The 139,692-nt window shown below is 41.9% G+C and overlaps 1 protein-coding gene across 1 annotated transcript; it reads left to right on the top strand.

Annotated features, from left to right (window-relative positions):
* The first annotated feature begins 31,850 nt into the window (after nt 1-31,850).
* Nucleotides 31,851-110,191, top strand: mydgf (myeloid-derived growth factor). The gene is made up of 6 exons (XM_078555712.1): nt 31,851-32,037; nt 53,449-53,499; nt 56,055-56,116; nt 57,159-57,240; nt 104,664-104,736; nt 109,130-110,191. Exons 1-6 carry the CDS (start codon nt 31,900-31,902, stop codon nt 109,207-109,209), a joined length of 486 nt encoding a protein of 161 aa, XP_078411838.1. The 5' UTR covers nt 31,851-31,899; the 3' UTR covers nt 109,210-110,191.
* The last annotated feature ends 29,501 nt before the right edge of the window (nt 110,192-139,692 follow it).

Raw genomic sequence — 139,692 nt, 5'->3', positions numbered from 1 at the left:
GTCTGTGCCATTGTTCTCCTTGAAACTTGGTGGCACTTGGAATCAGGAGCTCACTGTAAAAGAAATAGCAAGTGCATCACTGCATCTCAAAGTAATTGAACTTGATACCCCCACTGTGTTTTCCCCATGCAGTGAGCTCTTAGTTTTAAATGTGATACCCATGGCAGCTGTTGAATGGAGGCTAAGTCCTTCCTGCAGGCAGGAACTGTGGAACTGAGCTATATGCATGATCGGTTTAAGAAGATAAGAATTTTTAAGAATGTGTTTTTTTGTACACTATGCTGAAATATTTCTGTCAGGGCTTTGAATATCCTCAACTTAACACCCAATTACAATTTCTTTATACCAAGCATTCAATATTGTATTTGAAGTCCTACATTTAACTCTATGAATCAAGCACTACACAATCCTTCTTCCACTCATGGGAAGAACAGGAAGATCTAAATAATGTTCTTGGACAGGTTGTGGTGAAACTTCCGCCACTGAAGGACACTGGTAATAAGAGCCATTTGATGTTGCAGTGTTCTGAAATGATTCCCAGATCCCTTCTTTCTGTGCTGCCTGTTTATCAATTTAGAAGTATTTTCTCCCTTACTCCTACAATTTTGAAGCTTTTAAAACCCAAGGTTTTTGTCACTTTATTGATTTATCTCATCTTTGCTTGCATGCCTTGCATTACAGACTTTCACCTTTTACCTGGGCTTTTCAATTTAAACAAATTTATACATTAGCTGATTTTCTCTTGGACAATCCACACTCAATAAGTTCTATATGAATATCCTTTATGTATAATGTGTTTCAGAAACATGATCAAAATTCTTTGAGCCTTTAGTCCAAAGACATTGAGATTTAAATAACTCAGCCACTTCATATTTGTACTATTGCTTCCATGACTAGGATGTTGAGCTTGGAGCAGGGAACATGGTTTTAACAAGATGGAGTCTCAAGTGAAATTAAAAGAAACTTTGAGCAGTGAATCTGGTACAGGCTTATAGCAGAATTCTGATTTTTTTCAGAAGAAGCAGGATCAATATTAGGGAATGAGATTGATGGTTAGAGGATAATTTTAGGCTGAGATAATGGGCACACAATGAATCTTTCTTTGCTGAAATAACTCATTACACCTCCAAGGTTTGTGGGAGCACTCTGAGATGCATTTAACGATCTGAAAAGTTGCCTTTGACTGTGGTATAAAGGGTGCTAGTGCATGCTCTATCTAGCATGACAGGCAATAGGGATCCATCCTGTGATAGGAAATTATAAAATGCAGTCTGTTTCAATGTAGAATTACTATTGGCAAGATGTTAAAGCGAATAGAATATATTGAAAGGGCCAGGGAAGGGTGAGAGGCTTTGCATTTTAACAACATTAAACATGATTAGCTATCAAAATAAATGTCCTCTCATTTTTTTAGCCAGAGTTTGCTTATGTTCTGCTGAAACAGTTCGGTCCCCAGACATGGATTTATTTTTGTAAGGAGTCTTTTGTTGAATTTTATTTTTAATTTTGCTGTGTGAGTTCAACAATAAACTGAGACTTCAAATGTTTGGAGGCCACAGTTATGTTTGCACTAAGAGCAGAGGTCTGCACTGAGCTCCCACTGTTCAAGAACACAAGTAAGCATGAGTCAGATGGGAAGAAACAGTAAAAAGAATTTGAAAGGTTCAGAATTTCACATTTTGAAAGCCCAGTCACATTAATTGGAAAAATATTACATATGGGTGCCAAAAAAGAAATTGCAGAGAAAGTATTGACTAGGAAATATATTTTTGACTAAATTTTGGGAAAGAGGTCTGAATATTTCAAACTTCCTTGATGCCTTGAGAGCTAGCTCCAAAGGTTTATCGAAACCCTGTATGGTGTGGTCCGCTCTTGCCAAATTATTCAAGAGCTCCTATTAAAGTTGCTTTGTACTTTTAATGGAGCTTTTTAAGGTCAACTATTCAGTGAACTTTCAACTTTATATTATAGGATGATTTGCAACATATTCATAGTTGGTTTGCTTTATTTCTCCATCCCACAGTTATTATGAATAAGGCATATCCTCTGACTTGCTCTGACAATACTGTGGGAGATATGCTGGTATTCTAAAATTAATCCAGTTAGATATGTTACTCCCAGCAGCAATATCCAATACTGGGTCTCCTTCACACCAAGTTGGTTCCAAGACCTTGTACAAGCAGTTTAGTTAGCTGGGGCTCAAGAAGCTCCAAATCAGTACTTGGGTCAGTTTGAAGATCTGGCTCCCATTAAACGAATGGAACTAAGCTAGGACTCCTTGCTACTTGGAGAGAAAGAGACCTGACATATCCTTGTACCTCAGAGGAATGTGGTTGCTTAGTAGAAGAGTACATTAGACACTGAGATTGGTAGATTTGGGCACTATGGGAATCAAGGAATATGGGGATAGAGTGGGAATGGCTGAGCAGGCTTGATGTGTCGTATGACCTCCTCTTGCTCTTATTTCTTATGTTCTTATAGCAGTGCTGGCAATCAAACACCTTTTCATTTTATGATAAAAGCCCATATTGTGCCAGTGTGATATTTTTCATTTCTCACACAAGCAATACTGTGGTATCTGAGTGAGATTGCAAACTAAATGTCAAATTTGTGCAGCCTTTAGGATTTGGGTTGAGACTGCTCCAATTCATTTCACATAGGCCCTTTACAGACAACAGACAGGAGACTTTCATCCCATTAGTCTGGGCTGGTTTTGGATCTAGACCCCAGAGGAAAAAGGCCAGTTTCCCATCTGATGAACACCATATTCCCCAAAAAATTGTGTTATGAATATTGAAAAATATTTTAGACAAAAACAACTTATACCTTACTCTTTAAATTTCTGCACTGCTATTCAACCTGGCATGACCAGTTTATTGCAGGCAGCTAAAGCAGAGACTTGAGGTTTCTTGAAGCTGTTTGTACTTTAAAAAAAAATACCTTGGAGGATCTAATGTTTCTCCCCCTAGGTTTTTGAACTTGATATGGTGTGATTTTTAAGCCGCTTTTTCTTATTTTTATGTATTAGTATGAAAAAATTGTTTGTACAAATATGATTAATTCTGTAGAATAAAAATATTCAGAGAAAGCACTGTGCAGTTTCTTCCTGTCCTTAACATCTATTTGGCATTCTACACCATCAATACATACATGCTAACTGAGAAAGTCAGCAAAAGTTGGCCAACAGTTTTAAAATAGCAGATAACTCAAGAACATACAAAATAGGAGCAGAAGTAGGCCATTCGGCCCCTCAAGCCTGTTCCACCATTCAATAAGATCATCGCTGATCAGTTTGTGTTTTGAATTCCACATTCTCAACTACCTCTAATAACTTTTGATTCCCTTGCCTCGCAAGAATCTAACTACCTCTGCCTTAAAAATATTCAATGACCCCGCCTCCACCACCTTCTGAGGCAGGGACATGTGACAACGTTGACATATAAAAACAACTACAGCAATTAGCTATACCCTGCTATTCCTTTACTTGCATTGGAGGAAAAACATTTGTGTATGAAAGCCTTAATTGAAAAATCCAAATAAACTTTGGTGCCTTTCTATAGGAAGTCCAGAGGCATGACTTCCCTAATAAAAAAACTGATACATTTTGTTTAACATTAAACACTTCTATGCTTTATACATTCATTGTGATTTTTTTAAGCTTAAAAATATTCTGCTAGGAATTTCCTCGGAGATGTTCTCATAATTGTCATAATTCCATTGGCAGAGCAGCTCCGAGGAAATTCCTAGCCTGGATTTCCAAGAGATTAACCAGATAATCACATCCCTGAAAATGACCTAATCAATCACTCTCATTCATCCACACCACTCACCAACCATTCTAGTTCAGAAGCACCCTACCCACCACAGGCCCACATTAGAGGCACTGTTCCCATTAAACCTTTTCACAGATGAACTTTCTCTACCAACCAAACCCTCAGTTCCTATTGGCATTCTTCTACCTCCCTCTCCTCAACCTAATGTGGCTGTTCTCTCCTCTCTTCCTCCCCAACCTCCAAATTAATTCTGCCATATTACTCTCCTCCAACCCAGTTCAAGCTGGTGCTTGTCTTTACCTCTTCCCCATTTGAGCTACCCTCTGCTAAATCCATTCCAGCTGACACTTTTTCGTTCCCAGTTCAAACTGGCATACTTTTCCTTCTTCTAAACCCCTCCATTCCAGCTTTCAATCTTTCCCCTTTGCCCCAGTTTATGATGGCACTTGTTTTCCCTCTCCACTTCAGCATTGTCTGAGACCACACAATCCAAGTCTAAAGTCTACAGATCCATGTTGGCTTGCACATGATGAATACTCTCAGCTGTACTAGTCAGCAAAATATCAAGCATTCCTGTTTGTGTTAGTGGGATGTGGAAAAAAAGAAAAAGAAAAGGCGAAATAATTGAATGTGCAAAGCTGTTATTTTCTCATATGTGACCCATGTTTTATGTCAAATATGGCTCCTTGTGTCTGCCTCTGAATTGATCCTATTTTTCTTTGAAATTATCCATGAAAGGTTGGAGGCATGGTCATATAGGAAGTCCAGGCAATGTTTTAACAGGTTTATAGTATGCCAAGTACATGATTCAGGCAGTGAAACCAGATCAGCAATTTACCTACACTAGCATTTGATCCAGGAATTTTCACCTGACAATAGTAGCAATGCTAAAGCTGAGGAGTTTAATGTGCTCCCCAGAAATGCCAAGATTCACTTACAGTTCATCTGCCCTTCAGCAGAGCTGATGCTCCGTCTGGCTCTACACCTCCATTTCATTAAATCATAAGATACTTGGGTATGGCTATTTGGCCCATCTTAATTAACCCCCACCTCCGCCCCAACCACTATTGTTTGTTAAATAATTTGGGGTTTTCTCTCTATTCTGCTCAGAAGTCCATTCCAAATGTTGATCACTCCCTGCATAAAGCAGAACCCCATGAGATTTCTTAGAATCAGATGATATCTGGGATCAAGGCAAACCTGAAGGCTAACTATGATAGTAAATTTACGTTCTCTAGCCATGTCAAGACTAAGGGATGATCTAAGCAAAGTGATTAAAATAATGAAGGGAATTGGCCAAATAGGACTGAAATGAACCTTCCTTCTTGAAGGGAAATCCAGAAAAAGTGAGAGAATCTTAGAATTTGAGCTAAGCCAGTCGAAAGCATATCCAGGAAACATTGTTTCACACAAATCGTTAGAGAATGTGAAACATAATGCCCAGAAGGCCACAGGTTCAGAATCAACTGACATATTTAAAAAGGAGGGAGCTATTTAGGAAGCAAAGATATTCAGAAGAAAAGACATGAATTAGGGTTGAGGAGATAGAGCTGTCATCGTTAACAAAATAACAAAGGCTCAAAGGGATATATTTATGTTTGTTTACAGTTTCAGATAGCCCAATATCGAGGCTTTTCTGTTTCTTGAGAGAATTAAATTCTCCTGTGTGTACTGGTTTAGAGCAAATTGCATTGTGTGTTATCTTAATGTCATTATTGTAGGCTGAGCATACAGGAATTTCAAACCTTTTGTGTTCAGGGAAACCGAACAAGCCAAGAGATGTGGGGAAGTGACTGAGCCCAATGCCATTCTCTCTGTTCATTTCTAGTCATTTGTTATTTGCTTAACCTGGTCTAGTGTCTATTTATTAAAAAAGTAATTTATTTGGGACAGCATGTCAGAATCAATCAGGAATCACACCCGTCTGGGACAAAGCTGTTTGTGGGAACAATGAAGGAATCATAATTGTCAGTTTTGTATGACTGCATACTCACAATGTAAGTAGTGGCTATTTATTTCATTTGGCTAGGAACAGCTTCCGGCTCTGGAACAGATGGGTTTATTCTGTAGCATCATCATCATCAAGTGAAATCATACAGCCTAACGTTGAAAAAAACTCAACACTTTTGCAGTGATCAGAGAGTTAGCCAGGTATTTTACTAAATCAATTCCTCATAAAATGGAACAGAGAAAAGATTAGAGTTATATTAAGCGAGAAACAGCTTGTTTCTGACGGCTTGTCCCTCTCTCACCTCTACCTCCAGTCTTTCTTGTTCTTTCTGTCACAACCTTTTTTGTCTTTCTCTCTATTTTAGAAATATCACTGTAATCTTCCTTATCCCTCTCCACTTTACAAAAGACCATTCTCTCCAAGACACCTTGGTTCATTCTTTCATTCCCCTCGTACCTTTGCATGCAAGGACAGGAGATGCAAAACTTGCCCTTTTATCTCCTACCACATCACTATCAGGGGCCAACTGTCCATGCTGGGTGATACAGAACTTTACATGTCCTTCCTACAACCAATTATGATGTATTCACTGCTCACAGTGTAGTTTCCTTTACAATAGGGAAACCAAATGAATGCTAGGTGCCTGCTTTGCCGAACACCTCAAACATTACGACCTTAATTAATTTGTTGTATTTTCGTTCCTTTTCTTTTCAACCTCACTTTACCAAATTATAAAGAGCTTAAGTTGATGATAGTGAAATTGTTCCTCTTATCGATGCCCTGGCTCCAGAACACACATGACTAATTTGTTAATGACTAAAACAAAAGCAAAATTCTCTGGATGCTGAAAATCTGAAATAAAAATAGAAAATGCTGAAAATACTCATCAGGTCTGGGAGCATCTGTGGAGAGAGAAACAGGGTTAGCCTTTCAGGTCAATGACACTGCTTCAGGACTGAAGAATGATAGAAATGTAATAGGTTTTGTGAAAGCGAAAGGGGGAGGGAGAGGAAGAACAAAAGGGAAGGTCTGTGATGGGGTAGAGGGCTGAAGAGATTAAATAACAAAAGATTTCATGATACAAAAGGTAATGGTTTTAATAAAGTAACAAAAGATTTGTCCAGCGTGGGTGCAAATGGCAGAATAATGAACAGCTGTGTTGGAAAACAAAAACATAAACAAAATTAAGTCCGTCACATGCAAAAAATACAGAAACAAAATGGAGAGAAGGAGAGCTGCCATTTCTGCCAGCTCTGGAGAGATGCCATTAGAAAACACACCTTCCACTCCCCTCTCAAGTCAGTATTCCAAAGGGACCATTCCCTCCGCAACATCCTTGTGCACACTTCAATGACTCCCAACACCTCGTCACGTCCCATGGCAAATGCAGGAGATGTAATATCTACCCTTTTCCCTCCTCTCTCCTCGCTGTCCAATGCCCCAAACACTCCTCTCAGGTGAAGTAGCGGTTTACATGTACTTTTTTCAATTGAGTATACCGTTTTCGCTGCTGAAACGTAGATTGGGTGACCACTTTGCGGAACACCTCTATTCAGCCACAAGCATGACCCCAAGCTTCCTGCTATTTTAATTCTCTGCCTTGCTCTCATGCTGACATCTCTGTCCTTGGCCTGCTGCAGTGTCCCAATGAAGCTCAACGCAAACTCGAGGAACAGAACCTCATCTTTGATTAGGCACCTTAGAGCCTTCTGGACTCAACAATTGAGTTTTACAACTTCACCCCATTGGGTTTCTATTGCATGTGCCAGCTTTACTCTCGTTTTTCAAATTTTTGCTTTCAGGCGTTGTTCAGGCGTAGCTGTTCATTATTCTTCCATTTCACCAACTCTGGACAAACCTTTTGTTCCTTTACTACAATCATTACCAATCCCTTTGTCTTTTGTACCATGAAATATTTTGTAATTTAATATCTTCAGCCCTCTACCCAATCACAGACCCTCCCTTTTGTTCTTTCTCCCCTTCCCCCTTTCATTTGCACATGACTTATTACGTTTCTGTCTTCCTTCAGTTCTGAAGAAGGGCCATTGACCTGAAACGTTATCTCTGTTTTTCTCTCCATGAATACTGCCAGACCTGCTGAGTATTTCTAGCGTTTTTCATTTTTATTTGTTTTTTCATTATTTGTTTTCATGAGGTGGATGATGTCATGTGGGACTGGAGTCATTTCTAGACCAGACTGGGTAAGGGTGAAAGGTTACCTTCCCTCAAGGACATTATGGAACCAGCTGAGTTTTTACAGCAATTTGATAGTTTTCATGGCCATTTTTATTCTGACGTCAACTCACAAATGAGGTATATTGACTTAAATTGCACAACTTACTATGGTGGGATGTAAACTCATGACAGCCGGGTTGTTATTCCAGTACTGTAAACACTACACCCAGCCACAACATTAACCGGGATTCTCAGCCAGAACTTCCAATTTTAACCTTGTTTAAAGAAGTCATTTTTCCTTGCCAATTTTTTGCTCAATTCATTCTCTCTGTTCCCCTTCTCTTCTAAAGATACCGGCTCTTGCTGAGATATGGGCTCCACAGGAGCTTGCTACCCTTCAGTACTTCATCCGAGTTAGCTAATCTTAATGTGCAAGCAGTGCATTTTGGCAGCCTATTTGACTGCAGGACTGTCATCATTTAGCTTGATCCTGTCCCCATTCAATGTGTGTACATGCACTTTCCAGTAGAAGTCACTAGATCATGACTAGGACTGGAGACCCTGTGTATATTTTTCCCTTCTCTCTATCCTTATAGTGCTGAGACTAATTTTGTCATCTTGGCTGGGATCAGCTAACTCAGCACAAGGTGCAGAATGAACCAGGGGCCTTCTTGCTTTGCTTGACTCTGACAGGACTTTCATGCAGGCAGCAGAAGTCAACAAAGTTTGCCTCCACCAATTTTGAGAAGAGATTAGTCCTTCTGAGGATGCACCATCACAGGACTCATGCATTCAACATATCAGCTCAGATACTTACAATTATGCAGATGAGTTAGTCATAGAGTTAGCTTTTTACCTAATGACTTAGACATCACAAGGGAGAATGAGCAGACAGAGGTGGCAGAGTCAGCAGTGGAGAATCCATGCCAGCTGGTGCAGTTGGCTCCAAGTTCTGCTCTGCTGGACACATGTTGTACCTGGGGGCCGTCAATGAAAATAATAATGATTAAGCAGTAGCAGACAATGTGCAATGCACTGACAGGCTTCCTAAGCATACCAACTGTTAGGGGGAATACAGTAAGAATTTATTGAAAGGAAATTACTTAAAAACCCAGCCAGTCAGTGCCATCAAGTACATTAACAGTTAAAGGTTACCAGATGAACTTTGCATACCCTTAGGGCCTGCAATCACCAGAAAGGTCCTGGGAGCCAGACTGGAGACAGAGGGAAAAACAAGATAGATTAAGTGTGCTCTTCAATGGATAAGGAAAGGACAGATGGTCCCAGCTTAGATAGGGGGAGAAGGCTCTGCCTGGGTGAAGGGGGTATATGTGCCTAGAATGTAAACCTATATGCTGACAAGATTGGAATCCGAACAATGTTCTTGTATGTGATCAGTGTTGTGTAAATAAGCTGTATACTTGTAATTTGGCAGAGTGCTACCTCAAGCTGCTTTGGGTTGGTTCTCTCCTTGCAATTGCTCGAATAAACGATCATGACCTGTACCTGAGCCTCCTGTGGTTCATTTGTCAAAGATACCACAACACAACTATGAGTACAAAGAGAATGGAGGAATCTGCCTCAAACATGAGTGGGTTGATGTCACAAGGCATTGTAATTATATGTTCTTGAATGGATAGAGTGGCCAGCTCCATGGAACATCATCTCGCTGTTAACTATATTCTAATTGCATGTTTAATTATATGCAGGTGGTGGGTATTAGCTGGGGATTCACTTGTGCTTCTGGAAAAACTCAGGAATTTTTGGTGGGGAGGTGGTGGGGTTCTTTCCACTGTATAGACGGAGATCGACTAGAAGTTTTCTTCTTTTCGCCTCCCTTGTATTGGTGAAAGAAAAGTTATAAATAGGAACAAAAACAGAAGTACCTGGAAAAACTCAGCAGGTCTGGCAGCATCGGCGGAGAAGAACAAAGTTGACGTTTCGAGTCCTCATGACCCTTCAACAGAACTAGGAATTAATTAATTAATTGTTAATTAATTTAAGTATTATTAATTAATTTAATAATTATTATTAATTAATTAAATTAATTAAAACATTCTTTTGATATCCACCTTGTCAAGGCCGTTCAGAATATTGTATACTTCAATCAAATCACCCCTCACTCTTCTAAACTCCAGTGGATACTAGCACTGTCTGTCCAACCTTTCTGGTTTTATTAATTCATTTGATCTTTTGTTAATTTGTTGATTTGTCCCCCTTTTCTATTGGTTTAATTAAATTATAAATAGGAACACCCTTTTAACATAAGAACATAAGAAATAGGAACAGAAGTAGATCATTCAGCCCCTCGAGCCTGCTCCGCTATTCAATAAGATCATGACTGATCTTCTTGTGTTTCAATTTCTACATTGCCAATTAACTCCAATAACCTTTGATTCCCTTGCCTAACAAGAATCTATCTACCTCTGCCTTAAAAATATTCAATGACCCCGCTTCCACCAGGTTCTGAGACAGAGAGCTCCAAAGTCGCACAACCCTCTGAGAGAAAAAAATTCTCATCTCTGTCTTAAAAGGGGACCCCTAATTTTAAAACTGGACTCATTCACAAGAGGAAACGTCCTTTTGATATCTACCTTGTCAAGGCCGTTCAGAATATTGTATACTTCAATCAAATCACCCCTCACTCTTCTAAACTCCAGTGGATACTAGCACTGTCTGTCCAACCTTTCTGGTTTTATTAATTCATTTGATCTTTTGTTAATTTGTTGATTTGTCCCCCTTTTCTATTGATTTAATTAAAAAGAGCATATAAATAGGAACAGGCCAAAGCTGTTGTAATTGAATGTAGAAGTGCATGTTTGTAATGTGTATCTCTGTAAATAAATGCTTATAAAAGTATGTAAAGATTAGGTTCCAGTTCTATCCTTCACTGTCTGCCTTTTGGAATAGAACACTGTCAGCTGAATCTATGTACACCTTAATCATGGCTGTGCAGACTCTGCATGCTTTTGTCTGATGGATACTTTAGTCTTGGCCTTACAGTGCTGCACTGATCTGCATCAAAGTGCTATCACTACAGTGGTAGCAGTGAAATGTGGCCACGGGAGGAATGATGCTGAATGCATACATGAAATGGGGACTAAGCTTAAAGCATTTCCACTTGTCACCCTTTGCCCCCCACTCAGACAATAGCCCATATATTACCTTATCTCTAATGGTTGAGCCTGCCCCTTCACAGATGCAGGTGAAGTAATCATTGGTAAGTCTCTCATGGGCTCCAAAATCAGAGGATGTCAGCCAAGAACATCTTATCAGTTAGAGCAGGGACCTGAGCAGGCTGCCTCTACCTCTGCTTAAGTCACACGGGATCACTTAGGGGTAATAGTATAAGTAGGAACAGGGCTTTGTAGTTACACAAGGATTAAAATTCATTACCCCAGGAGCTGTACTCCAATGTGCATCAACACCTTGTGAACTGTACCTTACTGAGAATCAACACCTTCAGGTTGGGAGGAGAAAACAAAAGATAAATAGAAAGATTAAAAAAAAGATAGAATTTACAAGACATCCATATTCACTAAATAAAAATTCCTTGGTACATTAGCAGAGCTGATAAAAAGGAAAAGCAGATAATATCTTGGATTATTTTAAGCACAAAAATAGAAGCAGGATTTTCTGAGCAAGTTGTCCAAAGGTCAGCTGTCAAATAAAGTGGGCTTTCAACTTCAGAGTTTTGGAACCATCCATTCCACGCCTCTCAGAGACACTCTCCACCATCACTGTATTCCAGTTATTTAGGGACAATCCAGGAGAACCCTTAGGCAATTTCCACACAGTAAAGTTTAAATTCATGTTCTCACTAATTTGCATATATCTCAAAATGCTGAAACGAATAGATCTTAGGGTTCTGTACTAGGATTTATTCACCTATGCAGCAATGATGTAAAGGATAGCCCTTTCTAAACCTTCAAGATAAAGAGTTCAAACAGGACAAACCAGGGAATAAGAAATGTAAAAGCAAATAGGAAAAAACTTGCTGTCAGATGTTCTGGGGTCCAGGCCATGACCTTAGCCTGGGCCTCGGGTGGACCTGACAATCTCAGTGTTCCAGAGGGTATGCTCATACCAAGCCTCCAGTCCTATCAGCTGTATGGTGATGGGCTTTTTTAGGGTCATCTGGATTGTTTGGGAATAAGGCTGCAGCCTCGCATAACCAGATCCAGACCTAGTTTTTTGCTGTTCTGGTGGACTCCCTACCAAGTTACCGTGGGTGTATGTCAAAATAGGGGATATTTGTATCAAGTCCATTCTTTGTCATTTTATTAAACACCTTCTGAAAATCCATATACACCATGTTCCTACATTCTGTGATTTTCTTGAAAAATTCAATAATTAGTGAAAGCTCAATCATTGAGCATGTTCAAGACAAAAATTAATAGATTTCTGGAGACTAATGACATCAAAGGGTATGGAAATAGTGCAGGAAAGTGGCAGAGGTGGATGGTCAGCCATGATCTAATTGAGTAGTGGAGCAAGTTCGACAGGCCAAATGATCTACTCCTGTTCCCATGTTCCTATGGAACAAACTACACTTTGCAAATGTATAATGTGTATATAGTACTTTGTAATCTGTGGAATTTATAGTCATACATAAAAGGATGCACTTATTAGTGTTGACTTATTCATTCAGGTAGTCATTAACGTAAGGGCAAAGTGCATTGTTACGCTGTAGGATGGCTAATAGATTGAGGAAATGTCCCTTTATTGGAAAGTGGGGGAGAAAGAGGTAAGATGGTGGTGCCAAAGGCAGACTGTGTTACACAGAAGAGCAGATTTGAGTGATGGAGTGTGTTTTGTTGTCCCTTGCAGCAATCACTGAGGATTCCTTGGAGTGTTGGTCATCATGAAACTCTGCCATTTAGTTTTGGATCCAACAGATTAGCACCAATATCAGCAGCCCATCTTGTAAAGGGCATAGCTAGCTGTAATTATTCGTGACACACATACTGCAGATTCCAATGTATCCAGACAGCAAAAATTATGCCCTTAATATCCTGTAAATGGGGGTGTCTTTAGGCAGAATGGCAGAAAAGCATGAACAAAATCATTTCCCAGTTGCAGAAAGTGCTATTCAAACTCTCCCGACTCAGAAACTCCTGACTTCCACCTGCATCAGTTGGTCCCAACAGTTGCTGTGTCTCATAACTCTCAGGCCAAGTTACCTAGAGCATGTGTAAAAACTAGGAAACTTGGAGCTGTAGTGCCACTAGCCCTCATTTTGGTATATACAAACGATATCAGTTTAGATGTGATCGATGGATCGGAGGAAGGGAACTCCAGGGAAGTGATTTAATTGCAGAAATGGAGTGGCAACGACTTCCGATTTTCTTGTCTGAAGAAATTTCCTGTACTGTTTATGTATCACTAATGCATTGAAATTCACCCCCAGGGGTTTACTGCAGTGGTTCTGACAAAATAGACAGACAAGCAAGGTTGTGACAGCGATGGAGAGCTTAATTGAGGGCTCTGTCAAATAGAAGCTTTATTGTATGTTCTGGTCATAACTTTTGTCAGAGCTGTTATTTATCAATTTTTTGCTTTTCTTGGATATATAGACAGAAGAATCAGTAACATAGCACTGAAAGTTCAGCCACACTTCCTCTAAGCACTTGGAACAGTTCATTTTGTGGGGTTATAACCAAGCATTTTCCAATTACTGTATAACATATACAAGTTCTTTTATTATCCTCTGAAATATAATCTTTTGTTAATCTCAAAAAAAATGCACATTATTTTCCACTGGATTCTACATTCCACAGCTTTGTGATCTTGTACACCATTGTGATTTTGCAACTCTGATGCCTTTATTATATTGTGGAGCCACTCTGCAATCTGGGATGGGCAGTGAGGGGCACTGTCTGTGGCAACAGTGTGGTTAAATCTGCTTCCTGTACATTGCAGGATACACTCTAGCGCAGCACTAGCAACTGGAAACAACAGTGCATCCCTCTGCCTATTTGACCATGGGAAATGCAAACTTGCAGATGTTTTGTCAGGACAGGATTGAGCTAGTCACTAATTATTTCCATAGTTGAGTAGCCTCAGTGACTAGATTTACACATGAAGGCTAGGCTGTCCTTTCTCCATGGAGCCATGCATCAGCAAGGAAAGGTAAGAGTATGCTGGAAAAATAGGCATTCTCTTTGTAGGTCATCTTCACTTAATCTGCATTCTCTGCACATTCCCCAATCTTTCTCCCTTAAAGGTGTATTTCAGATAAAAACTAAGGGTCAGATTTTGCTGGACCAGGGAATCTCATGGTGTGCCTTGTTGCACATGCTCATGGATGTTCAGCCTTTAAAATATTTTGCCCAAAAAGCTGTTGGATGTGCAAGTTGGAAATGGTGCAGTGAGAGCAAAGAGCAACTGGAACAGTGTATCTGTCTCCTTAATAATGAGATTTAAAGATTGAGAAATAAACAGGAGGATTGAGACGGAGGGTAATTGGAATGATTGTCAAATCGGGAGAGAAATAAAGAAAGGGAAAGAAGGGTTAAGTTAAGAAAAGAAGAAAGGGAAAGTAAAAAGGGATAAAAATTTGACATTTTTAAAATCACCTAAATAATTCAAAATCTGAAGGAATAGTTATAATTGTTTACTCTCTGGGCAAGACAGATTGATTGATAATCATTAACAATTTTCATGATATTAAAAGGGTACCTATGCTGTTAATTACTAGTCTTAACTTTGGTGAGTTTAAAGGACAATTAATGTACAATACAACAACCTCATGAAACACATAGGGAGGTTAAGGGTGAGATGCTGTTTTTGTGAAGCTAACGGCGGAGAGGTGCAAATTGGCCAGTAACTTGTAATGATTCAAAATTCACGAGGCATCTCTTCCTTGCTATAAGTTGCTGGCCGATTTTCACTTTGAGAGTGATATTTAAATAACACACACCATTCTTTTTCTGCAAAATCTGGTGCTGAGTTGTATTCAATTTATATGGTGTCCCGGTTTTGATATATTCTGATATACTCTTTCTCTTCCAATAATATCATAACACATGGCAAACTGGAGAAACTGTACACCTGTGAAGCAAATTGGCTTTTGAGCAATATGAGGACAGACAGGTGGGCTTGAACAGTATGATGGGCAGGTAGGTAAGTAGGCCTGACAGAAATGGTGAGAAGGCAGATAAATGGGCTTATCTGTCAGATAGTGACATGTTTGTCGGACGTTATGGGTTTTACCAGCTCTTAAGAATTATTATACACTAACAGGATTTACAAAATTATACTTTCTCTATTAGCATATTTGTCATTCATTGGAAATCCAGCAACCTGTCCAGTGATTGTGAAAAATCATTATAGCATGACTAAGCATTCATGATGGAAACAATGTGCCTTTGTAGTTTATTAAAAGCTTATGGCTAATCTTTCTATTTTTTCACTCTCTCTCACTCTCACACACACACACACACCCATAAACATCACATAAGCCTATCTTCTTCACCACACAGAGTCATAGCAATCCCTCTGTACCCCACATGCTAAGGGTCAGCAATCCAGACTAAAATAACTTGCTGTGTTTGTTTAACATCTCTTTGAACAAACTTTCACTGTGAATAAGGGGCTGTTATTTGCTTCAGCTGTGTAGACAAATTTGAATCTTTCAATGGCTAGACAAGGTCTTTAAGGAAGGACAATTTATCACCTTTTGGAAACCTAACAAAGTTGATCCATGTGTTCTGCAAAATTCCAGCAACAGAATGGACTCATTCATTACAATTTCCACATAGACAAGCACAAGGTTTTATAGAGATCGAGGAATCAACTTAAGCAAACTGCTTCAATGGCGAAGTTGGTAAGTGCACTGATAGAAAGCCTTCCAGACTGGGAAAGTCCTACATCCAGTTCCTGGTCTTTGCTGACTTAGCTATCAAGTTTTAGCTAGGTTGGCAATTGGGCCACTATAATTGACCCCCATGCATCTGCTCAAAGGAAAGGAGAAATGTAGCCAGCTTTCCCACTTTTGTTCACTGCCCAATGTCTCCAGCTAGATCATAAATATGTGGATGTTTAGGAGTGGGAAAGGGTTGGTGGAAAGATTGATCTTGGGTGTGAGTCCCCTCTCTAGCCCCTATGATCTAATATCCTGCAAATGTCTAGATTCAGAAATGAAGAATGTACAAGTTGCTGAAGGGATACCAGAGCCAAATAACAATGAGTGTCTTCAGGAGAGTGTAGTATAAAGGATTAACAGATAGGATATGCTAATGTATGACATAGATGATGATATACCACTGATGTCAGTCTTGTGTTAGATTCTCGAGAAGAGGTTGGAACACCATGCCTGGAAGCAACATACCTACTCTGTAATAAGTATTTTTTTTCTTCCATGGGATGTGGGTGTTGCTCGTAAGGCCAGCATTTGTTGCCCATCCCTAATTGCCCTTGAACTAAGTGGCTTGTGAGGACATTTCAGAGGACAGTTAAGAATCAACCACGTTGCTATGGGTCTGCAGTCACAAATAGGCTAGACCAGGTATGGACATTAGTAACTGATAAACTTACTCTTTCCTTCCCTAAAGGGCATGAGTGAACCAAATGAGTTTTTACAATTGTGATAGTTGTTATGATCACCATTACAGATGCCAGCTTTATATTCCAGATTGTTAATTAAATTTAAATTCCACTAGCTGTGGTGGGATTTGATTCCATGTCACCAGAGCATTAGTTTGGGGCTCTGGATCATTAGTCCAGTGCTATTAGCACTACACCACCAACTCCTCCAGATAACTGCAGTCTGTCTACTAACCAAGCACCATGCCTAGAATAGAAAGACCATCTCAGAACAGATAGCAGTTGCGTTAACAAAAAACGTGGAATGAGAAAAGTCCTGCCGTATTGTGGACTCCTATCTCACCTATAATATCTGTATATGGCTAAAATACACATGACTAAAATGAATCATTTTAACTCAAAGTAAAAATGGTTAAACATTTAACATTGCTCCTCAGTTTTCCACATTTTCTAATCCCCTTTTTTAATGACTTCAAATTTAATTTTTTTCTTGCCCATATAACCTTCCATTTCTGTACATTATTACTTAAAACACAGCTTTTAAGCACTTTATTTGTCTCTTTCTTAGCATCTTAAAAAGTGGATTATAATTGCCAACTTTCTTAATCAAGCAGAAACCAGAATTTATTTAAATAATAATATCAGAAAATACTGGAAACACTAAGCAGGTTATGGTGGTATCTGTTAACATTTTAGGTCTCTGACCTTCCATCAGAACCAGGAAAAGTTAGAGATGTAATAGGTTTTGAGCAAAGGGGTGGTTGGGTCGAGGACAAAAGGAAGGTCTGTAATAGGGTCAAAGTCAGGAGTGGTTAAATGACATACGAGTTAGTCTTCCAGGGCCAAAGGGAATGGTGATGGGGGAACAAAAGAAACAAAGGAGCAAAAGATGTGCCTGGAGCAGGTATGCTGCTGACTGAAAGGGAAACAAGAACAAAACAAACAAAGGAAACAAATGGAGCACAGATTATCGTATGAAATTGTTGAACTCAGTGTTGAGTCTGCAAGGCTGTGAAGTGCTTAATCAAATGATGAGCTACTCCTCAATCTTATGTTGATCTCATTGGAACATTGGAAGCAGGCCAAGGACAGTAATGTCAGCTTGAGAGCAAGCTGTGGTAGAATAATTGATCCTATTTATTTTATATTCATTAAAGGGATGTCAGTGTCACTGATAAAGCCAGTATTTGTTGCCCATCCCTAATTACCATTGAGAAAATGGTGGTAAGCCATTTTACTGAACTGCTGAAGTCCAAGTGCTGTAGGTACACCCACATTGATGTTAGAGACGGATTTACAGGACTTTGATCCTGAGTGAAGAATTGATGATATTCCTTCGACAGCACCTCCAAAACCTGCGATCTCTATCGCCTCAAAGGACAAGGGCATGGGAACACCACCAGCTGTAAGTTCACCTCCAAGTCACAAACCATCCTGACTTGGAACTATATCACCATTCCTTCACTGTTGCTGAGTCAAAATCCTGGAACTCCCTCCCTAACAGCACTGTGGGTGTACCGACACCACAGGGGCTGCGGTGGATCAAGAAAGCAGCTCACTACCACCTTCTCAAGGGCAATTAGGGATGGGCAATAAATGCTGTCCTAGCCAGTGGCATCCAAATCCCGTGAAAGAATATAGTTCCAAGTCAGAACAGTGTGACTTGGAGGGGAACTTGCAGGTGGCAGTGCTTCCATGCACCTTGTGCTCTTGTTCTTCAAGGGCCTATCTAGATGGTAAAGATCGGAGGTTTGGAAGGTGTTGCCAAAAAAAACTTGGTGAGTTACGGCATAGTATCTTGTAAATGGTACATGCTGCCGCCACTGTGCACCACAGGTGGAGAAAGTGAATGCTTAAGATGGTAGGATAAGGTGCCGGTCAAACGGGCTGCTTTGTCATGGATAGTGTTGAGCTTCTTGAATATTGTTAGAGTTGCACTCATCCAGGCAACTGGTGAGTATTCTACCATACTCCTGACTTGTGCCTTGTTGATATTGGATAGGCTTTGGGTAGTCAGGAGGTGAGTTACTCATCACAGGATTCCCAGTTTCTCACCTGCTCTTCTACCCACAGTATTTATATGGCTGGTCCAGTTCAGTTTAAGGTCAATGTTTACCCCACGATGTTGATGGTGGGGGATTCAGTGATGATAATGCCAATGAATGTCAAGGGTAGATGGTTAGAATCTCTCATTGAAGATAGACATTGCTTGGCACTTATATAACGCGAATCTTGCCTGCAACTTATCAGCCCAAGCCTGAAAATTGTCCGGGTCTTTGTACTTGCAGGCACGCACTGCTTTAGTATCTGAGATAAAAACAAAAAACTACTGCGGATGCTGGAAATCCAAAATAAAAACAGAATTACCTGGAAAAACTCAGCAGGTCTGGCAGCATCGGCGGAGAAGAAAAGAGTTGATGTTTCGAGTCCTCATGACCCTTCAACAGAACTGAGCAATATCAGGAGAGGGGTGAAATATAAGCTGGTTTAAGGTGGGGGGGGGGGGGGGGAGGGGGGCGGTGGGGGGAGAGAAGTTGTGGGGGGTGGTGATTGTAGGGACAAGCAAGCAGTGATAGGAGCAGATAATCAAAAAATGTTACAGACAAAGGAACAAAGAGGTGTTGAAGGTGGTGATATTATCTAAGAGAATGTGCTAATTAAGAATGGATGGCAGGACACTCAAGGTACAGCTCTAGTGGGGGTGGGGTGGAAAGACTGACAGGGCATTACAGGTATAGATTTAAAAATAATGGAAATAGCTGGGAAAAGAAAAATCTATATAAATTATTGGAAAAAACAAAAGGGAGGGGGAAGAAACGGAAAGGGGGTGGGGATGGAGGAGGGAGTTCAAGATCTTAAGTTGTTGAATTCAATATTCAGTCCGGAAGGCTGTAAAGTGCCTAGTCGGAAGATGAGGTGCTGTTCCTCCAGTTTGCGTTGGGCTTCACTGGAACAATGCAGCAAGCCAAGGACAGACATGTGGGCAAGAGAGCAGGGTGGAGTGTTAAAATGGCAGCGACAGGGAGGTTTGGGTCTTTCTTGTGGACAGACCGCAGGTGTTCTGCAAAGCGGTCACCCAGTTTACGTTTGGTCTCTCCAATGTAGAGGAGACCGCATTGGGAGCAACGAATGCAGTAGACTAAGTTAGGCGAAATGCAAGTGAAATGCTGCTTCACTTGAAAGGAGTGTTTGGGCCCTTGGACGGTGAGGAGAGAGGAAGTGAAGGGGCAGGTGTTGCATCTTCTGCGTGGGCATGGGGAGGTGCCATAGGTGGGGGTTGAGGAGTAGGGGGTGATGGAGGAGTGGACCAGGGTGTTCCGGAGGGAACGATCCCTACGGCATGCCGCCAGGGGGGGTGAAGGGAAGATGTGTTTGGTTGTGGCATCATGCTGGAGTTGGCGGAAATGACGGAGGATGATCCTTTGAATGCGGAGGCTGGTGGGGTGATAAGTGAGGACAAGGGTGACCCTATCATATTTCTGGGAGGGAGGAGAAGGCGTGAGGGCGGATGCGCGGGAGATGGGCCAGACACGGGCGCCCACCCCCTCCCCACCTTAAACCAGCTTATATTTCACCCTTCTCCTGATATTGCTCAGTTCTGTTGAAGGGTCATGAGGACTCGAAACATCAACTCTTTTCTTCTCCACCGATCATGCCAGACCTGCTGAGTTTTTCCAGGTAATTCTGTTTTTGTTTAGTATCTGAGATGTCAATTGTATTGTTAGTGCAATCATCAGCAAATATTCCCAGTTCTGACCTTATGATGGGGGGTGGGGTGGGGGGGAAGATGATTGACGAAGCAGCTGAAGATGGTGGGACCTAGGACACAACCTTGAGGAACTCCTGCAGTGATGTCCTTGGATGAGATGACTGGCCTCCAAAAACTATACCATCTTCCTTTGTGCTAGTGGAGAGATTTTCCCTTGATTCCCAATGATTTCAATTTGCATTGACTCCTAGTTGCCACACTTAGTCAAATGTTGCATTAATGTCAAGGACAGTCACTCTCATCTCACTTAGAATACTGTTGATTGACATGGTTGCCTCCTGGTCAATTTCTGAGACATTTTTAAATGTCACAAAGTGGATCATGGCTGCAATGAATGAATAAATCAACCATGGTGTGCTCGCAATTACATAATATTTCATATGAGCAGCTTCAGCGTAACTGTATAACACCAATCAGGAATAATATATATATTTTATATACACACATATGGCCTAAAATTTATTTTTCAAAAAATACATTTTAAATAAAGTTATATGTTTAATTTTTATAAATGACACAAATCCTCCAACTCAGCACTATCTGACAGCCCCTGTTTAAACTATATGGACTAATGATTTGAGCTTGAGACAGAGTTTCCTTTCAGGTAATGTTACAGGACATCACTCTGAATATGCAACATTACACATTACTCCTCGTACTTCAGGTACCATGCCCTAAGTGGGCACTGGTGACCATGGACTTCCATCGGATTAGTCCACGCAATGCTTGGCAAAGTACTGCAGTGGTTTGCCATTGCCTTCTGCAGTATGGCTGACCAGGAAACTCTCCCGCTCTTACTGCCTGTCGTCAAGAATACTGGAAGGATTTACATGTTGATAATCAATCTGTTTGGCCACATTATGAACACATCTTCCATAGTCATCAGTCCTGAAGTGAGACTTAAGCCAGGAACTTCTCCTGGCCTACTCCTGCTCCTAATTCGTATGTTCGTATGCTCTGGCCCAGAGTTAGGGACCCTACCACTGCGCCACATGACCTCCTTATTACACGTTACTAAGAAATATAATAAACAGCATGTTAAGTAAAACACATCCAAATAAACCGAATAAATAACTTGAAAATGAATTCCCATTGTAGGGAAATCAAACAGATGGAAATTGTTACCCTGATGGAATAAGGATCTATTCTCTGTGTTGGATGTAAAGCTATTTGGCAGCATTTAATGGCAGCAACAAGGGTCAAGCCTACCGGCTGGAGAGTCGGCGAGAGCCCTGAGTCATCGCTTTTGTGAAGGCCCGCTGAATTAAGTGCAGTAGCTGCTGCTACTTGTGCACCCACCAGGATCACCAAGGGACCAAGGCCACAGGTGAGTGATGGCTTGATGGGGGTCGCGGGGCAGGGATCATAAGGGAAGGGGTTCGGCATCAAAAGCAGGGGGAGTGACTCTCTGAGGGGTCCCCTTTCCTGATGCTGGATCCCCTTGATCAGGCACTGAATGCTTTTGAGCGACAGGCTCCTCCCTGGAAGCCTGCAAAGAGCTCCATCAGGGTTAAATGCCACTCCCCTGCCACCAAACTTGTCTCAGGAGAGGTAATTAAATGCTGCCCATTCTCTATGAATTGAGTTTGACCATTCTCGACCTAGTAGCTAATGGACAATTGCACACAGCAGAAATAATGTCCATAATTTGACATTAAGTGTTAATTTACAGAAGTTATAGCTTGGTCACACTGCTTTTGTGTGGGTTGCTTTCCTGAGGTTGGGAATTGTCAAGTCATTGCAATGGGAGCTTTATTCTACATCCACCTTGTTCTGTAACTATAATAAAAACAAAAAGCTAAAAGCTACTGCGGATGCTGGAAATCCAAAACAAAATAAAAACAGAATTACCTGGAAAAACTCAGCAAGTCTGGCAGCATCGGCGGAGAAGAAATCAGTCAACGTTTCGAGCCCTCATGGCTCTTCGGCAGAACTGAAGCATAGTTTCAACAAGGGAGAAATATAAATTGGTTTAAGGTGGGTGGGGGGGAAGAGATACATAGACACAGTGAAGCCCAACGCAAACTGGAGGAACAGCACCTCATCTTCCGACTAGGCACTTTACAGCCTTCTGGGCTGAATATTGAATTCAACAACTTTAGATCTTAAACTCCCCCTCCCCCCATCCCCACCCCGTTTCTTTTCCCCCCCCACCCGCCTTTTTTTTAATAATTTATATAGATTCTTCTTTCCCCACCTATTTCCATTATTTTTAAATCTAAAACTAAAACCTTTAGTCTTTCCACCCCACCCCCACTAGAGCTGTACTTTGAATATCCTGTTTTCCATTCTTAATTAGCACTTTTCTCAGACAAAGACCACCACCTTCAACACCTCTTTGACCCTTTTGTCTCTGACATCTTTAGATTATCTGCTCACACCACACCCTCAATGTGTCTCTTCCCCCCCACCCACCTTAAACCAATTTATATTTCTCCCTTGTTGAAACTATGCTTCAGTTCTGCCGAAGAGCCATGAGGGCTCGAAACGTTGACTGATTTCTTCTCCGCCGATGCTGCCAGACTTGCTGAGTTTTTCCAGGTAATTCTGTTTTTATTTTGTTTTGTTCTGTAACTAACTTGGGAGTGCTTGAAGAGGCAGCGTACAGGGGCTTTACATTGCATTTAATCCTTGCAGTACCCTAACCTTGGGAGTGTTTGATGTGAACTTTTTAATGATTAAACTTTAAAATGTAATAATTTGTGTGAAGGGAATTATATGAATGTTACATTTCCTCCTGATGACTTGTTGCCTGCAATGGTGGCGGAACCAGAGACAATCAATGATTTCAAAAGGAAATTGGATGAGCACTTGAGGGAGATGGAGCTAGGGAATGGATCTAACTGGATTTCTCTACAGAGAGCTTTGTTTTAATTCATTCACAGGATGCGTGCTACGCTGGCAGGGCCAGCATTTATTGCCCATCCCTAGTTGCCCTTGAGAAGGAAGGAAGGAAGGGAGTTCCAGGATTTTGACCCAGCAACAGTGAAGGAACGGCGATATATTTCCAAGTCAGGATGGTGTGTGACTTGGAGGGGAACTTCCAGGTGGTGGTGTTCCCATGTATCTGCTGCCCTTGTCCTTCTAGATGGTAGTGGTCATGGGTTTGGAAGGTGCTGTCGAAGGAGCCTTGGTGAATTCCCGCAGTGCAACTTGTAGATGGTACACACTGCTGCTACTGTGTGTCGGTGGTGGACGGCTGGCATGGAGGCCAAATAGCCTCCTTCTATGTTGCAGCAGTGACCATACTTCACTGGCTGTAAAGTGATTTGAAATGTCCGGTGATCATGAGAAGCACTGTATAAATGCATGTCTTTCCTTTTTTCCCTTCTGTGTCATAATGACTCCTGAGAGAGAAAAATGCCAGCAATGCAATTTTTACTGTCAGTAATTCGGAATTATGTCAAGGAAGAAAACATTATAGTGAAAATGGCAATGTTTGAAAATTTAATGCAAAATGTCACTTTATAAGAACAATGTTATTGCTCTGTGTAACTTGCTGTTATGTGGTTTATTACTGGCCCCTTGTGGTTCATAATTACATTACACATGAAGTTAATTTGGCATGAGGGCAATTTGATGGTTCAGTGGTGAGGAAAAGGGAAAAAGAATATAAACTTAAAGTGCTCAAATATTTACCAATGATATATGTGTATGTACTATTTTTCCAAAGCTGTATTGTGTATTCTCTATTGACGGGGAAATGTTTTATCTTTGTATTGATGCAAGTTTTATAATGTTATTTGGGATGCACAGTTGCTAGAATTAGACAAGAAGTGAGATCAATCTCCAGGAGGTAGCCTCACATTGCTCAGGCTTCACAACTGCTGATATCAGGGCACAAAGTGAACTTTGAAAAATTCCCCAAAAACACATTTCCTTTTTAGTGCTAGTAGATAACATATAATTTTTCATTTTTAAATTTATCCTCAGTAAGCGGAGATCTGCACACACAGACCAAGAAACAAAGGAGAACTTTTTTGTTCTTGGACAGAGAATGACTCAAGCCCAGGAGTGTAATCTGGATCTGCTGCCCACAACATTGCATATTATGGATATTTGTCTGGGCAAGGATGGAAGAAAGGAAAGAAGAGGGAAGTGGAGAGGCTCAGGAAGGGAATTCCAGAGCTTAGGGCCTAGGCAGCTGAAGGTATGGCCGCCAGTAGTGCAGTGATGAAACTTGGGGATAGACACAAGACAGAATTAGAGGAATGCAGAAAACTCGGAGAGTTAGAGGGCTAGAGGAGGTTACAGTGATAGGGAGGGCATAGGATTAAATGACGAAGACGATGATGGTGCAAGACAAAAAGAGGTGGTAAAAATAAAAGATGGATCCAGAAGAGGTGTAAATGGTTACAACAGGACCATTACCATCTGCTTTCCTGTCCTTATTTAAGAAAGGATATAATTGCATTAGAAGCAGTTCAGATAAGGTTCACTCAACTGATTCCTGGGATGAAAGGTTGGGCAGGTTGGGTCTGTGTCTATTGAGGTTTAGAAGAATAAGAGGCGATTTCATTGAAACATATAAGACCATGAGGGGACTTGACAGGGTGGATATTGAGAGGATGAGAGACTAGAACTAGGAGACACAACTTAAAATAAGGTGTCTCCCATTTAAGACAGAGATAAGGAGAAATTTTTCTCTTTTAGAGGGTCATTAGCTTGTGGAATTCTTTTCCCCAGAGAGCATTGGAGACAGGATTATTGAATATTTTTAAAGCTGAGTTGGTTAGATTCTTGATTGACAAGGGAGTTAAAGGGTATGGAGGTAGATAGAAAAGGAAAGTTGAGGCCACAATCAGATCAGCGATGATTGTATCAAATTCCGAATGGCCTACTCCTGCTCCTAATTCAAATGTTCGTTTGGAACAAAAAGAAAGAAGGAAAGAGAGAAAGAGAGAGAGAGATACAGACAGAAAGATGAAGAACTGACTCACATTTATCTAGCTGCATATTACTTATCTCAAAGCACCCCAAAGGGCTTCACACATAATGAATCACTCTTTGAAATCTGGTTGCTGTTATGTGAAACATGGCAGTCATTTAGTGCAGATCTATGTCTCACAAACACCAGTGAGCTTAACGATTAGATTAGTACTTTTGATGGTTTTGGTTGAGGTAAGAATATCTAATGGATAGAGAAGTGGACTTCTACTGCCTGTCTGTCATCTGCCTGTCTTTGTGTGGTATGACAATGCACTTACTACTTTTAGATAGCACCTGAATTGCAAATGGGGATGCAGATATCGTTATACTGAGAACAAACTGAGAGATGAAATCTAAGATTTTTAATAATCTCAAGGATTGTGTCTTAGGGCACTGAGATACAACCGGCATTGATTCAAGAGAAAAAGAGTTTTCCAAAATATGGACTGTTGGCCAAATCTGGATGGATGGGGACCTTATTATTGGGTACACAGTGCTGCAGCATCCATATGCCAGGCAAAGCTGAATGCTTGCAAAGAGCTGATAAGACAACAAACTTTAAAGAGATTGAGATAAAGAGGAAAAATAGGTGTAAGTTCTGGAATAAAACAAAGTACAGGTGTTTGCAATACAGAGCATGTCTGTCAGCATCAAAAAAGTGCAAAAGCAAACAAATGTTTCAGGTGTGAGATCCTTTATCAGAACTGAAAACAAAAATAAAATTAAACCTTTTTGAAAGAGAAAGAAAAGGAAGTGAGGAGGCAGCGGGTACTGTAATCACACTCCACTGTAGCATCCACTTATACATTTGTTAAATGACTTATTGGCTTTTGGTTCCCATTATTCTATCTTGAGGGTCCATTCCAATCTGTGTGTGAAGAAGAACATCCTGATATTGGTCATAAATTTACCTTTTATTAGTCTGTACTGGTATCTTCCTGTCTTACCCTTGCAACATAATTTATGGTGGTAATTCAGACTCACCTTTTCTGTGTTGTTTACTGTTGTTCAGAATTCTGTAAAATCATCACTGTCTGGCCCCATACCTGAAGAACAGCATTATGGCTGGTGTCCTGAAGGACGGTCAGTGCATGTGGAAATCATATTCCAGTGAGTGACCCAGGTAACCATACCCAAGACACTATCAGCTCTGTACTCCATTTAGAGATATGACCATGGAACTATACTGCAGTAAGAGTCAACACCTATGGAATGCAGAGAGCCAGTGCCCAGAAACTATGCAGCAAGAGTCAGCACCTTCAGGAGTCATAGAGTCATAGACTTTTACAACACGGAAAGAGGCCCTTTGGCTCATCGTGTCCATACCGGTCATAAAGCCCCTATCTACTCTAATCCCAGTGGAGGGGAGATTCTTCTTAAAAACAAGAGAACTGTTCAGCTTTTGAGAATGAAGCTGCTGTTAATTAAATAGCTGACCGTATTTTCTGGAGAGACCATCTATTTTTCCTCAGCCCAGCGTGCTAACTCAATTGCCACAGGAGGGATCCAGATGTCACTGGAAACATGACGATGTAAGAAAAGTCATCTGTTCAATGTTACAAAGTCAATGTTTACTCAGCCTCAGTCAATCCTGGAAACCAGCTTTCGGTCTAATTTAGATAGGCTTGTAAAAATCATTGCTGCTGTGATTTTGCAACATAATTTAAGCTTATAGGCTGTTAAATAAAGATCTTCACTGACATTACAAACAACCCGTGAGTTTACTTTATAGCCTGGTGCCCAGATGCCGTCAACATCTTCAGGCAATGTCTCAGAAAATTTGCTATCATTTGGTCGTATTTCTGTTAACTTGGTTCAAATCCAGTTCAGAGATATTGGGATAAAATCTCCTCCGACTGCTGGCTGCAATGGCACGTGGAAGGGCAGCCTCACACCAACTCCTCGTGGCCTTGGAGTCACACCACAAAATTACTTCTAATCAGCAACAAATTGGCAATCTCACTCAGAGAAGACCACAAGATGACTGGTGTGAGAAATAGAGAATGTCACACTGGTGCAGCAGGAGGTATTCTTCCAAGGTTGGGACCTGAAATACTTTGGGCAGAGTAGAGGAAGCTTTACTTTGTATCTAACCATTGATACACTTGACTTGGGAATGATTGATTATGGCATTGGGCATTTGATACTGGTTAAATGTTTCCTTGCCCAGCACTAACATTCCTCACTTTGCTGAGTATATTACCCAAGGTCTGAAATTCCCCCATCAAGACTTTCTTTCTCTTCACCTTCTTAAAAGCTCTTTAACCAAGTTGTTGGTCACCCATTCTATTATCTCCTTCTCTGGCTCTGCAACAATTTTTGTTTGGTTACATTCCTGTGAAGTGCCTCGAGATATTTTCCTTTGTTAAAGGTGCTATATAAATGCAAGTTGTTACATTAAGGAATATGGAGCAAAAACAAGTAAATGGAATTGATGTACAGATCTCCCATGATCTAAGAGAATAGCAGATCAAGCTCGAGAGGGTGAATGGCCTACTCTTGTTCCTGTACCCTCTGGATGTCCCAATGCACTTCACCTCCAATGAATTAGTTTTGAAGTGCAGTCCTTGTTATGTCCATGAACCAAGTAATGACCAGTTAATCTAATTTTGCTGTACAAGCTGAGGAAGGACTGTTGACCAGGACACCAAAAGGATTCCTACTCATCCATGACCATCCAGCCGAAGAGATGTCTTGGGCCTTGTTTTCATGTCTGACAATGCAGCACTCCCTCAGTACTGCATTGTGAACCTAGATTGTGGGTTTTCCATTCCAGAGGCACCAGGGCTGGATTTGCAGGACTTGACCCAAGAGGTATGAAAAAGTTGCCAATGGCACAGGGAGAAGTGCTACCACTCAGCCACTAGAGGATGAATAATGAATGTGTCCATATGGCATTTATTTGCCTAAAGAGTAGTAGGAATGTGCAACTCACTGCCACAAGCATAGTTTAGATGAATAGCAAAGATGCATTTAAGGGGAAGTTAGGTAAACATATATGGGAGAAAGGAATAGAAGATTATGCTGATGGGGCTAGATTAAGAGGGGATTTATGTGTAGAATAAATGCCAGCATAAATCAGATGGACCAAATGGAAAATTCTAGTGAATGGGTAGGATTTTAAGCGGGCGGGATTTTACAGTCCTGCTGAAGTCAATGGACTTTTGAACAGCTTGCTGCATTTTTACAGCCCCACCCCCGCTGCAAAGGGGCCGAAAAATTTTGCTCGATGTTTCGAATCCAATATGACTCTTCTCCAAAGTTTTTTTCCAGCAATTTCTGCCTTTACATTTTTAAATGGGATCCAACCTTCTTTAAAATCTTTTTACCCAAGTTGCTGGTCACCCATCCTAAGGACCTGTAACTTCCGCGCTCCAGCGTCGGATTTGGGGGTACCCAAAAGATGCGCTGGGGAATCCCTCTGGCAGGTTCCCAGATAAGGGTTTGCACGGCAATTGCTCCAGAAGTGCACACTTCCTCTGGACAATTGTGCTATGCTGGGAACCATCCGAAAATGCGATTTAAATCGCAAACGTTGGATGGTTCCACCGGGGTTACACCAATAGTTACCCAGAAAAAGTTAGGAGAATTAAAACCTTTTCTAACTTCTGAGTAACTATTGTAAAGACCCAGTCAGATCCCACGGGACTTCCCCAAACGCCCAACGAGGGACTTCTCCCACACCATAGACCCCTGTCCGCCTGCACGAGGAACTCCCCCACACAACCAAACAACCCCCTTGGGACTCCCCGACCCCCTGAACTCGGACACCCCACACCTCCCACCCCCCCAACGACTTCAGAGACCCCCTGACCTCCGACAGCACCCCCACCGACAACCCCCTGACCTTCGACAACGCTTCCACGACCTGACACCCTCCACCCCGACCTCTGACACCCCCCATCCCGACCTCCGACACCCCCCACCCCGACCTCCGACACCCCCCACCCCGACCTCCGACACCCCCCACCCCGACCTCCGACACCCCCCACCCCGACCTCCGACACCCCCCACCCCGACCTCCGACACCCCCCACCCCGACCTCCGACACCCCCCACCCCGACCTCCGACACCCCCCACCCCGACACCCCCCACCCCGACCTCCGACACCACCCACGCGGACATCTGACACCCTCCGCCCCGATCTCCGACATCCCCTACCCTGACCTCCAGCAACCACCCTGACCTCCGGCAACCCCCAACATCGTGGATCCCCCAGACCACCCCCGACCTCGAACCCTCCACCGACAACTCCCCGGACCATCGCCCCTGTTATCAACCCTCAGACCACCCACCACCCTCAAAACCTGGACCACGCTCCCCAATCCTCAGCCCAACACCCCACTCAACCCCTGGACAACCCCCTCCCCGAGCCAGTAACACCACCAGGATATTGACATTATTTAGTGATAGGTCCAGGACATTCCCCATGTAGTCTCACCTCATGAATCAGAAGGTTGTGGGTTCAAGTCCCACTCTAGCGAATGTTTCGAGTCCAATATGACTGTTCTCCAAAGTTTTTTCCAGCGCTTTCTGTCCTTACATTTTTAAATGGGATCCAGCCTTCTTTAAAATCTCTTTAACCAAGTTGTTGGTCACCCATCCTAATGGCCTGTAACTTCTGCGCTCCCCAGCATCGCATTTGGGGGGTACCCAAAAGCTGGGCTGGGGAATCCCTCTGGCAAGTTCCCAGATAAGGGTTTGCATGGCAATTGCTCCAGAAGTGCACACTTCCTCTGGACAATTGCGCTATGCTGAGAACTAGTGACCTCCCAAACCCCCCCGACCTCCCCCTGACCCCCCCAACCACCCTCCGACACCCCCCCGACCAAACTCCCCCCACCGACCTCGAACCACCCCCCCGACCTCTGACTACCCCACCCCTCAACCCCTGGGCTACACGACCTCCTCCCCCAGTCAACCACAGGATCACACCCCCCCCGCCCGTCAACCACCGGACCACACCCCTAACCACCACCTCGCCCCCCCAAATCCCAGACTACCTCCCTCAACCCCTGAACCACTTCCTCCCTTTCAAACCCCGGACCACCATCTCCACCCCTCAACACCGGACCAGCCCCCTACACCCTCCTCAACTCCCGGACCACACCCCCTCTCAACCCCTGAACCACCCGCCCCAATCCCCAAACCACCTCCTTGCCCCCCAAATCCCAGACCACCCCCTCCACTCCCAAACCACTCCCTCCCCTTCAACCCCCCTACCCCCAACCGGATCACTCCCCTGCCCCCTCCTTAACCCCCCGACCGCACCCCCTCTCAACCCCTGGTCCACCCAACCCTCTTCCACCTCTGGACTACCACCCTGCTAACCCCTGGACCACCCCCTCACCTCAACGCCCAGACCAACCACCCCCCATGCTTTACGGCAGCTAGTGCCATAAAAAGGGGGCGTGGCCTCCTTGAATACGCTGGAGCTGGTCATTGCCTGGCACTTGTGTGGCACGAATGTTATTTGCCAATATCCAGGCTTGGGCTGACAAGTGGCAAGTAACATTTGCGCCACACAAGCGTCAGGCAATGACCATCTCCAACAAGAGAGAATCTAACCATCACCCTTGACGTTCAATGGCATTACCATCACTGAATCTCCACTATCAATATCCTGGTGGTTACCATTGACTAGAAATTAAACTGGACTAGTCATATAAATACTGTGGCTACAAGAGCAGGTCAGAGGCTCAGAATCCTGCAACGAGTAACTCACCTCCTGATTCCGCAAAGCTTGTCCACCATCTGCAAGGCAAAAGTCAGGAGTGTGGTGGAATACTCTCCATTTGCTTGGATGAGTGCAGTTCCAACAACACTCAAGAAGCTTGACACCATCCAGGACAAAGCAGTCTACTTGATTGGCACCACATCCACAAACATTCACTCCCTCCACCACCAACGCACAGTGGCAGCAGTGTGTACCATCTACAAGAAGCACTGCATGAATTCACCAAGGCTCCTTCGCCAGCACCTTCCAAACCCACAACCACTATCATCAAGAAGGACAAGGGCAGTAGATACAAGGGAACACCACCACCTGGAGGTTCTCCTCCAAGTCCTGACTTGGAAATATACCACCGTTCCTTCACTGTCACTGAGTCAAAATCCTGGAACTCCCTCCCTAACTGCACACACCACATGGACTGCAGCGGTTCAAGAAGGCAGCAGCTCAACACCACCTTCTCAAGGGCAACTAGGGATGGGCAATAAATACTAGCCCAGCCAGCGAAGCCCACATCCCATGAAGGCGAGGATTCTTTCGATGCAGGCCCCAAGCAGCTCTGGCAAACAGAAGTCTCAATGTTATTTTCAAAACCAGGCAAGTAGGTATTTATTTCTGTTAATTTTTGCAGGCCAGCACTTTCCAAAGCTAATTGGAAGTTAGGGCCCAAAATCTCATTCTCTGGCTCTGCATCAATTATTATTGTTTGATTACATTCCTCTGAAGTGCCTTGAGATATTTTACCTACATTGAAGGTGCTATATAAATGTAAGTTGCTACATTAAGGAACATCGAGCAAAGACATGTAAATGGAGGTTGGAGGAATGTCACACCTCGAATACCGGAGCGTGCAACCTCCATTTTCTGCTGACGTGCAGTCTCGCCGGGTGGCTCCAGACTCAACAGCGGTTTGAGGTGCCCACGGCGTTTCGAGAACGCGTGTTAACTGCCGGCTGGGCCACCCGTAGGTAGCAGGGCGGCTGCGCAGTGAGGCGCTCAGCTGCTGACGGGAGCAGTTGGTTCGATGGCGTGGGTCGGGCGCGCGCTGCTGGCCGTTATTCTGATTTGCGCGGCCGACTCGAGCGGCGCGGCGGAGCGCTCGCGCACCGGGGAGTTCGATGTCAGGCCCGGGGGCCTGGTGCACTCGCACAGCGAGACACTGGTAAGGGAGCGTCGGGCACTGGGGAGGGAGACTGACGGTGGGCGGGGTGCTCGGACTGAGACACCGGGGAGCGGACTGGCAGGTCCCCTGGACAAGGCGAGGAGCCGCCACGTCAGCCTTGTTACAGGGGCCTGGCAATGACCGCGGAAGCCGAGCTTCATTTCCGCGAGCCCGGTTACGGCCGAGTCCGGTGACTGGACCCGCACTGAAGTCAGGTACTGGCGGTGTCTCGCGTTTCAGCGCAGACAGGAACAGATTGACGTGCATTTGTATAGCGCAGAGCCACTGGACCTCCCCAAGTCCTTTGTGGGCCACTGAAGTACTTTTGAAGTGTAGTCCTTGATGTAATGTGGGAAACATGGCAGCTCACAGCAAGACTCCTCGGTAATGTTGTGGGAACTGGGGTTGGAATCCCACCGCGGCAGATAGTGCAATTTGAATTCAGTAAAAATCTGGAATTAATGAAACCATTGCCAATTGTTGTAAAAACCCATCTGGGTCACTCATGTCATTTACTCGATGTGACTCCAGACCCAAAGCAATGTGGTTGATTCTTAAAAGCGTCCTGTGAACAAGGACAGTTAGAGATGGGCAATAAATGCTGGTCTAGCCAGCAACGCCCACATCCCATGAATAATAAAAAACAGATAATCCTTCTTTTGATGTTTGAGTGATAAATGTTATCCAAAACATAAGTGATTACCTGCCTGCCCTCCTTCAAATTAATGCCAGGAGATCTTTTACATCCAACCGAGGTGGTGCCTCAGTTTAATGTCCTATCCACAAGACAGCAGCTGTGACAGGGAAGTGCACCTTCTGTACTCTACTGGAATGTCAGTCTTGATATTTGTGTTTTGGACTGGGACTTGAACCCACAATCTTCTGACTTGGCAGTGAGAATGCTACCAGTGGAGCTACAGCTGGCACCTAAGATAGCCCACTAAAAAGCAAATGGGGAAATGGAAGACCCCCACTGCAACTGGTGGAAACACCTGACTGATCTGCGGAGGGTAGGTGGGCAGTGGAGGAATCGGCAGCCAGTGAGCCTAATCCCAGGTGGAGCATTGAGGTGTGGTGGAGTATTTAACATCTATGTTGCTGAACTTGTAGAGTTACCTTTCAGTTGCAGGGAAAACTTCTATCTTCCTTTCACCAATCACATTAGTATTCACTGTATGTGACAGTCTCAGCAAAATTTAATTGGAAATCCCTTTAACAGAGCACTGAAGAACTTTACGTTATCAGATGAATATGTGCAGGAAGTTTTGGTGAGCCAGGGTGTAATTCATCTTAGCAGTAAACAATTGGAGTAGGCTGTTTGGGCCCTAGAACCTGTTTCATCATTCAGTAAGATCATGGCTGATCTGCAACTTAATTCCATGTAACCTGCCTTTGCTCTGTATCTCTTAATACCTTTAGTTAAGAAAAATCCATCCCTCAGATTTAAAATTTACAATTGATCTCAAATCACTTCCCTTTGTGGAAGATTATTCCAAACTTTTACCACCCTTTGTGTGTAGAAGTGTTTACTAATTCCACCAACCTTTAGGAAGAGTGTAAATGCATTAGGGAGAATGCAGAAAAGATTCATGAGAATGGTTCCAGGGATGGAAAACTTTAGTTACATGGATAGGTTGGAGAAGCTGGGGCTATTCTCCTTGGAGGTAAGAAAATTGAGATTTGATGGAGGTAATCAGGATCATAAGGGGTCTGGACAGAGTAGATAGGGAGAAACTGCTCCAGGTGGTGGAAGGATCGAGAACCGGAGGACACCAAAATAAGATCTTTGGAAAAACGTTCTTAGCTGTGTGGTTAGGATTTGGAATGCACTGTCTGAGAGTGTTGGAGGCAGATTCAATCCAGACCTTCATAAACCATTTATTTAGCTTTTTTAACTAGATAGCCTTTTAAATCAAATTTTAAAAACTCAACTTGTGAAGAAAATGCAAAGTTCTCAACAAGTAAATCAGTAGCTGAGAGAGGTTGAGGTTCAGGTGAATTCCTTCAGAAAAGAGAGGAAGAGAATAAAACGAGACTGATTGGATTTGTTTTAAAATGATTTATATCTGTCCAACTCAAGAACTAATCTGTTAGTAACGTACAAAACTTTCTCGGCTGTCTTTCAGGATTTCTTTCACTCATCGGACATTCGATTTGATTTTATTCTTAAAGCATGTTGAAGGTTTCACATGTCTTGCTTGTACGTAAATTATTGAGATGATATCACTTCATAATCTTTTCTGGATATTTTGCTGAATTTTAAGGAGAGCAGATTGCTTATGATTCTTCCTTCCCATTTTCAGAAGTAACTTGCATGGACTGTCTTAGTATGCATCTGTGCAACTTCTGTGCTTGTGCAATGCAGCAAGAAAACAGTCTAAACAATAAAACTTTGCATCAAAACTGAATACTGGACTCCCTGCTAGGCCATTTAAAAACCGCTCCGTAGCTACAATGATTATTGGTTCATGAGTTTGATATGTGATCTCCGTTTAAAAGCTTAATTAACTAAGTTTTTTTTCTAAATGACTTACAAAAAGCATAACTTTTCATCTTACTTGATTGACAACATTAAGGAAGATTACTGTAGGCTTGCATCTTGCTGAAATATATAAGAATTTAGCTCTGATGTAGGAAGAGCACTTAAAGGACAGAAGGACTAAGATATTATCAACATTGTGTTTCTTTCCTTCCATAAAATGTTAAAACCTATCTACAGTATCACTAAATTGAACTTGCAGCACTTTTACATGGCATTTGGTTTTCATATTCTTCTTTGTAAGATTGAGATTGAGAATATCATTTACTTTTAACTTGTAGAATATTAAATAGAAAATCTTATAGTAAGAAGTAAATTATTTAATGCTGTTCTGTTTATTTTTCCAAGTTCTTTTTTGTTTTGTTCATTCTCTAGCTGAAGGATAGTAAGTCTAATTCCCAGACTTGTGCTGTTACTGTCAATTTGGCCAGGAGGTGGTGTGCACAAACCATCTCTCACTTGTTCACATGAACTCTGTCTCTGCCTTCATTTGACACTGCATATTCATCCAGTGCTTTACCTTGCAATCCTTCTGTTGGAACGGTTTGCTGGGTACACTACTGAGCTGTGTAATTCTAAAGCATCTGGTTTTCTGAGTGAAGATTGACTTTTCATGCCCTGCATTCATTTTTATAGTCACAGTACCAATTGCATTTGGTGTTAAATGAAAAAAAAAGTTCAGTCTTAATCATGTTTACTTATAAAAAGATGGGATAATAGAATATAAAAAAACACATATAGGTATTTAGCACTGCAATGTAAAAATCTCTCCAGAATTAGCATACTCGAGCGTTCCTGTAATTTTCAGTGTCTCATAGAAATTTAGAGCATAGAAAGAGGCCATTTCACCCATAATGTTTGTGTTCTCTTGTCTCTTGAAGGTTGTGCCTTTTCCAGGGCTATGGTTCTATGGTTGACTGTTGCTCTGAAATTTTCTCCATGGTGGTACTTAATGTGTGAACCAAGTCAATTGGCATCAGGAGATTATTCATAATTGGTGCATGACAGCCAGTCACAACTTCCTTCTCACATATGGCAGTGACTGCATTAGAGATATTGAATAGGAACCCATTTTAGAATGTAATGTTCCTCTGTCATTTTAGTAGATTGGCTGATTTGGTACAGACCTGGAAACAAATTTGTGATTTTTAAAGTTCTGTAGGGCTGCATCCGAATTTTACTGAGCCAGTTGTAAATGTAATTGTCAGATTGCAAATGTAATCATTGATGAATAACTTTATAGTGGGCTCTCGTATAGCCCTCTGGAATAAATTGCCAGCACATAGTTAGTCTGGTGGATCAGAAGGTTATGTCTTAACTATTCCCTGAGATAAAGCATTCACAATAAATAGGAGCAGGAGAAGACTATACTACATCAAGCCTGCTGCTCCGTGAGTATGATCATGACTGATCTCCGGCTTCAACTTCACTTTCCTGTCTGCTTCCCATATCCCTCGATTTCTTGAGATCAAAAATCTACCTTGGACTTACCTGTATTCAATGATGGAGCATCCACAACCCCCTGGGGTAGGGAACTCCAAAGATTCACAACCCTTTGAGTGAAGTAATTTCTTCTCAGCTCAGTCCTAAATGATTAGCTGCTTATTCTGAGACAGTGCCCCCATGTTTTAGGTTCCCCAGCCAGGGGAATACCTTAGTCTTTACCCTATCAAGGGGTGTGTGAGGAGACAGGCGACTGCACCTGAGTGAGACAGAAACTGAGTAATGAATTAGGTTCACAGGTAAGTTCTGGTAAATTCAGGTTTTAACTATAGATTAAGAATCAAGATCTGACATAGTACTAACCTTCGAGTAAGTTAGGTTAGCTTGTTGAGTAGAGAACTGCCTGGAGTGGCAGTTATCTGTCAATCACCTGAAAGCAGTTGGTTCAAGTGGTGTTAATTACTGTAGCAGGAAGCTAAACTAGCTAGTGACATATCAGAGGGTCTATAAAAGCGACAAGGCTTTTCAAACTGCACTATCAGTAAGAGGTGAGTGTGGAGACAGGCGACTATGCCGGAGTGAGACGGAGACTGAGTAAGTGATGAATTAGTTTCATATGGGAACTCGGTGCATGGGGGAAAGGGGTGTGGCATACGTAGGAATTATTCTAAGTTAATTAAGCGAGTAATTAAATCAAGTTAACTAAGTAACACAAGTAACAATGCCAGGACAGATGTTATGGTCCAGCTGTGGAATGTGGGAGCTTTTGGACGCCAAGGCGATCGAGGACAAACGCATCTGCAGGAAGTGTAAGCAGCTGGAGGGATTTTGGATCAAGATTATTGATATGGAAGCCAAACTGCAAACACTGCACAACATGAGGGGGAGAAATACCTGGACACTTTGTTCCAGAAGATGGTCATACCTCTTGGAATAGAGTTTTCTGTTTTGGTCAGCGTTGAGGGACAGGAGGATGCGTCTGAGTGAAGCAGGCAGTGGGGTGAACAGACAGTTATGGAGGAGCCTCCGACTTTACAATTGTCAAACAGGTTGGAGGTGCTTACAAGCTGTGTAGACAAAAACGAGGTCTGCAGGGTGGATGAGGAGGCTGGCCATGACACCATGGTATAGGAAGCCATTCCAGCGGTGGGAGCAAAAAGGAATGTAGAGGTAGTAGGGGTTAGGATAATGACGGGGGTTGACACTGTTCTCTGCAACAAAGAGTGAGAGTCCAGAAAGCAGTGTTGCCTGCCTAGTGCCAGGATTTGGGACATCTGCTCAGGGCTGGAGAGGAACTTGAAGTGGGAGGGGGAGGATCCAGTTGTCGTGGGCCATGTAGGTACCAATGACTTTGACAGGACAAGGAAGGAGGTTCTGCATAGTCAGTATGAGAAGCTAGGAAGCTAATTAAGAAGCCCCAAAGGTAATCATCTCTGGATTATTACCTGAGCCACGTGCAAATTGGCAAAGGGCAAATAAGATTAGAGAGAGGAATGCATGGCTCAAAGACTGGTGTGGGAGAAGTGGGTTCTGCTACTGGGAAAATGGGAGCTGTACTGTTGGGACGATCTACAGCTGAACTGTGCTGGGATGACTTCTTACGAGCTGCATAACCAGGGAAGTAGAAAGGGCTTTAAACTAAATGGGTTGAAGGATCAGGCTTGGGTAGATGTGGCAAATCAAGGGGCAGATTCAAGGCAGGAGACCATAATAGTAATATGGGAAGAGAGGGCCATAGAGTAGCAGGAAGGGACAGAGAGATAATCCCTAAGAATACACTAGTAGTCATGACTAGATGTTATAGAGATAACCAAAAGACAAAACTAAAAGTTCTGTATCTGAATGCGCATAGCATTCATAACAAAGTAAATGAATTGATAGCACACATTGAAATAAATAAATATGACCCGATAGCCATTACAGAGACATGGCTGCAGGATGACGAGGATTGGGTTGAATATTGAAAGGTACATGACTTTCAGGAAGAATAGGAAGCTAGGCAAAGGTGGAGGGGTAGCACTGTTGATCAAGGATGGCAGTGGTGCAATAGTTAGATGATTTTGGTTCAGGAGATCAGGGTGTAGAATCAGTTTGGGTGGAGATGAGGAATAGTAGGGGAAAGAAGTCACTAGTGGGAGTGGTCTACAGGCCCCCTAACTGTAACCACAGTTTAGGACAAAGTATACAAGATTGGCTGCATGTGATAAAGGGACGGCAATAATCATGGGTGATTTTAATCTACATATAAACTGGAAAAATCAGATTGGCAGTAGTAGCCTGGATGAGGAGTTGATGGAATTCTTTTGAGAGAGTTTCTGAGAGCAGCACGTTCTGGAACCAACATGAGAGCAGGTTATATTAGACTTGGTATTGTGTAATGTGACAGGATTAATTAATGACTTCAGAGTGAATGCACCCCTAGGTAGCAGTGACCACAATATGATTGAATTTTACATTTATTTTGAGGGAGAAACAAGTGTGCCCAAGACTAGTATTTTAAACTTAAATAAGGGTAAATATGTGGCATGAAAGCTTAGCTAGCTAAAGTGAGCTGGGATACTAGGCTAGTGGATAGATCAATATAGATGCGGTGGCAGACATTTAAGGGGATATTTCAGAATACTCAGAATAAGTATATTCCGACTATAAAGAAAAACTCTAAATGGAGGACCCACCGCCTGTGGTTAACTAAAGTTTAAGGAGAGCATCCAATCTTAAAGAAAAAGCATATAGCTGCGCAAAGATGAGTGGCAGGTCAGATGTTTGATCGGAATACAAAGAACGGCAGAGAATGACTGAAAGGTTAATCAGGAGAAAGAAATTAGAGTATGAGAGGAAGCTAGCTAGAAATGTAAAAACGAATAGCAACAGATTCTACAGGTATTTAAAAAAGGAAAAGAGTAAGTAAAGTGAGTGTTGGTCCTCTAGAGAGTGACAATGGGGAGTTAAAGTGGACAGTAAGGAAATGGTGGATTAAATGAACAAATATTTTTTTTCTGTCTTCACTACAGAGGATACAAAAACCATTGCAGTAATAGCTATAAAACAGGAGGTGGAAGGGGAACTTAGTGAAATTACAATCACTAGGGAAGTGATACTGAGCAAACTGATGGAGCTGCAGGCTGACAAGTCTTCAGGCCCTGATGGACTTCACCCTAGGGTCTTAAAAGAGATGGCTAATGAGGTAGTACTTCGTGTTAATTTTCCAAAATTCTCTAGATTCTGGAAAGGTTCCATCAGATTGGAAAGGAGCAAATATGACCCCTTATTCAAGAAGGGAGGGAGGCAGAAAACAAACTATAGGCTACTTAGCTTGACGTCTGCCATGGGGAAAGTGTTAAAATTGATCATTGAGGTAATAGTTGGGCACTTAGAGAAGCTCCAGGTAATCAGGAAGAGCCAGCCTGGTTTTGTGAAAGGGAAATTGTGCTTAACCAATTTATTGGAGTTCTTTGAAGGAGTAACATGCAGTGTGGATAAAAGGGAGCCTGTAGACGTGCTGTATTTGGATTTCCAGAATGCATTTAATAAGGTGCCATATCAAAAGGTTTTTGCAGAAGATAAAAGCTCATGGTGTAGGGGATAAAGTATTAGCATGGATAGAAGATTGGCTGGCTGGCAGCAAAAGGAGTATGCATAAATTGGACTTTTTCTGATTGGCAGGATGTGTGAGTGCAGTCCTGCAGGAGCCTGTGCTGGGACCTTAACTTACAATTTATATCAATGACTTAGATGAGGGGAGTGAAGGCATGATAGCTAAATTTGCGGATCACACAAAGATAGATGGGAAAGTATGTCGTGAAGAGTACATTAGGAGGTTGCAGACGGATAGAGATAGGTTGAGTGAGTGGGCAAAAATTTGGCAGATGGAGTATAATGTGGGAAAATGCGGAGTTGTTCACTTTGGCAGGAAGAATAAAAAAGCAGAGTATTATTTAAGCAGAGAACCGCTGCAGAATTCCGAGCTGCAGAGGGATCTAGGTGTTTTAGTGCATGAGTCACAAGAAGTTAGTGTGCAGGTACAGCAAGTAATTAAGAAGGCTAATGGAATTCTATCCTTTATTACGAGAGGAATTTAACATAAAAGTAAGGATATTATGCTTAATTATACAGGGCATTGGTGCCTTCCGACTGTATACCACTGAGCCACCACCTCTGCTGGGTCTGTCCTGCTGGCGGGACAGGACATACCCAGGGATGGAGATGGTGGTGTCTGGGACATGATCTGTAAGATATGATTCCTTGAGTATGACTATGTCAGGCTGTTGCTTGACTAGTCTTTGAAACAGTTCTCCCAATTTTGCCACAAGCCCCCAGATGTTCGTAAGGAGGACTTGGCAGGGTCAACAGTGCTGCGTTTGCTGTTGTCGTTTCCAGTGCCTGGGTTGATGCTGGGGCGTCTGTCTGGATTCATTCCTCTTTATTGTCTTTTTAGAGGTTTAATACAACTGAGTGTCTTGCTCCATTTCAGAGTCAACCACATTATTGCGGATCAGGAATTACATGTAGGTCAGATCAGGTGAGGACGGCAGATTTCCTTCCCTAAAGGATATTAGTGAACCAGATGGGTTTTTGCGACAATTGACAATGGTTTCATGGTCATCATTAGACTTTTAATTCCAGATATTTTATTGAATTCAAATTCCACCATCTGCTGTGGTGGGATTTGAACACAGGTCCTCAGAGCATTACCCTGGGTCTCTGGATTACCAGTCCAGTGACAGTACCACTTTGCCATGCTGAGAATGTTTCCCTGTGTGAGAGTCCAAAATTAGGGGGCACTGTTTTAAAATTAGGGGTTTCCCTTTTAGGACCACTGAGAATTTTTTTCTCTCAGGATTGCCTGACTTTGGAACACTGCCTCAGAAAGCAATGGAGATGGGTCATTGAATATTTTTCAGGCGGAAGTAGATAGATGCTTGTTAGGCAAGGGAATCAAAGGTTATCGGGGGTAGATGGGAATGTGGAATTCAAATTACAAACAGATCAACCATGCTAATGAATGGTGGAGCAAGCTTGAGGGGCCAAATGGCCTCCTTCTGCTCCTATTTCATATGTTCAATGAGATTGCCTCTCATTCTCAAATTCAGAGAATATAGACCCACTTTACTCAGCCTATTATCATTGGTCCCTGGGATGAGTTGGTTGGCCTATTTACTGAACCTTTGCTGTATCGATTCCAATGCAAGTATATCCTTCCTTAAAAATGGAGACCAAAATTGCACACAATATTCCAGATATACAGTTGTAGCAAGGCTTCTTTTTTCCTCCTCTCCATTCCCTTTGCAATAAAGGCCAACATGCCATTTGCCTTCCTAATTGCCTGCTGTACCTACATGGTAACGTTCTGCATTCCTTGTGCAAGCACACCCAAGTCTCTGAACATCAACATTTACACGTTTCACACCTTGCAAAAAATATTTCACTTTTCTATTCTTTCAACCAAAGTGAATGACCTCACACTTACCCACATTATGCTCCATCTGCCATCTTGTTCCCACTTACTTAACCTGTCTATGGCTCTTTGCAGCAGCAGTCTTTCTGTCCTGACAGCTTACATTTCCAAGTAGCTTTGCATCGTCAGCAAACTTGGATACATTACTCTCTGTCTCTTCATCTAAGTCATTAATATAGATTGTAAATAGCTGAGGCTCCAGCACTGATCCTTGCAGTACCCTACTAGTCACAGCCTGTCAACTTGAAAGTGCCCGTTTATGTCTACTCTTTGCTTCCTTTCCACTGACCAATTCTCTATCCGCGCTACTATATTACCCTGAACTCCATGAGCCGTTTTCTTGCCAATGGACTTTTTGTGTAGTATCTTATCAAATGCATTTTGGAAATTTATATCCTAATGCAGCAAGACCTGCACAATATTCAGGCTTGGGCTGACAAGTGGCAAGTAATGTTGGCGCTACACAAGTGCCAGGCAATGACCATCTCCAACAAGAGAGAATAAAACTGTCCCCCGCTATCAAGATCCTGTAGGATACCATTGACCAGAAACTGAACTGGACTAGCCATATAAATACTGTGGCTACAAGAGAAGGTCAGAGGCTCAGAATCTTGCGGCGAGTAACTCATCTCCTGACCCCCAAAACCTGTCCACCATCTACAAGGCACAAGTCGAATGTTTTTGAATACTCTCCACTTGCCTGGATGAATGTAGCTCCAACAACACTGAAGAAGCTTGACCCAAAGCAGCTCGTTTGATTGGCACCCCATCCACAAACATTCACTCGCTTCACCACCAATGCAAAGCGGCAGCAGTGTGTACCATCTACAAGATACACTGCAGAAACTCACCAAGGCTCCTTAGGCAGCACCTTCCAGACCCATGGCCACTACCATCCAGAAGGACAGGGGCAGCAGATACATGAGAACACCACCACCTGGAAGTTCCCCTCCATGCCACTCACCACCCTGACTTAATATATTACTGTTCCTGCACTGTCACTGGCTCAAAATCCTGGAACTCTCTTCCTAACAGTACTGTGGGTATACTTACACCACATGGACTACAACAGTCAAGAAGGCTGCTCACCACAACCTTTTCGAGGGCAATTAGAGATGGGCAATAAATGCTGGCCTAGCCAGCATTTCACGGTTCATATCCCGTGAAAGAATGTAGTTCCAAGACAGGACAAGTGTGTGACTTGGAAGGGAACTTGCAGGTGGTGGTGTTTCCATCCACCTTTTGCTCTGCTTCTTCAAGGGCCTGTCTAGGTGGTAAAGATCACAGGTTTGGAAGGTGTTGCCAAAGAAAACTTGGTGAGTCGCTGCAGTGCATCTTGTAGGGGGAAATAAATGTTGGCTTAGTCAGCGATGCCCACATCCCATGAATGAATTTTTAAAAATCTTACTGGTTCCCCTTTACCCTACTAGTTACAACCTCAAAAAACTCTTAGTAAATTTGTCAAATAGGACTTTTTGTAAAACCACGTTGACATGTACTGATCATACCATGCTTTAAGCGCATTGTTAGAATTCCTTTAATGATAGATTCCAGCATTTTGCCAATGACTGCTGTCAGACTAACCGGCCTGTAGTTCCCTGTTCTCACACTCCCTCCTTTCTTGAAAAGGAGTGTTACATTTGCTAACTTCCAATCTAGTGAGTCCATTTCCTGAATTTCAGGAATATAAATGCAAGCTGTTGTCATTGTTGTTGAAGCTGTATCTGATTCTTTCCCTTTATTACTCTACGTAGACGTCACTTTGGATGTTATAAAAAAATAGGTGGTTGTGTCTGTGCTGAGAAGGCTCAAGAAATACCATACAAAATCAAGGTTGGGGTAAGACCAGTATCTAACTGGTTTTACCCTTTGTTGCTGCTCGCTTTATGTAAAAAGAAAAAAAATGTGGGACATGGCATAAATCAGCTCTGGCCTCATTCTCCAAGCTCCGGTTACCAGTCCCATCATGTTAATGATGCAATCGTATAGTCCTGTATTTATAAACCTGTTCATGCATTTTGAAAGAATTGTCTTCAATAAAGTATGTACAGCTTTGAATATTGTTACTTAATAAAGTAGTAGATCAAGTGACAAAAAGGCCTTCTCATAGTAAACAGAATCTTACAGGAGAGATTATTCAGTGCTTGTAACAATTCCTCCAACCAACCCCCATATCTCATTTTTAATGAGAGTTTTAAATTGATGAACCACCACTGGCTCTTTTTTTCGGAGAAAATGGTCTTTCCTTATTCACCTTCAAAGCCCTTAATAGCTTAAAAAAATCTACTAAGTCTTCTTATAACCTCTATGCTCCAATGGAAAAAAATGCAGAATGTCAATTTCCCATCAATTATCATTCTCATTCCTTGTATTATGGTGGTGAATCTATACTGTGTTCTGTGTGGCTTAAGCGCTCTTTGTTTATTAGTGTGTTTAAAGCTTAAATATGCTATCACTATGGACAAACAATTTCTCTTAACCTTTATTACTCAAGTGCTTCATGTGTCTATTTATTTTTATGGCTTTATCTTCATGCACTTGGACTTTTGAGAAATTTTGTATTTACTATTTAAATTTATTGCTGTTTAGCAGCTATCATTAAGTTTATGCTGTCAAACCCTGTATTTCCTTCCAAGTTGCACCAACTTATATTTTGCAGTTATGCTGGGTGTTACCTTTGGCAGCATTAAATTGTATCAGCAACCTATTCATCTATTCTGATAATCTGCCCATGTGCCCCTAAAGTCTTTTGCACTTCATGCTATTCACAAAACTTTTTTGGTGTCCTCAAATGCCAGTATTGTGTTCCATGTGCCCAAGTACAAATTACTTTCATATATTGAGAACAATATGAGCCCAGCACTGATCCATGGACTATACTGCTTCCAATCATTCTCTAATCTGTGCAGCATGAATTACTCCTAACCATTTGATTTTTGTCCATTAGCCAACATCTATCTGCTCCATTTCCACTTGTCATGTGCCTGAACAGCTCCATTGTGACTTTTTTCATTTCCTCCTCTATCCTTCGTAAGCCTGAGTTATTTATCAAATTTAATGCTTATTCATGCTGATTTAGTAGATGTATGTCTGTGTGATCAAAAGGTTTTTTGAGAATGACAAAGCTCATTTTATATAGGTTGAATTTTACTGGTGGGGGACACACTGCTCACCCCACCCCATTAGAAAAGTCAATTGCAAACTGACCAACTTTAAAAAAGGCAGCCCTGCAGTGATATTACACGATGTGTGGCCTGAACAGATAGAGAGTGGGACTTCTGCCCCTCACTGGAAGGAAGTCCAGCCCTCAAGCTGCCAGCTAATCTGATTGGCCGCCAACTCTTGCAGTTCCAGCAGTGTTAGAACTCAGTTGTGGCCGCTGCTGGCACTGGAAGCATCTCCACGAGTAAGACAGCATAGATTCCAGAGACAGGTAGTCAGACCTTTTTGGGCAGAGGGGGATCAAGCATCCAGGGGTCAGGGGGGCGGCAGGGGTGGTAATTTGGAGGCCAGGTAGCGAGACACACAGGGGAGGGACTGACAGTCTTACAGAGGGCTGTTGTCACCAATGCGCACAGGGCACTGGCTGAAGGAGGTATCCCCCCTCTCCTTCCTGCCCTTTCACCAACTTTGGTGGAAAAAAACGCCTTCCCACTCTCGCCTGCCTTCCACTGCCCAGTGTATTTTGGTAGTGGAGGCAAATTTTGGTTCTTAAGTAGCCATTAATTGGCCACTTAAAGGTGTTACTCGGCCTAGGGATGGGCAGCCTAGTGGGCATCTTACCCCACCCCCTGTATTATGGGGACATGGTCGGGGCGGTAGGTGAGAAGGCGGTGGGCTACCCACCTGGCATATTTTACATCTTCCCCTGCTCTGCTGGAAACATGTCAGTGAAGAGGGCTGTAAAATCCAGCCCATAGGAGTTTTACAGGGATAGAGCTGGGGAGTTAGAATACATCTTAAATTAATACTATTTTCCTCACTAAAACCAGTCACATTAGGAGCATTTTCTTCGCGTTACTGTTATGCACAGCATTTTCTGTGGTGATGAGTACTTGAGGTTCAGGACTCATTAAATAATAAAATACATCAATTAACCAAAAAAACCCCAATAGCATTGCTCTCCACATTACTTTTACTTCATCTTTACATTTCCCCATGGTATCTTGTTGGAGTGAAAAAGGTAATTTTTGATATAGGACAGTTAGTAAATATCAAAGTTCCAGAAACATATAGCTTAGAATATGAATCAAAATTGGCATTTAATTCTGCCAACAAACACCTGGATATGCTATTTGTAAAATGTTTTAAATTTTGAGGTGTGATGAGCAGTTACCCTTTTCAATGCAGCAATCCTGAAGCAGTTGTGTAAAGAAAATTGCATAACAAGATAACATACACTTTTCAGTGCATCTCATAAGCGATTCTCAAGGGCAGTTAGAGATAGGCAATAAATGCTGGCCTAGCCAGCAACGCCAACATCCCGTGAAAGAATAAAAATAATGACGTGCTTTCTTAATTGTACTTGTCTTTTGGAGAGTTGTTGCAGCAGGACAAATCCAACCTGGACAATTACTGTCCCATCAGTCTACTCTTGATCATCAGCAAAGTGATGAAGGGGTCGTCGACAGTGCTATCAAGTGGCATTTATTCAGCAATAACCTGCTCACTGAAGCTCAGTTTTGGTTCTGCCAGGGTCACTCAGCTCCTGATTACAGGCTTGGTTCAAACATGGACAAAAGAGCTGAATTGGAGGTGATGGGAGAATGACTGGCCTTGACATCAAGGCAGCATTTGACCGGGTAGGGCATCAGGAAGCCCTAACAAAATTGAAGCCAATGAGAATAAAGGGGAAAACTCTCCACTGGTTGGAGCACAAAGGAAGATGGTTATGGTTGTTGTCGGAGGTTGACATTCTCAATCCCTGGACATCGCTGCAGGAGTTCCTCAGGGTAGTGTCCGAGGCCCAACCATCTTCAGCTGCTTCATCAATTACCTTCCCTCCATCATAAAATCAGAAATGAGGATGTTTGCGGATGACTGTGCAATGTTCAGCACCTTTCATGACTCCTCAGATACTGAAGCAGTCTCTGCCCATCTGCAGCAAGACCTGGACAATACCCAGGCTTGGGCGAATAAGTGACAAGTAACATTTGCGCCCCACAAACTTTATGCAATGACCATCTCCAACATGAGAAAATCTAACCATCACCCCATGACACTCAATGGCATTACAATGCTGAATCCCTCACTATCAACATCCTTGGGGTTACCATTGACCAGAAATTGAACTGAACCAGTCATAAATGCTGTGGCTACAAGAGCAGGCCAGAGGCGAGTAACTCACCTCCTGACTCCCCAAAGCCTCCCACCATCTATAAGGCAGAAGTCAGGAGTGTGATGAAATACTTTCCACTTGCCTGGATGACTGCAGCTCCACCAACACTCAAGAAGCTCGACACCATCCAGGACAAAGCAGCCTGCTTGATTGGCACCCCATCCACCACCTTCAGCATTCACTCATGCAAAGCGACAGCAACATGTACCATCTATAAGATGCTCTGCAACAACTTACTAAGGCTCCTTCGACAGCACCTAACACACTACCTGGAAATTCCCTTCCAAGCTACTTACCATCCTGACTTAGAAATATACTGCCGTTCCTTCACTGTCACTGGGTCAAAATCCTGGAACTCCCTCCCGAATGCACTGTGGGTGTACCTCCACCACATGGACTGCAGTGTTTCAAAGGTGGCTCACCAGCGCCTTCTTGAGGGCAATTGGTTATGAGCAGTAAATGCTGGCCTAGCCAATGACGTCCACCTCCTGTGAAAAGAATTTAAAAAAATTAAACCACTTGAAGCTTAAACAATGTATAGCAGTGTTAAAGCAGTTTGTATCCAACATACTAAAAATGCTACCTCACAATTGGAATGGATATTACTTGAGGTTTTTATATTTGAAATGTCAGGGCAAGGGAGATTGATCATCTGAATGTAGCTTGGAGAGCAAGCACACCAGAATGAGAGCTTATTTATTTCATCTTGCAGGTGAAATATAGTCATTATGTAGAATAAATCAGGTTAAGCAATGAAGTCAAGTGCACATAGTATACAATAATTACTCCCTGTCATGCTTTATTGCTCTGGGTTTATTTAACTAAATTCTCTTGCTTCACATTTTTCTCTTGACTAGTGATTTCTGGTTAAAGTTGAACAGGTTCCAGGATAGTTACTGAAGAGTCATATAGCCATGGTAACTTAATTGGTTCTGTTTATAATGGAATATTTCAAGAAATGAAGTGCATCTTAAATTCTGTGAATTAAATTATCTTGGAATTTTGTACATAAATTACTTTGAAACACTGAACACAACATTTATAAATATGGGTATATAAATGGAAAATGTTGGATATACCCAGCAGATCAGACAACATCTGTAGCGAGAGAAAAACGGAAGCTACCTTTCAGGTTGGTGACCTCTTGTCAAAACTTTTGCCAGTTCTGAAGAAAGGTCACTGACTTGTAAAGTTGACTGTTTCTCTCTCCACAGATGCTGCCTGACCGACTGAGCATTTTCTATTTATATTTCAGATTTCCAGCATCCACCATATTTTATCTTTGTATAAATATGGATTTTCTGGGGAGAACATTTTGAACTTTACAGCTAAATTAAATACTAGTGGAAACAATGTAAATTAAAAGCTTTGCCGAAACATTTTTGACAGCACTAAAGTTTGTGTATTTTTATTCCCCTTGTATAATGTTGTGATAGCAGTACGCTAAAAAGGAATGCATGGCAGCAGATGCAAGGGATATTATATCAATGTATTTGGGTGAATGAGCATGGAGATACATTTACAGTAAAGTCCCGCCATTTGTGACTTCCTCTTTCGTGAATTTGCTTATGCACGCAAAAGTCTTTGTACACCAGTTCACCAATTCCACGCAAAATGCTCACTTATCTGCGGTTTTAAAAATAAAAAACAGAAGCCATCTTTAGAAAATGCTGAAAGAAAGAAAAACCGCCTAAATAACATTAAAAAAGGGAAGGTGTCCATGACATATTTCCTGCAGTAGAAAGCGTGCACTGCTTGTGCCTTGTCTGCCATTGTTTACATGTGGCTGTTCCTTCTAGCTGCAATTTAATTCCTGATCGCAGTCCACCTCCACTCCCAAGTAAAGTACTTTATACATGTAAAATCCTTTATACATGTAAAATTTTAGGATGGCTGGAACCTATCTAATTGACTCCCATTGTAAAGTATGTTTGTTGTTCATAATTTCGTCTCGCCATTTGCGAGATTTCACGGGAACATAACACGCTGAATGGTGGGACTTTACTGTAATTGAAATCTCATGACTATCCTTAGAAATTAATAAGCTCTAAGCTGATATCAGATCTCACTTTTAATGAAGCATAAAGAAAAATTACAGCACAAAATACAACATTTGATGGTTTCTGCAATCTATATGGGGAGTGTTAAAACTAATGTACTGTGTCACAAGTGCAGTATTTTTTTAAAAAAAGATTATGCTCTGGTAACAGTATAATGACACTTGCTTTCTGGCTTCTCTGCCTTTGCAACTTTGAGTTTTGTAAATGGAATCCAACCTGTCGATAGTATCCATAACCATAAAGATGCAGGTTTTCCCAAGGGGAGTACTGACAGTCCTACTTTTCTATTTTATTAATGTTGTAGAGTCCATTGGGTAGCACAGCCCACAGATTAAATGGCTGATAGTAGGCAACTCAACAATTGTTGTAATTGAAAGATCTGTTTATTCAAGGGAGTGAGTGGAATTGCTAGATTCACAATCATACAGGTAACTCAGTCAGCAAATACACTGCTTCCAATCTTACATGGTCATATGTACATTTATCACAAATGTCTGTTAATATGATTCATTTTAGTAAATACATTTCTTCTATAATGCCATAATGCTCCTAGCCCATGCAATTTTCTTTTACAAAAGCTATGTGGAAGAATATTGTTTCATTGTTTAGGTTGTTAGATTGGCTAGTGATTTGATATTTGGAGGTCATTAACAACATACCAATAGGTTTACATCACCATATAATATTTAATATAACTTCAACGAAAGTTCTGGAATAAAGCAGCATGTAACTGACTCATTGACAAAAAGACCACAAGTTTGATGTTTATTTGATACAAGACCACTTATCTCTATTGGGGTGGCAGTAAAACATGCTTGGCTCTGTTGTACCACTCACCTCAGTAAGAAGATTGTGTTCAAACTCTGATATACAGCTTGAATATATAGAACTGAATTTTAACCTGAAAAAACAGGCATGTTTTGGTAAGATAGCAGGGTTAAAGTCTGAAAAATCTGTTTCCTGACCCAAACCCACCTCCAACCCAACCATTTCCATCTTTAACTGAATCTGAAAGTTGAGTGAGTGATCAAATTGACCAGGGAGGCAGATTAGAACTTAAAGTATGATAATGAAGCTGTGAGGCTCATTGTCTTTCATTGACTTTAATTATTGTTGGCCTGGCTTTCTGTGTGCTGATCGCTTCATTAGGCAAGGGCTTGGTGAATTCAGAAACTAAGTGGTTTCCCAACTACCTCATGGGTCCAGATGGCCAGCCTGAGAAACCTCCACAATCTGGCAACTCCACACCCCCTCCTCCACCGAATAGACCTTCCCCTTGAGGTTTCTGAACAATCAGGCTGGTCTCTGGCCATGGAAGCTTCCACTCCACGTTATTGGGGAAATCTGAAATTGCAGGTTCCCAAGGTTTTGAATTCTACTGCTCCCTGCGGGTCAGGTAAGTAAAATTTCTCCCCATCATGTAGACTGACGCTTCAATGCACTATCAAAGGAGTGCTATATTGTTGAGAGGCACTGTTGTCTAGATGAGACTTTAGACCAAGCTCCCGTCTCCCCATTCAGCAATATGTAAGTATTTGAAGAGAAATTCTCTTGCTGTTCTAGTTACCATATATCTCTCAACTAATGCCACTGAAACAGATTAACTAGTCATTTATCTTGATGCTGTTTATGGGGTCCTTCAGTGTGTAAGTTGGCTGCTGCATTTGTTTACATCACAATGACTAAACCACTTTGTCAAGTAAATTATTTTTGATTTTGAATGTGAAATGCTCTATGTAAAAACATAAATGCTTTTGGGTTTGGGGCAATGGGGAGGGAAAAGTCATTACAAATCTCTCATGATTGCTATCTAGTATGTCCTGCTGGAACGTGGGTGTGAGAATATTTAGAAAGATAAAAATGGGATCAACTCTAATGTTCCTCTGTCACACTGACTACTGGCTAGTTACATGTTAAAACCGCTTCCACCATATATTTTATGTCACTGGCAGTAAATCCCGATACATGCACTATTATATTCTGTTATTGGTGCATCCTTATCAGGCTTTAGTTCAGGGAACTGGGAAAAATAATTATTGCAGTACAAACTAATGTTTTTTTACCTGTCCTAACATTGGGCAGAATATTGCCGTCGGCGTGCAGGACAGGTCCGACGTGTAAAATGACGCGCGATGATGTCAGGCCAGAGGCGACTGCGCGTCCGTCGAACTGTCAACGGCCTATTAAGGCCATTGAAAAAGCAATTAAAGTTGTTAACAACGCTGCCCATCCAACCTTAAGGTTGGCGGGCAAGTGAAGAGCCCAAGCAGCCTTCGTGTTTTTCAGGGAACCACGGGTGGGATGAGGTTTCCTGAAGTTTTTATAAAATAATGAGTTAGATTTTGCAAAATTCACAAGCATGTCCCAGCTCATGTGACAGTGTCACATGATGGGCCATCTTTAAATAATTTTTTACTCCCTTTATTAAAAAGTTTTATCAACTTAATCTCCCTGAGGCAGCTCTGTGCCTCAGGGAGATTGATGCACGAAAGAGCACAAGCCCCGACTCTCCCTTCTCCCCCCACCTGCACAGGTAGCGCTGAGCGCTACTGGCTGCGTATTACGCTGGGCAGGCCTTAATTGGCCCGCCCATGTAAAATGGTGGTGCGCAGCTGATTGCGGGTGGCGATCGGCTCCGCGCCCGCTTCCACCCAGCCTGCCCGACATAGGTAAGATTCTACCCATTGTGTCTGGAGCAGAACTTCAAAATTGTGAGCAACTTTGCCATCAGTTCTTGGCATCACAAGGTATTCTGGGGAAATGAGCTACCAATGGCTGTAGGCTGCATTTGGGATGGAGTAGGGTTTTGGGGAAAATATGGTCCACAGTGGTTCCTTTTTCTTCATCTCCCAATCACTCATGCTTCTTATCAACATCCTGCTCCTTTCAAATCACTCCTACCCTTTCACCTGTCACAACCTCCTCCCTATCCTACTATCCCACATACCAATCATGGCAATTCTTACCCTTTGTATTACATGTTCAACCCCTCCCTATATCTTCCTTTCTCCTTTGCTCTGCTGTCACTCGCATCACCCTTACCCGCTCTCTGCTGCCAATTGCTATTCACTTCCTCTCCTCCCCCAATACTCCACTCACTAGGTTGCTCAAGGTTAAAAGCCACTCATCCTTAACCTATTTCCTTGTTCCTGCTTGTTTTCCCCCTGTCACTTTTGATGCTTCATGCTCCTGTTTGCCACACTCTGAAAGCAAACAAAGCCCCCAAGTACAATTTTAAAAAATAGAATGAGAAAAGACTTTTCTCTCTATCTTTGTTTCACAAGTGTTAGTAATTAGGATTTTTGTCTCATGGACTTAAGGAATTGGAAACTACCTTTTCCAAATGTCATTAAACACTTCTATGATTAGCTGATCCAGAATTCACTTGCTTTGGAAAAATACATGAGGACTAACATGAAGTCTCTTCTATCCCCGTTTCTCTTTCCTGCGCCCCCCCCCCCCCCCCACACCACCAAGCATAAAGTAGTTTCCATAGTGCATAGAACAGATGTAGAAGCCATTACTTTTTTCTTCATTCTCTCTCCTGCAAGCACATGCTGCCACACACTCAGATGAACACAGGCATATTCTTTAAAGAAACACACCCAGTAAAGGGTGAAATTTGGCCACTTGGGCACGGTGGATATACTGAGCCTGCACAGTCAAATTCAGCAAGAGTCACAGCTCTGGGCAAATTTTTCAAGGTCCAAACCAGACTTGTGAAAGTTAAGACCTTCAAACACAAGACAACTCTGTGAATAAATTAACGTTTTGTGAAGTTGGTAATTCTTTAATTGGTTTAAACGGTTATTTTAGGCATTAGAAATGACCTTTGAGGGAATAAAAAGTTAAGTGAGAGTACATCAAATTAAAATTTCTTCTATCACGCTGTGATATTTCTAATGTTGAAAATGCCCATCTCAACAGCACCCATGGGAGTTAACATACAACAGGTACTTCTCTTCCAATGGGAGTGAGGCCCACATTCCAAATTTTTAAATATATTCAGCACACAAAATGTGAAGCAGAAGGGCAGAAATTTGCTTGACCTTGATTTTCCTTATGAATACAGGTCATGAAATTGGGGTCTCGTGATCTTCCTCATCTTTTAGGATTTAAGCAGGTCGTGTCAGAAAAGTTACCACGAGGATGGCTGACTTGTGGAGACCAAGCATTCATAGCGACGTCACCTTTTGATTAATGCAGCAAAGTAACCACCTGATTAGTCCAGGGTGACGTTCCACACATACCATGAGAACTTGCTTTGAATTTGTGAATGAGAGCTTGTTTATTATATTTGTTGAGTTATGGATTAAAAACTGGAAATAGTAAAAACTGAAGCGATAATGTTTAATTTGCTGATGCCCTTTGCCCTTTTTAATTTGCACAATGGGTAGATAGAGGTTTTTAATCACCGTTCTCACTGATTTGCATTCCAGCTTTGATATCCTGAATAGCTTTTCTAATCTACTAAAAAAAGATTGTAACCTGAACCAAAATTGTGCATTACAAGCAATAAGTATAATTTCAGATTAAATTGCCTTATCAAGAAAATTGACGTTTTGTTTCCATTTAGGGTGAACATGTATGTACATTCACATATGCATCTCAAGGAGGAACCAATGAGGTTAGTGGTGACCAAGTGAAATTGATGTACCTATGCTTAGTGTGTGGTTAAATTAATGCATATATGTTTGGAGCAGAATTGTTCAAAATATTTAAAGACCTTTGAATGGTGCAGTCATACAATACCACTGAGCAATGCAAGCAGACAGCCTAAAGTTCTGGTGTTTAAACATCTCTCTGCCTCCTCCCAATGATGCTTATGAAACAGGAAAATTTGCCTCCCTTAGACATGAATAGAGTTCCCAGTTTCCACAACAAAGTGCAAATTCTCCATAATCACTAAGTAATGTATCTTGTTTTGGAAAAATAGGAGAGAATAAACTTAATCTTAGCTGACCTGAGAGCCGTTATGTCTATAACTGCCACAAGCACCTATTTATACTCAGCTAAAATGTGGCATATTCTTTAAAGAAACACACCCAATAAAGGGTGAAATTTGGCCACTTGGGCACGATGGCTATACTGAGCCTGCACAGTCAAATTCAGCAAGAGTCACAGCTCTGGCTTGTGTTGGGGAAAATTTCCTGATTTGAAGATAAAGGTTACCTATTTTAGTAGACTCTGCTCATTCTTTGAATCCTTTATCCTTTGTAATTTCCCTGTTTGCTCTGTAACTAATCTGATGTTTTAATTGTTATGATTAGATAACTCAGGAAGCATGCTCTGTCCCTTCCAGCCACACACTACCATTTCCCTTTTTGCTTTATTGCCTTCTCCTCTCTCTAATTTATCATATCTTCTCTCACAAGATCCCTCACTCCCACTATTTAGTTTAAAGCTTTCTCTACCGCCCTAGTAACATGACTCACCAGAACATTTATCTCAGCAAGTGTCTCAGCAATTCTCCCACACCAAACTTTGAGCCAAGCATTCAACTCTCTAGATAAAAACAAAAAACTACTGCGGATGCTGGAAATCCAAAACAAAAACAGAATTACCAGAATTACAACTCTCTAACCTTATTTACCCTCCACCACTTTGCTAGTGGTTCAGGTAATAATCCAGAGATTATTACCTTTGAGGTTCTGGGTTTTAATTTGGTCCCTTGCTGCTCCTACTCTCTAAAGCAGAACATCTTTCCAAGTCCTGCTTACATGGACCGTGACAGCTGGATCCTCCCCCTCCCACTGCAAGTTCTGCTGCAGCACAGAGCAGACATCCTGAACCCTGCCACTGGGCAGGCAACACAGCCTTTTGGACTCTCATTCTTGGTTGCAGGGAACTGCATCTATATCCCTGGCTATATTGTTCCATACTGCCACTACAGTCCTATTAACTCTCCTCCGCTTGAATAGCTTGCTATGCCTAGGTCAGTGCACTCATCGACCCTGCAGCCCCTACTTTCATCTGTTCAGGTTGCAAGACCTCAAACCTGTTGGGCAATTGCAAAGGCTGAGGCTCCTCCACATCTACCTTTTTGATTCCCTCACCTGCCTCTTTCGCAGTCATGCTGCCCTGTATCTGACCATGGACCAAATCAGACAATCCTAAGGGGTGTGACCACCACCTGGAACAAACGTCCAGATAACTTACCCACCCTCCCTGATGCATCACAGCTCAGCCTCCAGCTCAATGACTCTGAGCCGAAGTTCCTCCTGCCACAGACATTTGCTGCAGACATGTTTACTTTGGATCACACAGGTGTCCATGAATTCCCACATTCTGCAGTGGCCACGCATTACCTGCCCTGCCATTTTTATAGCGTTTAATTAATTAAATAATTGTCTTTACTGATTTGCATTTTAATTAATGTCTCTAGTCCTGCGTGCTTATATTCTTATTTCAATAAATGTTCTACTTACCCTGATCGAAATTCTCCAGCTCACATGAAAAGAAAATACTCAACGGTCAATCTAATAAGCTTTACCACTATTTGTAAACCTTACACTACTAATAAAACCTTACAATTACTAAAATTATCCAAGTTTTGAAAGGTAAATGAGAAAAATACTCACCAACCAATTGACTACCTATTTTCCTGTAATATCACACTTGATTTTCTCAGAACTTGGCCGGTCACCTCTGGAGCCATGGACTGAGCTAGCTCTTGTAAAGCCTCCTGGCCTGCCGCTCTTTTATGAAGTCTTTTTATAAGGTAGCCACTTAAGTCCTCACTGCACCAAATTCCCTCATTTGCCAACTATCCAAGCGCTCACTGTGTCTAGCTGCACTGAGTGATGAGCTGCTTTCTTGTGCTTGCTTACTACTCACACTTGCTTAAAGAAGCTTCTTCAGATGTTTTTAGTGCTTATGTTTGAAACTTAAATTTGTGAAGATTAAGCATGTTAATATTTGCCTATCATTTAATCACTTTACATCTGATTTGAATGAATATTCTGCCAATTTTGTGTTTCTGTCTGATTTGACATCTCCCACACAAAAATTTGTTTCAATATGCTTTTTAGGAACCATAGTTTAAAAGACTGCAGCTTTTAATTTTCAAATCTTGCAGCTGCTGTGATTGTTGTAAATTAACTGACTATAGCACAGCAATAATGAAGGTTTTCTTTTATAAACGCCTTTGTTTGATGAAGCAAAATTGCTTTCTCCCTGCAGCGATGGCACATGAGTGTAGGCATCAGTGAGGACAACAAGCTGTTCTCTTGCTCTGTCTGGCGGTAAGTGAATAAGGATTTATGAGAGTGTTTTGAATAAGCACTGTTACGTGTAATAGACGTAGTTAAACCTATTTGGAATTCATTTAATAACTTCAGTGAAGCTTTTTGAGCAAGTAATCCAAACTTAGAAATAATGCCTAATATCAGTTATGCTGCTTTACTGTAGCATCAAGTCAACAATATAAATCAGAAAACTTTCATGGGACTATGGGAAAGAAAGTTAAGTTTGCCTTTTTTCAGTTTGCATGTTGACAAGATTATAATGGGGACAAATATTTGTATGGGCTCATTTTCACAACAAGCAGATGCAATATCTGTATTAAAAAACACAACTAATTTATAGTATTGTGTGTATTTATTTCTCAATTAACTAATCAGGAATGTTGACCTTGTACAGAATATTTTTAGTATGTGCTTCCCTAACATGCACAAAGGTGCAGCCATTCCACCATATTTCATTATTAACATTGATAATGTCTGCACATTTTGCAGATCAATTAATATTAAATTACTGGAATAGATTCAGAAAGAATATCTTCATCTGTATTTTCTAAATAAAAATCAACAGCTCCCTCAAATTGCTCCTGCACCTGCTCCCACCATCAGTGGAAGACCTGTGCTCACTAGTGCTTCACTGTAGTTTTACACAGTTCAAAATGCTCAAGAGACATTCGACATTTGGAAAGACAAAATCCATAATTATACTGATGCTCCACAGTCCAAGTGGCCATTTCACACAACCACCATTGTACTTCATCGAAATTTTCATGATTGCATGGAGAACTAAGCTGCATGTTTGTACCTCCTGAACTGATTGCTGAGAGTTATTGCAGAAGTCTTGGACCTCAGTTGTCTGCTTCCTATGTGGGTAGGGAATAATGCCTATTAAGTGGAAATGAATAGGATGAAAGGGAAGGGTGGATCTCATTTCAAAGGGAAAAGCTTTATAAAAAAAATGGGAACAAGAATGCCTTGAGTTAAATATTTTGCAAAACAACTTGGCCTTGACTATGGATGATTTTGACATTTTTTTCTTTTGCAGACCTCAGGGAAAATCCTACCTGTTCTTTACCCAGTTTAAAGCTGAAGTCACCAATGCTAAAATTGAATTTGCAAATGGTTTTGTAAGTGTAATTAAATTTTGTTTTTTGTCATATCCTTTTGCAAAATGGTAATGCCTGGTATTATGTCACGTTTTAAGTCCTTTCTTAAAGGCAAATAGTCTGGACAGTTTGAGTCAATGGGCTGAATTCTGTGCCCCCCCCCCCCATTAGTTCATTTGAAGGCAATGTCGGGGGCTTGCCTGCCTGCCGCCTTCCCTCTCACCCCTGCCCTGTCTCCCATGTTACGGTATGCAAGTAAGGCATCAGGCAGCCCGCCCACCTCTGGACCTAGGGTGTCATTCCACCTCCACAGTTGTAATACGTGCGGCAGAGGCAAGGCAGCAGCCTGTCAGCTTTCACTGTATGGGTTGCTGTTGAGCTGGGTGTCATCTTTGCCCATTGGCGGTTGGGCAGCCGGGTTTCTGGTCAGCGCAGTGCCGCTGGACTTTTCAGTGTCGGGGGTGCTGGTAATCCGTGCTTCCACCTCTACCCATAAATCCCCAGTAAATTGATTTCGTTTTTGCATACTAAATAGAGCAACTTGGGTGTGAAGTTGTCAGAATGTGATTCAGGGAAGAAACTGCTTTCAGGTGACAGTCATGAACTGTTTACAGTCATGCGTTGTAATCTGTTTTGAGGAACAATATAAGATGCAAGTATTCTTTATGTTTCAAAGTAAATCACATGCAACAGGTTACTTTAAAGTGCAGTGGCTGTTGTGCGTATGCAAAGTTTAAAGCGACAATTTATATTTATGTAGTGCCTTTAATGAATTCAGTGAGCTACCCTCTAATGCAAGAACAACAACATCAAAAAAGAAATAAAACTCAGCAGAGTATCAGATGTTAAAACTTGGCCAAGTAAAAAGTAGTCAGGAAAAAAAAAATCACATTGTCCAGGAGCTTGTTTACAGCTGAAAGGTCACTTTCCATAGTAGTTACTGGTACTTGAGTTTCTCACTGGAGCAGTCATGGCTGGTTGATTCTCATTACTCTTGGAGACAGTGGCGTTGATTCAGAAACCTCCTTTTAAGCACTCTCAATTTGCAGCAATTAGGTGTTCTGGTGGGTTTTCAAATTGCAAACAGCTCAGTTTTGCTGAGAGGTTTCAGAGAAAGAGATGGGGTAGGGCTGTTGCTGCTGTGGCAGTTTTTCTGGCTGTCAGCTCAAGTACGGTATGTTTTCACCCAAGAGCTGGGTCACATGACCTCTCTCTGGTTTCAACCTGGGTTATCTTAGCCACCACCTCTGAGAGCTCCATAAACTCTCTCAATCAAGCAACTTGTGTCCTTCACAAATGTAACATAGTAGCTACTGTAGGCCAGTGTCCTTTGCTTAATGTCCAACTGATGACCTTCGCTCAGATGACGAAAAGCTTGGGCAAAGAGGTAGGTTTTAAGGGTGGAAAGCAAGGTGGAGAGGTATAGGGAAGAAATTCCAGAGCATAATGTCTACGCAGCTGAAAGCACAACCAAAATGATGGAGCAGTTAAAATTGGGTATGCTCAAAAAGCCAGAATTAGATGAGCACAGATATATTGGAGGATTGTTGGACTGGAGGAGATTACAGAGATGGTGAGGGGTGAGGCCGTGATCGGATTTGAAAGCAAGAATGGGAATTTTAAAAGGAAGAGGTTGCTTCACCGGGAGATAGTGTAGGTCAGCGAGCACAGAACTTGAGTATAGCTGAAAAAAAACATTTTGTCGAAGCTATTCGACTTGCACTCATCAGGACAATTGTTAAAATACCAATGTCAGGGGAAACAGCAACGTTATACTGTATGGGAAGAGAGTGCCGATTGGTTGGCAAGTGGACTCTGGTAGAGGCGTTGCCATGGAGAATGCACCAGTTAATGGTGACTGACAGCTAACTGCCAAGCATTGTTTGAAATTTAAACCAGGCAGCTTGATTTTGATTGTTCAAGGCATTGCCTTGAGAATGAACCAGCAAATGGCTATCATTTATTTTGTTCAGCTGAAACAGGTGCAATGTGTGTACATGTTCTTCTGTTTGCAAAGAATAGGGCTCTGTGTATTAGTATATGTAGCTTCCGGTACACTCAAATGTGTCACACTGCAAGCTCAACTGTCAATCTTAAATTGGTTGTCAATGTAATTTTTTAGAACACTGAGGATTATTTTGCAAATGTTGTCCAATCATGGGATCACATCTAATGTTGGACACTGTATTTGAGTCTTGCAAGCACGGGCTGGTTGGGTACGGTACCTTGCCGGTTGTGAACAGCGAAGGGACATGCTGTTTGATACGATCAGCCAATCTTTGGGACGTACGGCCTACATACCTAGCATCGCACTGGCACTGAAATCCATATACCACTCATTTGTGTGATAGGCAGAATATCTTTTTGGCTTGACAGCAGCATTCTGTTAGTGGCGAATACCATTCGTGTTGCTAATGCACAACTAGCCTCACCTGCTGATCAAATTTTTGAGAACCCCCTTGCCATTCCAGGGTAATCTGAGGTAGACTAGGCACTTTTCAGGGCCAAAAGTGACAACCTTAGGCCCGTTTGTGAGTTTGCATGATATACAGCACAAAACGATCTGATCAGAGTAGAAATGGTTGTGCTTGTTGGAAGTCAGTCATCTCAGCTCCAGAACATCACTGCTGGAGTTCCTCAGGGTGTCCTCAGCCCAACCATCTTCAGCTGCTTCATCAAGAACCTTCCTTCCATCATAAAGTTAGAATTAGGGATGTTCGCTGATGATTGCACGATGTTCAGCACCATTCACGACTCCTCAGATACTGAAGCAGTCCATGTCCAAATGCAGCAAGACCTAGAAAATGTTCAGGCTTGGGCAGAAAAGTGGCAAGTAACATTTGTGTCACACAAGTGTCAGGCAATGACCACCTCCAACAAGAGAGAATCCAGCCATCGCCCCTTGATGTTCAATGGCATTACCATCACTGAATCCCCCCAGTATCAACATCCTGGGGGTTGCCATTGACCAGAAACTAAACTGGACTAGCCATATAAATACTGTGGCTACAAGAGCAGGTCAGAGGCTGGGAGCTGTGTGACGAGTAACTCACTTCCTGACTCCCCAAAGTCTGACCACCATCTACAAGGCACAAGTCAGGAGTGTGATGGAATACTCCCCACTTGCCTGGATTAGTGCAGCTCCCACAACACTGAAAAAGCTCGACACCGTCCAGGGCAAAGCAGCCCGCTTGATTGGCACCACATCCACAAACATTCACTCTCTCCACACCAACACACAGTAGTAGTGTGTATCATCTACAAGATGCACTGCAGGAGTTCACCAAGGCTCCTTCAACAGCACCTCCCAAACCCACGACCACTACTATCTAGAAGGACAAGGGCAGCAGATAGATAGGAACCCCACCGCCTGGAATTTCCCCTCCAAGTCACTCACCATTCTGACTTGGAAATATATCACCGTTCCTTCACTGTCGCTGGATCAAAATCCTGGAACTCCCTTCCTAACAGCACTGTAGGTGTACCTACACCACATGGACTGCAGCGGTTCAAGAAGGCAGCTCACCACCACCTTCTCAAGGGCAATTAGGGATGGGCAATAAATGCTGGCCCACCCAGCGAAGCCCACATTCCATGAATAAATTTTTTTAAAAATTACTCCGCAGGATGCCTTTGATGCGTCCTATCTCAGCATTAAGCTTGCATGGAGATGAGGGGAGGGGAGAGCATGTATTGACCAGTGAAGATAGGCTTGCAGTAGACTGTGGTGGAAAGCCCCCTGGCAAATTTCTCAACTAGTATGTCAAGTGAAGAGAGTTCATTCGACTGCTCCATTTCAAAGGTGAATTTGAACGCAGGATGGAGCCCATTAAGACATGCAAGAAAATTATTACATGCTGCTATGGATTTGATGGCATTGATAGATGAATGAGACTTGGTGCAAGTTAGGACATGAGCAACAGAGTTTTAAATGACCTCAAGCTAATGGAGTTTATTGAGAGAGAGCAGCCAGGAACCTGTTGGAATAGTCAAGTCTCGAGGTAACCAATTCATTAATGAGGGTTTCAGCAGCAGGCAATATTATGGAGTTGGAAATAGGCATTCTTATTGATGATGGAACATATGGGCGAAAGCTCAACTCTGGGTCAAGTATGTCACTAAGTTGTGAATAGTCTTGTCTAGTCTCACAATTGTTGGGGAGAGGGATGGAATTGGTAGCTAGGGAATGGGGTTTGGAGTGGGGACCAATAACAATGGCTTCCCAGTGTCTAATTGGAGGAAATTTCTGTTCATCCGTTAATGAATGTCAGGTAAGCAGTCTGCTAATTTAGCAATAGTGGAGTAGTTGAGAGAGTTGGTGGTGAGGTATAAAAATAGGCAGTAAGAGTTTCTATAAATATTTTAAAAAGAAACAAGTTAACAAACTGCGCGTTGGTCCTATAGAAAGTGAGTCTGGAGAATTGATAATGGAAAACAAGGAAATAGCAGATGAATTGAACAGGTATTTTGCATCAGTCTTCACTATAGAGATAATATCCCTGAAGCAGCTATGAATCAGGAAATGGGAGGGAGGAACTCAGGAAAATTACTGCCACCAGAGAAGTGGTAGTGAGTAAATTGTTGAAGCTGCGGGCTGACAATTGCCCGGGTCCTGGTGGACTTCATCCTAGGATCTTAAAAGAAGTGGCTAGTGCGATAGCTGATGCATTGGTTTTAATTTTCCAAAACTTCCTAGATTCGGGGAAGGTCCATTCAATTGGAAGATGGCAAATGTAACTCCATTGTTCAAAAATGGAGAGAGTCAGAAAGCAGGAAGCTACAGGCTAGTTAGCTTTACATCTGTCATGGGGAAACTGTTAGAAGCTATTATTAAATAAGCTATGGCAGTGTACTTGGATAAGTTCAAGGTCATCAGGCAAAGTCAACATGGTTTTGTGAAAGGGAAATCATGTGTAACCAACTTATTGGCATTCTTTGAGGAAGCGATATGTGCTGTGGGTAAAGGGGAATTGGTGGATTTACAGTATTTAGATTTCCAGAAGGCATTTGATGAAGTGCCACATCAAAGGTTATTGCAGAAAATAAAAGCTCATGATGTAGGGGATAACATATTGGCGTGGATAGAAAATTGGCTGGCTAACAGGAAGCAGAGAGTAGGCATAAATGGGTCTTTTTCAGGTTAGTAAGATATAACGAGTGGTGTGCCACAGGGATCAGTGCTGGGACTTCAGATGTTTACAATTTATATAAATGACTTGCATGAAGGGATGGATGGGATGGTTGCCAACTTTGCTGATGACACAAAGATAGGTAGGAAAATAAGTTGTGAAGAGGACATGAGGCTACCAAAAGATATGGATAGGTTAATGAGTGGGCAAAGATCTGGCAAATGGAGAATAATGTGGGAAAATGTGAAATTATCCATTTTGGCAGGAAGAATAAAAGAGAAGCATATTATCTAAATGGAGAGAGATTGCGGAGCTCTGAGATGCAGAGGATCTGGGTGTCTTAGTGCATGAATCACAAGAGACTAATGAAAAGAACATATCTTTTTACTTCTGTTGGACCGTGAATTAAAATTACAATGGCCACAGTTTGAAAGACACATCTACTGGAACAGGATGTGAGATATATACAGTTTTGCAGCCCTGGAACAGAGTGTACCATGAAAGACAGGATGGTGCTGGAAAGGAGTCCTGGACCAAGGGAGCTGCCTGACACCAGCATTTTAATCGGCTCCTGACCAGATGACCAGAGCTTGTGTGGTAGCAGTGCAGCAGAAAGCTCCTGACCTGCAAAGAGAAGACACTTAAAACCTCTTTTCCTCATATCTCTATAACCTGCTCTCTCACTAAGGAAACCCCTGTAAAAAGGAAAAGGGGAAAACCACTGTTGGAGACATTGAAAAGGAAGTTCTCAACCAGTGAACTAAACACTGAAAGTGCTGGAAGACCACCCCGTGTCACCTACAAAGACCTGAAAGGAATTTGGAAGACATCGATCAAAACTAACCCATCGAATCCTGTACTCCAGATTGGTGCTATTGAACCGTTTTATCCCATCCTTAAAATCCATGTTTTGTATGTCTTATGTGTCTTGTGTGAGTGTCAGGATTTAAGAAGGGGGTGGAGTTTAAGTTAGTGTTAGAAGTTAGCAATTCATATTTCTTTTGTCACTAGTTAAAGACAATTTGTTCAATACAGTTAATTACTTATTACGTTCACAAACCTGGTACTCATTTTCTGTTGACCTAAATTAAACAGTTGGGTAGAATTGGGACAATCTGGTGGTTTGGCCAAACTTTTCACATTTGTCGCAGCTCAGGGAACAGTGGGGCTTGATAGTACAGCACGCCATCCCCTGTGAGCCGTGACAGTATGTATTACAGCAAAATAAGGGTGATGTTTTCTTCCAAGTTGCTAAAAAAAATGACAATTGGCTGTTTCTGCCATTTTTTTTAGGATTTCAACAGCTGACGCTTTGATTTTAGCATGCTAGTGAGAAATCTTCACATTCTCATTAGTCAAGCATAGTGCATTTCAGAGGAGATAATTGTTACTGTCCATATTGTGTTTCAATTGACTTCAGTGTGATGATTAGGCAGATGGGAAACTGTAAAAATAAAATTAGTTATGTCAGCCGCTCAATTTAATGGTTTAGATCTAGAATTCTCAATGCGGCAGTGTTTAGAGAATAAAAACTGCGGCATCCTCTACATGACTATGTAAATCAATTGTTACATGTGTGACATTAATCTTAAAAGGAGATTTTGGTTTCTTATCTCTTCTACCTTAAATGTAATTGTAAAAAGAACTTTACAAGTACAAACACAAATATCTACCAGCAGCCATAGTAATTTTGTTAGATGAATGCAGGGTATTCTAATGTAGCTAGCAGGCATAGTAATCTTGTTAAATGAATGCAGGCTCATTGTTGGAATTGACACGTCTGAATCGGAAGATCGTGAATTCAAGCCTCAGTCTTAGATTTAAGAACATAATGGCCCGGATCTTCTGAGGAGCGAAAATCAACGTTGAACTGCCGTTCCACTCAAACTTTCTCCTGACTCGACGCTGCTCCGCACTTCTTGCTGGGTCTCTCCCAGAAGTGCAGAGCGTAGCATCCCTCGAAGAGCTCCATTGCAGCAGGGTAGAGTTGGGATGGGGGCAAGACAGGACAATGCCCCCTTTTTACGACTGGCTTCCTTATGGTAAGTTTTAAGAGTCCAGTTTGCGCTCATGGTTGAGGTGGTGGTCAGGGGAGTGGTCGGCTCATCGGTGGCGGGTGCGGTCATTGAGTGATTGGGGTGTCAATTCTGGAGTTCCTAGGAGTTAGGCTAGGTTTCTTTTGTCTAACATTTCCTATATAACTATTCAGGTGAGTAAATCGGAACTCTCTGAAGTCTCCGAGATTTGTGAGTGTCCTGGGGAGCAGGGGAATTCCCATCAGAAGTTAAAACTTCCCAGGCAATTCCCAAGTAGGTCACTTCCTGTGGAAGTCCTGACGCGCATCTCTGACTTTGCGTCTAGCCTCTGACGATCGGAGACCAGACGATTTGGGCCTATCTGGGCTGAAACTTCAGTATTGTACTGAGGGAGTGCTGCCCTATCAGAGGTGCTGCTATTTGGGTAAACCATTAAGCATAGGCCATGTCTGCTCTCAGGTGCATTTGAAGGATCCCATGATACTTTCAGAGGAATTCTGAGTGCTTGCCAATATTTATCTCTCAGCCATTAATTATCCTGCAATCAACATCACTAAAACAGATAAATCTAGTCATTTATATCATTGTGCTCTGAGCAAGTCATACAGACTTGAAACATTAACTGTTTCTCTCTCCACAGATGCTGCTAGACCTGAGTTTTTCCAGCATTTTATGTTTTTGTTTCAGATTTCCAGCATCCACAGTATTTTGCTTTTATATCATTGTGCGATCTTGCAGTGCACAAAGTCGCTGCCATGTTGCATTGCATTAGTGACTGTACTTCAGAAGTCCTTTACAGGCTGTTAAGTGCTTTAGAATCTCGGTGCACAAACTGGCTGCCATGTTACATTCCATTAGTGACTACTTCAGAAGTTTTTTATTGGCTGTAAAGTGCTTTAGAATTTCAAGCCATTAAAAGCATTATATAAAATACACATTCTCTTTCTCCTTCGTTTTTTGCCTGATGCAACTTGCTAGGGTTTATTTCAATAGACCAACTGTTTTGTCTTTGGAAGAAATCATGTTGATGACTTCAGTAGTGTGACTTAAAGCCTGAATGTTAATATTCTTTCAAATCACTATCCAAGTGACACATGAATCCACCTTCATTCAGTTGTTTTATGTGGAAAAATGTATTGCATCAGCTTTTTGTCACAGTTGAAATATTTACTGGTGTGTACTGCAATGAAGTTACAGCTTCAACAAATGCCACTGTGACCCAAAAGACTCTTGTTCATCCAATTTTCTGTTTTTTGAAGGCATTTCTGCTAGAATTTTTGTGGACATTATCAACTCACTGTTGTAAGCAACCTTCATGTGAGTCTACAGAGTTTGTTTCATGTTGAGGTGATCTTTCATCAGAACCGAAGAATGATAGAAGGGTAGGGGACAGAAAGCGCAAAAAGGATCTCTAAGGGTTTGTTGCACAGTGTCTTTGAGTCATGATGTTTTTTATCAATCAATCCAAGTGAAGAGTTAGAAGATTTGTCATATAGAGCACGACCAACATAGGAACAAAAACGGAAAATGCTGGAAAAACTCAGTAGTCTAGCAGCATCTGTGGAGAGAGAAAAAGAGTTAATGTTTTGAGTATGTATGACCCTTCTTCAGAGCTGGATAGGAACATAGGACTTAGGAGCAGGAGTAGGCCTTTCAGCCCTTGGAGTCTGCTCCACCATTCAATAAGATCATGATTAATCTGGTTGTAATCTCAACTCCACTTTGCCATTTCCCTAACCCTTGACTCTCTTGTCCATCAAAACTCTGTCTAACTCTGTCTTGAATAAATTCAATGACCGAGCCTCCACTGCTTCCTGGGAAAGAGAATTCTACCTACTAATCACCATTTGAGAAGGAAAAAAAATTCTCCTCATCTCTGTTTTAAACAGTAGACCTCTTATTCTCAAACTGTGTCCCCGATTCTAGTCTTTCCCATAAGTGGAAACGTCCTTCCGGTATTTACCCTTTTAAATCCCTCAGGATCTTACATGCTTCAATAAGATCATCTCTCATTCTTCTAAACTTCAATGGGTATAGGTACAACGTATTCAATATGAGATAAAACAGGAAGCAGCAGCTAAATGATGTGCAGTTGGATTACAGGAGAATTAAATGAGGAAGAGAAGACTGAGGGAAACAAGTAGTTGAAATCAAGTAGTTATCTGATTAGGTGGTGACATGAATATGTGTTGATGCCAGTATAGTAAGAGTGCATTGAACTCTTACTAAAGTTTGTAGAAGAGTTTGGATCAGGTAAATAAAATAAGTGCAGGGAATAATCACCTTAGTAGTATTGATGCAATGTAGAGACAGGAAAGTTTACAACTATGTTTAGAATTTCTAATTATAAAGATTACATTGAATGTGCTTGGTGTACTGAAAACTTACATGGATAAGGTTGTGTGCATATATTCAGAATAATTTATTTACCATTCATCTGCAAATGCTGGGTTAGTATGAGCAAAGCATCTTGAAATAGTTGGCTCTGATTAAGAACACAGGAAGTAGCTCCAAATTCTTCTCCAAAATTAGCTGCTGGAGTTTGCAGTGTTATCTGTGGTAAAGCAATATCTTTTTAAGACAGATTTTCTTGTGGAGGTTTCCTCACGCCATTTTCAGCTGAATAATGTTAAAAGATCGCTGAACCAATGTTCATGGTATGCAAATAGTAATTAACACTAGGCTGAAAATGCTCTGAGCCAGGCATGATATGGGTGAAAACAGAAACAGAAATACCTGGAAAAACTCAGCAGGTCTGGCAGCATCGGCGGAGAAGAGTACAGTTGACGTTTCGAGTCCTCATGACCCTTCAACAGAACTAAGTAAAATTAGGAAAGGGGTGAAATATAAGCTGGTTTAAGGGTGGGGGGGGGAGATTGTTGGGTCAAGAAGCCAGTGATAGGTGGAGATAACCAAAAGCTGTCACAGACAAAAGAACAAAGTGGTGTTGAAGGTGGTGATATTATCTAAAGAAATGTGCTATTTAAGAATATAAGACAGGACAGATAAGGTACAGATAGCTCTAGTGGGGGTGGGGGAATACTAAAAGGTAGAAATAAACAATGGTGGAAATACATTTAAAAATAATGGAAATAGGTGGGAAAAGAAAAAATCTATATAAATTATTGGAAAAACAAAAAGGAGGGGGAAGAAACGGGAAGGGGGTGGGGATGGAGGAGAGAGTTCAATATCTAAAATAGTTGAACTCAATATTCAGTCCTGAAGGCTGTAAAGTCGGAAGATGAGGTGCTGTTCCTCCAGTTTGCGTTGAGCTTCACTGGAACAATGCAGCAAGCCAAGGACAGACATGTGGGCAAGAGAGCAGGGTGGAGTGTTAAAACGGCAAGCGACAGGGAGGTTTGGGTCTTTCTTGCAGACAGACCGATGGTGTTCTGCAAAGCGGTCACCCAGTCTGCGTTTGGTCTCTCCAATGTAGAGGAAACCACATTGGGAGCAACGAATGCAGAGACTAAGTTGAGGGAAGTGCAAGTGAAATGCTGCTTCACTTGAAAGGAGTGTTTGGGCCCTTGGACGGTGAGGAGAGAGGAAGTGAAGGGGCAGGTGTTGCATCTTCTGCGTGGGCATGGGGAGGTGCCATAGGTGGGGGTTGAGGAGTAGGGGGTGATGGAGGAGTGGACCAGGGTGTCCCGGAGGGAACGATCCCTACGGAATGCCGCCAGGGGGGTGAAGGGAAGATGTGTTTGGTGGTGGCATCATGCTGGAGTTGGCGGAAATGGCGGAGGATGATCCTTTGAATGCGGAGGCTGGTGGGGTAATAAGTGAGGACAAGGGGGACCCTATCATGTTTCTGGGAGGGAGGAGAAGGCGTGAGGGCGGATGCGCGGGAGATGGACCGGACACGGTCGAGTGCCCTGTCAACTACCGTGGGTGGAAAACTTCGGTTAAGGAAGAAGGAGGATATGTCATAGGAACTGTTTTTGAAAGTAGCACCATCAGAACAGATGCGACGGGAGGCGAAGGAACTGAGAGAATGGGATGGAGTCCTTACAGGAAGCGGGGTGTGAGGAGCTGTAGTCAAGGTAGCTGTGGGAGTCGGTAGGCTTGTAATGGATATTGGTAGACAGTCTATCACCAGAAATTGAGACAGAGAGGTCAAGGAAGGGAAGGTAAGTGTCAGAGATGTACCATGTGAAAATGATGGAGGGGTGGAGATTGGAAGCAAAATTAATGAATTTTTCCAGGTCCGGACGAGAGCATGAAGCAGCACCGAAGTAATCATCGATGTACCGGAGAAAGAGTTGTGGGAGGGGGCCGGAGTAGGACTGGAACAAGGAATGTTCCACATACCCCATAAAGAGACAGGCATAGCTGGGGCCCATGCAGGTACCCATAGCCACACCTTTTATTTGGAGGAAGTGAGAGGAGTTAAAGGAGAAATTGTTCAGTGTGAGAACAAGTTCAGCCAGACGGAGGAGAGTAGTGGTGGATGGGGATTGTTCGGGCCTCTGGTCGAGGAAGAAGCCTTTTGTCTTTTGAAGTTCTTTTATCTGTGACAGCTTTTGGTTATCTCCATCTATCACTGGCTTCTTGTCCCAACAACCTCCCCCCCCCCCCACCGCCACTCCACCTTAAACCAGCTTATATTTCACCCCTTTCCTAATTTTACTCAGTTCTGTTGAAGGGTCATGAGGACTTGAAACGTCAACTGTACTCTTCTCCGCCGATGCCGCCAGACCTGCTGAGTTTTTCCAGGTATTTCTGTTCGTTTTTGTTTTGGATTTCCAGCATCCGCAGTTTTTTGTTTTTACCTCTATGATACGGGTGAAGTTTTGTATGGCCTGACATGCAGCTATTATCTTTCTCTTCCTGCCATCACAAAAATCTGTATTAATAGACAGCAATTTACTAATCCCTTCTAGTGGGAGTGAAAGAATTCAGTCATCATCTGAGCATTGAGTTCTGATGAAACTAACTAAACCTATTGAAGAAGTGCAAAAATAAGTCAATGATACTGAGCTGGCTCTGCATTAGTCTAAAGCAGGTACCCGTCTTGGAGGTAGTTACAATGTTGGTTCCATTATTGTTATGGCAGTAACCTGGAAACAAATAAAATGAAAACATGCACACTGACAGTAACACCTAGTAATACACCACTGAAATCCTAGTTTTAACTGAATACGTGACAGTTGTTTCATTAATAGGAGGATAGGAGTTTTCATGTCTGACTGCTTTTACGATCAGGCCTCCCTTTTACAATTTATAGTGCTACTTTCAAGTCTATATAATTTGGAAAATGTTTCATCCTGTGGGGTATTTGTTCCCGTGGGGCAGATTGTATTATTATATAGGCGTTAACTACATTTTTGGGTTAAAAGTATCAACATTCTGGTTTTAAGAAATTTTTATATGTTCATCAGTGGGAGCATAGAGTATAATGTAAATTTTACATTTTTTTGGCATGTAATGCCTTCAGAAATCATTTTGCTGCACAGCGGGATCATTGTAGATTTGAAGTCTCACTATTCTGTAACCATCAGTTTGTCACTGATACCTGCTTCAGAACAAAGCAGAGCAAGCAGCCCTAAGTTTTCCACTCTGCTCAAAATTAATTTCTGAACAAGAAAATCTGACCTCTGTATACAAGTATGGGGAGAACTTTGCTCATCAGCCACATTATATTTCTAGTTTTTATGAGCTGATCAAACTGTTGGTTCTTTACTAGAACTAAAAAGGTCAAAAATTGCATTTTATAAGTACAAGAATGTTTCCAAGGTTGTCCTGCATTGCTGCACTTGTATTTAAGCTGGTGTGAAGCTAAACCATCTCCTTGAGGTTATCTCACATCAGTTGCCAAAATATGATCCATTTGGTGACTTTGCTGCACAGCTATGCTACGGTTTTTGTCTAGATGCCAAAATAGCAATGGAACTGGATTGTTTGACCTAGAATTAATATTTGGCCAAGAAAGATTCATCTTTCAGTTTCATTTTTATTTTTTCAAATTGTGCAAATCTTCTGGCCAGGATTTTTTGCTGAGCGGGCGCACGCCAGACCCGCTCAAGCATAAAATGACGCGTGATGATGTCAGGTGAGCGTTCCGATGTCATTGCACACTCACGTGATACTTCGGTCGGTACGCGCACGCGGGAGTTGGCAGTGCACCCACCGACAATTAAAGGGCCTATTCAGGCCATTAACAATCCAATTGATTTAAATTTTTCACTGCCTGTTCAACCTTAGGTGGGTGGGCAGGTGAAAAGGCCAGGTGGCCAAAGGCATTTTTTGCAAAACCTCATCCATGGGCAGGATGAGGTTTCGACCCGTCATTAAAAAATAAAAAAATCTTAATTTCTAACATATCCTTGCTCATGTGACAGAGTCATGAGGGGACATGTTTTTTAACACCCTAAAATTCTTTATTTTTTATTTCCAAAACTGTTTCATCTCCCTGAGGCAGCTCTGTGCCTCAAGGAACTTTTCCAGATGCGTGAAGTTCATGCTCCCCCCACAGACACAGTCAGCGTTGCAGCATGTGAAGGTCTGCCAGTGTGAAATCGCGGACCGGCCCCAATCGTGGGCAGCGTTCGGCTTCCAGATTGCCCCTGCTGACCCCGCCCGACGTCAAAATTCTGTCCTTTATGTGCTAGTTAGATCAGCCGCATCTGGCTTCCCACTCATTAATAGATAATCATGGCAGCTGAATTGTGATGATGGCATAACTATAACAAGTATCATGCCCAGTGAAGGCATGTCCTAGTCATTAATTTACATATGGACTGTGTTCACATAGAAGCTTCTGGAACTGTCTTTATATTTTAAAATGAACACTGATGAACTGTTAAAATGGCTGCCAAGAGTCAGGTGAGTTGCAGCTGTAACAAAGACTATCAAGCTTCTGGACAGTTCTGAATTGAAAAATACTGGGTGGAGGCCTCTCCCTTGAACGGATGCGCCCAGATGGAACCTACCTGTGGCATTTATACTTGTCCATGTTTGGAGATTCACCCCAAACACAAACCAAGGTTTCATGGCGGGGATTTTCCAACCCCTCACGCCGGCAGGATCTTCCAGTTCCGTTAATGTAAACGGAGATTTCAATGGCTTGCTGGCCCCAGCACGGGAGGGCTGGAAAATTCCAGCCCAAGACTCCAATTTGGAACCCTAACAATGAGAACTGGGCAGAAGCCAAGTCATCCTAAGTGTGAAGAGCTCATTCATTATCTCCATTGTATGGCAATAACTTTCAGTTAAGCCTTCTGGGTGGACAATACCAGTATTGGTCATGTGACTGAAAATGGCTGGAGATAACATGTTTAATCTGAAGACCCAGAAAAGAACTGGACAGTTTGCAAGAGACCACTGAACACTGCAAGAGCATCAGCAACAGGGCTGTGCCATCTTTGCCTTTTTAGAACAGGGAGGCTGTAAAGTCTTTAAAAAGCCTCCCGTCCTGATTCAAAACATCAAGCCCATCTGGACACCCTGATTTTTAAAAAAAAAAACTGCAAGTACCTAACTTCATGACCTGCTGAGCATTCATCTCTTTGAAGGAACCCTGCTATAACCCTGATATCTGACTTTAGCTATCTGAACTAATCTAAACCACAATTTCAGTAGAAAAGACTCACTACTTAATTGGACCCGCAAAGACGCTTTTATTTCTATAACAATCTAAACACGTGTATTGTTAACTATTCTTCTGCTCTAATCCTTGTAGAAGTGCACTATCTTCTTTAATTGTATCTTTCTTGAATGTGTGATGTGTGACTGATGTAGTGTTTACATTTTTCTGGGTATGTGTGCGAATAAATAATTCTCTTTATTTAAACCCACAAAAGCCTGCTGCTGTTATTTAACTTGACCACTTACCCAGAATGGCTAAGAAACACATATATTGACCGTTTCAATAAATCACTGATTACGGACAGTAAGGGAAGGGAATTGGGGGTTTTAGTTTATTTCTTCTCCCCTTAGACAAAGTATAAAATATTTTTTTTATTATTATTCATTCATGGGATGTGAGCTTCGTTGGCTGGGCCAGCATTTATTGCCCAGCTGTAGTTGCACTTGAGAAGGTGGTGGTGAGCTGCTTTCTTGAACCGTTGTGCAAGGTTTGCACAACTATGAACATTTCAGTATATAAATAATTACAATACCTTGTAAATTGCAGCTCTCAATTTAGAATTAAAATGAATAGTTTGCTGCACTTTGCATTTTGTATTAAAATCCATAGATCATATATTGCCAGGTTGAATTAATTATATTCTCAATCATTTGCATACTATTTGAGCTTTATGAAGTATGGGGATTGGTGTCTTGTAGTCTATTTGTTCTATATCTATTTTGCAGAATGGTGTCTTTTCTCCTTAATTCCATCGCAAATTTACTTTCATGTGGCTGTGCAAGAAATATTGGCAATGGGAGGTGGGATTTTAAGAGTTTTCTAGTGAAGCCCAGACACCGCTTTTCCTGCCTTTCAGCCAGGGAACACACGTTTATGTCAGAGTAGCTTTGGTAAGCATTACCTAGGATTGGTTTCGGTGCTCGTTTGTGAACGCTTTCAAGCTTGTTCATGTGCTCTTAGGTAAGTCCAACATTCCAAACCACATTGCGTATTCAACAATGGGTCCTCACAGAATATGACGCAGAAGGAAGCCATTCGGCCCATCGTGTCTGCACCGGCTGTCCAAATGAGCAACTCATCCAGTGCCATTGCACCACCACCTCCCTGTAACCCTGCACATTCTCTCTTTTCAGATAAACGCCTAATTCCTTTTTGAATGCTCCAGTTGAACCTGCTTCCACCAAACTCTCAGGCAGTGCATTCCAAACCCTAACCACTCGCTGTGTGAAAAAGTTTTTTCCTCATATCACTTTTGCTGCTTTTACTAGTTACTTTAAATCTGTGCCATTTCACTCTTGGTCCTTTCATGAGTAAGAACAGTTTTTCCCTACCTACTGTGTCCAGACCCCACTTGATGTTGAATACCTCTAACAAATCTACTTTCAGTCTTCTTTTCTCTAAGGAAAACAGTCCTACCTTCTCCAATCTATCTTCATAACTTAAGTTCCTCATCGCTGAACCATTCTCATGAACCTTTTCTGCACCCTCTCTATTGCCTTCACATACTTTCTAAAGTGCAGTACCCAGAACTGGATGCAGTGCTCTAGCTGAGGGTGAACAAATGACTGATACAAATTCAACGTAACCTCCTTGCTCTTATACTCTATGCCATTATTAATAAAGCCCAGGATACTGTATGCTTTATTAATTGCACACTCAACTTGTCCTGCCACCTTCAGTAATTTCTGCAGGTACACACCCATGCCCCTCTGCTCCTGCATCCACTTTAGAGTTGTACCCTTTATTTTATATTGTCTCCCCATGTTCTTCATACCAAAATGAATTACTTCACATTTCTCCACATTGAACTTCATCTGCCACTTGACTGCCAATTGTTGTGACCGATGCAGTTGGTAAAGCGGAGTTATTTAAAAATCTGAGGGAAACTTTGAACAACTGTCATAACCTATAATTTGAAGTGTTATGTTTGAGATGCGACTCGAAACTCAGGAATCAGATCACTAGTTTTCAAGGTTTTACATTAGACTAAATGAAACATTTTATTAATTTACACAGGTTAAAATATATGTACACATGGCTACAAATTACTACTATCATAACTTTTAACAAATTCCCAAACTAACCTCCGTTAAGGAAACAGCAACCCATAGACTTACCTATACACCAGGCAAAGCATTTTCACCTTACAAATTCAAAATGAGGTTCTTTTTACTTTGGTTCCTATGGAGCCAGTTGGAGGCTTACAGCTGCCTTTTGATCTCACATTGCCTCTGCTCTGCACACCCGAAAACTGCTAAAATTATACCTACCACTACTGATCGAATGTTAATTCTCATTGTATCAACAACCTCAACTAAACCTCCCTAACAATAAAATCCCTTTCATAGTGCCAATTTTATTAGTAATATAAACATTTGGCTTGGTATCTGCTAGATAGGTATCATTTTTCACCCCACTTCTTAAAATGTTCTATTAAAAATTGCCAATGCACGCTATCTCTCTTACATATCAAAACTAGTACATAGCAAAGCATCCAGACTAGCTGGCTTTAATCCAATTAAGACACACCCACAGATTAAACCTCTATTTTAAAAGAAAAATATTTTCCAAAATATTATATACATAGCTTCATGACACAATTCCATCAACTTGTCTATATCCTTTTGAAGTTCACTACCCTCCTCACAGTTCATAATGTTTCCAAGTTTTGTATCCTCTGCAAACTTTGAAATTGTGCTCAGCTCTCCAAGGTCTAGATCATTAATATATATCAGGAAAAACAAGGCTCTCAACACTGACCCCTGGGGAACTCCACCACAAACCTGGAAAACTGACCCCTAGGGTATTCTACTACAAACCTGGAAAATATCCATTAACCACTATTCTTTGTTTCCTGTCACTCAGCCAATTCTGTGTCCATGTTGTGACTGTTCCTTTTATTCCATGAGCTATAACCTTACAGGCTTGTTGTACGGCACTGTATCAGACACCTTTTGCAAGTCCATGTACATTTCGTCAGCAGCATTGCCCTCAACCACCTGCTCTGTTACCTCGTCAAAAAGCTCTCAAGTTAGTTAAACATGGTTTTCCCTTAATAAATCCATGCTAGCTTTCCTTAATTAACCTGCAATTGTCCACGTGAGTATTAATTTTGCCCTGAATTATTGTTTCTAGACATTTCCCCGCCATTGAAGTTAAACTGACGCCGTTGCTGGGTTATCTTTACCCTTTTTTGAACAAAGGTGTAACACTTGCGATTCTTTAGTCCTCCGGGGCCACCCCTGAGTCTAAGGAAGGCTGAAAATTTATGGGCAGGATTTTCTGGTCGTTGGACAGGCACAGCGGGCGGGCCCAAGAGCGGCCGCAAAAGGGTCTGCCGCCCGTGATCGAGCCCTGACTGCGATTTCATGCTGGCTGGCGAATTAACAGCCAGCCAGCCTGAAAGGCACACTGAGGAGCTCAGCGCTGCCGGAGTGGGGGCAGGAGGAGTGCGAGTGCAAAGGGCTGCGCAGGGGAGCATGCACTGAAAGCTCCCTGAAGGCAGGGAGCTGAAGAATTGCACATTGTACAATCAAAAAGATTTTTAAAATGTTAAAAACATGCCCTGACATAGAACTCAGTAACAATTGCAGATTGAACACCTGCCGACCGAAATGTTGCACAAGTGCATGAGGACGTCGGAATGCTCGCCCGACGTCATTGCACACTATTTTATGCCCTATCGGGTCAGGCGCGTGCCCACCTGCAGGACGTAAAATCCTGCCCTATGACTTGTGCCACTGCAATTTCCTCTCTCACTTCCCTCAGTATCCTTCCCTCAGGTACAGATGACTAAGGTATAGATAACCTATCCAATACCACCTCCTTTTCAATTTTAAACTCATCTATTATCTGAATTACCTCCTCTTTTACTATGGCCTGGGTAGCATTTTCTTCCTTGGTAAAGACAGATGCAAAGTATTCATTTAATACATCAGCTATGCACTCTGCCTCTGTGTAAATCACCTTTTTGGACCCTAATCGGCCCTAATCCCCCTCTTACAACCCTTTTACTATTTATATGCCTGTCAAAGACTTTGGGATTCCCTTTTATGTTAGCTGCCAGTCTCTTTTCATACTCTCTTCCTGCTCTTATTTGCTTCTTCACTTTTCCTCTGAACTTTCTATATTCGACTTGGTTTCAATTGTATTTCCTACCTGACACCTGTCATAAGTAGACTTTTTCTTCTTTATCTTAATTTCTATTTCATTTGTTATCCAGGAGCACGAGATTTGTTTGCCCTATCTTTCCCTTTTGAGAATATGTACTGTGACTGTGCCCGAGTTATCTCCTCTTTGAAGAGATCATTCAGCTACCATTTTTTCTGCTAACCTTTGACTCCCATTCGTTCAGCCCAGATCTGTTCTTACCCCATTTGATATTGGATTTCCCCCAGTTAATTTTTCTTATTCTGGACTGTTCCTTGTCCTTTTTCATAGTCAGCCTAAACATTATGATACAATGATCACCATTCCCTAAATGTTCTCCTACTGACACTTGATCTACTTGGCCCAACTCATTCCAAGAACCAGATCTAGCAGTGCCCCCTTCCTCACCGTACTGAAAACATACTGAAGAAAATTTTCCTGAACACTTTCTAGGAACTCTTGCTCATCTCTGCCCCTTACTATCCCAGTCTATATTTGGATAAATAAAACCCCTGTTATAAGTACTCAATTTTTGCAGCTCTGTATTTTCTTAGCAAACTTGTTCCTCTATATCCTTCCCACTAGTTGGTGGCTTATGGACTATACCAAGCAATGTAATTGCACCTATTTTGTTCCTTGGCTGTAGCCAAATAAATTCTGCCCTTGACCCCTCTGGACATCCTCTTTCTCCTGCACTGCAATGCTCTCCTTAATCAGTACAGCCGCCCTTCCTCATTTTTTTTCCTTTCCTGAACATCTTGTATCTAGGGATATTTAACATCAGTCCTGCCTTTCTTTGAGCCAGATCTCTGTTATAGCCTTAACTCATTGTCTTACCTAACCATTAAACACAATGAATAGGTCAGTTTGAGATGCGCTGTAAAGCCCGAGAAGAGGTTACATGTGAAGTCTTCCATTAATAATGAACTTATTATTTAGCTGCTGATCTAGTACAATGGCATAGTAAAAAAGAAGCAAAATACTGCAGAGGCTTGGAATCTCAAAACACAAATTGCTGCAAATAGGCTGGGCAGCATCTGTAAAGAGAGAAATAGAGTTAATGTTTCGTGACCCGATGAGCTTTCATCAGAAAGATTAAAACCCAGCTTAGTTTAACATCAAATCAGGAACAGCTTGTGAAATATTTTTCTAAAGAGCTATTGTAGTGCATAGGTAATTGCGCGAGCCCATTTTCATTCCATCCATCTGTTTTTGGTGTGCAGAGAATATCCCACAGTGAGCACATTCCTGTTTGACAGAACAAAGAAAGCTACACTGTCAAATATGCAAGATTTGTGAATTTTGTGCTCAAGATATAAGGTATTAGTGCTTTGGAACACATTCTAATTTTGGCACCCTGTTTCAGCCTCAAGCTCAAGTAGGATATTTTGATGAAGCGTAAAACTCCCTCTTCTATGCCAATCTCTAGAGGATACTGTCTAGCACAAATGTGACGATTTGCCTCTTTACCCACACCAGTTACCTGTGAGTGAAATTGCCAAATGGAATTTAGGGAAGTTTTATATTGTGAACCCATGCCTTTTAGGAGCTCGATTGAGGCTGACGAAATTAATTTCAAGTATGATCCCTACTGCAGACAAACAATTTATTCATTGGAGTCCACTTACCCTCCTGAAGCCTTCAAATTCAACAGCCTGTGAATTATTTTAATTTTAAGCTTATAGTTGTCAGTCCTATAGATCACTGTCATCAACATCAACCAGTGTTCTTGAAATGATGGCGACAATCAGTTCAATTTAATCCAAATTCTAACTTTTAACTATTAATTCCTTTTTTTAAACTTTAATTTACAACCCTAAGTCAAAATATTGCCACACAATGAAGGCAGATCCAGACATACTGCTTTACATAACAAAACATTACATTACAAAACAAAAATACCTGGAAAAACTCAGCAGGTCTGACAGCATCTGCGGAGAGGAATACAGTTAACGTTTTGAGTCCGAATGACTCTTCTTCAGAACTAAGGATGAATAGAAAAGAGGTAAAATATAAGGTGATTGGGGGGGAGGGAGGGTGATGGGTGGGATAGGTCGAGCTGGATAGAGGGCTGGTGATAGGTGGAGATTGCCAAAAGGTGTCATAGACAAAAGAACAAAGAGGTGTTGATGGTGGTGATATGATAGGGTCCCCCTTGTCCTCACTTATCACCCCACCAGCCTCCACATTCAAAAGATCATCCTCCGCCATTTCTGCCAACTCCAGCATGATGCCACCACCAAACACATCTTCCCTTCACCTCCCCTGGCGGCATTCAACAGGATCGTTCCCTTCAGAACACCCTGGTCCACTCCTCCAACACCCCCTACACCTCAGCCCCCTCCCACGGCACCTTCTCATGCAACCACAGAAGGTTCAACACCTGCCCCTTTACTTCCCCCCTCCTCACTGTCCAAGGGCCTAAACACTCCTTTTAAGTGAAGCAGCATTTCACTTGCACTTCCCTCAATTTAGTCTACTGCATTCACTGCTCCCAATGCGGTCTCCTCTACATTGGAGAGACCAAACGCAGACTGGGTGACCGCTTTGCGGAACACCTTCGATCTGTCAGCAAGCATGACCCAGACTTCCCTGTCGCATGCCATTTCAACACCACCCTGCTCACATGTCCGTCCTTGGCCTGCTGCAATGTTCCAATGAAGTTCAACGCAAACTGGAGGAACAGCACCTCATCTTCCGACTGGGCACTTTACAGCCTTCCGGACTGAATATTGAGTTCAACAACTTTAGATTATGAACTCTCTCCTCCATCCCCACCCCCTTTCCGATCCCCCCTTTTCCAATAATTTATATATATTTTTCTTTTTCCACCTATTTCCATTATTTTAAAATGTATTTCCATCCATTGTTTTATCTTTCCTTTTAGCCTATTTCTATCCCTTCCCCCCACCCCACCCCCACTAGGGCTATCTGTACCTTGCTCGTCCTGCTTTCTACCCTTAATGTCACCATCAGCACATATCTTAGCTTCTATCACCACCATCAACACCTCGTTGTCCTTTTGTCTATGACATCTTTTGGCAATCTCCACCTATCACTGGCCCTCTATCCAACTCTACTTGCCCCACTCCCTCTTAAACCAGCTTATATTTTACCTCTTCTATTTTTCCTTAGTTCTGATGAAGAGTCATTCGGACTCGAAATGTTAACTGTATTCCTCTCCGCAGATGCTGTCAGACCTGCTGAGTTTTTCCAGGTATTTTTGTTTTTGTTTTGGATTTCCAGCATTCCCAGTTTTTGCTTTTATCATACTGCTTTACATGCTCACTATGTCACAGTCAAGACTCATTACAGTTTCTCAATCCAGGACATTCTTTACCAAGACCTTATAACTGGAATTTCTTTAGCCACCAATGTTTTTTAATATATTGACTTTTAAAACCCAAGTTAGATGCCACTTAATTTGTATGATCTCGATGGCATTGCTCCATCATCTAATATTTCATTAAAAAAAATAACAGCAAGATAAAATTGAAAATGCATCAAAATTGAACTGACAATTATAGCATTATTTTACCTACAGCATCTTTTCTATCTTTTGTCAATGTATTCTGTTTATAGAAAATTAATGAAATTTGTCTTTAAATGGCAGGTTAAATTTTGCTTAAATTATATGACACAATGTTCACCATTGAGTCTGTGACTGTTGCTTAGGAATGGAACTAATTGAGATAAGCGCTGTGTAATGTCTTACCTCCATTTCTTGGAAAAAATGATTATATTGAGTTTTAGATACCAACTGAGCTCCTTCTGGGTTTAAATCCAGAGTACTTATTTTTTATTTAGTTTGCAAATGTTGTTTTTGTCTGTGAACACACATTATCTTATCTTTATAGCTTTCACTCCTTTTTTTATTTTTATTTTTATTTAGTAACGGGTTGAAAGGTTATGGGGAGAATGCGGGAAATTGGAGTTGAGGCCGAAATGAGTTCAGCCATGATCGTATTGAATGGCTTTTTGTTGCCTTGGGAAATTATTCACAACAGCATCTTTTAACAACCTGGCTCCAAATGAGATCCTTTAGTTGTAAGTAATGCTTTTCTGTCTAAAATGGCAATGATAAAATGAAGATAGGGATTTTTTCCTTGCGCTGTTTTGCTAGCTGATGGCTTTTTTTTTCTCAAACTAAATCCAGTTCATTTTGCTGGGAAGAAGATTGAATTAACAGCTTCCATTGTGCAATGGCAATCAATTCTGCCTGCTGTTTTAAAACTGTAAAGCTTTTGTGGCTGGTTCTGGATTATTTTGTCGACTCTGATATTAGACCTATTTACATTCCCTTTTGGAGTAGCAGCCTGTGCAGCAAAGCTCTAGTAGACCGGAAGAGAATTCACTATGGCCCATTCACTGTTTTTGTTTTACTTGAATTAGATTGTAGTTTAAAGTTTCCATAAAAGTGAAAATACTATTGAGAATCCTATACCCCAAAATCAGAAGAAACCATACTAGCAGCAGTGCAGAAACAGTAATGATAATTGTCATTGTTTATAAAACATTCAGTGCTTGCAATACCAACATGAGATAGGAAATTTCTGCAAGGATTCTGTGTTGTGTGATCTGATTTGGTTTGTGAAGCATGAGATTGACAATGATCACACCATGAGTCAAGATTGCTTTCAATTATTTCCTTGAAGGAAGATTTTAGCAGGTGTATTATATTTATTGCAAACAAATTGAATCATTAGGGCTTCACTACATTTTTCTCAGTTTAGACAACTCGTTTGTTTCTAGATTTCTATGTGCTGTGCTATTGGATGTAGTTTACTAGGAGATGCACGATTACTAATCGATACTTTTCTTATTTTTTTTACTCATTCATGGAATGTGAGCGTCGCTCACTAGGCCAGCATTTATTGCCCATCCCTAATTGCCCTTGTTCAGAGGGCAATTTTTAAGAGTCAACCACATTGCTGTGGGTCTGGAGTCACATATAGACCAGACCATGTAAGGATGGCAGACATTAGCAAATCAGATGGGTTTTTACAACAATTAGCAATGGTTTTGTGGTCATCATCAGACTTTTAATTCTAGATTTTTATTAAATTCAAATTTCTGCCATGGTGGGATTCGAACTCAGGTCCCAAAAACGTTACCCTGAGTCTCTGGAATACTAGTCCAGTGACAATACCACTGCCACCACGTCCTCCTGACATCACAATGTGTAGAATCATAGAACCACAAAGAGGAGGCCATTCAGCCCATGATGCCTGCACTGGCTCTCCATAGAAGCAATTTACCTAGTGACACTCCCCACCTTCTCCCTGTAGCCCTGAGCATTCTTCCTTTTCAGATAATAATCCAATTCCCTCTAGAATACCTCAATTGAACCTGCATCTACCACTCGTGTGAAAAAGATTTTCCTCATGTCGCGGTGCATTTTTAACCACTCGTGTGTAAAAGATTTTCCTCGTGTCGCCATGGCTTCTTTTGCCAATTATCTTAAACCTGTGCCCTCCTGTTCTTGACCCTTCCAACAATGGGAACAGTTTTTCCCTCTCCACTCTGCCCAGACCCTTGTGATTTTGAATACCTCTATCAAATCTCCTCTCCAAGGAAAACAGTCCCAACTTCTCAAATCTATCTGTAACTTAAGTTATATCCAAACTCTGGCATCAGTACAGTAAAGATCTGAGGAGTTTTTGAGAGAAAAGTAGGGAATTATGCTGTTTTGGCATTCTGTTTGGGTGCAGGGGTTGGTGATAAATTAATTGTTTGTCTCTAAAGAACAGGATTTATGCTGCTGCTTCAGCTTGTTGTCTTACTCATTGACCTGATTGAGAATGGACCTTTACCTTGTAGATCAGAACATTGAGAGTCATAGAGTTATACAGCACAGAAACAGGCCTTTCGGCTCATCGTGGCCGTGCCGGCCATCTAGCGCCTATCTATTCTAACCCTGTTTTCTGGCACTTGGTCCGTAGCCCTGTATGATATGGTGCTTCAAGTGCTCATCCAAATTTCTTTCCCATAGGAAACCAAAAACTAAAATACAAGCTTGGCCATGGCTAGGATGGTAGTCAACTACCCAGTTTGACTGGCAGGAAAAACTGGAATGAAATCTGCTAGAGTAACATTTGTAGCTATGTATGCACTTTTGCTGAAAAATAACTCTTGCAAAAACTAGGTGTTTGACAAGGGCCTGCAAAACTATTTAAGAGGGACCTTAACCCTACTTCTCTTGCAAAAGTAGGAGAGCTAAAGAGTGGGAGACAAATTGAGATATAATCTTGGGAAGAAATACAGCTTTACAATGATAATGGAAGAAGAAATGGAAGACAACTCTAATGAGGTAGAAGAAATGAGATTTTCTAAACTTTCTGTTGCTGAAAATTCCCAGGGAAATGAACTGACTAAACTAAAGTTTAAAATCATTCCAAAATGAATGAAATTCATAAGTTACTTTTTAAAAATTCATTTACGGGATGTGGCACTGCTGGCTAGGCCAGAATTTATTACCCAATCCTAATTGCCCTTCAGAAGGTGGTAGTGAGCTGTCGTCCTGAACCGCTGTAGTCCCTGTGGTGTAGGTACACCCACAGAGATGTTAAGGAGAGAGAGTGCCAGCATTTTGACGCACCGATAGTAAAGGAATGATGATATATTCCGAAGTCAGGATGGTGAGTGACTTGGAGGGGAACTTACAGGTCGTGATGTTCCCATGTACCTGCTGCCCTTGTCCTTCTATATGGTAGCGGTTGTGGGTTTGGAAGGTGCTGCCTAAGGAGCCTTAGTGAGTTTCTGCAGTGCATCTTGTAGATGGTACACACTGCTGCCACTGTTTGCTGGTGGTGGAGGGTGTGAATGTTTGTGGAAGGGGTGCCAATCAAGTAGGCTGCTGGATGATTCAAGCTTCGAGTGTTGTTGGAGTTGCACTCACCCAGGCAAGCGGAGAGTATTCCACCACACTCCTGACTTGTGCCTTGTGGACAGGCTTTGGGGAGTCAAGAGATGAGTTACTCACTGCAGGTTTCTTAGCCTCTGGCCTGCTCTTGTAGCCACAGTATTTATATGACTAGTCCAGTTCAATTTTTGGTCAATGGTAAACCCCTGGATGTTGATAGTGAGGGATTCAGCAATGGTAATGCTATTGATTGTCAAGGGGTGATGGATAGATTCTCTTGTTGGAGATGGTCATTGCCAGGCACTTGTCAGCCCAAGCCTAGATATTGTCCAGGTCTTAATGCATTTGGACAAGGACTGTACTGGACTGTACATGGGTAAAAGTGTGCTTCTGTAGGCTGGGTCAGCTCAAGCCTGGATATTGTCCAGGTCTTGCTGCATTTGGACATGGACTGTCCATGGGTAATGGTGTGCCTTTGTAGGCTGGGCTGGACCACAGTAGATTTGACTGGTTCTGTGATGAGAATGCACAATTCTGCCCATAAAGTACACTCCAGTGACTTTACTGAGGAATTAACCAATTAACATGGATCAAATTTTATTTCAGACCTAGGATAACACATTAAAGCAATGGTTTTTCAGTGTCAACATTAAGCAAAGCCCTGAATCATCATCTTCACCTCCTCCTCGCTGCCACTCCAACCTCTGATATTTAATCCCTTTAATTGGTCTGTTCCTTTAAAGGGAAAACGCTGAAATATTCTGTGAATTCGATTGTAAAATGGTACATGCTGAACTTTGTGGGAAAATATTTGAATATTTGTGGGATGTGAGCTCAAAAAATGCTTTCATTCAGTTGTGCAGAAAAATGCTTATTCTCAGATAAAATTCTTGGGCTTCAATGATCTTGAATACCTAAAAACAATTAATTCCACTTGTGATCCTGGGCCCGATTCACTACAAGTTTAGATGTTTGGAGTCAACTTAGCCTGCCTTAAATATATGCAAATAAATTATTGTTGTAGATTTGCTTTAATCTGTTTTTATGGTGTTTCAACTTCAATTTAAGGATTATATGGTCATTCGCCATGGCTCTCTTGCCAACCTCGGTCTGCTGGCTAACTTAACTTAGATTTCAAAAGTAATGCCTGGGTAACATGATGCAACTCAAAGAATCACAACAAGGCCAGAAAACCAGTTTAAAATATGTCCTTCGTAGCTTTATCTTTTAAAGTGAATATAGCTGGCTTTTCCAATGAGTAGCTGAATTCAAAAATTATTCTTATCAGAATTTTCCATGAATTACGTTTCTTTTGAATCAAACAGACCTCATTTGGACTACATGGGTTATGTGATTTGTTTCCTTGTGACGTGCACATTATAATGTGGATCGTAGTAAACTACATTGTATTTATGTTCAAAATAATTATTGTCATGAAACTAACATATTATTTTCATAATATTTTTGCAGTTTATTGTAAAGTAGGTTTATGGGGTAATTGTAGCTGGATCTGCCTGTATGTGATTTGGAGTCAAATAGACTGCAAGTTTAAAACATTAAAAGAAGCTAGGTGCTTGACATGCCAATGAGTAAACATGGATGCTGGCTTAGCATGTAAGGTATGAAGGGAATTTGCATTTCTATATAAATTAAGGGATTCTTGGATTTCAAAGAGACCTCAGCCTGTTTACAACTAGCCAGATAAGGAAGGCTAAGAAATGTGTTTATTTTTCCCAGAGGTTACTGGCAATATTGGCACCATGAAAGTTTTTTTTATATTGTGAGGAAGATACAGTTTCAAAGACATATGGGGCAATAGAATTTACATACTAAAAAAAGAGAAACATACATAAAAGAGAATGAAAGGCTGTGTGTTAGGAGAAGGCAATGTAAGACCTAACAGAAGTGTATGAAAAGCCTTAATGAAGCCTCCAGCATTTGTGCATAAGTCTGCTATATAACGAAGCTGAAGCTGGGGAAAAGCCATGTGGAATTCCACTGTTCAGGGTATTGTGTTAACTTGCTGAGTTTATTTTAAATCTAAAATCTATTTTGGACAGTTGCCTTAAAGGAAGTGTAACTGGGAGTCAGGTTAATCTGGAATTTTAGGAGTTATTATAGTAGTAATTGTAGTCTTATGTATGTGCTTGAAATCATTTATTTTGTTAATAAGTATTTTAATTTAATTTAATTTTTAAAATCTCTAAAGGTCTTGGTGGACTTATTACTTCTGAATTCAGTGCACACATCTCGTAATAAATTCAAATTGCAAAACAGTTGTGATAGTGCGACCAAGTTTCCCTAATGGATTTAGTCCGCCTGGCAAACATCATCTGCCACTTCATAACAATTATGGAAACTTCACCAGAGAGGCGTTATGTTTTATTATAAATTATAACTTACTGCTGCTGAAACATAAGTGCTATATAAAAAGAAATCTCAATTTTCCTCTGTCATCTTTTCTTGCTAATCCCTCCTGGGGGTGTCAACTCCTTCTTGGGGTACCTTTCCTGACTGATCACTGAGAGTGTCACCAGGCTGTTTGATCATGGAAGGCATTACAGCTGAACATGATCTTGTCCACTTAACATCCATACACCTGCACTTTTGTGCACTGGACAATGATCAGCTTTAGGAATCATGCTCGTATGTTAATATACCGGGTGGTTAACAGTGAGGTTGAGTGTCTTGGGCTACAGGAAGATATAGACGGGATGGTCAAATGGGCAGATAAGTGGCAGATGGAGTTTAACCCTGAAAAGTGTGAGGTGATACACTTTGGGAGGAGTAATTTGACAAGGAAGTATTCAATGAATGGCATGGCACTAAAGTTCTGAGGAACAAAGAGACCTTGGTGTGTGTGCCCATAGATCTCTGAAGGATGAGGGGCATGTTAGTGCGGTGGTGAAAAAGGCATATGGGACACTTGCCTTTATCAATCGAGGCATAGATTACAAAAGTAGGGAGCTCATGTTGGAGTTGTATAGAACCTTGGTGAGGCCACAGCTGGAGTACTGTGTGCAGATCTGGTCGCCACATTATAGGAAGGATGTGATTGCACTGGAGGGGGTGCAGAGGAGATTCACCAGGATGTTGCCTGAGATGAAACATTTAAGTTATGAAGAGAGGTTGGATAGACTTGGGTTGTTTTCGTTGGAGCAGAGAAGACTGAGGGGCGACCTGATCGAGGTGTACAAGATTATGAGGGACATGGACAGGGTGGATAGTGAGCAGTTGTTCCCCTTAGTTGAAGGGTTGGTCACAAGGGGGCATAAATTCAAGGTGAGGGGCAGGAGGTTTAGGGGGGATGTGAGGAAAAACTTTTTTACCCAGAGGGTGGTGACGGTCTGGAATGCACTGCCTGGGAGGGTGGTGGAGGATGGATGCCTCACATCCTTTAAAAAGCACCTGGATGAGCACTTGGCACGTCATAACATTCAAGGCTATGGGCCAAGTGCTGGTAAATGGGATTAGGTAGGTAGGTCAGGTGTTTCTCACGTGTCGGTGCAGACTCGATGGGCTGAAGGGCCTCTTTTGCACTGTGATTCTGTGATACACCCCTCTAAAGTAGCAGCCTCACAATGAACAATTTTTTTTCTAATGTGACACTTGTCCTGGTAGAATGTTGAGGCCATATTTAGAACATAGCAAATAAATCCTAAAACATATCAGATTAAGTAAGAAAACTAAAATAAGCCATTTTTTATGAAACCTAGATACTGTATGATTAAATTGATTTTTCCTGGAGAACGCGTGCTCCATAACATAGCAGATCTCTGGAGTTCATAGCCATTATCCAGGATTTGTAAATCAATCTTTTGTTATAAAGAAAAACTTACCCAGCAGTCTATTCATCTGAATTTTTGCCCTTCTAACCTGCTGACAACATTAGATTGAAAATAGAAACCTTGAAGATAAATCCACAAGTTTAAATTCTAGTTAACATCGACATGAGTAGTAGGAAATCATTACACACTGGATATGTCATAAATCATTTGATGTAAGCACCAGGGTTTATTATCTTCAGAGCTCAGCAGGAGTTGAGTTTTTTCTCCCAATTCATGCTGGATATGGCTTCATAGATGCTGTTTATCCTCTGGCACCTCACTCACCTAGCTAATTCTCATACATGAGCTTAGATTGTGATTGTTTGCAGCATATTTTATCGGGTTTGCACATGGGATAATAAAACCTTCTACAGCATAGAAGGAGGCCATTTGTCTCATTGTTTGTGCCTGTTCTTCGCTAGAGCTCTATTCCCATAGCTCTATTTCTTCCTCTGCTTCAAATATTTATGCCATTTTCTCTTTAAAAGACCCTGTAGTCTCTGCCTCAGCCATGTAGCAAAGTAATCTATACTCATAAAACCTTTGTAAATAACTTTCCTCTAACCCTTCTCTTCATGCTTTTCGTGAAAATCATAAATTGATAAAAGCAAAACACTGCGAATGCTGGAAATCTGAAATAAAAACAAAAAATTCTGGGAAAACTCAGCCGGTCTGGCAGCATCTGTGGGGAGAGAAACAACATTAAAGTTTTGAGTCCATATGACTCTTCTTCAGAGTTCATAAATTGATGACCTGTCATCACCACGACACCCAAACCAGAGGAAATCATCTTTCCCTTTTCACTCCATTAAAACTCCTTGGCTTTCTGTACTTATGGAATAACCCTGGTATTTTAAGCCCCTCCTTACAATCATAGTTTTCCATCCCTGGCTTCTTCCTGGTGAATCCACATTGTGTGCTCTTTAAGGCTTTAATGATCTTTCTGGTGCCCAAAACTTACTTAGTTCTCGAGCCTAACCAATATTTTGTATAAAGCATCAACTTTTATTTTTGTGCCTTTAATGTAATAAAAAGCCCCAAGGCACTACAGGAGCATCATAAAATAAAATTTGAAACTGTCACATAAGGCAATATCAGGGCCAAAAGCTTGGTTCAAGGGAGAAGTTTTGAGGAACATCTTAAAGAAGGAAAGAGGTACAGAGGGGTTTAGGGAGGGAATTTTAGAGCTCAGGACCGAGGCAGCTGAAGACATGGCCGTCAATGGTGGAGCATTTAAAATTGGGGATGCTCAAATGGCCAGAATTAGATGAGCACAGATATCTTGGAGGGCTATGGAGCTGAAGGAAATTACAGAGATGGGAGAACAAGACCATGGAGGGAGAATTTTAAAATTGAGGCATTGCTTGACTGGTAGGCAATGTAGGTCAGCAAGCACAGGGTTAGTAACTGAATGGAACTTGGCACGAGAAAGGACACCGGCAGCAGAGTCTTGGTTGACCTCATTTACAGAGAGTAGAATGAGATATGCGTTGGAATATTCAAGTTTAGAGGTAACAAAGGCTGCATGAGGGTTTCAGCAACAGATGCACTGAGGCAAGGGCGTAATCAGGCAATGTTACAGAAATGGAAATAGGCAGTCTTGGTGATGGCACAGATAAGTCCCCATTACTACTTTAGTGCTGTAAGCCCTTTTTTATGGTTTTATTTACCTACACTCAAACTTTCTGCAGGCCATGTATTTGAATCCCTAGACTACTTTGTTTGTCTACCCCCATTGGTGTCTTTCTGTCAAATGTGTACTGCCATTCCTTTTTTCCCTTCCCAGGATGTATTACCTCACATTTCCGTTGATTAAACTGCATCTGGAATCTGTCAGCCCTACCTACTTTTCTATCTGTCATCTTGAAGTGTATTTTTAACAACTTTATTCACTATTTGTCATGCGTCCCATTTTTGTGTTATCAGTAAGTTTTGAGCCATTGCTTCCTACATCCAAGTCCAAACTACCTTTATATACTAGGAACAAAAGGTGAGTGCAGCAGCAACTCCAGAGATACACCACTTCCAACCCTCCTCCAATCAAACAACATTAGCTATTTGTTGTTTGGCAAGCAACTTTCTATCCATATTGCCACAATTCTCCTTTAGCACACACCTGAATTTTTCTAGAAAACCTCTGAAACAGCTTATCAACTGCCTTCTGAAAATCCACATATGCTGAATCTACTACATTCTGCTTAACCAATTAATGCCCACAAAAAACTCAAATTTGTCAAGACACACCTTACCTTTAAAAATCCATGCTGACGTCCTTCATTAATTCAGACATTTATAGTTGCTTACAAACTTTATCCAAACCCACAAATATATATAAAACTGTTAGTCTATAGTTTGTTTATCCTCCCTTTTGCATTGACTACTCTCCAGCCTCACGGCAAAAATTGTCACATTTAAGTAGGATTGGAAAATTGTGGCCAGAACGTCTGCTGCTTCCTCTGTCACGTTTTTCAACAGCTGAGGGCGCATGCCGTTGGGGTCCAGTGATTTATCATTTTTTAAAATAACATTATTTTTCCACAGTTATCCCAAAAACTTCCTGGTCTGTATGGCTTAGCAACAACCCAACTAACCAAGATGGAAGCTTATTTTATGCTAGAAAGGTTTTGAATGGCTTTCATACTTCTAAGGAACTAAGTCTACTATGTTGTCCCTTTTCTGTGTGACAAGCATGTTTACGTTCTGAAAATTGCACAGGAAGGTTAGCACTTCAAAGATGATCTTTCTGTTTTGATCTTCATGCATCAGCAAGATTATGTGAACTGTCACATCTTGATTAAGCATAACGATAGTTTGAGCAATGAAAAACAGATCCATCTACCTGTGTAATTAACTTGTCATTTCCTAACATATCATTTTAGGTGATAAACCTAAAAGGATTTAGTGTAATTGCACCTAACATGGATGTCACAGCAGTTTTCCAGCTTCATCAATAATTCAAAAGTTATTCTTCTGTATATAGCATACTTATTTTATGGCATATTGAATTATGTACAGTAACATAATGTACAACATTGTGGGTGAACCTACACCAGATGGACTGCAGTGGTTCAAGAAAGCAGCTCATCATCACTTTCCTAAGGGCAGTTCGGAATGGGCAATAAATGCTGATCCCATAAAAGAATCATTTTACAAAAGCATAACTTTATAGCTGGCATCATTCTAATTTTTTTGAAGTTAGCTTTTAAATAATTAATTATTAAGTTCTCATTTCCTTTTCACCCCTGAATCTCATATGTTATATTTACACAGCAGGAATTGAAACAGAGTGGCTTTGGCTTTGCACTGCAACAGAAAGACAGTGTAGCAGAGTGTGAAGTTGCCAAATCAAGAGGTAGTATTTCACCAGTTTGGCTTCCTAACAACAATAGTGTAACTCACAATAAGGTACTCACTGCTATATCAAATTGAGTTTTTGGATGTACAGCTAGGCACGTCATGTATGATAAGGACATAATATTGGGTTCCTTGTAGAGCCTTAATGAGATTGCATGAGCTAAATATCTATTTATAGTGGACATATTTGCAAAAGGCAACTGGGGCAAATGCAATGGTTTTAAGATTCGAATCATTGAAGCTGTAATGAGCTTGCAAGTATTTTCTTCCCAATGAAAACAAATTTGGGGAGTAAAGAAATATGAAACAAATGTTGAAACTTGCACAGGGAGCTGATAACTTGGAGATTGAGTAGTTATGCAGGACAACCAGATTCTGATATTAAATGGTAAGTATATTTGAAACTTTGGCATTTTAACTCAGTTTGCCATGTTGCCTAGAGAGCTTTGATATTGTGCAGTCAATAGAATGAATTATTAAGATTGAGGGTGAGCCTAATGACACTGGTGAATTGAGTTCAGATTGCAAACATGGAGATAGATGGTTGATGTTAGACAAATGGTGGAGATGCATCAAGTAGGATGATTAAATATCACTGGACCTAGAAATCTAACTTATCAGGATGATTTGGACATAGGAGTAAAGTGGCTAGAGTAACTGATGGTATTACCAACTAAATATATATATTACAAATTTAGGAACGACATATTGTCTGGCATGCAGGCGTAGAAGAATTATTTACTAGATAAGGATTTAATTTTAAAAAATGTGGAAGCTGAGGATATCTACGTAAATAGGAATGTTAGAACAGGAGTAAACTTTTCAGCCCCTGAAGTGTGTTCCAACATTCAGTTAGATCATGGCTGATCTGTACCCTAACACCATCCACCCTTCTTGACTCCATGTCGCTTAATAACAGTATCCTTGCCTAGCAAAAATCAAGTCATCTCCTAATTAAAATTATTAATTGAGCTAACATCTGCCTTTTTGATGGAGAGTTCCACCCTTTGTGTGAGGAAATGTTTCCTAACTTCTCTCCTAAATAGCTTGACTTGATTTTTGAAGTTATGTCCCCTTATCGTAGACTCCTGCACCAGCAGGAAAAGTCTTGGCATTTCTACCTTATAAGTCTCTTATTAAAATCCTAAAAACCTCAATTACTTGACCCCCTTCACCTTCTACATTGCAGGGAATGCAAACCTAGTTCATGTAATCTCACCTCATATTTAACTCTTGAGCCCTGGTGGCTTTATAGTGGATCTGTGCTGCACCCCTTCCAAGGCCAATATATAAAAGCGGATAGCATCTGTAAAATATTGCATTTTACTAGTGTACTATTCAGATTTAGATTAAATTCTGTATATTTAAGAAAGACAAATAATAATCTAATTAGACCAATAATGGACTGAACACTACAACACAAATCTATCTTTAGCATTTCAATTGACTCAACGCCTATAGCCTTTTTTGGGGTGGGGGAGGGTGTGGTGAAGGGAAGAGTTCCAGATTTCCTTGCTTGCTATTGTATCATGTGCCCTTCTGTTTGGATTTCCCATTCGGGAATTTTGTGGGAAACTCAAAGACCATAAGACATAGGAGCAGAAATTAGGCCATTCGGCCCATTGAGTCTGCTCCGTCATTCAATCATGGCTGATAAGTTTCTCAACCCAATTCTCCCGCCTTCTCCCCGTAATCTTTGATCCCCTTACCAATCAAGAACCTATCTATCCCGGTCTTAAATACACTCAATGACCTGGCCTCCACAGCCTTCTGTGGCAATGAATTCCATAGATCCACCACTCTCTGGCTAAAAATGTTTTTCCTCATCTCTGTTCTAAAAGGTCTTCCCTTTACTCTGAGGCTGTGCCCTCGGGTCCTAGTCTCTCCTACTAATGGAAACATCTTCCCCACGTCCACTCTATCCAGGCCTTTCAGTATTCTGTAAGTTTCAATCAGATCCCCCCTCATCCTTCTAAACTCCATCGAGTATAGACCCAGAGTCCTCAAACGTTCCTCATATGTTAAGCCTTTCATTCCTGGGATCATTCTCGTGAACCTCCTCTGGACCCTCTCCAGGGCCAGCACATCCTTCCTGAGATACGGGGTCCAAAATTGCTCACAATATTCTAAATGTGGTCTGACCAGAGCCTTATAAAACCTCAGCAGCACATCCCTGCTTTTATATTCTAGTCCTCTCGAAATAAATGCCAACATTGCATTTGCCTTCCTAACTACCAACTCAACCTGCAAGTTAACCTTAAGAGAATCCTGGACTAGGACTCCCAAGTCCCTTTTCACTCCAGATTTCTGAATTCTCTCCCCATTTAGAAAACAGTCTATGCCTCTATTCTTCCTACCAAAGTGCATGACCTCACACTTCCCCACATTGTATTCCACCTGCCACTTCTTTGCCCATTCTCCTAACCTGTCCAAATCCTTCTGCAGCCTCCCCGCCTCCTCAATACTATCTGTCCCTCCACCTATCTTTGTATCATCTGCAAACTTAGCCAGAATGCTCTCAGTTCCTTCATCTAGATCATTAATGTATAAAGTGAAAAGTTGTGGTCCCAACACTGATCCTTGCGGAACTCCACTAGTCACCGGCCACCATCCTGAGAAGGACCCCCTCATCCCCACTCTCTGCCTTCTGCCAGACAGCCAATCTCCTATCCATGCTAGTACCTTGCCTCAAACACCATGGGCTCTTATCTTATTGAGCAGCCTCCTGTGCAGCACCTTGTCAAAAGCCTTCTGGAAGTCCAAGTAGATAACATCCATTGGCTCTCTTTTGTCTAACTTGCTCGTTACCTCCTCAAAGAATTCTAACAGATTTGTCAGGCATGACCTCCCCTTGATGAAACAACGCTGACTTTGCCCAATTTTACCATGCACTTCCAAGTGTTCTGAAATCTCATCCTTAATAATGGACTCTAAAATCTTACCAATGACCGAGATCAGGCTAATTGGCCTGTAATTTCCCGTCTTTTGTCTCACTCCCTTCTTAAACAGGGGGGTTACGTTAGCGATTTTCCAGTCCTCTGGGACCCTCCCTGACTCCAGTGATTCCTGAAAGATCACCACTAACGCCTCCACTATCTCTTCAGCTATCTCCTTCAGAACGCTGGGGTATAATCCATCTGGTCCAGGTGATTTATCCATCTTCAGACCTTTCAGTTTTCCTAGCACCTTCTCCTTGGTAATGGCCACCATACTCACCTCTGCCCCCGACTCTCTTGAATTTTAGGGATGTTACTCGTGTCTTCCTCCGTGAAGACTGACGCTAAGTATCTATTCAGTTCCTCCGCCATTTCTTTGTTCCCCATTATTACTTCTCCAGCGTCATTTTCCAGCGGCCCAATGTCCACTTTTGCCTCTCTCTTACCCTTTATATATCTAAAAAAAACTCTTGCAATCTTCTTTTATATTACTGGCTAGTTTACCCTCATATTTAATCTTCTCCCTCTTATTTCATTTTTAGTTGTCCTCTGTTGGTCTTTGTAGGCTTCCCAATTCCCTGGCTTCCCACTGTTCTTTGCCACATTGTATGCTTTCTCTTTAGCTTTTATGCTGTCCCCGACTTCCCTTGTCAGCCATGGTTGCCTCGTCCTCCCTTTAGTATGCTTCTTCTTCCTAGGGATGAATTTTTGCTGTGTCTCCCAAATTACTCCCAGAAACTCCTGCCATTGCTGTTCCACTGTCTTTCCTGCTAGGCTCAACTCCCAGTCAATTCTGGCCAGCTCCTCCCTCATGCCTCTGTAGTTACCTTTATTCAACTGTAATACCGTTGCATCTGATTCCGGCTTTTTCCTCTCAAATTGCAGGGTAAATTCTATCATATTATGGTCACTTCCTCCTAAGGGTTCCTTCACCTTAAGCTCCCTTATCAAATCTGCCTCATTACACATCACTAAATCTAGAATTGCCTTTTCCCTAGTGAGCTCCACCATCTCATAGATATTCTACAAATTCCTTTTCTTGGGATCCACTACCAGCCTGATTTTCCCAGTCTACCTGCATATTGAAATCCCCCATGATCACTGTAACCTTGCCTTTCTTACACGCCTTTTCTATCTCCTGGTGTATCTTGTGCCCCACATCCTGACTACTGCTCGGAGGCCTGTACATAACTCCCATTATGGTTTTTTTACCTTTGCAGTTCCTCAACTCTACCCACACAGATTCCATATCATCTGACCCGACGTCGTTTCTTGCTATAGATTTAATTTCATTTCTTACTAACATAGCAACCCCACTGCCTCTGCCAACCTGCCTATCTTTTTGATAGGATGTGTATCCTTGGATATTCAGCTCCCAGTCCTGTCCCCCTGCAGCCATGTCTCCACGATGTCCACCACATCATAACTGCCAATTTCAATCTGCGTCACAAGCTCATTTACCTTATTTCGTATATTGCGTGCATTCAGATACAACACCTTCAGCCCTGTATTTCCCGTCCCCCTTCTCATTGTCATCCCATTATCTGATGTGCTTGAAGTTAGATTCCTAGCCCTTTCCAAACACACTGTCCTATTTTGTGTTCTGGAGACTTTAATAGCCTCTCCTGGGCTCTCCTTCCTTTTCAGTTTTTTCATAATTTTCCATGAAGTTGAATCCACCCCCCCACATGCTAACCTGCTGCTTTGTTTCCCATTAGTCATACTTCTTGGAGTTTTACCCTTCCCTTCCCCCCCACTTTCTAGTTTAAAGTCCTGTTGACCACCCTATTTACCCTTTTCGCTAGAACATTGGTCCCAGATCGGTTCAGGTGGAGACCGTCCCAACGGTACAGATCCCTCCTGTTCCAATACTGATGCCAGTGCCCCATGAAATGGAACCCCTCTTTCCCGCACCACTCCTTTAGCCACATGTTTACTTCCCTTATTCTCGCGTCCCTATGCCAATTTGCACGTGGCTCGGGTAGTAATTCGGAGATTATAACCCTTGAGGACCTGTTCTTTAATTTAGTTCCTAGTTCCTGATAATCCCCAACCAGGTCCTCTTTCCTAGTCTTACCTATGTTATTTGTCCTGACGTGGACCACAACAACTGGATCCTCCCCCTCCCTCTCCAAAATTCTTTCAAGCCGTTCAGAGATGTCCCTCACCCTGGCACCGGGCAGGCAACATACCATGCGAGACTCTCGATCCTGCTTACAAAGGATGCTATCAATTCCCCTAATTATAGAATCCCCTACAACTACCACTTGTCTTTTTGCTCCCCCCTCTTGAATGGCCTCCTGTGCCACGGTGCCATGGTCAGCTGGCTCATCCTCCCTACAGCCCTGTTCCTCATCCACACAGGGAGCAAGTACCTCGTACCTGTTGGACAAGGTCAAGAGCTGAGGCTCCTCTGTTCCTGAACACAAGATCCCTCTACTTGCCTCACTTGCAGTCACACCCTGCTGACCCTGACCACTGACCGAATTTGAGGCACTTAATCTACCGGGTGTGACCGCCTCCTGAAACAAAGCGTCCAGGTAACTCTCCCCCTCCCGGATGTGCCGCAGCGTCCAGAGCTTGGACTCCAGCTCATCAATTCTGAGCCGGAGCTCCTCCAGCAACCAACACTTGCTGCAGATATGGTCACTGCGGCTCGCAATGGGATCTGCCAGCTCCCACATCATACAGCTACAGCACATCACCTGCCCAGCCATCTCTACTTAGTTAATTAATTTATTAATGAGCTTTGCAGTGTTTTTTTTTCAAATTTAGTGCAGATTTCCTACTAACCAATCAGGTCACAGCTTTCCAGTGACGTCACTTTTTCAGTTTTATCCTGCGTCTCCGCCGCTCTCCTCGTTCACTTATATCCTGCGTCTCCGCCGCTCTCCTCGTTCAGTTTTATCCTGCGTCTCCGCCGCTCTCCTCGTTCACTTTTATCCTGCGTCTCCGCCGCTCTCCTCGTTCACTTTTATCCTGCGTCTCCGCCGCTCTCCTCGTTCACTTTTATCCTGCGTCTCCGCCGCTCTCCTCATTCACTTTTATCCTGCGTCTCCGCCGCTCTCCTCGTTCACTTTTATCCTGCGTCTCCGCCGCTCTCCTCGTTCACTTTTATCCTGAGTCTCCGCCGCTCTCCTCGTCCACTTTTATCCTGCGTCTCCGCCGCTCTCCTCGTCCACTTTTATCCTGCGTCTCCGCCGCTCTCCTCGTTCACTTTTATCCTGCGTCTCCGCCGCTCTCCTCGTTCACTTTTATCCTGCGTCTCCGCCGCTCTCCTCGTTCACTTTTATCCTGCGTCTCCGCCGCTCTCCTCGTGCTCTTTTATCCTGCGTCTCCGCTGCTCTCCTCGTTCACTTTTATCCTGCGTCTCCGCCGCTCTCCTCGTGCTCTTTTATCCTGCATCTCCGCCGCTCTCCTCGTACTCTTTTATCCTGCGTCTCCGCTGTTCTCCTCGCGCTCTTTTATCCTGCATCTCCGCCGCTCTCCTCGCGCTCTTTTATCCTGTCTTATATGCTAGTTGTGGGTCCTGGGAGCACAATCATGTACGCCAACATGTGTTTATTTTTTTTAGCCAATTTTGTTAAGTAGGGAAAGTGTAAAACAATATTTTTTCAAAAAGCAATCCTGACTGCAGTTGGCATAGTATTCCCAGTAGGCTTTAAGGTTGTCGAGGTGATGAGTTGAAATGCTGTTTAGTCAGGTTATCACTGGACTTGCTTGGTGCATTGTTGCCATGACACTATATATAAGGAAAAAAGTTCCCCTTAAACCAGTGCCATAATGTGTTAATTCGGTTTTTGAAAGCTCTTAATTCATCACCTCAAGTTGATCGCACTACAAGTACTTGACAGCAGAGTTATAAAAGCAGATGCTGTCTTGAGACACAATTCAGCCTTGGAAAGACAAAATGTACAGATGAATGTTCTTTCACCATTCAAATCAACACAGCAAATCTCACAATCATCCCTATGCTTCACAAATCTTAATGACTACTGTTGCTGCTTCACTTTTAAAATATTGGTTGTGATTGGGGAGAGAATTTTAAGCTAAAAAATACTAGGGTATGGAACTGATGGTAACATCTTTGGTTTGGTGGAAAGAGGAATTTGAGGCAGCCTACTAAATGAATCTCACAAGCATGTAACATTAAAACCACTTAAATTCGTTATTGCTATTGGCATGCTAAATAAACATTTTTGCATTTGTTGGTGCTTTTTTAGTGCATTGCTCAATGTCTTGAGAGTAAATGTTAAAATCAATTTCTTCAGCCTTGAGTTGAATAAAAGTTTTAACCAAAGGGTTAAAACGTAATAATCACTATTACTTTCATTGCAGTTTGCTTTTCTTGTAAATAGAGAAGCTGAATATGTAGAGCAGTATCAATGTTGCATATTCAGTTATATAAAGGGTGGAATTTAACAAGAAGCATAGGCTTATTACATTGAGTAATGCAGATGTAATTCTTGTTAAATGGGATGTTCATAACATTATTAAGAAGACTTGTCTACCTATTTTGCTCTAATATGGTTTGTGATGTTGTTAGAGTAGAAGCGGTTTTTACTTATTCATATAATAAAGCAGATGTCATTTATACGGCTCATTTGCCTTGTGAAATGGTGTCACGAAGGACAGTTCATGCACAGAAGACATTGGGAGGGCATCCTGCAGCATCTGAACAGCAAACATTCTGAAATATAGTTTAATAATTATCTCTGCTTTTTTGACTTTCTGCCTTAACCATTTTATTCTGAGGTAGCAAAAAATGTTCTTCAGTTTGTAAATAGCTTAAAAAAATGTCCAAATTAGTTTGATGTTGTAGGATGCAAATAACCTTTCCTATATGCGCTTGCTCCTCCATACTTCATTACCTGTGTTGAAATCAAAACTGATTGCATTACTTTCTACTCAGTCACTTCTTACTTCAAAACTGGAATTCCTTGCCTTCATCATTTTTCTTGTCAATAATGTAGGTGATGAGAAATTAAATGATTGTGCACTTTTCCACACTACTCAATTTATATCTGCAGTATGGATCTTGATTATTCAACCTCACTTTCCATCTATAATATATTTAAAACATTGCATCTGTGCACAGTACCTGCATATAAAATTTTATTCCCTGTTGTCATATTTTTGTCTCTTACAAGATCTGACTTGACTTCTCGTTGAGAGCAGGGGCCGGGAACTCTGAAGTCTCAGCAGGCCTCAGGAGTTTTGTGCATGCGCAGACCAGGAGCGGGCGGCACATAAGCAATCTGACATTTTCTGGTTCTTCGGGCTGAGGATGGGACCCTGTGTGCCTATGCAAAAAGAAAATAGGGTCATGAGTGGGGTACCATAATCCAAAAAGAGTTCCAGGCAGGGGACAGGAAGAGGTCCCATAAGAGAGTCCCAGACAGGGGACGGAGAGGCTCCATTGAAGAAGAAAGAGGCTCCAAGCATAAAAAGGGCTGCAGTTGGCAGAGCTTAAGTGGAGCGGGCTCAGGAGAAGCCCTGGCAATCTAAGGACACAGCAGAAGGTTGCTGACTGTTGCAGGCCATCAGGCTGAAAATAGCCCTTTGGAGCAATAGTATTCTGTTCGGCGAGGAGTTGGTGCTGGAATGCACACTTGGGAATCAAGGGAATTGGAGCCTCTGGAGTTGAGATTGAAACCCTGCAAGGTGGGCCATTGTTGAGACTAAGTTGGAGTGACCTTTGGAGAGAAATTCCAAGGCAAGATCTTCGAAAGTGAAGACTGGAATCCTTCAAGAGAGGGACAGTGTTTCAACAAGCTTGGTTGACTCAATGTTTGCTGACATCTGGGTGGGTTGTTGAGGAATCTGTCTTGGTTGCATCTGCCATTTATTGTGTAGTGTGTGTTCAACTACAGTTTGCCTGTTAATTCACATGTACCTCGTATAAACCCTGAATGTTAGAGTATGAGATAGATATTATAAATTGTTTTATCTTTCTGACCTTGTATAGTAAAGTTTATCTTTGTTCAAAACCCGTGTAATCTTGTGGCTTTATTCTCTTAGCAAATGCTTTGAATCTCAAACTTTGCCTACTTTAAGCAAAACATTACTGGTCCCTAACCAGATCATATCAACCCTTTGGGGGTCTGATTCAGGATCATAACATGTCACACTTCTGTCAGCATTTTTCATTATAACTGTGGACAAAGGAAATTATAATGGAAATTGTATGTAAACTTGCCATTCTGTATTGAGACCTGCCCGTATGTGATGGTACTACAGGCCTCAGTTTTGTATGTCTCAACCCCTCAGCCTGTACAGTTAAAAAAAAAACTTTCAGGCTCCATGCAATTCTGCAATGCTCCCCAAATTTCAATTTTTTCTGTTTAGCGATATTGACATGCACATTGCACTTGGTCTTGACTCCCCATATTCCATGTCCCTCAGGAGATTAACTAACAGCAATTAAATAAATGTTTTACTTAACACATTTTTCCAAACAGTTGAATTGTTTTTAGAACAAGTTATTCTGTACTACGTGCATACCACTGATCAGTATTTCATTTGTATTTGGAATATTATTAGTGCAATATTATGTCCTCCTACTCCTTTCTTTCATATTTTGTATGCATAAGATCCGCCATCAAATGTTTGTCACGCAGTTATGTAATTGTCGTGCAAACAGGCATAGAATAAAATCTGCAAATATTTGCCTCTGTTGATAGTATATGTGAGGTATAGAATTAAGAAGTGGAACTAAGAAGAGCAAAACTCTTCACCCCTTCTTGTCTCTCTCTCTCTCTCTCTCTTGTCTCCTCTCCCCCAAAGAAGTTTCCATCTCCTTCTATGAAAGCAGGAAGACCAATAAGGTTGCTTTCTGGATATGAAGTTTGGCTTCTAGGTGACCCTTGACATTATTTTGCCATTTATAGTTTATCGCGGATTAAACTAGGCATTTGATGTCAACCTTGTGTGCATTCTGCCCTTAGTAGTTAGCTGCTGTGCAGAACATTGGCCTGACATTTTACCTTTTTTCATAAGGTTCCTAGCCAGCAGCTATCTGGGAATTCCACTGCATCAGGACCTTGCCATCTAGATTGCTGTGGCAGCAAACCTTGTCCTTTAACAATTTGCTAAACAAGATGGCTGAAATGGACCTTTTCTTATGTATGTTTTTAATTTGGAGGGCATATCCACTTTTGCAAATGAGACATACCCACAATTTGTTTGACTGGATCTGCAGACTTTGCTTGTGCCCTATACCCCAACTGCTGGGAAAGCAGGGAACTTGTTTCCACACCTTTTCTGTCGACCCTAGAAATACCCATAATGGTAAAAGAGAGGCAAGATGAGAAATATTTTTAACTCGTTGAGTTGATCTGAAGGGAGAAATAAGTTCATGTAGCACTGTTTCAACTCTGCAGACTGTTTATTTCCTTGGGGCAGGCATAACAGTGCAGAATACCATGCGGGCCATCCAGGTAGAGGCTTGCAGCATTGAGTTCCCCTGGAAAATTGAAGCAAGTATGCATAGCGCCACTAAAAGCGGTGCTACACAAAAATTTCTCCCCAGAATGCGCTGCCTGAAAGAGTGGTGGAAGCAAATTCACTCGTAACTTTCAAAAGGAAATAGGAAATATACTTGAAAAGAAAAGATTTATATAGCTATTGGAAAAGAACTGGGAAATGGGACTATGTGGATAGTTCTTTCAAAGTGCCAACAAAGGAATGATGAGCTGAATGGCGGCCTCCTGTGCTCTGTGACTCCATATAGAGGTGTCTGGAGGCAGCTGAGTGGTGATGACTGCAACAATGATTACTTGGTGATGAATGGATGAAATTTTCCAAACACATCATCTTTGCCACCTTCATTTGGCCTGCCTCAGATAGGAACTGAGTGGAATAGAACATGTCATCCAACAATCAATGCTATTGCACTACTTGTTAATGGGAATATTGAGCAAAAGTAAACCATTTTGATTATCCAGACAACAGCAAAGCACTAGCATTTTTCATAGTACACAAAATATTTCTTCTTGGCTCTCCAGAATGGAGTGTGTGGACACTAAGTAGTAATAGGAATTCTAATTCAAAGGCATGTTTGCAAAGCTAAGTTTTGATGAGATTCTTTAAAAATGGGAAAATAGAAAGGTGATGAGTGAGTGTTGGAGGGTAGGGTTGAGGTGGCCTTTTCTACTAACCCAGCACTAATTGCAAACTATGTTAACATAATAAAGAGCCACCATAAGTATGTGCACTGAAAATTGTATGGTGTGCAACTTTCTCACTTTTCCAATCCCAAATGAATAATTCTCACCCAAAATGCAACTTTCTGATGCAATTTACAAACATATACTGATAAAAATGATTCAGCTAAGTGTTTAATTTTTGAAAATTAAGCTGCTAAATTTCAAAATCGCCTTTACTATATCAAAAATATCCCACATTACTGTTCAGGGTTTTACCCTATTTAGACCACACTTGGAGTACTGTGAGCAGTTCTGGATACCATGCTTTAGGAAGCATATATTGGTCTTGGAGAAAGTGCAGTGTATATTTACCAGAATGCTACCTGGACTCCAGGGTTAAATTCCAAGGCGACAGTACACAAATTGGATTGTATTCCCTGGAATTTAGAACGTTTAGGGTGATTTGTTTGAAGCTTTCAAGATGTAAAGGGAACGGGCAGGGTAGATACGCAACCTATTTTCTGCTACCTGAGGAGTGTGGGACTAGGGGCTTAGTCTAAAAAAAAATTAAGCCAGGCTTTCAGGAGTGAAATTAGGAAATCCCTTTTGTTGCAGTAAATTAGCAGTTTGCTTGACCAAAACTAATTTTAAATCTGAGATTGGCTGACAAAAATTTATCAATGATATTAAGGGATATGGAGTTATCGCGCATGCTCTCATTGATTAGTGAAACAGGCTTGAGGGGCTAAATGACCTACTCCTGTCCCTAGGATGTCCCCTAAGCAGGAGAAAAAAAGAAAGACTTGCATAGTGCTTTTTACAACTAACGTCTCAAAGTGCCTTATAGCCAATAAGTCCTTCTGAAGCGTAGTCACTGTTATTATGTAGGAAATGCTGCAGCCAATTTTGCGCACAGCATATTCCCACAAACAGAAATGTGGTAATAACATGATATTCTGGTTTTTTTTAATGTTAATGTGGGAAAATATTAGCCAGAATACTGGGTATAACTCCTCTGCTTTTCTTTGAAATAGTGCCATGGGATCTTTTGCATCTACCAGAGCAGGCAAATGAGGCCTCGGTTTAGTGTCTCACCCAAAAGACGGCACCTCTGACATTGGCATTGCAGCACACCTTAAGAACTGCACTGGAGTGTCAGCCTTGGTTTTTGTGCACAGGTCCTGGAGGGGAATTGGGCCCAGAACCTTCTGACTCAGGTGAGAGTGCTACCAACTGAGCCACAGTGAACAGCAGTTGGAAGAGAGCAATTGTTGAAGATGATTGACAGTAGAACCAAAGTAGGAGGTTTTAAAGATGGTTTTGAGGAATGTTTAAATTCAGAGAGGTTTGTGGAGAGAGTTCAGGTATGGAAGCAAGATCATTGTCATACTGTTGCCAATAAATAGTGGAGCATAAGATGGGGGAAACACACAAGTCCAGAATAAGTTGAATGAAGGGGATGAGCAGGGATGTTATGGAAATTGGGGTTAGACTTTGATGAACAACCTGTGTATGTGTGAATTTGCAACATGGGAATCTCTGTTCCAAATGCTAAATTCAATATTTTAATGAGGTTTAATTTCCCTTACTGATTTAGAAAAAATGGTGTGAAAACTTCTATGGAGAACAGGCCATTAAACCTTTGAGCTGACTGTTGAAATCTCACTTTTCAGTGAGTATTTATAATTGCAGAATAATTAAATTGTCTCTAAGTTGCTTCTGGAACAGGTCCAAGTTAATTGCACTAAGTTCAGTATAGATTGAAAAATGTAAATCTGACATGTTTTAAGTGGTTGTCGCTGAACTTGTCTAATGTATTAGGTCCAATAAACTAGGGTAAAAAGTCACACTGCAGCCTATACTCTTCCATTCATCAACTCAAACAGCTCTTGACCAGTTGTAGAGCTATAATTACCTTAGTGTTCTACATCTCAAATCAGTTTAAGTATAAGTCTCACTCGCCCATCATTACAATTTGCCCTGTAAAGTGTTGTTACTACAATTTAGGTAATGCCACTTAAGTTGTTTTACTTTGCAATTTCCTGTTTTGATTTTCTTCCTGATGTGATAACACATGGTTCATATGCACAAGTAAGCATCCAATTCCACAATCGTTGAACCTACACAAATATTTAAAGTAGTCCATCATAGCCAATTTTGACTTGTACTCTAACGTAAAGTGCTGTTTCTGGATCCCACGCTAATAAAACTACCTCTGTTTTCCTACAAAATTCTATAGGTCCTTGGTGAAGAAGTTGCAATTGTGTAAATTGCCAAGCAGGCTGTGTACAGGAGATGATAAATGTCTATTTGTAAAATAACTCATGCAAGTAATTTCAGAATTATTTTCATGACAGCACTTGTAAATGCCACCAGTACTCTGCAGAAATATTTTCAAATCTTTTATTTCATAGAAAAATACAGATGAATAATTATGTGAGAAAGCATTAGTGGATGTGAAACTGTACAATTTAACCAGAGCCGTATTAGGTTGGTAGGTATACAAGTTAGAGTGATGTTGACTGAGTTATACATATCAAAAAAATGCTGGCTGTGAAAGCTACAGATCCCTGGCAACTTGGTCTCTATAGAAGAGGAGAAGGATTTGGAGAAGGGAAGTACTGCCCCATCCCTATCTTGGAACTAATCCAAGAATTTGGTGATAAAATGCCAGTATTGAAATAACATTTTGCTGCCTTACTAGTCTCCTTCCAGAGCACTGACATAACCGGAGTAGCTAGGAGAGGAGACTAGAACTGCTGGCTCTCCAGGGGTAACTAAATTGATGTTTCAAAGTGAGTTTTTTTTCTTTCTAAATGCTAAAAGGTGATCACCTCTGAACTGAAAATCTTTTATCTTCCTTAATTCTGGATTTTTTTCCTGCCCCTTTAAAATGGGATAGATAATAGGTAGCTGATTCTGGATGATGAAATTGACACTTGGTGACCATTTTTAGCCAGTGGATTTCTTTTTAACTCCTTCAAAAGGGAGAAAGTGTTGAAAAATGTGTGGGGGAAATATGTTAGCCCTAAAATGTACAACTCCTATATCATAAATCTCAAATTACGTCATCCTGTGGCAATGTGACAATGGTGCCCAGTTCTTCCTTGCTCTTTCCAAGCACAGTAGGTTCCTGCACACCTTTAATAAATACTGTGCCCTTTTAAAGTTGAGACTGGTTTTTAAACAAAGATTATGTATGCCATATTACTGCTGATTATACTATTCCCAAAATTAAATTGTATGTAGGAGTTTCTTCCATGAAAATTGTAGCTCTTCTACCAATGAAAAGTAGCTCTCAATAGCCATGCATTTGATGTTTAATAGAAGGAATTACTTTTGTTTCCCAGTTCTTATTCACTTAGGTGACACAAATAATTTGATTTGCTAATGTTCCACTTTTCACCTCTCCTTTCTAGTCTCAAGCAGCAGTAGATGGCCGCAGTGACGTTCCCCTGAAAGAAGACGAATATATAATTAATGAGAATACTGGTAAGTACAAAGTATCGAACAAGATGAGCCATTTATCTCTACTCATTCTATTGGGATGTGAATGCTTTGCCCTGCCTCCAGCCTCCTAATTTTGATTTAATTCAAGAGATGCAAACAGCAATAGGGTAAAATTAAAGGGAGAGGAAACTGAAATATTTCCAAGTTCTGAAGGTCATTTAAAAATTCCAATATATCTGTCTAATATTAGTGAGCTCTGCTCAGCTACGTTTTAAAAGTGAAACATTTCGATCCCAACAGCCCTTCCAATATAATTCTCCAGACTAATAGCTCCCTTTCTCTGTAGCTAGATATTTTGTGCAGTTCAAATCCAATTTACTGTTTCAAAAGTAAACGGATTCACAATATCCCAATCTCGAGGTGCAGTGGGACCTGCTCTGTTATTACATGGAGTTCACAGCCCAGAGCAACAGGCATAGTGTGATGCATAACTTCAGTTTTTGGCCACTGTGCTTTGCCCAACTGACTGTTTTCCATTTTATACAAATGTGTTCCATTGATTTATCTGAAATTGATAATGAGAAAGAATCAGTTTAGGCCCCACACTGGAGAACTGGAACCATGGGGCTGCAGAATTCCCATTGCAACTTGACCATTTGGTTAACTAACTTGAATTTGCCCTCTGCATAAATTCTTTCAATAGTTAATGTGTTGCAATTAATATTCTGATAACATCATTGATTGATGAAGTTTGACACCTGCCTTAAGAACCTAGGCACCAGAAACGACAATGGCAATCACAGCCCTGTCGACCCTGCAAAGTCCTCGTTATTAACATCTGGGGGCTAGTGCCAAAATTGGGAGAGCTGTCTCACAGACTACTCCAGCAAAAGCCTGACATAGTCATCCTCACAAAATCATACCTTACAGATAATGTCCCAGACTCCACCATCACCATCCCTGAGTATGTCCTGTCCCAGTGGCAGGACAGAATCAGCAGAGGTGGCAGCACAGTGGTATACAGTCAGGAGGGAGTCGCCCTGGGAGTCCTCAACATAGACTCCAGACCCCATGAAGCCTCATGGCATCAGGTCAAGAATGGGCAAGGAAACCTCCTGCTGATTACCATGTACCGCCTTCCCTGAGCTGACGAATCAGTGCTCCTCCATGTTGAACATCACTTGGAGGAAGCACTGAGGGTGGCAAGGGCACAGAATGTTCTCTGGGTGGGAGACTTCAAAGTCCATCACCAATGGTGGCTCGGTAGCACCACTACTGACTGAGCTGGCTGAGTCCTAAATGACATAGCTGCTAGACTGGATTTGCCGCAGGTGGTGTGGGAACCAACAAGAGGGAAAAACATACTTGACCTCACCCTCACCAACCTGCCTGCCGCAGATGCATCAGTCCATGACAGTATTGGTAGGAGTGACCACCGCACAGTCATTGTGGAGACGAAGTCCCATCTTCACATTGAGGATACCCTCCATCGTGTTGTGTGGCACTACCACCATGCTAAATAGGGTAGATCTTGAGCAGATCTAGCAACTCAAGATTGGGCAACCATGAGGTGCTGTGGGCCATCAGCAGCAGAATTGTACTCGAACACAATCTGTAACCTCATGGCCTGGCATATCCCCCACTCTACCATTACCATCAAGCCATGGGATCAACCCTGGTTTAATGAAGAGTGCAGGAGGGTATGCCAGGAGCAGCACCAGGCATACCTAAAATAAAAAAGGTATCAACCTGATGAAACTTTAAAACAGGACTACTTGCATGCCAAACAGGATAAGCAGCAAGTGATAGAGCTAAGCGATCCCAGAACCAACGGATCAGATCCAAGATCTGCAGTCCTGCCACATCCAGTCGTGAATGGTGGTGGACAGTTAAACAACTCACTGGAGGAGGAGGCTCCACAAATATCCCCATCCTCAATGATGGAGGAGCCCAGCACAGCAATGCAAAAGGTAAGGCTTAAGCATTCGCAACAATCTTAAGGCAGAAGTGCCAAATGGATGATCCATTTCTGTCTCTTCCGGAGGTCCTCAGCATCACTAATGCCAGTTTTCAGCCAATTTGATTCACTCCACGTGATATCAAGAAACGACTGAAGGCACTGGATACTCCAAAGGCTATGGGCCCTGACAACATTCCGACAATCGTAGTGAAGGGGTTGTGCTCCAGAACTTGCCACACCCCTAGCCAAGCTGTTCCAGTACAGCTGCAACATTGGCATCTATCCGGCTGCGTGGAAAATTGCCCAAATATGTCCTGTACACAAAAGCTGGACAAATCCAACCTGGCCAATTACCGTCCCATCAGTCTACTCTCCATCAGTAAAGTAATGGAAGGGGGTCAACAACAATGCTATCAAGCGGCACTTGCTTAGCAATAACCTGCTCACTGATGCCCAGTTTGGGTTCCGCCAGTGCCACTCAGCTCCTGACCTCATTACAGCCTTGGTTCAAACATGTACAAAAGAGCTGAACTCCCGAGGTGAGGTGAAAGTGACTGCCCTTGACAGCAAGGCAGCATTTGACCAAGTGTGGCATCAAGGAGCCCCAGCAAAACTGGAGTCAGTGGGAATCGGGCAAAACTCTCCGCTGGTTGGAGTCATACCTAGCACAAAGGAAGATGATTGTGATTGTTGGAGGTCAGTCATCTCAGCTCCAGGACATCACTGCAGAAGTTCCTCAGGGTAGGGTCCTTGGCCCAATCACCTTCAGCTGCATCATCAATGACCGACCTTCCGTCATAAGGTCGGAAGTGGGGATGTTTGCTGATTGCTCAACGTTCAGCGACTCCTCAGATACTGAAGCAGTCCATGTCCAAATGCAGCAAGACCTGGACAATATCCAGGCTTGGGCTGACAAGTGGTAAGTAACATTTGCACCACACAAGTGTCATGCAATTACCATTTCCAACAAGAGAGAATCCAGCCACCGGCACTTGATGTTCAATGGCGTTACCATCACTGAATCCCCCACTTTCAACATCCTTGGGGTTGCCACTGACCAGAAACTGACCTGGACTAGCCATATAAACACCGTGGCTACAAGAGCAGGTCAGAGGCTAGGAATCGTGTGATGAGTAACTCACCACCTGGCTCCCCAAAGCCTGTCCACCATCTACAAGGCACAAATCAGGAGTGTGATGGAATACTCCCCACTTGCCTGGATGAGTGCACCTCCTGCAACACTGAAGAAGTTGGACACCGTCCAGGACAGTGCAGTCCGCTTGGTTGGCACCGCATCCACAAACATTCACTCCCTCCACCACCAACACACAGTAGCAGCAGTGTGAACCATCTACAAGATGCACTGCAGAAATTCACCAAGGCTCCTTAGACAGCACCTTCCAAACCCACGACCACAACCACCTAGAAGGACAAGGGCAGCAGATACATGGGAACACCACCTGGAAGCTCCCCTCCAAGTCACTCACCATCCTGACTTGGAAATATATGGCCATTCCTTCTCTGTCGCTGGGTCAAAATCCTGGAACTCCCTTCCTAACAGCACTGTGGGTGTACCTACACCACATGGACTGCAGTGATTCAAGAAAGCAGCTCACCACCATCTCCTCAAGGGCAACTTGGGATGGGCAATAAATGCTGGCCTAGCCAGCGAAGCCCACATCCCGTGAATGAATTTTAAAAATTAAAACACAGGAACAGTCGGCATAGACCATTCAGCTCCTTGAGCGTCCTTTGCCATTCATTTAGATCATAAATGATTTGATTGTGGCCTTAACTCCACTTCACTGCCTCCACTCCCTTGTAGATAAAAATCTGTCTAACTCAGCCTTCAATATGTTCGATGACCAGCCTCCGCTACTCTCTGGAGTAGAGAATTCCAAAGATGAGCAACTCTGAGAGAAGAAATTCTTCCTCATCTCCATCTTAAATAGGAGACCCATTATTTTTAAACTGTGTCACTTAGTTCCAGACTCCCCTACAAAGAGCAACATTCTCGCAGCAACTAAACTGTTAAGCCCAGTCGGTACTTTCTATGTTTCAATAAGATCACCTCTTACTCTTCTAAACTCCAGTGTAGTAAACTTTTATGTAGCACTTATCAAATGCCTTTTGGAAATCCAAAAACACTGGTTCCCCTTTATCCACCTTACTTGTTACATCCTCAAAGAACTCTAATAAGTTTTTCAAACATGATTTCCCTTTCATAAAACCATGTTGACTCTGCTTGATTGTATTTTGATTTTCTAAATGTCCTGCTACTACCTTAATAATGGAATCCAGCATTTTTTTAATGACAGATTTTAGGCTAACTGGCTTATCGTTTTCTGTCTCCCTCCTTTCTTGAATAGAGTTGTTTCAATTGCAATAGAGTTCTCAACTTGACAGTAGTGATGCAGTCTAACCTGCAGGGCAATGAGTCATTGGTTTGTGCTTAAACATCTTTTCTTGTTACAGTGACCCACAAGGTTGGATCATTCAGATCAGAGCTGTCCAAGCTTCTAATCGTTGCCCGCACACGCCATGATGAACTGTGATTTGGATGACTTGTTTTTGTAATGATTGAAAAATGTTGAAATATTTTAGAAAAATTTTATTCTTGGCTGCATAGGTCAGCTAATGGGAGCATTTTAAACCCCTCCCTTAACTCCTCCTCAGTATCCTTCCTTTTTCAGCTTCCTTTTTCAAATGAAGCAGCAGGACAATCACCACTTTAAAGGAATCTCATTTGGCATCATGGGTGAACTTTTGGGTAGGACAGACATTCTTGCTCTTTTTTTTCACACAAAGATTAAGCTGGAGGTCCTGGTCAACAAGGCACCTCACTTAGCTGCCTAACTGGGAAGAGCCATTAAAACATCCTTGGAGGTCAGAAAACTTCTAGTACTTTACAGGTGTTGACCTACCCAAGTAATCCATACTGTTAAAATTACCATTGGTACCTCACTTAAATCTGATTAAATATCAGATTTGTAAATCGTGCATTTAAAAATTATGTCCTCCTTTCCGATACTGAGACTTTTGTTTGCATTAGTCGCAGTGTATTCGATCAGTTAGCATACACTGGGAGCTTTTTGACTGTGATAGCAGAACTACATTTTTTTTTGAAACACCAAAAATATGAACCTTGTATCTGTACTTATCAGAATGAACCTTGACCTGTATAAGATGTCATTACTAAAATAATTTTTGTATGCAAAGGTTTTTCAGCAAATTGTTTAATAAACATGGGTGTTAATTTATAGAGCTTATCTATGTAGTGCTTTCGATAGTGAGGTGCAAACAAATTTTTATGTATTATTGGATTTCCTCCATAATCAGAGGTAATAGAGATTATGTTTTGGGACCACATATGCCTTTATGTCCTACGATTAATTGCAAGTACTGTGATACAAACCTGATGTACCATCTAAGTTAACCTTGTTTTTACTTTACACATGATCCATTGTTTTTCTTTTATATCCCAGAGCTCTGTTACAAAGGGAAATAAATTCTGATGTCAGCTCATTTGTATCTCAATTCATGAGTGACTGCTTGAATTTTATTTGCAATTTTATATTATATCTCTGCAATAGTGATCACAACATAAGGTTTGAGATAAAGATTGAGAAGGACCTAAGTAAAGCAATGTCCAAAGTAATAAATTGATTTTTTAAAAAACTTTTTAAAGGAGATGAGAATGGAACTCTGGAAAGTAAACTGGAAAAATTTACTGAAAAACAATTAAATGCAACAGTGGGAAACATTTCAAGCGGTGATTGAGTCCAGGAGAAATATATCTCACTAAAAGCAAAAACTAGGCAGTAATGGCACACCATGGATAAATAAAGGCAAAATTGAAACATAAAAAATATACACGAAGTACATAGACAGCAAAGGAAAATATAAGCAAAGGGAATATGAAAGATTAAGAAAGAAGTCAAAGACAGCTAGGAAGGCAAAGAGAAACTACAAAATTATCAAGAGATATGAAAAGAAACAAAGCATTCTACAGACAAGTAAATAACTTAAGGGTAGGGTCACTAAAGGAGACATACAGTAAACCCAGATAATGACAGCCAAATGACATATTAAATGATTATTTTGCCTTGATATTTACAAAGGAGACTAAGACATGACAATTTATATTTTCTGATTTCTTAAGTTAAAAAGGGGAGAGATATTTGATAAACTAATCAGATTTAGAGAGGATGAAAGTCCTAGTCTGGATAGATAGCATTTGTACATGTTAGGAAATTGATAGCAGAGGCACTACATATATAACAAATGCATTAGAAGAGGAAACACTGACAGAGGTCTGGCAGACAGCCAATAATTCAGATATTTTAAAAGGGACAGAAGAATTGAAGGGAACTATAGACCACTTAGTTAAATGTCAGTGGTAAGAAAGATAATAGAATCACGACTCAGATGTGATAGAAAAACACCTAGAAACCAAAAATACAATAGCCTGAACTTCAAAATTATGCTTGACCAATCTTACTGAATTATTTGAAGAAGTAACAAAGGGTAAATAAGAGTAATGTACTATATACAATTTCATGTTATATATTTACATTTCCAAAAGGCCTCCAATAGGGTACTGCATAGAAGATGCATGACCAAGGTTCAGTACTTGGAGTTGGCAAGTAGCAGAACGGATAGCAAGCTGGCTACAAAATAGAAGACAAAGTAGGGGTGATGTAGTCAGTCTGTGCTCGATAAAGGTCGGTGTTAGGGCCACTGTTGTTCACCCTAAACAATGCGGACTCTAATCTGAAGTACAATTTCAAATTTGCAGGCCACACCAAATTGATAGATGCAGTTAAACTTGCAGGATGGGTGTGTAATTAGAGAGCAAGCCTCTGTAGGTAAGTGAGGTCATGCATTTTGGTAGGAAAAATTATAGACGTACTCAATGGAAACTAAGTCTAAATGGGTTAGAGAAACGGGATACAAATGCAAAAATTACAAAAAGTAGTATCACAGGTTATTATGGCCATTAAAAAGAACAAACATAACTGGGTTAATTTCTACAGGGATAGAATTGAAAAACAGAGAAATTGTTAAACTTATATAAAACCTTAGTTGGACGTCACTTAGAGAACTGAAAAGTTATTTGCACTAAGTACGGTAGCAGGTGGGTAAAACAACGTTTTACCTGCTGGCTGCAATGGTGGCTTCTCACGCTGTATTGTCCCAAACCCACCACATTAATTATGCATTCCCGGGATACATGCTGTTTTGATGACGGGCAGGATCCGATTTGCCTGCCCACGCCTTCACCTCGCCGCTGCTTCACGCCAGGCACCACATTTAAAGTACAGCTGCGCTCAGTGCTTCCAGCCCAGGACTGCAACAAAGAAGACATGGCCCTGAAAAGCAAGAAGGATGCAGCCCTTGAGCACCAATTGGATGCTGTGGAGGCCTGCTGTGATGTCCTCTTCCCCCCCACTTGTCTGGCTGCAGGAGGGGTAGCAACATTACCACTCTGGCTTGGTAGGTGATAGCAGTGGTAATCACTGCCATTGCTGCACAGAAGAGGTTGGCCATCCAGTGCAGGTAGAGGATAAATTATCTGTGCAGACAGGGCATGGCAACCATCTCATCGCTCTAAACTCACACGCAAGCCCATCACATTCACTGGCATCTCACTCTCTGCCAGCTCAAGGGATATCACCAACAATTCTCTCATAAATCTGCACATGACCATCTGGCCTCATCTCCTTTGGAGGTTGCCTCCTCAGCCCTCACCATCTTGAGGCCACTTGCACAGATCAACTGTGCCCCCCACACACACCCTGGGATACCCTCCTCCAGTACAGCCCTCGTCCTACAGCCTCTTCCCTTGCCTGAGGCCACTTCTCCCCCTTCCCCAAACAAGCCATAGCCCTGCAACCATTGAAAAGCCACCCACATATGGCTGATCTGGTAGGTATAGACCTGCCGGTGAGCCCCCTAAAAGTGATGTGGTGCCATCTGTGAAGCTTGGCGCTGATGACTGAGAGTGCTGACCGAAGCAAGGTAAGCAAACAAACTTTGAAGTCTCTAGCAAAGTGCAGCCCGCCAAGTGTACGCCTTACATATGCAGTTGCGAAACATGTTGGCGTGTTTTCCCGCCGATGTGGTAGACGATCCAGCAGCGGGGAGGGGAGGTATGACTCCAGTGGGCTGGTCTTATAATAATATGCTGATGTATTACAATGAGGTTCCTGATGTCCGATGGCGGACTTCGTTCTGTGCCATTGATGGGTTGAGTGGGCGATCGCAAACTGGTTTCACGACAACATGAAACCGATTTTTGGCCTCCTTGCCATATTGTCCGCTCATGCCACCGAACACGCCCAACGCCAGCGGGCACGGAAAATCCCGGCCCTGGTCTGCATATTATAAAAAGATATAGAGACACTGGAGAAAGTGTAATAGGGATTTACTGGAATTATACCAGAATTGTAAGGTTATACTTATCAGGGAATATTGAACTGTCTGTCTTCACTATAGAGGATACAAAAAAACATTCTAGTAATAGCTGTAAATCAAGTAGTGGAAGGGATAGAGGAACTTGATGAAATTACAATCACTAGGGAAGAACTACTGAGCAAACTGATGGAGCTGCGGTATGACAAGTCACCGGGTCCTAATGGACTTCATCCTGGGGTCTTAAAAGAAGTGGCTAATAAAGTTGTAGATGCGTTGGTGTTCATTTTCCAAAATTTACTAGATTCTGGAAAGGTTTCATCAGACTGGAAAGTAGCAAATATAACCCATCTATTCAAGAAGGCAGAAAGGCAGTAAACGGAAAACTATAGGCCAGTTAGCTTGACGTCTGTCATGGGGAAGGTGATGGAATCAATCATTAAGGAGGTTATAGCTGGGCACCTAGAGAAACTCAAGGTAATCGGGAAGAGTCAGCATGGTTTTTTTAAAAGGGAAATCATGTTTAACCAATTTATTGGAGTTCTTTGAAGGAGTAGCATACCCTGTGGATAAAGAAGAGCCTATAGATGTGCTGTACTTGGATTTCCAGAAATCATTTGATAAGGTACCACTTCAAAGGTTATTGCAAAAACTAAAAGCTCGTGGTGTAGGGGGTAACATATTAGCATGGATAGAAGATTAGCTGGCTGGCTGGCAGAAAACAGAGTATGCATAAATGGGTCTTTTTCTGATTAGCAGGATATGTCGAGTGGAGTCCCACAGGGGCCTGTGCTGGGGCCTCAACTTTTTACAATTTATATCAATGACTTAGATGAGGGGAATGAAGGCCTGTAGCTAAATTTGCAGATCACACAAAGGTGCGAAAGTATGTTGTGAACAGGACATATGGAACTTACAGACGAATATAGATAGGTTGAATGAGTGGGCAAAAATCTGGCAGCTGGAGTATAATGTGGAAAATGTGAAGTTGTTCACTTTGGCAGGAAGAATAAAAAAGCAGAGTATTATTTAAACAGAGAATGGCTGCAGAACCCCAAGCTGCAGAGGGATCTAGGTGTTCTAGTGCATGAGTCACAAGAAGTTAGTATGCAGGTAAAGCAAGTAATTAAGAAGGCTAATGGAATGCTATCCTTTATTATGAGAGGAATTGAACATAAAAGTAAGGATGTTATTCTTCAGTTATACAGGGTATTGGTGAGTTCACATCTCAAATATTCCACTGCCTTCATCTCCGTGCTCACTTCTTTGGGCAGGAGTCCTCACCCCATTCCATGGATCCTTTCACCAGCCTCCAGTATTCTCCCTCCGCCTGGGCCAATTCCTCTGGCCTCTTACCTGCTCTGTATCATTTCATTGAGAACTGTCGACTTGACATCGGCCGTCTCAAATTCTCTGCCCCTCTCACCCATTCTAACCTGTCTCCTTCTGAACTTGCCACACTCCATTGCCTTAGGTCCAACCCTGACTTTGTTATCAAACCTGTCAACAAGGGTGGTGCTGATGTTGCCTGGCGTACTGACCTCTACCTCGCAGAGGCTGACCGCCAACTCTCAGACACTTCTTCCTACCTCCCCCTGGACCATGATCCCACCACCGAACATCAAGCCATTGTTTCCAGGACTGTCACTGACCTCACCTCCTCTGGAGACCTTCCCTCCACAGCTTCCAACCTTATAGTCTCCCATCCCCGGACAGCCCGCTTCTACCTCCTTCTCAAAATCCACAACAGGACTGTCCCGGTAGACCGTTTGTGTCAGCCTGTTCCTGCCCCACGGAATTCATTTCTTCCTATCTTGACTCTGTTCTCTCTCCACTTGTCTGGTCTCTTCCCATCTACATCCGCGATTCCTTTGACGCCCTACGTTATATCAACAATTTGCAGTTCCCTGGCCCTAACCACCTCCTCTTCACCATGGACATCCAATCCCTCTACACCATCATCCCCCACCGGGATGGTCTGAGGACTCTCCGCTTCTTCCTTGAACAGAGGCTTGAACAATCACCACCCGCCATCACTCTCCTCCGCCTGACTGAACTTGTTCTCTCACTGAACAATTTCTCCCTAAACTTGTCTCACTTCCTCCAAATAAAAGGTGTGGCTATGGGTACCTGCATGGGTTCCAGTTATGCCTGTCTCTTTATGGGGTATGTGGAACATTCCTTGTTCCAGCCCTACTCTGGACCCTCCACAACTCTTTTTGCAATATATCGATGACTGTTTCGGTGCCGCTTCATGCTCTCGTTGGGACCTGGAAAAATGTATCAATTTTTCTTCCAATTTCCACCCCTCTATCACCTTCACATGGCCCATCTCTGACACTTCCCTTCCCCGACCTCTCAGTCTCCATTTCTGGTGATAGACTGTCCACCAACATTCATTACAAGCCCACCAACTCCCACAGCTACCTCGAATACAGCTCCTCACACCCTGCCTTCTGTAAGGACTCCATCGCATTCTCTCAGTTCCTTTGTCTCCATTGTATCTGTTCCGATGATGCCACTCTCCAAAAAGGCACTTCCGACATGTCTTCCTTCCTTAACCAAGGTTTCCCCACCACTGTGGTTGACAGGGCCCTCAGCTATATCCGACCCATCTCCCGCGCCTCTGCCCTCACACCTTCCTCTCCCTCCCAGAACAATGAATGGGTCCCCCTTATCCTCACTTTTCACCCCACCAGTCTCTGCATTCAAAGGATCATCCTCCGCCATTTCCACCAACTCCAGCATGATGCCACCACCAAACACATCTTCCCTTCACCCCCCACCGTCAGCATTCCATAGGGACCGTTCCCTCCAGGACATCCTGGTCCACTCCTTCATCACCCCCAACATCTCATCCTCTTCCCATGCAATCGCAGAAGGTGCAACACCTGCCCCTTTACCTCCTCCTTCCCCACCACCCAAGGGCCCAAAACAAGGGCTCCTTTCAAGTGAAGCAGCATTTCACTTGTATCTCCTTCAATTTGGTCTACTGCATCCGCTGCTCCCAACTTGGTCTCCTCTACATCGGGAAGACCAAACGCAGACTGGGTGACCGCTTTGCGGAACACCTCTGGTCTGTCTGCAAACATAACCCAAACCTTCTGGTCACTTGCCATTTCAATACACCATCCTGCTGTCATGCTCACATGTCCGTCTTTGGCCTGCTGCATTGTTCCAGTGAATCCCAACGCAAACTGGAGGAACAGCACCTCATCTTCCGATTAGGCATTTTACAGCCTTCTGGACTTAACATTGAGTTCAACAACTTCAGACCATGAACTCTCTCCTCCATCCTCACCACCCCCCCATATTTTTATCCCCTTTCTTCTACATTCATATTTATTTTTATCCACTTATTTAATTTTTATTTTTATTCATTTATCCGTAGTTTTATCCCCTTTTTTTATCCCATTCTCTATCCTTTTTTTCACCCACCACCGCCCCCTCCCCCTGCCCCATCCCCTACAGGGCCATCTGTCACTTGTTCCATGTTGCTCTTTCACACAGTGCTACCCTTGTTCTGCTATAATCACATTCTGCTTTCTTACCTTTATGCCACTATTAGCACCTTTTTTAGCACTAACCACTACCATTAACAATCACTTTGCCCGATTAGTTCATGGCATTTTTCTCAATCCCTCCTTTGTCCCCACCTATCACTGGCCTTCTATCCAGCTCCACCTGCCCCAACCCCTTATACAGTATAAATTGCATCACATTTCCATTTCTCTTCAGCTCTGAAGAAGGGTCATAAGGACTCGAAACGTTAACTTTGTTTTTCTCTCTCCACAGATGCTGCTGGACCTGCTGAGTTCTTCCAGCATTTTCTGTTTTTGTCTCAAATATTGTGTGCAGTTTTGGTCTCCTTATTCAAAGAAGGATGTAAATGCATTGGAGGCGGTTCAGCGGAGGTTTACTAAATTGATACCTGAAATGAGTGGTTTGCCTTATGAGAAAAGGTTAGGCAGGCTGGGCTTGTTTCCACTGGAGTTTAGAAGAATAAGGGATGAGTTGATTGAGGTATATAAGATCCTGAATGATATTGACAAGGTGGATGTGGAAAGGATGTTTCCTCTTGTGGGTGAGTCCAGAACTAGGGGGCGCTGTTTTAAAATTAGGGGTTGCTCTTTTAGGACAGAGATGAGGAGAATTTTTTTCTCTCAGAGGGTTGTGCGACTTTGGAATTCTCTGCCTCCGAAGGCGATGCAGGCAGGGCCATTGAATATTTTTAAGGCAGAGGCGGATAGATTCTTGTTAGGCAAGGGAATCAAAGATTATCGGCGGTAGATGGGAATGTGGACTTTGAAACACAAACAGATCAGCCATGATCTTATTGAATTGTGCAGTAGGCTCAAAGGGCTGAATAGCCTACCTCTCCTATTTCGTATGTATGTATGAACAGGCTTGGGCTCTTTAGAAAAGAGAAGACCGAGCGGTCACCTGACAGAGGTCTTTTAGACTACAAAAGAATTTAATAGGTTAGAGGTAGAGATGATGTTGATATTTGCAGGGGTGGGGGGATGACCAGAACTAAGGGTCATAAATGTAAGATAGTCCCTAAATCCATTAATCGGGAGAAATGTATTTACACAGAGGGTGATTAAAATGCCATTGCTACAAGGAGTGGTTGACGTGACTAGCATAGATGCATTGAAGTGAAAGCTAGATAAATACATAGGAGAAAGTAATAGGTGGGTATGTTGATAGAGTTAGATGAATAATAATGGAAGGAGGCAAGTAGAACATACACAGTGATATGAATCTGTTAGGTCAAATGGCCTGTTTTTGTGCTGTAAATACAGAACAATGCATTGTTCTTTGTAATTTCATTTTTAACCTCTACCACTTAGGGATAATATGAGTAGAAGGCAGAAGTATTTGTCATCCAGAGTAACTGTCTCCTTTATTTTAATCCTGATTTTTTTTTCTGATGGTCTCTTTCTTTTCTGCATATGGCTGAAGGTAGAGGGTGACCACATCACAGTTAGAATGCTTTTTCATGTTTTGTGCCAAGGAAGCATATATTGCATAAGATAAGAATCAGAATGTTTTTTGTCCTGTAACTTCAAATGGGATGCAACCCCCTTCCCAACAGGTGATTTTTTAAAAAGCGCTTCTTATTTTGAAATAATATAACAATTTTACTCGCACTTGTTGAGATTCATCATCCCAATAATTTTTCTGTTTTGAGGCCAACTCTCAGAAATGCTGAGAGTAAGAAATAGGAGTAGGACGTACTGCTCCTCGCTTGCTCTGCATTCAAAAAGATCATGGATGGACTTTTACATCAATTCCACTTCCCACCCTATTCCTATAAACCTTGGTGCCCAAAGATCTATTGATCTCTGTCTTGAATATCAACTCAGCATCCACAACCCTCAAGTGAAGAACTCAAAAGACTCACAACCCACTGAGTGAAGAAATTTCTCTTCTCAATCCTAAATGGCCAGCCTGTTATCCTGAGACTACAGCTTCAGGTCTAGAATTTCCAGCCAGGGGAGCAACTTCTCAGCATTTACCCTGTTAATCCCTCAAAAAATGATATGTTTCAATGAGATCAACTCCCATTCCCCTAAACCTGAGAGAATGTAGGCCCATCTACTTAATCACTCCTTTCAGGACTGCTCTATTATCCTAAGTGTCAATCTTCATTGCACCCCCTCTAAGGCTTCCTTAGTTAAGGAGACCAAAACTGCACACACTACTCCAGGTGTGGTCTCAGCAAAGCCCTTTATAATTGAAGCAAGATGTCTTTCGTGTCTTCGACTGTGAAGTGGGATACAAAATGTTTAACGTCTCTGTTATTTCCTTATTCTGCATTGTAATTTTGCCTGTTTCTGCCTGGCACTAATCTCTTTTTTACATTCTTGTAAAAGCTTTTACAATCTCTTCCAGTGTTTCTTTTCCTCTCGTTCATGGGCTAGTTCTTGCTAGTTTAGGTATGCTGCTGTCCTGGAGAGGATTCCAATCAATCTGTTGTGGGTAGATTGGAGGCCAGGCATTTTCTCGTTGCATTGTGGTTCTTTTTATGAGTTCTTTCACTGACACTGTAGAATATGGGATGACTATAGCTTCTAACAAAATAATTTTGCTGGACAACAAGAATCCTAGACTGATCAATGTCCTGCAGCTGGGAATACTATGAAAGAATTACATAGAATCACAGCATGGATACCCTGAATGGCCATGCCTTTGTTTATTTTCTTTCTCTCAATCTCAGAAATAAATCGCTATGTCGTGAACCCCACTGGAAAGTAAGAGTGCATGAACTTGATATGAGGTCCATAATGATACAGTGTTACAATCCCCATGGTAACCGATAACTTTTAAAAAGAAATTCAAACTTCCAGTTAATAGCTGAAAGAATAACACATCAAGCTTTCTTGTTTCAAGATATTTACTGAAACAAATGACTTAAAACACCAGTAACTAAACACTATCTTTGTAGGCAGCTTATACTTGAAACCACAGAACGGATTACCCCCTTATTTTTAGCTCAATCAAAAAAATACACTTCACAAGTGTATTTTACATTGTACTTTATGTGGACATTCAATTTTCCCAGAATGAATCCAAAGTGTTCCTGAGGGTTTATTCCTGTTCTTTTCTTAGACTGGTAACTTGCAATCTTAGAACTTTCACAGTGAGATTTTCTTTTCCCGAGATTCTCCTTCTAGCCCAAGCTAGGCGACTCTTTCAGCCATGTTTTAACTCCCAATGTTTTAACTTTAACTGGTCTCTTCAATTGAAGAATGAGCTTGCACCTGTATTCCTGGATGGCGAGCCATAGAGACTTTTTTGGCCTCTAGCTGCTCCCTCTTTTCCGGATCCAGGCAGACTCAAAAAAACTGTCAGTGATATTCTAGAAAAGTCTGTAACCTGATATTACAATGGCTTCCTCTGCATCCTTCCCTATGGCAACGTGAATCACATGGGCCTTGTACCTAAGTAGAAATACTAAGCTATCCCCTTGAGAACCCAACTCTCTTTGGAACTAAATGGACAGTTTAAAGCTCAGCTGTTTACAACCTGACATTCTCAACACTTCTAGGACTTTGGAGACTCACGTCTCCAGTGTTAACACAGGCCGTTGCCATTGTCTCTACATGTAAATACCTTCCACTTTCTTCCCAATGAAACAATCTAGATCTTCCTTTGATTTCTAACAATCAAAGCACCCAGGCTTATTGTCAGGCAGACGTCAGAACAGGTCACATGACCTCCTTTATTTTATTTTAAATTTAAAGACACAAATCAAAATATAACAACCTTAACTTCACAATTATAACAGCAGTAGCCTCCCTATAGTCTCCCTTAGATCAGTGTGAAGAATGGTCACATTGATGAGATACTGGCTGATGCATCTGGAATACTGTCTCATTAAGAGTCACTTTCTTCATTGCTAGATGGGAACAAAGAGAATTCACAGACCTCCTGTGACATGTCTTGTGGCATTTCAGAGGATGCAATGAAGGATGACATTTAATTACAGACATTTTCTGAAAGTGAATTCTAATTAAATCTATTACAAAAACTATTTATTTCATATAATTATACATGCATGGAATGAGTCTATTCAGTCCATACCGGCTCTTTGAAAGAGCTGTCCAATTAGTCCCTCTCTCCAGTTCTTTCCTCATAGCCTTGAAAATCTTTCCTTTAAAAGTATTTATCCAGTTCCCTTTTGAAGGTTACTATTGAGTTTGTTTCCACCACCCTAGTAGGCAGTGAATTCCAGATAACAGCTTGCTGTGTTTGAAAAACAATCTTCAGTTCCCTTCTGGTTCTTTTGAAAATTATCTCAAACTCTTGTTACCAACTCTCCTGCCAATGGAAGTAGCTTCTCCCTATGCACTCCTGTCAAAATTCTGAACATCTATATTAATTAAGCTCTCCTTGATCTTTTCTTCTCTTAGGAGAACAATTCCAGTTTCTCTAATGCCTAAGGTCACTTATCCCACAAGTGATTGAAAATTATATATTTCTAATCACATTTGTTTGTGCTTTTTAAACGCTAAATCTGATCAGACTAATAAATCCTTAAATGATGCTGCATTGAATTTAGGGCCTAGAAGGATTACTTGTGTAAAATAGCCACTGGGTTTGTTACTGAGGCGCACAAAGCAAAAGGTTCCATGTTCAATTCTCAGTAGCTGCTGAATTAGCTGATTCCAGGTGGAGCACCATTGCAGTGGCCTCAGTGCTAAAGGGCTTGGGAGGAGGAAGTTTAGTTAGTGTTACTGCTTCTGATTTCTATCTATTGACTGCTGTTGAAAATGTACATGTATGGATAAGATTGTGCTACTCTGTGATGTGTCCCATGGTCAAATAGACTTTCAACATTCAGCCACAATTCCTCCTACTGATCGCTTTCCAGACTTGTTCATGAAGAACAACAACTTGGTTAAGGGACCCAGGAACTACCAGCATCTGCGGCAACCTGCCCAGCATAAACTAGAGTTTTCAGAAACAGGAAAAAGCAATTCCTCTCCTCCTTACATTCCAGTTCTTGTTCCATTCCAGTCAGAAACAGTTCAGCCTCAATGAAACCAATTAATAAATAGAAATAATATAATACCATTAGCTCCTCCCATGAGGTAATAATATTTTATTGTAGGGTATTTTTTCAGTGACTTTTTTTTAACTACTTACCTGTTTGTTAAATGTTCTGAACATTCCAAGATGGCAGACAATTTAACTCCATTGGACAGATATCTGGGATAAATAGTTTGTTTCCAAACGATTCAAACAGTTGTAGAGGTAGGCTTTCTCACTGTTGTCTGTGGATTCTTTGGATATGATTTTGTGCTTACATTTGTTGTAGAGGTGCTGCTGTTAGAGAATATTGGTGTTCTATGAAGGCAGGGATGGAGCCCTGATCTGAGACAACAACAATGTACATTAGTAGTGCGCACGTCCTGCTGTTGATCAGGAAACTCGTGTCTTGTGGTGAAAATGGGATAAAGGCTACATTTTGAGGATTGTTGGCCAAACTGAATAGTGTTTGACATTGTTTTGGTGTGACCAGCATCTTCCATTTGATTCTCTTGCACCCAGATTGGAGTGTCAGCACTTGGACTGCATCTTGCACTACCACCCACCAGTTGGTCTGTAGGTAAATGCATTCCATTGTGGACGAGGGTGTCATTTATTTTGTGATTGTTAGTTATACAAGATGTCTTTGCTGGACTCATCACCTTGACTGGTGTCCTCCGTGGTGGTGGGGGTGGCGGTTTTGATTTGCGCAGCACTGTCAGGACTGTTGTTGAGGTTGGTACAGTCCTGATAATCACTTTTGGCCGATCTTTGGATTTTTCCAGAGTAGACACGGTCACTCCACTGGAACTGCTGTCAAGGGTGTCACTTTTGTAACTCTTGCTTATATCCTCACATAGGTTTAGATTCGAGGTCAATTGGTCTATTTGTCCCACCACCTGTTTGGAAATGAAGGCAACATAATATTAGTTATTTTTATAAGTTTCCTCTCTTTCACCCCGGCTCCCAATTTTTCTCTTCCTCTTCTGGAAGTTCTAGTCCACAAGTCTTGGTAGCCCTTCAGAACAGCCTCGTGGTGGTCATTCTTTGCTGGCAACCAAATATCAGCAACCTGTGCAATCTAATGAGACATCACAGGCAATATTTCCCTCCAAATTTCGTCATCCTAGGTGGCCAGTTTTTTCAGTGCATGGCCCCTGTAGATTTCATTTGCACGGCTGCTGTGTGGCTACACATGTGCAATATTTAGATGGAACCAGGCCTGCGTGGTACCTTCCAAGCTACTGCATGGTCGCCCATGCACACATGCAGCTTAGTGAGAACATTGATCACAGGTCAGGTCTCTTGTTCTCACCCTCAATATACATGTTCATTTTCCACTAGGAGCCATTGGATTTTGCTTAGTAACAGGAGTACTGGTAGAGTGTCTCTACTACCACGCAAACTGATATCAACTAAGGTGAGCACGGACTGTTACTGAACCTGACACCTTCCTGTTCAGCATGGACATACAAAAATAACTTTCAGGAAAAGATCTATTGACCCATCCAGTCTATCCCACAAAGTTATGATTCCGCATGCATCACCAGCCAGGAGTGTGATGGAATACTCTCCACTTGCCTGGATGCGTGAGGCTGCAACAATACTCAAGAAGCTTGACACTATTCAGGATAAAGCAGTCCGCTTGATTGGCTCCCCATCCACCAATTTAAACTTTTACTTCCTTCACCCCTGATGCACAGTGGCAGCAGCGTGTACCATTTACAAGATGCATTGTAGCAACTCACCATTGCTTCTTTGACAGCGCCTTCCAAACCTGCGACTGTTACTACCTAGAAGGACAACAACTGCAGATGCATGGAAACACCACCACTTGAAAAACCCCCTCCAAGCCACATACCAACCTGACTTGGAACTGTATCACTGTTCCTTCATTGTCGCTGAGTCAAAACCCTGGAACTCCCTCCCTAACAGCACTGTAGGAATACCTACACCACATGGACACCGCCTTCTCAAGGGCAATTAGGGATGGGCAACAAGTGCTGGCCTTGCCAGTGACACTCATGTCCTATGAAAGGATGAAAAAATACATGGTCACCACCTGCCTGAGCCAGGTAATCTCCTGGGGAGGTAAAAGCCAAAACAGATACCCAAACAGGATAGAGCTGAGTATCCCAGCAGGTGCTACCTTTACCCTCGGAGCCAGAGAAGCAAATCAGCTGCTTCAGTTTAGTGTAGAGAATCAATTCCTAAATCATGCTGACTTTGCATTTGAGCAGTCATAAGTTTCAATGCCAGATCTGCTGATTATATTTGTTACTAGTTGGTGCTTTTCAATGCCAACAATTAGGACATTGCATTCTTACGACTTCCACTGAATTGCATGCTTCAATCTGCATGATATATTGGTGGAATATAATGGTCATGGCAGTGAATCTGTCCTCCACCTAGAGAGCTGGTGGCAACCCTGCTGTAGCCTTTTCTGGGAGCCCCAATGGAATTAAATGCCAATCAAACAATCTGCTGCCTGCCATCAGGGTTGCTGCTCCTGCAAGAGGAATATCCTGCCTCTGAGAACTGCCGGCCAATCACTGGGAGTGGTGGCCACTGCTGGTACTGCAGTGGACCCCAGGACGAGGATTGTCGCTGGAGCCCAGGAATACAGGTAAGTGGGGGCAAGGCAGGCTCGGCGAGTGTGGGGAAGGGGATTGTCTTTCTGTGGTGGTAGTCCTTGCTGCCGGCTGGTCCCTTCATTAGGCACAGGGAGCTAAGCAGAAGGGACTCTCACCAGGCCGTAGACATGCTGGTCAATGTTTAGCTGGCTGCTTGCCCTATGGCATGGCTTCCGCCTGCCACTGGTTGGACACCAGCAGCAGTGGGATGGGTCCCACTTAAGGGCTTCAATTGGCCTCCAGGCAGGATGGCTGTCCTTGACCCTTCCCACCCTGGGATGAGACGGAAAGCTGACTTGCTCTCCGCCCCATTATCCGCCCCACTCCCCACCTCCCAGCCTACTCCTGGTGGGGAGGGGGGACATTAAATTCTTATTAAATAAGCCGTCACAAATTTGTTCACCTTCAAGTGCTTTTAAATGGGTTTCTGATGTATAATCTTAGAAAGACAGAGATTCCACTTCTGGTTGTAATCCAATGGCTTCTATTGGAAGAGGGCAAGTGCATGGATAGCAGTGGGGGGGGGGACTTCTGCTAGAAATTTTTATTAAAACCTCAATTTGAGATAATACAAGTGTAGCTATTGTATTTTCTATACAATAATGTAAGATAAAATATGCTTATTGAATAAATTTCTATGCAGAACTGTCCCATTGTACAATTTAATATAGGGTGAAAACTGACTTGACTGTGAATATAGCAGAACCCTCAGTTTTACAAAACTAGCAGACCCCCAATACTGCTTATGATAAGCAAGAGGAGACACTGTTTTCTAAGGTCAGAAAACCTATACCATGAATGATGTAGATATGTGTCTCTTTTTAAGAATGAAGAAGCTATTTTCTGTTAATTAAACAGCAGAGTGACCATTCTGAACTATTCCATGGCTGAATGTACAATCCTGGTATTTTGAGTCTTTTTCCACCTAATGGTTCACCTTTGATTCATGCTCATCACAGTGAAGGCTGCCCATGCTGGGGAATTTGTGTTGCCATAAAGTTTTAAAATCACTATCCATCAACTTTGGTTTTGAATAATATCTATCCATACGCTTCAAAAGAATGACTGTGCTAATATCCATTAAAAGATGGAGCTGTAAGTTGTCTGTTTGAAGACATTGTAGAACAACATAGGCTTATGATTCACAGGAGCATATGGTATGGAAATTATTCTACAGCTCTAAGGCAGAATTCTGAAGAGAATTAAGGGGCTAATACGTATTTTAGGAAAATTACTACCTTCTCAGTGAAAATGTGACCTCTGATATTCCATTATTAAGTCCTCAGGTGGCAGAATATTGAGAAGTAACTCATAAAATCAATGGGAAAGTGTAGATCTCATCACTCTCCGAGATAAAGCCTAAAGTGCCTTCTTTTTCTGCCCCAACCATGTACTTCAGCAACAACCTAAGAAAATACACCTGCAAATGTGTGACATTGTCCCCCTACTGCCTTTAGGAAAATCTCTTTTGTACGAACACTAACAATTGTTCAACTGTGGATGCACGAGTGCCCTTACTGGACATCACATGTGAACAATATCCTTGAAATTACAACACAACCAGATAAAGGGAGAATTTGAGGTTACGTCAAATGTTTCTAGGTTTCAGACAGCAGCACACCAGGCAACAGATAGTTTCTCAAAAATGTTACTGAATAAATAATTTTACTCTATTATAAACCCTTCCTAGAAACTATTATTCTGCGTGTAATTATGTAATGGTTGGAGAAATCTTACAGCTGACCTCATAAACTGTTGAACAGCAATGCATGGCAGCACTGACCAGTGCCAGCACTGAGGCACAGTTCTGAAGTGAAACTACAACTGCAGATACATGAGCCTTCTGAACCCAGAAGATTCTTCTTGTGTCTGTGAAATGTACAGAAATAATTGTCTCTCCGGTATTCAATAGTCGCCAGCCCACTCAAACTAATTGTCTTTCCAACAGGAATTGCCATCTTTGAGTGACATGGAGTGCCTCAATTTATACAATAGTCTTGAATTTGCCATTTTAATGATGGAAAAACTTTCATCACGTATCATTATTATTGAGTAAAACTGATAGCAACTTCTGATGCCTACACTTGTAGAGCTAAATGTGGAAATACAGGGGACAAATCTGCTGGTCTCCAGATTGTCTGAGACCGGATGTACGATGGAATGTGCATCGGGACCCTGTGGAAATCCTGATGTGTGAACCTCGTGGGAATTGCCCAGGAAGTTTCAACCTCCGATGTGCAATTTCCCTGCTGCCCAGGACCCTCCGCGATCGTCTCTGGCTCTGAGGTAGAGCCGGAGACTTGGAACAATTCCGATATATTTACCTGAGCAGTCACCTAGGAATTGTTATTTAGATTAAAACTTAGTCTAACTTCTGGGTAACTACACAGTGGTTCCCCAATGACCCCCTAATGACCCCTGACTATCCCCCCAACCCCCCTGACTACCCTCCTGACCCCCGATCAGCACCCCAACACTCACGACTACCCTCCCAACCTCCCGATCCCTGACTGCCTCCTTGACCATCCAGCTAACCACCAGACTCCCCACCCCCACTATCTTTACTACCCTCCCAAGATTCCAACTACTACCCTGACCACCTGAGTATCCTCTTGACCCCTCAACTACTCACCCTGACCCAATTACCCTCCTGACCAGCTGACTACCCTCCTGACCCGACCTAACTACCCTCCAGACCCTACTCAAATACCTCCTGACCTGACCACCCACTTACCCAGCTATCCCTACCCACTTATTCACCTATCCACCTCACTACCTACCCACTTGCCCATCTATCCACCTCACCCACCTATCTCCTTATCCACCTACCCACCTCTCCCACCTATCCCCTATCCACTTAACCATTTACCCACCTCACCCATCTACCCATTCACTCACCCATTCACTCATCCACTCACTAACATTCATTCACTAACATTGAGACTGGGCAATTAAACTTACCATATGGCATCTAGTGCCACAAAAAAGCAACATGTCTTGTCTTCAGCCAATTCTACTACGATCTGATGAAGTTCTCTGAGGGATGCTTCACTCTGCATTTCTGAGAGGGCCGGGTTATGAGGACCCTGGTAGAAATGCAGAGCATCCTTGGGTCAGGTAAATTTCCAGATGTAGTGGCAACCTGGCAATGATTGCTGCTCCATGGAAGATCCGAGCCCAGAAGTTACTGCCAGTGGTACACTGCTCCCATGCAGGATATGCTATTGCAGTTTTCATAGATGTAATCAACACAGCATCAGCTGAATGTGAAATTCAACTTTTTATACGCTTTTCACAGTAAAAACCATTGGAAATATTAAACTTTGTTGAACGAGATGTAAGTGAGTTTTTAATGGTGCACTAAATCATAATTCTGATGAACAACCTCTCTAGCCCTGAAAATAGTTAATTTTAAATGTGGAGTGGAATTCCCTCAAAATAAAATTCTAAAATTCCACAAGACTTAAAATAATAAAACTATTTTTTTTTTAAAGTTTATTTATGATATTTCAGTTTCTATCTTAATCCCACATGTATATCACAATCTTTATGTAAAATGATTAAAATTTGAATTTAAAATGTTCTTTTTACTTCCTGGTTTGCTGTTTGTGAGAATTCTTCAAACTGATTGGCTGATCAGCTTGCTTGATGACTTCACCATTGCTGGACACTGCAGATTCCCTATAGATGGAACCAGATTAAAAGTGATGTTGCAATAGGGGAGGGGTTCTCAAACCTGGACTTTGCGAGCCCTTAGATTATGTGAGAAGATTTCAAGTGGTCTGCCAAAGAAAAGCTTGTCTTTAATATCAGTGCTTGCAGCCAGAATGATGCTGCATCCCATATAACTTAATGGGTTTAATACAACCTCAAAAAGTTTGACACTTTATCTGGTTTGAATTTGAATACAGGAGTTAGTAGGACCAGATGATGGCCATTAGGTTAAATGAGCCAATTGTCAAATCAACCCCACCTTCTCATCTGAACACTCGATCTTTTTAGAAGGACAATGTCTTAACCCTATTTATACTGTTTATTTCGGTCTCCTTCCCTAGTAACTTGCACCTAATCTGATTATCCTAAAGATCCCCTGTTTTGTCTTTCTATTGTTAACCTAGTTTGTCAGTTCTGTCCCATTAGATTTGAGTAATGCGTCCCTTCAGTCCTCACCTTATCAATCAATTCTCAGCAGGATCATTGAACTCAGGTACCTGAGCTCATGTATTACAAATCCACAGACTGAAACTTTTTGCAGTAAAGTTAGTACTTTTTCAGTGTTTATTGCTCTGTATTTCTACATAAACTTTTCTTCAGGAAACCTACTGTTTTTAACATCATTGATTGGTCTGAAAGTGCAATGAGACTCCCTCCAGTGGCTTAAACAGGAAAAGCCACTCACAGGTAAATAATATGAACCAGAAAGTCCTAACTTCAAACCTAGGTCTGTGCTGAGTGGTGCAAGGGCACAACAATTGATGCTGTACTCATGGGCCAGGGGCAGGATTATTGGCTAATATCCATACCCCTGATAGCTACTCTGACTTCTGGATAGTGTGGATGCTGGGTGAGGATATCATTTAGCTCAATGCTATGCCTCCAATGGTCAGATAATTTTCATTGTCCTGATTTGGCTATATGGAGCATTCACATGGATGAGCTACCAGAGAGCTGCTGTGGAACTGTGTTTCCTACATTAATAAGCACTTTTAAGAGGAGGTAAGAAATTTGGTATAAAGGAAGCTTTGTGGTGCTGCTACAAACTTCAAAGCACCATGGCTTTAATGGACCATTTGATTATTTCTTGTTAAATATTCTAATTCTAATTAGCACAGAATATCTTATGCATTTCAATGTTCCTGCCACTGCAAACCAGTAACCCCACCAGGAACCAACAGCTATGAAGATCCCACTTTGACCATAGTTTCACTCTCCGGTTTATTCATTTTAGCAGAGTCCCTAAGTTCTCACCCTCATCTATACAGGGATAGAGAGCCAATCCATGGACAAATCTTCTTGAGTTGGCAAACTATGCAATTGTATCTGCTGAATAAGGAGAAACAGATTAAACTGTCACTCTGGTTCATTAATTAAATAATGTTTTTCAATGTCACACCTGAGAATTTCTGTCGCTACTGCAAATTGTCCACAACAGAACATTGAGATTTACAGTCACAGGGTGACGAAAATCCTTTCACACAACTATTCAACCTCTCAAATTTAAAGAAAAATGGAACAAGCACCTCCATTCCCAACGGCCCACTGGAGTCAATATTAAATGCAATTCTTAGGATGTTCCATACAACGTTTAGGAACATGTCAAGGGAAGATAAAATAATAATTTGAACATTGCAAACTGCTTTTGGAACTGTGACAAAAAGGCATCAATAGACTTATTTAGAACCAGACACTGCAATGCCTGGTCATGGAGGAGCCAACTGAGAGGTCAATGTTTCTGGTAATTAAGAGTCAAGAAACAAATATAGGGTCAAAATAAGGTTTCCAAACCCTATCCCTGACATACACACCTTATTGACCTGACTGCAGAGAGTTTAGGTGCATAATGATGGAACCATGGGTTATAGACCTCTAAATGTGCCCACGTATTCCTTGGGAGTTTACTTAGCATACTAGGGCCATTTCTCAGATTGAAGCATCGGGATGATTCTTGCTGTTCAGCCTCCAGCAACTGTAATGACTCCAGCAACTGTCCTCCCAAGTCTCAGAGTTTCCCCATAATCCACAAATTATGGGGTCAGTTGCCATCAGTGTGGTGGATGGGATCACACAGGATCAATGGCAGTTGTCAGTCACTTTGATGTTCTCAATGTTTAAATCCAGTGTCATTTACAAGGCTCACCCATGACTAACTATGGCATGGGAAGTATACAGCCACATGTCTGGAGGTTTAGCAAAGGCATTCTCGCCTTGGGATTGCTTCCCCATCCCAGATACTCAATCACCGTTTGCATTTACCCTGCAGTCTTTCCTCCATGAGGTGAATTCCCTTTTTTGTATGAAATTCGCCCCAAAACCTGCTTGTGGATTTGGTGACTGGAGTAGAGGGAGGCCTTCTATTGCATATCTAAGATTTCAAATTTCCATGTCATCAATGAATGGTTGCTCAGCACCAGCAATACTTTTCACATTATGTAAGAAAAAACAATAATAATGATAAATATAAGTTTAATTGTACATCCAATCTTTATACAGAAAAAAAACCTTGGGTTACAGGGGGGGTCTGTGAATTTTTTAAAGCATGACGGTGTGGGTGCCTCAGAAGCAAAAAGATTGAGACCCCTGCAATAGGAGATAGCAATGTTCAAGAGCCCGCTAACTCTTCGCGGGCAGTTTTTTTTCCACCGGAGGTCAGTGGTAAGCACTATGCCATCGCCATTGACTGAAAAATATGAGCCAATAAGAACGGGGGTCTTGATATAACAGTGAACCTGTTACCATTTTCAGGGGATAAAGAACGCATGGTTGTCATGATGCATCGACTGCTTGCAAATCACAAGTTGTTGGCTGTCGCTTGTGGAACGTACTGCCGAGACCTTCAGTGGAGCTCTGCGTCAGTTGGATAAAAGGGCAAGGATGTAATGTACTATCTATTATGCAGCGCTGACATTTGAACTGGTTGTCATTCTGGAGCTGTCCGCCTTATTATGGTGCTGAATCGGTACTTTCATGGAAGAGGTGCTTTGAGAGGGGAAGAATGGGATTAATCACTGAACCATGCCCTCATGCCCTGTTAAGTGAACAACAAGATTGCTATAACATATATACATTCTACGGGCATATTCGCTTCCGTTCACTATGAAATATAAAAGTGCGATTGAACAACAAGCTTTGCTATCTTAGCTCGATATTGAATTCCAAACTCGTTTGTGCTGTTGAATTAATTTTATATCTGAAAAAATATATAGTATAAAACAACCAGGCTGAATCAAGTAGCTTTATAATCTGTAATTCATCTCAGGTTCTGTGTAAAATGTACTGAATAGCACGAAGAAATGTATATCCGTTGAAAGGCTTAACTACCTAACAATGATTTATTGCTGGAGCCATTTAGTTAGCCAGATTCTGTGGAATGGCTGGATAGAGAAAAAGACACATTGAGCTTCTTGTTCACGTCCCAGGAATTTTACCTTAAGGCTGCAGTTTCACATAATGGTCACAGAGAGAAAAAAAAACAAAAGTTTGCATAGGGTAAAGCCAAAACTGCTTAACCTTGACTGTTCCTCTCTCTGCAGATACTCCTGATCTGCTGAGTGTTTGCAGCAATTTGTATTTTTATTTTAGATTTCCAGTTTTTATATAACACTATTATGTTTTGCTTCCTCCCCGTAGTTTTATCTCTCCTGTTTGTTCCTCTCTTTAAAAGATGCTGGCTCCTTGTCACTTTTAAGTTAGATGCTCCTTCAGTCGGAAAACATCACATTGATATTAATTAAGAAAATATTTTGAGGCAGTTGCTTCTCAGAAGAATAGAAAAGCTGTTATTTAAGCATTTACTACTGTTTATTTAATGATAGCTTACATTTGCAATTTCAGACAACTAAAACTGGCATTGTGTGTTTTAATGTTGCAAGATATCCCATGGCTTTTATGAGGAGGAGCCTTTGGATAGACACCAGGCAGGAGTTAGAAAAGTTAGAGAAAAATGATAAAAGGCAATGCTGAACAGGAGATTTTGAGGAAGCTTTTGGAATTGGGAGAATGCAAAAATTATTGGGAAGGGGTTAGGAAGTGCGTTGCAGGGTGCAGGGTGCAAATGGTAGAGCAGCTGAAATGGGAAGAAAATTTGAATATTCAGGAATGCATTTCCTCAAAAGAAAAATATTTCACTATAAAATTCGTTCTAGTCCAAATAGCACAGGTTTCGTTGTTACAAAGATCTTTAGCTTTGCGTCAATGCGAATTGTATAAAAATAGCAATGCACAGCCTGGAAGAGTCCATCTGCCAATTCCAACCTTTCAAGAACATCACATATGTCCCAATTCTTTTCTTACTCAAATATTTATTAATATTCCTCTTGAATTTGCAAACTCTTATGGGAAAATAGTTTAAGAAGTCAAGGTGCCATGTTCCACAAATATATATGGTCCTTGTTTCAATCAAATATGTAGTCAACTTGGGTGTCAAGCCAACTGAATTGAATTTAGAGACAGTATTACTTCTAGGTGGTGGCTTTTATTACCTGGGCCTCACACTGGCTAGAAATCTTTTGGCCTCAAGATTTGGCCCTGTAGTGCCGTATTGTCAGCCCTATATATGCAAATTTTGGTTGCAAAATTATGTCTGCACTGTTACACACACACTTCCAGTGCCACCTGTGTGGATGCCACTCTGGTGAGTGTGTTAGCTTGGGCATTATGATTGTGCACTTGGAAATGTGCAAAGTAGGCAGATTGTGATGTTAGTCAGGTGTAACATTGATTTGACACCACCTGTGCTATTTCTGCCTTCAACAATTCAGCTAACCTCACTGTCTTAGTCTTAACCTCACTGAGCTGAACATGTGTTCAGCAGCAGGAAATACCCCCCATCAACACTATTAAAGTGATCAGCAGCTTCTTTCTGATTAATTGCTGATTTATTTCTAGTGGTTCTGTTTGAGTTTGGAGAAGTGTTAGGAGTTTTCTAGTGCTATTTAAAGTTGGTGAAATCAGCAGATGTTGCTCATAGTGTTTCTTACTGCTGCTCAGACCACTTGTTCCCAATCATGAATGCTATAATTATCTATCCCCTTTACCTACTGCATGACAGGAAGATTAAGCAGAAGCAATGCAGAGAAGGACAAACAGCTTGTAGAGGGAGGAGGCATATGTGGGAAGGACTTTCATTAGGAGGCCTTATCCACTTCGGGTCTTCAAGGAGCAATTCTCCTGCCTCAGCCTCACCGAGGTACAGATGTCTCCATTTTACAAAGGAGGTACTCACTGAAATCTGCTACCTGCTTCAGGCAGACCTGCAACCTCAGAGCAAGGTGAGGTCAGAGCTGCCAGTGACTGTAAAGGTGACTGGGACTATGAGGGGGAGATGGTGGTGTAGTGAAGATGTCATTAGAATAGTACTCCAGAGGCTCAGGCTTATATACTGGGGACATGGGTTCAAATCCCACTACAGCAGTTGGTGGAGTTTAAATTCAATTAATAAATCTGGTATTAAAAAATGCTAATCTCATTAATAATAACCATGAAGCTATCATTGATTGCTGTTAAAAACCCATCTGGTTCACCAATATACTTCAGGGGAAGGAAGTCTTCCATCCTTACCATGTTTGGCCTACAATCTGCAACTCCAGATACACAGCAATGTGGTTGACTCTGAAATGGCCTAGCAAGCCTTTCAGTTCAAGGGCGATGAATGCTGGCCTTGCCAATGATGCCCATATCCCATGAAAGATTTTAAAAAAAAGAACATCTTTGCATTGGGATCCTTCCAGGTTGGAGTAGGTGACTTCTGTAACAATTTTCAGCTCACTATCCACTGCTGTATATGGGAGCTGTCTGACACTCTGTATATCAGGAGAGTGGAATACATTGCATTCTCTCTTTCCAGAAATAAGTAACTGGAATCTGCAAGTGGCTTTGTCAGAATAATGGGCTTCCTCTGACTGCACACACTTGGCTTTGGGGCTGCTGCACTTAAATGTAAAGAGGTATCATACCTGCACAGGTTTGCACTCCCTGAGAGTGCAGTTGGTGCGCAACCATGTTCAGCATAACAGGCAGGTGAATGCCTGGTACCCTGGCAGCAGTCATGATCTCCTCATTTAGCACCAGTCCACTGTTCTATCAATGTCTAAACTATCACACCAAACCAGAGGGTGGCTGCTGGGCAAGCCTCTCTGATGATTACCTGGTACAACAATCTGGTACACAAAGTGCATAGAATGAGAGCCAAGCAGCCACAAGAAACATCATCGAGCAAAACATTGAGGTGCTCAGGCATCGCTTCCGCTGCGTGGAATGCTCTGGATGAGCCCTGCAGAGCATGTGTCACGATTTTTCAAAGTCTGTTGTATCCTGTACTACCTCACCATTATGAGGTTACTGCCCTTATTGTCAGGTATATGGAGAGCAGCTGGGCGTGGGGGTGGGGGGGAGTGGAGAAAGGGAGGAGGCAACCAACAGATCCCCCTTATGGCTGGGTTATGAGTAACTCATCTGACTGCTTTACCAATGAACACACCTCAATTACTCATTCTACAACAGTCCCATGCCTTACCTTCCCTTGGTCACTTTAACATCCCAATGGTTAAAATGTTGAAATAAAAACCACCATAAAACGACTTTATCAAACAAACAAACCAATATAAAAGTCAATAAATCACCCTTGTGCACTCCCTGAGAATGTCTGTAGGGTGCCTTTGCCTGGTCTATTCAGTGCTACCCCAGTGACTGCAGTATGATTGGTGGAATGCTGCTGGCTTTCACTGGGGATACTGCAGGTGAAATTGCAGGACGTCCTCAAGCAGCTCCAGCTCGAGACAGTCCAGCTTCAGACTGCATCACCTCAGCGTGGGCAGCAGCAGATTGGGATGGCTGACAACAGCAAGGCAGAGTGCCAGTGGTGGGAGAACAAATGCTGTCATCCTGAGGGTGGACAGCAGGGTCATGATCCATGGGATTACTGTCTTTCCCCCAGGATGGTACTTCAACAACCCTAGTAATCTGTTGGAGGCCCCTTTGCGCACTGGTATCTGCAGGCAAGATGGCAACAGTTTGAGCCTGCATGGCAGCAAACTATGCTTGCAAGATGAAAAGCAGAGATATCAGACCTCAGGCTGAACTTACACTGCAGCACTCACATTGTGTGGCTTTCGCTTGTACTAGAAAGGAAGGTGGCATGAGACCTTGGCAATAAGCCGATGTATCATGGTTGGGTCTGCAGGTATTACCATGACGTTCACCATCATTTTCACTCTTCCCCAGTCACTGCCAGCATCTGCTGCAGGCAGAATGCACCTCCCCTTTAAGAGGCACAGGTTGACATTAAGTAGTGCAGGCTAGCACTTGGATCTCCTACTGAGGCTTGCAGACACTCGACAGCATGTTAGTGCTGGGCTGCACACTACAATCATTTAGATTAGCAGGCAGCGTGAAATTTGCGTGCTGATTGCATTGAAAGGAACAGGCGCAGGTTAATTGCACATCATGATCCCTGTGCCTGTTTTCAGACCTTATCCAATTTTTCCTCCTTCAAATTTAATTTCTAATGTTGTTGAGCCAGCGGTGTTGGATTTTGAACCTTTACTGCGGTTTCTCAATAAACAAAATATATTGTAAGTCGCAACAACAAAGGCTGAATACAGTACAATTGTCACTCGAACGCCAAACTAAATTACAATCTTCTACTCACTCTCCAAGAATATGTTTTAATAATATTGTAATCCTACAATAATGACTATAATAGCCATTAAATGGAACCAGGGGTACATTTTTTCAAGATGGTATGGAAGAATCTATACATAAGATTCACATGATTCTTATGAACATTATTCCGCAGCTCGAAGGCGGTGTTCCAAGAGAATTAAGAAGCTAATGTATCTTATATTGAAAGTACTACCTGCTCAGAGTGAAAAACGTTAACCTCTAATCTTCCATTATTTAGCCCCCAGGTGGCAGACGGACACAATGTAGCTCATAAATCAATAGAGATCAGTTCCAGAATGTTTAATCTCTGCACGCTGGGCTGATGTATGGAGACCTTTCAGTGAATGCGCAGTACACCAGAATTCAGGCTTTAGCTATTAACCTGTCAAAAAGAAGCCCATCAGCCAGTTTGCTACTCTTCTAGGGATTGCCAAGGTAGTTAGTTTGCAAGGAACCCTTTATATTCTGGAAGGTGAAACAGAGCATCAATAGATCAGCCTGGTGAAAGTGATCTTGACAATGTTTTGACCTCTGCAACCTGATTGGCTAAATTGGCAGTTGTTTAGAAAAATTGATTTAATTTTTGATGCAATCCCCAAAAAAATCCTGGTATCTCAAGAAATCAAAATCCCACTTATTCAGTTACCCATATTAGAATAGATTAAATGAGAGAAAATGAAATTAAAATTTATTGAAAATAAAACAGTGGAGGAAAGGGAGTGGGTGACACATTGATCATAAAGTATCAATGTTTAAGTGGTGCAAATTATTTGTTAAGTGTTTAATTTAAGTAGTTTTGTGTTAATATTTCATCAATAAATCATTTCTGGTGTCTGAGAGAATTATTATTCTCTTAAATTAGTCTTAGTTTCAGAGTCTCAATGCATGGGCTAAAAATAAAATTGATTAGCCCAAAGAGACCAGAAATTTCTCAGATTCTCCATAAATCTACTTTCTTATTCTCTACAAAACTAGCTTGCTTGATGATTAAGGGTTTCACCCCCCCCCCCCAATTTTCTGTCACGTTGACTCTTGCTGGCCTAATATACCATAGCCAGTTGGTCATTGTCAACAGGCTGTTTGATCATAGTAGTTATCACAACTGAGCTTGATCCTACCTTCCCTTAATGTCCACACATGAGCATCCTCCAGCAGGTATTTCTAGATAATGATCAAGAGCAAGTGACATGTTTCATTTATCCCTTGACTGAGCCAGAGTTGTGAAGGCCAATTGTAGAAGTCCTTCTACCACCTTGGCTAAATTGACTTAACTGAGCAGAGATGAAGGGAGTCATGGTGGAAATAGCAAAGGCTCTATCCACTCTATCCACAATCTTTCAATCCTCCTCGGATATGGAAGTGCTGCCAGAGGGCTGGAGGGTTTCAAATATTACACTTCTTTCAATAAAGGGAGGGATGCACCCGGTAACTACAGGCTAGTCTACCTAATGTCAGTGGTGGGGAAACATTTAGGGGCAATGGATAGCATTTTATCTTAGCAGACCCATATGCAGTGGGGAAGCTGGTAGCGGGTCAGAATCTGCGCTGTCAGTGGACTTTGCCATAGCTCTTTGACTCAATGTTGTGTCACGGATGGGAGAGAGGTGGTGGGATAACCTTTCTCCTTTCCCTTCACCTCAGTTGTTGGTAACAAGATGTGTGTTTTAGGGAGAGTGTTTCAAAACCCTGTGAGTGTTGTGACTTTTAATAATAGACATGAGACAGGCTTCCTGGTAAGTTTAAATCAGAAGAAAAGATAATATTTATTCACACAACACCCCAAAATGTAAATGCAATGAAAACACTCACTCCCTCTATCAGGAAACAACACACAGGAAAAGATGAACTCCAGAGACAAGCCATGCACTTAGGTTATTAATGGAATAACAAGAAGCAAAAACCATGTGTTTAAATCAGTCCTTTTTTTTGAGATACAGTGTAGTAGGTTTGGCTGGGTTCTTTCTCATGGTGTTTTAGAGATGAATGGAAGTTGAAAGTCTCTAGGTTTCCTGACAAAGTTCTGGTTGAGTTTTTGTATAGGCAAACCTGTGCAGGTGAAGACAAATTAGCCCCTCTCTAACTGCCTGGGTTGACTGGTTGTAAAAGGCAGGGTTCCTTTCTTCTTGTTAGAAGATGGTGCCTCCTGTGTCCTGTTGGTCTCCAGACTGATTTGTCTCTGGCTGGTTCTTAGAGTAATAAGATTGTTGTCTGAAGTCAGTTTTGATCATGTGACTACATGATCAAAATTTCTATTGTCAACACAAGTGATTCAAAGTTAGAAGTCATTGCTACACAATGGGGGATGAATGGTGGTTATTCACACCTGCTTGTGACAAACTGGTTTCTCCACATGCTCTTCTTACATTTCAAGGTCACAGACACTGAGTCAGGGGAGGACTATTGAATTTGAGTTTTGGTAAATATCCAGAGACTAGGAGGTGTAAATTCACAAGTAGTTTTGTAACTAGCATGCCTATTAAAGGGAGGGTACTCCACCTATGGTAATTTATGTTTTAAGACCTTTTCAGAGACCTTGAGTTAATTCTTTGTCTGCACAGAAATCACAAAATGTCACCTGACCTTCAGTGGCCATCTTTGCAGCACATTGTCCACTTTTTAAAGGAAAAGTGAATTTCAAAAGAATCCACATTGAATAAAGTCTGTGTCTTGAAAATTAGGAATCTTTACTGGGCTCGACAATTATAAGCAACCTATTTCTGGATTCCAACTAATCAATGAAGAGGGGCCGGATGACATGCTGAGTCTGTCATAGGGAGGATTTCTAGTTAAAGCAACCCCAGCAAGGGTCAGAATGGCTGAATTGTACATTGATTGCTGTGGCTTCAGCAACCACAGGAATGAAAATAAGTCCTGGGAAGGTCTCAGACTTTTACCTGGAGGCCCTGCTGTAGGATCTGAGGGATTGAAGTAAGGTGATGGTTGCCAAGGATGGGAGGAAGAAGCCAGCCTCTCAAACCAAGCAAATGTGGATGCAAGTGTCCGAGGAAGTCAGCAGCAGCTGTGTAGTTCCTCCAACCTGGAGATAGTGCCTCAAGAGGTTCAATGACCTCAGAAGAATGGGAAGGGTGAGTGATTTTTTGGGTCCCAACCCCTACACTCTGCCTTTCCCAGCATTGTCCTGCACAACACTCCTCAGACCAGCACACCATGCAGCTCCACTCATTTCTCTTTCTTGAGGCGCCTCCTCACATTCTCATCTGAACACTCAATACTTAAATAAAATCAAAATACTGCAGATCCTGGAAATCTGAAACAAAAACAAAAATAGCTGGAAAAACTCAGCAGGTTTGACAGCATCTGCGGAGAGGAACACAGTTAACGTTTTGAGTCCGAATGACTCTTCATCAGAGCTCAATACTTAAACACTCATTCTGTGTTTTCACACCCATTCCTCACAGTCGCCCTCCACAAATGTTGTTTTTCTCCCCCTCTCTACACAATTAATTTCTCACACTCACAAGTCTGCTTTCTCTCACCGCAGAAGAGAGGGCACAACATCAGCAAGAGGCAGATATTCGGGGCAGGGCAGGGGTGGAAGGTTGATGGGGGTTGCCGGAGGGGAGGTCTCCACGAGCCATCGTGATGGCTACTGGCAATACCTCCAGCTGGTCCACTGGGAAGGACATCTTGTTCCAGGAGACTGTAGATGTCAGCAATGACAGCTGTGAGGGCTTGATCCTCCTGAGGTACTGGCGCTCAGACATGTCTAGGGAGGTGATCCTCTGCCTGAAGACCCTGAATTCAGGGGCGGGGGGGTTGGAATGTCTCACATCCTTGGGGTTGGATCTCTGTGTCAAACTCCTCCATCCTGTGCAGCGGCATGTGGCTGAGGAGAAGGCAGCTGATGCTGCTGCTGGTTTTGGTGTTGCTACTCCTCTTGTTCCTCATCAGAGGTGTAAGGTAAAGCAGCATAAGCTGGTCTCATGCTGTGGTGAATGCTGACAGAAGGGGAGTGCAGCTGAAGATGAGAGAAGTGCAAAACGGCTGAAGTACCTTCAAGAAGTTGGCAATTACCTGAGAGAACTCTCTGAGAAGGAGTGCAGTGAGCAGCAG

This window comes from Cetorhinus maximus, chromosome 13 (genome assembly GCF_964194155.1).
Source record: "Cetorhinus maximus chromosome 13, sCetMax3.hap1.1, whole genome shotgun sequence".
NCBI classification, from domain to species: domain Eukaryota; kingdom Metazoa; phylum Chordata; class Chondrichthyes; order Lamniformes; family Cetorhinidae; genus Cetorhinus; species Cetorhinus maximus.
This window is presented reverse-complemented; position numbering and strand designations above follow the sequence as displayed.

Excerpts from the sequence above, each read along its gene's own strand:
- mydgf (XM_078555712.1), top strand. The coding sequence starts at position 31,900 with ATGGCGTGGGTCGGGCGCGCGCTGCTGGCCGTTATTCTGATTTGCGCG. Across the intron at positions 53,500-56,054 it reads CTCAAGGAGGAACCAATGAG|CGATGGCACATGAGTGTAGG; the intron begins GTTAGTGGTGAC and ends TTCTCCCTGCAG. Across the intron at positions 57,241-104,663 it reads TTGAATTTGCAAATGGTTTT|TCTCAAGCAGCAGTAGATGG; the intron begins GTAAGTGTAATT and ends TCTCCTTTCTAG.